General features: G+C 45.7%; 2 protein-coding genes across 4 annotated transcripts in view; both read left to right on the top strand.

The window, feature by feature from the left end:
* Positions 1 to 6,611, top strand: part of FLT3 (fms related receptor tyrosine kinase 3) — a 178,815-nt gene extending 172,204 nt beyond the window's left edge. For both annotated transcript variants that reach the window (XM_073583146.1, XM_073583145.1), the window contains exons 23-24: positions 2,305 to 2,410; positions 4,589 to 6,611. In XM_073583146.1, the coding sequence (XP_073439247.1) occupies positions 2,305 to 2,410; positions 4,589 to 4,690 (208 nt within the window). In that variant the 3' untranslated portion in view covers positions 4,691 to 6,611. The remainder of the gene's footprint in view (positions 1 to 2,304; positions 2,411 to 4,588) is intronic.
* A 26,799-nt stretch (positions 6,612 to 33,410) lies between these two features.
* Positions 33,411 to 131,869, top strand: URAD (ureidoimidazoline (2-oxo-4-hydroxy-4-carboxy-5-) decarboxylase). 2 transcript variants are annotated; one of them, XM_073583351.1, is made up of 3 exons: positions 33,411 to 33,644; positions 103,791 to 103,856; positions 131,327 to 131,869. In XM_073583351.1, exons 1-3 carry the CDS (start codon positions 33,470 to 33,472, stop codon positions 131,680 to 131,682), a joined length of 597 nt encoding a protein of 198 aa, XP_073439452.1. In that variant the 5' UTR covers positions 33,411 to 33,469; the 3' UTR covers positions 131,683 to 131,869. The 2 variants fall into 2 exon arrangements, with proteins under 2 accessions (XP_073439452.1, XP_073439453.1); XM_073583352.1 differs by lacking the exon at positions 103,791 to 103,856.
* The last annotated feature ends 12,310 nt before the right edge of the window (positions 131,870 to 144,179 follow it).

Below are 144,179 nucleotides of genomic sequence, written 5' to 3'. Positions count from 1 at the left end.
CTAATTTTGCTAACTGTAAATTTGGTGGAGGATGGGTAATGCTATGGGATTGATTTTCAAGGGTTAGACTTAATCTTAATGTTTCAGTGCACCAAGATATTTTAAACATTTGTAGATTCAAACTTTGTGGGAACAGTTTGGGAAAGGCTGTTTTCTGTTCTCCATGACTGCGCCCCAGTGCACAAAGCATTGTCCATAAAGGGATAGTAGGGCGAGTTTGGTGTAGAAGAACTCGACTGAGATTGAACTTGTTTCAGGACACTTTTGAGTGGATGGAGGATGGGGAATGGAGATGTTGATCCCAGTCCTCTTGTCCAACATAAGTGTGTGATCTCACAAATGCTCTTCTGGATCAATGGGCCAAAATTCCCAGATACCTCCAAAATCTTGGAAGCTGTTATAGCTGCAAAAGGAGGATTAACCCCATATTAATGCCTAAAGATTTGGAATGGTATCTCACAAAAAGCTCCCGTAGATGTAATGTGTAGGTATCCCAATACATTTGTCCATATAGTGTAGATCAGGGATGGGAAACTTTTTTTTCTGTCACGGGCCATTTGGGTATCGCAGGAGACACTGGGCTGAGACATAGACATCACAGGAAACACTGGTTGTGGAATAGACATCATAGGAGACATGGGGCTGCGGTATAGACATCGCAGGACTCATGGAGCTGGAGGATGCACATCAATGGATATGGGGCTGCGGTATAGACATCACTGGAGACATGGGGCTGCAGTATAAACATCGCTGGAGACATGGGACTGTGGCATATACATAATTGGAAGCAATGGGCTGGGCCGTAGACATCACAGGAGACACTTGGCTTGGGCATAGACATCACAGTGGACATGGAGCTGGGTCACAGACATCACAGGGGACATGGGATAGGAGCAAAGACATCTCAGGAGACACTGGGCTGGGGCATAGAATCAGAGGAGACACCGGGCTGGGGCATAGACATCACAGGAGACACTAGGCTGGGGCATAGAATCAGAGGAGACACCGGGCTGGGGCATAGACATCACAGGAGACACTGGGCTGGGGCATAGACATCACAGGAGACACTGGGCTGGGACATAGAATCAGAGGAGGCACTGGCCTGGGTAACAGACATCACAGGAGACACTGGGCTTGGGCATAGACATCACAGGAGACATGGAGCTGGGTCATAGACATCACAGGGGACATGGAGCTGGGTCATAGACATCACAGGGGACATGGGACAGGGGCATAAACATCACAGGAGACACTGGGCTGGGACATAGAATCAGAGGAGGCACTGGCCTGGGTAACAGACATCACAGGAGACACTGGGCTTGGGCATAGACATCACAGGAGACATGGAGCTGGGTCATAGACATCACAGGGGACATGGAGCTGGGTCATAGACATCACAGGGGACATGGGACAGGGGCATAAACATCACAGGAGACACTGGGCTGGAGCATAGACATCACAGGAGATGCTGCTGCTGTCTTCTTTTGCTGGATGGCAGGGCATTACATGTCATCTCTGACCACGAAGTACATCCTGACTGACGTAATCTTCCATTGCATGCGCCGCAGCATCATGCATATGGAAAGCAACTGCCTCCCAAAGCACTTCAGTCTCTGGGAATCTGCCCGAGGGCTGGAGAAAAGGTCATTGTGGGCCATAAATGTCCCACACCTGGTGTAGATGATAACATCCACCCTGACAAAATAATAAAAGCTGCCCATGTTTGTGGTGAGATGGCAGCCTGGGGAGTTACGCTTTTTAATTTCAGCTTGACATGTGTAATTTCACCACTGTTAAATTAACATTAATTGTGAATCGTGATTGGAGCTTCAGTTTTTGTTTCCTACATATTGTCACAAATCATTAAGGGATTCATGGCAGCACTGGGGTATTGCCGCTGTTGGAGTCCTGTTTACTGTGCTGTTGTACTCTACTGCTATGGAGCTTAGCTGCAGATTCTGAGCTGAGTTGTATCTTTTCTGTTAGTCCCTTGTTTGTTTGTTTCCCTGTGTGATATTACCTGCAGTGGTAAGTCTAACGTCCTTACTGGCCAGTGCACTAGCCAGGGTATATTGAGGTGGCAATCAGGGGCTAGGCATGTGATGGTGGCAGGGGGAAAGACCCGCATAGGGCGTTAGGGGAGCTTAGGGACAAGCACATGTTGGTGTCAGAAGGTGTGCCATCCCTCGTTCCCTACCTTTAGGGCCTTCCTCTTCCTTTATCACCCGTTGTACCTATATATTGGGCTGTCTGTCAGATGTACCCTTGTGCAGATGTGAAACATATATTTTGCTTTCTCTGCAGATATTTCCTGATGAAATCCTGCTGGGCTTTTGATTCTAAGAAAAGACCTTCCTTTTCAGAACTAGTTTCCTATTTGGGCTATCAGATTTCCAATATAGAAGCTCAGGTATGTAAGATATATATTGCCATTTTGTTGTCGCCCATACTGTTACCAATCAGAGTATCACTGGCTTTTTTTAATGTCATTTTCCCTAACATATAAATTTTGAAATCACTTGGGCCATAACAACAGATTATAAAGTTGTCATCTTCTGTCAGGTTAATAAAAATTCCATTAGTTCATTAGAAAGTTGTCTGAAAAGCAACATGGCCTCCAGAAAGCAAACTTAAAGTTCCTCAATCTCATCCATAATCATTACCGGCACCATCCTGCAAGTTTACATGTAGTGGACAGTGTTGTTGACTTATTTTGTAACAAGAGGAACAAGAGCAAAAAGTAGTTTGTGGCTGTTGGACCAAAGCCCCATAATCCTCCTCCCTCTTGTCCGTATCCCTGATACCTCTCCTGATTAGTAGGTTTGGTACAACGTCATTATTGTGACGTGATGTATGCATGACTTCAAGTCTGGCCAATCAATCAGAAGAAACAGCAGAGATGTCACAGCTTATTACTAACAACTACCAAATCACTCAGATAAACACATCGTAATGCGCCTATGGGGTAATAAACATTGTGGCAAAGTTGAAAACTTACTGTAAAGGAGTTGTCCACAATTTAAAACTTTTATGACCTATCTATACTAACTACTAAAATCGGGGTCCTCATTCCATCTCATTGTGGTCAGACATTTACTTGGTAATAAATGTCATTCATTAGTAAACCACTTCAGTTTCTTTGTACCGCCATGAATCCGCCGTGCGATTTACTTTCTGTGCCTAATTCATCATAATTAGACCAAATTCTGACTCTCATATGGTTGAATGTTAGGGTCCTAGTTTTTCTGCTGAATTACAGCTTAGATACGCATAAAACCCTCTGATCTAAGTTTGGTTCTAAGGCTGTTTTCATCATGATATGTCATAAATGTACAGTATGTGTGTGTCCCACCAAAGGGATCTAAATCGATCTCAAAAACAGGGCCCTGCTACTCGCTGCTGTCAATGGAGAGGTGGTCAGAATTCCCATTCAGTTGTTTTGTGATAGATGCTAGTCACATTGGTTGGACACACACATGCTATACCATTATGGCGTATTCTATGGATATGGTATACATTTATGAGATGGGAATAAGTATGCTGCGTGCACGCCGCTAGGTTCAGATAGGGGCGGAACAGGTCTCATGAATTCTTTGGAACTCTGGGGGAACCGTTACTCAGGGTGACCAGGTACTGCAGCTTCCTCTGGCACAAGATGGATCGACTTGCTCACCTAGATACAACTAATAGAGTCCTCATGAACATGAACAGTGTAATTTAATGTCACAGCACATTCAGTACAATCCAAGTCTCTTAAGCCCAGGCTTTATAACATTACAGCTGCTTCTTAGAGGCACACTGACTAACAGTTTCTTTTGTTAGCACAGTTCAGCACAGATCAAGACTCTACAAAGGCTCAGCAGTACACAACATTCCTTCTAGCACAGTGGGATAGAGGGGAGAGAGTTGCTGAGGGAGAATATCCCTGTAACACAATTTCTTATCGTACTTATCTTCCTGCTCCGCGACTTTCTCCAGTAGCAGTATAGGGGTAGCCCAGTTCCACTTTGTAATGGAATCCTGTGTCCCTGTGGTTCGCTTGCCTGAACTTATTTTAGAGACAAATCATACACCATTCATCCCTTTTCCCACAATCCCCCTGGGGCTCTGCTAACCATTCCATGTCTCCTGTGACTGTGTTAACCCCTCTAGTTGCTGGATGCTTTTGAAGCAACAGCAGTTAGCAATATTTCTGCATGTCACAAGTAGACATGTTAGATGAATCTTTTAGAGAGATCCTACAGAATTTGAAGCAGACAGGGAGCAATAGTGCTGACACCTGCACTTATGATATTCTATCCAGGACCCTAAGTTTGAGGGGATCCATACATTTGTAGGAGAATACAAAACTGGGCTTTCCACACAGTATATGAGTTCTCTAATAAAATGTACGGCTCTTTTACCTTTCCATTTAATTTTTACTACTTTGCTATCGTTTGGTGGTGGGGGCTCGTCTAATTTTGCTATGTGGTCAGATAAGTTCTAGCTATGCCCTATTCTATATAGCTTCATTGGCATATCCAGTCTTATCGTTCACACACAAATCTTCTATTCTAAATTTTTACTTACATCATTATATTCATTACAGATTTATCAGAACAAGGAGACCTGTGATGCACATGACAATTGTTCAGCGCTAAAAAGTGAGCTGATCTGGGACCTCCTGTCTGTGAATACGCCACTTATCTAAAGCTGCGATCAGTCCAGAGAGGACCCAACTAACAAAATGCATTTGGAGCCAGTCACAGTCAGTCCCGTCTGACTATATCTCTTTTCTAAGATCACCTCTATTGCAGATTGATTATGGAACGATGGAATATATTTTATGAGATCTTATGAGTACAGGCGGATGTTAACAAATCTTGCTTTGTAAGTCATGTTTTGCAGAATCACAGATAGGGTTCCGCACTGAAAGAGAATAAAGATGCCATAATATAAAACAACATTAACAGTGACCCTTCCCATGCCAGCTTCTCCATCCTTCAGCCCAAATACTTAAACGCTGCTTCTGCCTCTTTTTATTTCCACACTCTAACACCAAGGATATCTACTTCTTTGATGTAGAGGAAATTATGAGCAGCCTATTTAAGATATTTGGGTCCTTTTCCGGGAAGAACACCTGTTTTGCTTTGTCTCCCATTCTGAGGTCTTTATAGTTTCTGGGTCCCACAAAGATTGTGATATCTTTGAAAAATATTTTGCCACATTTCTTGTATTGCTTGTTCTACAATTCCCATGTGTGAAGATCTGAGGTTGTGGGTTGTAATAATCACCTAGTCAGGTTAACAATGAAACTATTTTTATTCCTTATGTTCACGGTCTTCCAGCAACTCCAGGTAGATGGTCACAATGCATTGCCCCTGTCCAGGAGATCCCAACCCGGGGCCAATTGTTCAACCATACCCGGTGATACCCATTGTCTCCCAACTTTTGTTTGGCCTACAGCTTTTGTATCTCCCGCTGGTATAGTCTGCAGTCACAGCCCATGCTCCTCCAGACGACAGATACCACGACTGTAGCACATATATCCAGCTCCAGCTAGCATCAAGATATTGCACAGTCCCAACCGGCGTTATCCAAATGTCTTTGTGAGTTCAGTGATGAGCAGTAGAACAGATCTATATTCCACCAGATGGAACCATGGTTCCTTAGGCTGATCTGTAGAGTCTCTCTGCAGATAGAAGAACTCCATTTTTATATTCCACAGCTCTCCTTCAGGGCATTCTCACGCATAATTGGGGGAAGGTGAAGGGAGGTAATCCCTCATTGTTTGATTGTTCAGTTAACCTGCATTTTTGTCCTTCAAGGTTTGTAGACTAGTAAACCGCAGGGGGATGACGCAATACGCAATCAGCAGACATTCCACAGATTAATATACAACAAGAGTCAACATACAGACTTATATGTACAATGGCTCATCTCCCTTGACCTACTGAACAATATGTCTGGCATAACTATGAATAAATGCTGTTTTGTTACACCAGGCATGAATTGTCAATCAGTCATCGGAAAACTAAGACTAAACTTATATTACTTATATACTGGGATTGCAATGTTTTTGCAATTTCACCGCACTTGAATTTTTTTCCCGTTTTCCAGAACACAATATGTTAAAACCAATGTCATTCAAAAGTACAACTCGTCCCACGTTCCACAAAACATTTTGGCCAAAAAAAAAAAAAAAAAAAGTTATGGCTCTGGGAAGAAGGGGAGCAAAAAATGAAAACACAAAAATGGAAAATGGCCTGAAGGTTAAGGGGTTAAAAAGAGTTACATGTGAGTATAAATTGTTTTGAGGTTAAATCCTGCTGAAAGATTCCCTGTAATTCATTGACTACAGAAAGAGCTATCGGTAGTGGCTGTACATTCATATGCCATAATAGGGCATGACAAAGGGGTTGCCTCCTTTTAAGAATTATTCAGAAATTATGTAAATATTTGAATCATAAGAGGCATTCATTTTTTGGTGTTGGCTTTTGCTGATCGCTATGATTTAGTGATGATTTTATTATGTTGTACATGCTTTCTTCTACCATTAACTGATATGTACTAATAAAATGCGTAATAATATGTTATAATTTGCGCTTTCTAATTAAACATTCAATTATTTTGTGTGATGTCATTTGTTTTCTCTAATTTATAAAAAAGAAAAATAGAAAAAAATCAACGACATTCAGCGGAAAAGGATTAATATCACAATTACAAATTGACCTCATCTGCAAAAATGTTCTATTGTGACAAATTCACAGCATTCAAACCCAAGAATAATAATGAACTAGAACCAAACGCCCATGAGGAATGGGCTAAGATTCCTCACGAATTGTGCCTGCCAAAATCTGGTGTCTGGTTATGCATCATGTTTGCAGCTTATCAATGTTTGGACATACCGGAACCAGATGGTTCTCTGGTCGTGGGATTATGAATATCCCAGAGGTGATCAATAATCAGGTTTTGTAGGGTGTGATTATGGCACCCTACATATGGTTTGTTGAAGGATTCACATGAAATAACAAACTAATGGATATAAATGGAACTGCAGTTTATGACATTAGTGATGTGAAAAATTTGACCAGTGTGTAATGAAGTGATAGATTTAGTATTATCCCCTTAAAAAAATCCACCGTACATGTACGTCGCAAATTGGGGGTGGGTATATGGTGAGCCCGCCCCATGCCCAGGAGATCATGGCTGTATGTTAGAGCCAGGACCAACCTCTGACAACGGCACACTCGTTATGTGATCATTGGTCACCGATGGATTGCGATGAACCCCCCCCCGAGGGTCAAAAGGGACCATGATTTTTACTATGCTGTAGCATTGCTGTGAGAATTTAAAAAAAAAAAAAAGAAAAATTAAAAAAATATAAACAAATAAACTATAAAAGTTCAAATAATTCCTTTTTCACCCATTAAAAAAGAATATATATTTAGTATTGCCGTGCTCCGAAAGGTCAGATCAAGAAAAAAAAAAAAAAAATCGATTTTTAAACATCATGAACGAAAAAAAACTCAAGAACGCCAAAATTAAGTTTATTTGGTCTCTGCAATTCAACAAAAACGGGATGTTACAAGCGATTAACATGTCATATCTACCCCAAAATGGTATCATTAAAAACATTTTCTTTTCCAACAAAAAATAAGCCATCACACAACTGCATCAACCAAAAAATAGAAATATTTCAGGTCTTGCAAAATGTCGACACAACCCCCCAAATTTTTTTTTGCAAACTTCAGATTTTTTTTTCACCACTAAAATCTAAAAAAAAAAATTGGACATGTTTGGTATCGCTGTAATCGCACTGATGAGCAGAATCATATAGCAAGGTCATTTTTACCACAAAATATACACCTTAAAAACAGTTCCTAAAAAACAATGTCAGAACTGTGTTGTTGTTTTTTCACAAGTTCCCCATATTTGAATTTTTTTTCCCGCTTTCCAGTACACTATGTGGGAAAATTAATGATGTCATTGAAAAGTACAACTTGCCCCGCAAAAAACAAACCCTTACATGTCTATGTTGAAAAAAATAAAAGTTATGGCTCTAGGAAAAAGGGCAGGAAAAAACGCAAAAAATGGAAAAAGAAAACAGAAATTGGCCACGTTGTGAAGGGGTTATGTACAAAAGGATAGATGAACAATGTTTCTTATTGCATTTATAGCAACCTGTAACAGAAAGCCGAAGTACAAACTTTTCAATAAGAAAATGTGTAAAGAAGCCAATTTTTGATGCTGATCGATTGACACTAGCGCACCTACTGGGAGAGGTAATGTTGCTGATGGCTGTGTCCCTGCTTGCTACAAAGTTGCAGATATTATAAAATATTTTTTTCACAGTTTTGTCTATTTATTACTGGTAAATATTTTTTGATGACAAATTATCTGAGTGTGATTTATATTATATTGGGTAGAAAATGTGACCTTTTTGTTATTAGCTTCATTGTTAGTCCTCTTCGATGTTTGGAGATATTATGTCCTACTTCTAGAATCTGCTTTCGTCTTTGCACTTGTCAAAATACTGGTAAAATAACCTGTCACTAACATTCTCTGATTAGTGATGAGCGAGTGTGCTCATTGCTCGAGTATTCCTGAGCATGCTCGGGTGATCTTCCAGTATTTTGGCGTGCTCGGAGATTTAATCTCTATTGCCGCAGCTGCATGATTTGCGGCTACTTGACAGCCTGAATACATGTGGGAAATCCCTAAAAAAAACAAGAAATCCCCACATGTATTCAGGCTGTTAAGTAGCCGCAAATCATGCAGCTGCGGCAACAGGATCTAAGGGTATGTGCACACGTTGCGGATTTGCTGCGGATCCGCTAGTGATTTACAGTACAATGCTGTTCTATGGGGGAAAAAATTTGCTGTGCACAATTCTTTGTACAGATTCCGCAACGTTTTTACACTCATTCCATTATAGGAATCCGCAGGTGTAAAAACGCAGGCGAAATCCGCAAAAAGTCCACAATAAATCCTTAGGAAATCCGCATAAAAAACATGCGGATTTTGACCTGCGGATTCTGCCGAGAGATGCAGATTCCGCGCAGAAAATTCTGCACAGCAATCCGCAACGTGTGCACATACTCTAAATCTCCGAGCACTTCAAATACTCGGCGACCACCCCAGCATGCTCGGGGAAACGCGAGCAACAAGTATACTCGCTCATCACTATCTCTGATGAATTCAGATGGACTCTTGCTCAAAACCCGCATCTTCTGAACGGCAACATCTAGCCTTGACAAATTCTGGTGGGAGATTATGATTGTCCTCGCCTATTAAGTATTGAACTTCAGCAGAAAGTAAGGGCTGTGGCTATTCTCTGACTTCATCTTGATGTTCGATTTGAACAGTGACGCCACCGCTGATTGGGTGCAGGGGTCATGTGATGTAACAGCCACACGAGGGCCCCAGGAACAAGTGTACCAGCACCCCTGGAATGGCACCGACACAGGATGTGAGTGTAAATGTTTTTATACGAAGGGTATGTGCACACGTTGCGGATTTGTTGTGGATCCGCTGCAGATCCGCAAGTGATTTACAGTACAATGATAACCTATGTGAAAAAAAAATTGGCTGTGCACATGCTGCGGAAAATTCTGCATGGAATCCGCAGCAGTTCAATTTCCGCAGCTTGTCAATTCTTTGTGCGGATTCCGCAACGTTTTTACACCCATTCCATTATAGAAATCCGCAGGTGTACAAACGCATGCCAAAGCCGCACAAAATCCGCAATAAATCTGCAGGAAATCTGCATAAAAAACAAACGGATTTTGACCTGCAGATTCTGCCAAGACCGGGCCAGTCTTTCAGAGGGGATTGTCACAGCAACGGTGACCCGGTCCGTGGCAGTGCAGTGTAGATAGGTGTTGGGGAAGAGGGTGCAGTGTCTGGCACAGAGATGCAGCAGTGCTGGAGAAGTTGCAGGAAGAAGGCAAGGACACAACAAAGTGTAGATTCTTTACCTTTACTTTGTAAGTGCAGTCCAGGGTCCAGATTACAGATGGCACAGGAGCTGATTAGCCTGGAAGCAACTTAGGAATCTCTCTATGCAGATGGGTTGTGTAGTCTCCTCTCTAGCGCTTACTTGAGGTACATGCAGTACTGTGTTACACTGAAGTTCCTCCTTCTTGTTCCCTCTCAGATCTACCTCGTATGGCAGACAGCTGTAGCCTTCTATCTCTTCTCTTGGCTCACCAATTGCTGTTGTGCCTCTGAGTCTTAGGTGGGAATAGAGCATTTACAGCTTCCTATTCCTCTGGTTTCTGTTGCAGGACCTTCAGTATCCATACAACCTTGGAGATGAGGCTCCAGATCATGCGCTCCAGCTGGGAATGAGCCTCAACTCTCTGCTCAGTTCCCCAGCTCCTCTCTCCACGTCCACACACTTCGCCCTCCTCACAGAACTGACTAATTTCCCCTCCTGGCCCCCAGAGAGAATCTCTTCCCCTTAGTATTGGTTCAGAGCTCCCTCTGCTGGCCTGGAGTGGGAACTGTGTTGCATGTTGAGATTAACTGTCAGAGAGACCCTTCATTGCTTCCAAGCCTGACATCACCCTCCCTGGAGGAAGTCAATGCCAGTGTGGTGACCATACTCCTGGGGGCACCACATTTGCTACTGAAGGGGCACAGCCAGACTCCCAGAAGGGAGAGATCTGCTGCCCCGGACAAAGGATTTATATAGACTGAAGGATTACAACACAGGCACCCAGGACAAGTTGCGTTTTGTGCGGACGGCGGGCACGTCAAAACGACGCATCCGCTTACATCCGCTTGTCCTGCGTACCCAAAGTTAAAGATAGGTAAGCAGGACGCATGCAGAAGTATGCGTAAGTAGGTGGGGCTTAACGAAGTATGTAGCCCTCCGCAGATCCCCTGAACACTAATGTGAACCCGGCCTAAGAGCGGGAGGCGAATCGGCCATGCCTGTATAATAGTGCCATAAAATCATGTCCTCAATACATCTGATAAAATAAATTCAGAGCTTTTTATGTGGTGAGTTGGTGCGGATTTTAGGCGGGAGAAGGGTGAATATTCATTTCACATTTACATTCGTGCCAGCAAGTCAACATATCTACATGCGAAATGAATATTCCCCACTTTCCCCACACATAACCCCTTCCGGCTGGCGTCACTGATTGAATGAGTGCAGTCAGACTGCTGTGTTACTCACAAAAGGATCACATCGCAATCATCGGACTGGCCGTCTGCTCTCCTGACATGAGCATGACAGCATGTATTTCTATGCAGCTGTCACTCTCAAGTCAGGAGAGCAGACGGCCAGTCCAAGGATTGCGATGCGATCCTCGGGCATATGGCAGTTTGACTGAATCAGTGATGTCAGTGCAGAGGGGTGGGAAGGATTATGGGTGGGAGAAGGGGGTGAATATTCATTTGCTATTTACATATGCCTGACTTGCCGGCACAAAACTAAATTTTTCCAGGGTTTACACACAACGGGATAACGTACAAAAATCAAACTTACATTTCCTGAAAGGGCTGCCCAAGCTTCATTTAGGTATACTATTAGTGTAGTACATAAAAATGGCCTGACAGATTTCATTTAATTGGATCGGCTTGAATGAACAATCCAACAATATAGAATTCCAGTAAAAGAGATTCAGAATAAATATTAGTGGGTGACTTTTTAACTTGTAAGCCTTGTGGTATGACAATTAATAATATAATAATAATATTTTCTATTTCTATAGCGCCAACATATTCTGCAGCACTTTACATTTCAGAGGGGACTTGTACAGACAATAGACATTACAGCCAGGAACCCGACACCTAACACCAATAAACACATAGATCAAAACAGATACCAAGAGGAATGAGGACCCTGCTCGCAATCTATGAGGAAAAAGGGGAGACACGGAAGGTGGATAGTAACATTTGCTTTCGTTGTTCGTGACGTGCCCCAGGGGCCATGGGATACTCGGTACCAGACAGGTCATCTAAAAGGGATGGGTCACAGTGGCAGTGACCCGGTCCGTGGCCCCAGGCGGTCATGTAAAAGGGGAGTATTGATTAGGGATAAAGTTTATGTAGTGATTCATGACGCCAGTTGGCGTGTTCGACTGTAGTATAGCCGGCACTGCAGATGATCCCTGGGGGAGTAGATGGTGATGGCAGTGCAGATGTTTAACGCTCTCCAACCAGGGTTGACCCCCAGAGATTGTGATGGAAGTAGAAGGCATGGAGTATTAAGGCAGAAGACAAGGCAAGTCACTTTATCATTTACTGTAGTTCAGGTGCTGTTCAGAGGAGACATTACAACTCTCACCAGGTTACAGTCTGCTCTGCATAATGGGAGTTATCTTTCACTCTGCTGTGACTCAATGTAAACTTCCTGCTAATCTAATCCCTTCTGGGACCAAGGCTTCTCAGGGGCTAAGAACTTTCCAGTATAGCCACTACTCACTGTGTTTTCCTCCGCTTGCAACTTGCAGTTTGAATCCTGTGTGAAGCTCGAGATCCTTCTTGCACAATCCTTCACTGATCCTAGTTTGCGGCAGTCTTCTCAGGGAAAACACTCTGCTGTTGGTTGTATAAACTCACACACCCTGCTCTGAAAGCATGGATGGCCTAGGGGCTGATTCCCTGATGCTTATTAGTTTTACTCCTAGAGGGAGCACATGTCATCATGGCTTCCAGGAGCGTTCTTCTCCTCCTTCTTCTTCACTGAAAACAACTCTAGACTCCTCTCCCTCCCAGTTAGAGTATGTCTTCAAAGCTCTAAGCTTCAGACAAGTAAGGGAGTGAGGTAAATTGTAGGTGTGTTGTGGTCTCTAGCAGAGAAAGCATAACTCCCATTGCTCACAAAACACATACAAAACAGTACATATTTAAAGACGTAGGGCGCCACATTCGGACCAGCCATAGTGTAAGAATCAGGTAAGAATCGGGTGTTCATGTAAGGCTGTATGAACTGGTTATTAGCCTAAGTATGTAAAAGTACTTACACAGAGGGCTATTAAATGCATAAAGCATGTGAGAACATGATGCAAGGAACCTGGTTATGGTAAAAATTTTGAATGGGCCACACAGGGATATTTAGGCTAATGCATTGAGGTGGTAGGCCAGTCTGAAGAAATGCATTTTTAGGGCACGCTTAAAACTGTGGGGATTGGGGATTAGTCGAATTAACCTGGGTAGTGCGTTTGAAAAAATTGGCGCAGCACATGAAAGTGCAATTGTTCAGGGTTGTGTGGTTCCACCATATACTTAACTGTTGTGTGGATAATTTCTCAATATCCTGCATATTCATTTTCAAATTATCATATTCACCAGTAGGCAGCTTGTTGTGTCCTGAGAGCAGAGCATTTTCTCTGTCTTTTTTAATGGCATTGTCTACATTAAAGAAATGCATTGAATGGATACCGCAATTACAGAACAGTTCAGCGGTAAAAATATAGTATGTTGAAAAAGGAAATAAATCCAAGTTTATAGCGTTATATATTGTGGTTTAATATAAATAAAAAGGCAATGATGAATTACATAGCCATGAATATGATGGTATAATAGTATAGTAAACAGAGGGAAAAAAAATGCAATTTCAGCTATCCCATGTATGAAGAAAAATTCCATGGTGTTACACACCTGTCGAGGGAATCCTGGGCTCCACTTCCTTCCCCAGGGTCCACTAATTTTACAAACCTGTCCCAGATATCCCAGGCTCTGTTTCCTTCCCCTGGGTCCTCTGATTTTGCACACCTGTTCCAGATATCCTGGGCTCTGTTTCCTTCCCCGGGGTCCACAGATTTTACACACGTGTCCCAGGTATTCTGGGCTCCGCTTCCTTCCCCGGGGTCCAATGATTTTACACATTTTTCCCAGTTGTCCCAGGCTCTGCTTCCTTCCCCAGGGTCCACTGATTTTACACACCTTTCCCAGTTATCTTGGGCCCCCTTCCGTCCCCTGGGTCCAGTGATTTTAAACACGTGTTCCAAGTATCCTGGGCTCCGTTTCCTTCCCCTGGGTCCAGTAATTTTACACACCTTTCCCAGGTATCTCAGGCTCTGCTTCCTTCCCCAGGGTCCAGTGATTTTACACACCTTTCCCAGTTATCTTGGGCTTCGCTTCCTTCCCCTGGGTCCAGTGATTTTACACACCTGTCCCAGGTATCCTGGGCTCTGCTTCCTTCCCATGGGTCTTCTGCCCCCTATTGTGTCTTGGAATTGAGACTCTTGACCTCTATGTTTGGTGTGCTCCACCTTCTATGCATACTGTGCTTTTACTTGCTTTCATCGCTGCTGCGTTCCACGTAATTCATCATGTTGCTCCCGAGATTCCTAAGTATGCTAAGTCCTTCCTGCCCATTTGCTTTCCTTCTTGCTGTATCAGTGCCCAGGGTCAGTGTGTCCACTCGTACCTGAGGCTTAGAGGATCCACCTCACCTTGTAAGCCTAACACATGTTCCGGTGAGCCAGGTGGTGCATGGATGGAGTAGGCAACCAGTCCCAAAGAATGTAGAAAAGATGTATCCAGCATGCATCCCGAGGTTCAATAAAAAAATTGCCATTTATTAGAGCCATTAAAAATCAATGGTAGAAAAATTTAAAAAATACCCGTGTAGTCTCCGGACTTGTCTTCCAATGAGCACATCTGGGATGTCATAAGTTGATACAGTAATTGTAAAGGGAGCTGCCAGCAGTGGATCAGGATGATTTGCCCAAGTGCATTCAGCATTTTGCCATGGCAGGACATTACACAGATAACCATTAACAACCTCATTGACAACAAATGCGTGTAAGTGCAGGGATTTCTGCATATGTTTTTAATTTTTTTTTTACATTTTTTAAATTATTTGCCTAACATTAATTTCTCTCCATCCTGGGATTTCCATTATTGCATGACTTTTCATTCTTGGTGTTGCAAGTTTGATGTTGAGGAGTGTATATCGTGGCGCAATAACTAAAGACCATCTCCTCTATTGTTCACTATGGGCATCACAACAAACCATTTAGTATGCTCTTTTTCTGCTCTGTAGGACATTGAGGATATCCTTGAAATAATATTGAAACAATGATCAAAATAAATGCTAGTAATGTATATTTGGATTATTAAAAATATGCTATGCATGTCAGATAATACAAGTCTACTGTAAATTTTGCTAAAATAAAAATCATTTAGAAATTCTGTGATTATTAAAAAATAACATTACATGTCAAGTACTGCCATGTAAGGCTACTTTCACACATCAGGTTTTCGGCGTCAGGCGCGATCCGGCGTCGTGCCGGAACGCCGGATCCGGCAAATGTTTCGTAAAACCGGATGTGACGGATCCGGTTTTCTGCCGGATCCGTCTTTTTCTTGACAGACAAAACCGGATCCGTCTCATCCGGTTCATCCGTTTTTCTATCCGTTTTTCGACGGATTACGCCGGATCCGGTTTTTAAAATTGACCCTTGTGGCCTTCCGAACGGGATTGGCTACTGGAAAACTATATATAGCATGTTCCTACAGCCCTTCTTTGACAGGTTGTAGAGGAGAAAGTGCAGGTTGGAGAGAAGAGCAAGTTACTGGCGAAGATGGATGTTGTCATTGGAAATATTTTGAAGAATTTGGCGGATTTTACAGCGGAGGCAAATCGTTTGAGGGTGATTGTTCTGGAGAAGGAGAGAGCGAGACAGCAGCGCATCAGGCATCGTAGACGACGTTTGTGGATCCACCCCATCACAGCCAAGAGAATGACGCGTGGGGTCTATTCTACACTATGCATGGACCTTCGACGAAACCCGGATAAATTTTTTGGATATGTTAGGATGAAAATGGAGAATTTTGATTACTTGGTGGAGCGCATTGCACACCTCATAAGAAAAGCGGACACCTATTGCCGCTTCTCTGTTTCACCCGCAGAGCGTCTGATGGTGACTTTAAGGTAAGCCACATTTATTGGATATGATCGCATCAGAGCACATTTTCACTGCAATCTTGTTGGTGGTAGTTTGTATCTCCAAGTGTTATAGGTCAGTTTTGGTATGTAATGCTGTGATTTAAAACTAATTTATTGTTTTTTTAATTCCCCACAGATTTCTTGCAACTGGAGAATCCCTTTCGTCACTGCATTTCCAGTACAGACTCGGGATTTCCACCATATCTGGAATTGTGAAGTACACATGCCGTGCACTGTGGGACTCCTTAGCTGAAGAGTTTTTACCAGAGCCCACAACAGAGAGGTGGATTGAAATTGCTGACAAGTTTCAACAGATATGTCAGTTTCCAAACTGCTTGGGCGCTGTGGACGGGAAACATATCCGCATTGTAAAGCCAGCTGGATCGGGATCGGAATATTTCAATTACAAGAAATATTTTTCAATTGTCCTCATGGCCATCGCTGACGCGGAATACAAATTTATTGCGGTTGATATTGGGGCCTATGGCCGCTCCAATGACTCTCAAGTTTTCAAACTGTCTGCCATGGGGCGTAAACTGTATGGAAACACCTTCCAGTTCCCACCACCTAGACCGCTGCCGCAAACATCTGGTCCACCTATGCCATTTGTCTGTGTAGGGGATGAAGCCTTCCAGCTGTCAGAACACCTTTTGAAACCGTACTCTAGCAGAGGATTGACAAGACCAAAACGCATTTTTAATTACCGCCTCACAAGAGCAAGAAGAATGGTTGAATGTACCTTTGGTATTCTGACAGCCAAATGGCGGGTCCTATTGACTGCGATCAACCTCAAGACAGAAACTGTGGACGAGGTGATCAAAGCGTGCGTGGTACTCCACAATTTTGTTATCTGCAAGGAACCCATTTCCATTGAGGACACCTCTGAAGAAACCACCTTGCAAGATTACCATGACATTACCACTAGAAGTTCTGTGACGGTTTCAGTAATGAGGGACAATTTTGCACTATACTTTATGTCACCTCAAGGCAGAGTACACTGGCAGGATGACAGAGTGTGAAAGATTTGTGCCCAACCAAACTTGTGTACCTTCTGTACCAACAGTATATACCTTTGCCAACCAAAGTTGGCTATCTTGTCATGGTCTCTATTTTTAGCTTTAGGCCACAGGTGTGTACCTGGTTGTGTTTTATGCAAAGTATTTCACCTTTTAACAAAAGTTGTGTACATTGTTAGGAAATCACCAACAATAAACACAACTTTTTATTTGAAATACTTTGCTTCAAACACAACCAGGAACACAACTGTGGCAAAAAGCTAAAATTTACCCACAGTTATATACCTAGTTTTGAATACCATTTCACCTTTTAAATACCCTGTATTTAACCTTTTTCGCCACAGAAAGAAATGACAGACAACCAGTGTAAAATAATTTAACTTTTATTGAAAAATGTTTTTTTTAGTAAACTTTTTTAAAATTTTAATAAACTTGTTTAATAAAACTTTGAAACTATAAAACTGAAACCATAAAACTGGTCATTTTTATTTAAATACACACATTATAAATCTGTGTAGTGTGTGGTGGAAATACTGCTGTAGGGGCTGCGGGACACTTCGACACTGGGAGTGTGGAGAGAGGACTGGGATCGTGGTGGGGAAGGAACAGTTAGAGGTGAAGGTGTGGAAAAAACTACAGAATGGGTGGACATGTGGGAAGCAGAAGAGGTGGTGGGTGGTGGAGTGGAGGGTTGGGCAGAGACTGTAGGAGCAGATGATGTTGATGGCAAGTTGTATGGGGAAGGAGTTTGGTACGGGGCAGGTTGCTGGAAGTGGGGAGATGTCTGGTACGGGGCAGGTTGCTGGAAGTGGGGAGATGTCTGGTACGGGGCAGGTTGCTGGAAGTGGGGAGATGTCTGGTACTGGGGAGGTTGCTGGTACTGGGGAGTTTGCAGGTACTGTGGAGGTTGCTGGTACTGGGGAGGTTGCTGGTGCTGGGGAGGTTGCTGGTGCTGGGGAGGTGGATGGTGCTGGGGAGGTGGATGGTATGTAATAGGAGGGGGAGGATGGAAAGTGGCTGGAGGTGGATGGTATGTAATAGGAGGGGGAGGATGGAAAGTGGCTGGAGGGGGTGTAGATGTAATAGGAGGGGGAGGATGGAAAGTGGCTGGAGGGGGTGTAGATGTAATAGGAGGGGGAGGATGGAAAGTGGCTGGAGGGGGTGCAGGTGGAGGAACTACTGTGGTGGGAGGAGGAGGTTGGGAGGTAACTTGCTGGAGAGCAGCGTGGCATGAATGCATTACATGCATCTGCTGGGCAGGAGAGAGCGTTTCCATGCGCTCCACAACAGACCTGAAAAAGGTGTGGTTTGGCGAAGATCTTGCTTCTGAATGCATGGTTTGCAGAAGTGTCTTCACCTCCAGAATGCTGGAGTTGATCTGCTGATAGCCTGCGGAGATTTGCTCTGACAAGACTTTTAGACAGTTCTGGAAAGATGCATTCAGATGCAAGAACTCTGGCGCATAAGTCTTTTCCTGACCCCTCTGCCGCTGCCGCCCAGTACCCGCAGGTGTACTAGAGGTGGCAGGGGCAGAAGGGTGGGGTAAAGGGAAAGCGATCTCCTCACCAGCAGCTTCATGTAATGTAGGCGGCCACGATGCTCCTGTGCTGGTGGATGGGACAGATGGGTCGAATGTGTGGGAAGGCTGGGAAGGTGCAGATGTACCGGGGCGGTCGAAGTGTCCCTCGGTGCCGGTCTCCTCAGGGATCGCCTCAGAAGGGTCCAATCGTGCAGGCTCCCGAATGCTGCTCACCGTGCTGTGGAATAAAGAGAAAAAAAAACAATTAAAATACTGACATGGTATGGCCCTGGCTGAAAAAAAATTTTTACATCTAACAATTTTTTTCACATGTGGTGTGTAATATTTACCTTCTGGTGACCATTGTTTCCCGGAGGAACGACAGGGCTTCTGCGTACTTGTACTTGCTCCTGCGTCCTCCAGATCCACTCGGGGCCCGCATCTCTTTATTGAACTCCTTCTTGAAACGATCCCTCACAGACCGCCACCGATTCACAATTCTGTTCCCTGAAACGAGAAAGGAGTGGTTAGTATACAACATCAGTGTTTCCCAAACTCCAGTCCTCATGGTCCCCAGGGGTCATGTTTTCAGGATTTCCATAGTAAATAGAAATCCTGAAAACATGATCCGTGGGGACCACGAGGACTGGAGTTCGGGAAACACTGGTTTACATCAAGCAACCGGTACTGTATATACTTACGCTCTGTAATCTGGGCCCGAACATCGAGGTCCTCCCAGCGGCCCACAAGGAGCGAACAGATTTCCTCCCAGAGTCGTCGGGTAACGATAAGGTCAGCGTGGCGGCGGTCAGCCATATTCCAGAGCGGCTCCCTTTCTCTGACAAGATCGATGAGGTGGTCCACATCGAGTCCTCCATCCTCACCGTCAGAGTCGGGAGCACGCTGTGAAGGCTGTTAAAGAAAAAGACAAAAATAACATAATTAGCCTCCACATAAGAAATGAAATAAAAAGTGCAAAAAAACAAAGCAAAAATATTTATACTTACACGCTGGTGACCGCCGCGTTGCTGTCGCCGACGACCCTGGGAGGCACTGCGAGGACCTCTTGGCCGAGCACCAGATTGGGAAGACTAGAGAAGAAAACAAAAAATGTTATGTCTTTGGATGTAGGCATTTGTTTGCTGTGTGTGGTCTGCAGAACATTGTTTTCTATGTGTTGTGTGTAGTGTGATGTTGTGTTTCTGCGTTTGATGCAAAAAACTTACCAATTGTGAGCCCACTCCAGGTGTCTGTCCACCCCTTCCTTCTTCTTCTGGGAGCTCCTCTTCATCTTGTGATTCCTGTTTTGAAATAAAAGGCAATGAATAGACATATATTACAGAGATGATGGATTTTGGAAATAAAAACTTACCGTCAAACGCTGACGATGCGAGGGAGGGCTCCCAGAAGATGATGTGCTGTCTTCCTGGTGGCCACACTCCATGCCTGTGGGTGGTGTTCCAGCTGCTGCCATTGCTGCTGCTGCATCTATTGGGCGGCTGTTGAATAAAGAGAAACAAAGGGCCAATGAATATCTTGATATTCAATAGCCCTAGTTTGGAGGAATGGGTGATTTGATAATTACCGTCTCTCATCTGCTGCTGGCCTCCCCTCCTCAGCATGTTCTATTTGCTGCTCCATTTGGGGTGGTGGTGGTGCTGATGGTGCTGCAGTGGTCTCCTGCCTTCTCCTGCTTCGCTTGGTTGCTTTCTTGGGTGGCATGTTGGGTGTGGCTGTGGGTCCCACTGTCTTGCTTTTATATATGTCTTGTGGGCAGAGCTACTGAGCATGCTCAGACCAAAAAACCGGATCCGGCCGCCGGATCCGGCTTTCGCCGGATCCGGCGCATTGCGGCGCTCATAGGCTTTCATTGTGTGAAAAAGCCGGACGCGCCGGATCCGGCGTGTCCGGCTTTTTCGCCGGAGACAAAAAACGTTACAGTAGCCGTTTTTTCCAGACGCCGGATCGCGACACATTGCCGGATCCGGCGAAAACCGGATGAAACGCATGGCCATCCGGCGCGATCCGGCGCAAATGCAAGTCAATGGGGGGGAAACCGGATCCGGCATTGCATTTCGCCGGATCCGGTTTCTGTCAAAAGCGCCGGATCGCGCCTGACGCCGAAAACCTGATGTGTGAAAGAGGCCTAAGTCACAGGTTTCAATGTGACATAAGTATTTAATATTAGTAATAATTTTATATTCAGTTTATAGCTATGGATACATTATGCATTGGGTTGGACTGAGACAATTTAGGACCCGTGAGACACAACATAATACTGGCCCATCACTCTTCAATAACCCATTATAGAATGCCCCCATTATAAACTCTAATAATACCCTGATAAATGCCATTAAATTCATAAGCTCCATCCATTACATGCGATATAATAGACAGAAGTTACTTTGAAGGACGCCATGGGATCCCTAACCGGGACATCAACTGCAGAGATTGTCCTATAATTTGCATCACTGTTGATGAAGAACCTTGTTTGGTCCCTCACTGATATTTTGGCATTATAAAGGATTATCAGGGATTAAACATTGATAGATTATTTGGTAGTCCCGCTAAACACTAAAGCCTAAACGACTCAAGCATTAAAAGAGGTCTGAATACACATGATGAGAGCATTATACTGCCTCTGTACAAATTCCTGGTTAGACCGCACATGGAGTACTGTGTACAGTTTTGGGCACCGGTGCTCAGGAAGGATATAATGGAACCAGAGCGATTACAAAGGATGGCAACAAAATTAATAAAGGGGATGGGGAAACTACAATACCCAGAGAGATTAGCAAAATTAGGATTATTTAGTCTATAAAAATACCACTGATGGGCCATCTAATAACCATTTATCATTCTCTGCATCTGGAGGAGAGAAGGTTTTTCCACCAACATAGAAGAGGATTCTTTACTGTTAGGGCAGTGAGAATCAGAAATTCCTTGCCTGAGGTGGTGGTGATAGCGAACTCAGTCAAGGGGTTCAAGAGAGGCCTGGATGTCTTCCAGGAGCGTAACAATATTGTATCTTACAGTTATTAGGTTCTTTAGAAGGACATAGAACTGGGGATAGGCTGTACTGGATGAACAAATGTCTTTTTTCGGCCTTGCTAACTATGTTACTATGTTATTATATATGATTCTGTTCCTCTCATGCAACATAGACTCTCAGAGTCGCCTCTACTCAGGAATTAAAATCTCACAAAGCCCACACATTACCAGTCAGTTTGTCATCTGCACTTCATTGACAATACTTGATCGTTGCTATACTCTCTGGCATTAGAGGAGTTCTCACATTAACCTTTTCCCCTATACCTGTGTAAATGGTAGTGTAGTGTCAGTATGTTAACATGCTCACCAATCACCATTTTTTTCTTGTATCCAGCACCACTCTGGTCCTCTTCTAGGTCTCTTGACGGCGATTCAGACTCTCTTGATCACTCTATGCTCTATGTATGAGTCGGAAGTCTCTTTTACAATATAAGCCTATGGAGCCTGGTTCTGACGATCCATACACTTATGGGACGCCCTCACACCCAGGGCAGTGGGGTACTCGGTACCGGGCCCGATGGTCCTCAGTGGGAGATGTCACGGTAGCTGGAACCCGGCCCGTGGCCCTGGGCGCCCATTGTAAATGTTCAGTATCAATGTGTAAGTCGTGACGCCACCTGTGGTGTTCGGCAATGAAGATGTAAGCCGACTCTGCAGACAGATCCTCTGGGACAGATGGTGTGGTGCAGCGGTGATGTTATAGCCCTCCACAGGCAGGGCTGTAGTCCCAGGGTAGTGTAGGTGAAGTGACACGTAGATGGTGTAGCAGTGCTGGGCAGGTTGGCGCGGGAATAAGTGGAGGACACCAGGGCATGTAGTTCCAAAGCTTTACTCACAGTCTGTTGTACAAACAGGTGCCTGCCTCTGTGCCGTGTCCTCCAAGTCAGGGACTCAGTCAACCTCCAGGCCAGATGGAATACCCCTTTCCAACACTCCGCCAACATGTGCCTTTCTGAACGCCTCCTCTTATAGCGCCTTTAAATGAAGTACTCCTAGTACTGAGTTACACTGGAGTTCCTCCTGTCCGATGTTCTTATGAACTCTACTTGTACGGCAGACAGCTGTAGTCTGCTTCGGGGACTTCTTGCTACGAAGTCCCGGCTCACTATCCAGCTGCTGTTGTGCCCCAAGTCTTGTGTGGGAATAAAGTGGTCACTACTTCAATTCCTCCGGTGTCTGCTGTAGGACCATTAGTATCCATACAACCTCGGGGACCGGGCCCCGGCCTTGAACCTGGAACTTATAGGAAGGGTTCTCTTCTAACCCACGTCCTCTGTTCCCTTTTACTCCTCACGTTCCATACTAGTCATTCTTTCTATGGAGAATCAGGCTATCCGTCTATGTTTCTCTCTCTCTTCCTTTCCCGTGCCAGCAGACCCAGGTCACTGGGATCTGCTGCAGCACTTCCATCCATCTATCCCTCTCTCCAGGGATCTTCTTCTCTCCAACTCTCTAACCAACTGACTTCTTATCCTAAACTCTTCCCGCTCCTTGTAATGTAACCTAACTCCACCCACCTCCCAGCACATTTCATGTTCCAAGCAGGGAGCCACCAATGGGTACTTTGCTATACTCCAAGCAGGGAGCCACCGAAGGTGCTTTGCTACACTACTTTGTGGTGTGGGGTGCAGGTGTTGGAGCGTGGTCAGGAGTTTCCACCTTACCTGGATTGTGGGATACCATACCTCAGGAGGAGGTGCAGTACCTCTGTGGCGACTAAGCCTCAGGGGCGCCACACTTACATTGTACAAGCCACTTGTGGGTCACACAGAGCTCAAGGAGGATAAAGTGGTGTCACCGAGAAGAGGAGCAGAACGGCACTGCATACCAAAAATGGTGATTGGTGAGCATAATAACACACTTACGCTACAGAATACTACACAGGCTTAGGAACAAAAAGCTAAGCTAATAGGAGTGCTTCTTCAACCTAACTCTAACCTACCTGCTGCCAAATCACTTACCTATAAAGATTAACCGTTGCTCCCTTCCTGCAGTGTTTCAGTGACACAAAGCTCACAATTGTATCAGCTTCAAACTCTTCTAGGGCTCATGTTGGCACTGGCCCTTCTTCCTGCACACAGGGCATGGCGATGCTGCCATGTACCCCTGCCCATTGGCACAGTATGTCAGTGTGTTGCTATGACCCTGATACCTTGAGTCCCAGGGACCGCTTGTAGACATGATGCTCCATGTTTCAGTACTCACAGTAGGGCACTACCTTGTCCCAAGGTCCCCTTCTTGCTGGACAGTAAGTTTCCCAGACTCATAAGTAGAGTTGAGCGACTTTTGGTTTTTTAGGGTCGCGTTTCGTTTCGTGAAACCCGACTTTTCCAAAAGTCGGGTCGAGCAAGATCGTCCGATTATAGGGAAAAGTCGGGGTCGTCCCGAAACACGAAACCCAATGTAAGTCAATGGGGAATAAAAGTCGGCAGTGAGAGGAGGACAGGAAACACACCTACAGTGCCCATTTGAATGCCAAAAGCATCAATTCTTCTTACTTAAGCTTGTCAACCTTAATTAACTTAATAATACAAGTTACGCACTGAAAAATGGGGGATATTTGGCTAAAGTTGGGGGGGGGGGGCTGGCTGCAGGTTTTCATGTGCCCTGGGCGAAAGAGCGCCCCTTTAACACATACCACAACTCATCATGCTCCGATACGGCAGAGAAATAGCGGTATAGTACAATGAAAAATACCTCACTTTTTACTTCTCATGACGAGGCCCATCTATTTCTCCATATAGAATCATTGGTCCCATATAATGTTTGAAACAGTATATGATGAGCTCCACATAATGCTACAGTATATGTTGGTCTTATGGGCCCAAATAATGCTCCAAACATAATGGGCCCCATTTCTAATGCTCTAGTGTATAATGGGCCCTGTAAATGCTGCTCCAGTGTCTGATGTCCACCTTTGGAATGTTCCAGTGTATGGTGGGCCCCATCTATCATTCTCCAGAGTATAGTGCTCCCCAAAAATTGCTGTCCCAACATTGAAAACAATCAAATAAGTCTCCTCGCTAGGGAATCCCTGTACTAGTCTAGACTCCTCGTCGTCCCCATCTTCCATCTCACTGTACAGTATTTCAACTTTGCAAGTGCTGTGATCCTGGGCAAGCAGGGGGGGCCCACTCGTTGGCGACGGCACTGGCACAGGGCCCCTGATAGTACGGTGGTGTGTCTGATGGCGGGTGGGCCGAACCTGCACTTTCATCTGCAGCTTCCTCTTTGTCACCGGGTAAGATGGAACTGTATATGGGAAGGGTAACCTGAGTTTCATCAGGGTCAGATTCAGGCCGGGTAGCGTGCGAGGGGAATGTAGTGGTCTGGGTCAATGTACCAGCAGATTCATCGAGCAGTGGCTGGGCATCAGTGCACTTGTGTCGCCCCCAGGAGTACGGTCGCCACAGTGGCATTACCTTCTTCCTAGGGAGTGTGATGTCATGCTTGGGAGCAACGAAGGATCTCTCTAGCAGGTTAACTGATTGGGCGGCGTTATTCCCACGAGTCATGACCCTCCAAACAGCGTTCATGAAGGCAAAGTGTTTGTTTTACGTGAGCAGTATGGTTGCAAAGCTGAACCTTAAAGGAATGTCCAGAAGGGCACCACCAGGAGTGGAGCCTACGGTTAAATTCGACTCCACCTGGGAAACCTCAACCATGCCAGCTACAGAACAGATGCACACATTGCAAGCTTAATTCCGTTAACGAACGAGACTCCGTCATGCCCCGCGGTCCGAGTCCGGCTTACTAGAGGGACACGTGAGGCTCTGGCACATGAGATTGGCCAATAACTGGTGTGTCATGCCCTTACATGTCCGTGGCTGCATGTGCGCTACACTGAAAAGGCCAGCGTTTGTCGCTTACAGGTGCAGATAACCTGCTGAACAACGTTAGTGATGGGGATCACTGATTACAATTATTACCCGCGAACAATGATTTCCCAGTAAGTGCAGGTCAACCGCAGTTCCGGAATTAGGCCTAACCGTCATTCCTGAAAAAATGAAAAACTTACGTGTGCAAACCACAGGTGCTGTAGCTTGCTTAACAGCTCGCCAGCCGTTCTCACGCCCAGTATGGATTACACGTGATTGCACAAAGGTGAGAAAGGGTACCGTATCCCCAGATAACATGTATGGATAGCGTACACATTCAAAATATATGTCTATACATCAGGAGGCAGGCTCAGACGGTGTTAGGCCCAGTATGGAGTGCACGTGATTGCACAAAGGTTAGAAAGGGTACCGTATCCCCAGATAACATGTATGGATAGCGTACACATTCAAAATATATGTCTATACATCAGGAGGCAGGCTCAGACGGTGTTAGGCCCAGTATGGATTGCACGTGATTGCACAAAGGTTAGAAAGGGTACCGTATCCCCGGATAACATGTATGGATAGCGTACACATTCAAAATATATGTCTATACAGCAGGAGGCAGGCTCAGACGGTGTTAGGCCCAGTATGGATTGCACGTGATTGCACAAAGGTTAGAAAGGGTACCGTATCCCCGGATAACATGTATGGATAGCGTACACATTCAAAATATATGTCTCAGGAGGCAGGCTCAGACAGTGTTAGGCCCAGTATGGATTGCACGTGATTGCACAAAGGTTAGAAAGGGTACCGTATCCCTGGATAACATGTATGGATAGCGTACACATTCAAAATATATGTCTCAGGAGGCAGGCTCAGACGGTGTTAGGCCCAGTATGGATTGCACGTGATTGCACAAAGGTTAGAAAGGGTACCGTTTCCCCGGATAACATGTATGGATAGCGTACATATTCAAAATATATGTCAATACATCAGGAGGCAGGCTCAGACGGTGTCAGGCCCAGTATGGATTGCACGTGATTGCACAAAGGTTAGAAAGGGTACCGTATCCCCGGATAACATGTATGGATAGCGTACACATTCAAAATATATGTCTCAGGAGGCAGGCTCAGACGGTGTTAGGCCCAGTATGGATTGCACGTGATTGCACAAAGGTTAGAAAGGGTACCGTATCCCCGGATAACATGTATGGATAGCGTACACATTCAAAATATATGTCTCAGGAGGCAGGCTCAGATGGTGTTAGGCCCAGTATGGATTGCACGTGATTGCACAAAGGTTAGAAAGGGTACCGTTTCCCCGGATAACATGTATGGATAGCGTACACATTCAAAATATATGTCTATACATCAGGAGGCAGGCTCAGACGGTGTCAGGCCCAGTATGGATTGCACGTGATTGCACAAAGGTTAGAAAGGGTACCGTATCCCCGGATAACATGTATGGATAGCGTACACATTCAAAATATATGTCTCAGGAGGCAGGCTCAGACGGTGTTAGGCCCAGTATGGATTGCACGTGATTGCACAAAGGTTAGAAAGGGTACCGTATCCCCGGATAACATGTATGGATAGCGTACACATTCAAAATATATGTCTATACATCAGGAGGCAGGCTCAGACGGTGTCAGGCACAGTATGGATTTGACGGCCCAGATTACACAGCGGAGGAGCAGGGAGAGGTAAAGATTGCAAATGCTGGGGCCCTGCCCAAGCAAGGGGGGCCCACTCGTGGGCGTCGGTACTGGCACTGGGCCCCTCATAGTACAGCGGTGTGTCTGACGGCGGGTGTGCACCACCACCGTCAGAGACACTTGATTGCACTATGAGGGACCCTGTGCCAGTGCCCGCGCCCAAGAGTCGGCCAACCCACCTGTCCAGGGCAACGGCACTCGCACGGTGTCGTGCGCTAGGTGGTGACCCCGGCCATGGGGGGGGAGGCAGCACAGTTAGGGAGTTTTAGAAAGTGGCATATGTTGATGTTGGACATTCAGCTGATGCAAAAGGCGAAATAGGTGAAGTCCCAGGAAGAGGTGGACCAAAGCAAGCCATTTTTCTGTCACCCTATGTGTCATCAGGGGAAGGTGGGACAAAATCCTTGGAAACCCATGCATGGTTCATTTTAATGAAGGTTAGATCATCCACATTTTGGGTTGACAGACGGGTCCTTTTTTCTGTCAGGATTGATCCAGCTGCACTGAAGACTCTTTCCGATAGCACACTTGCAGCTGGGCAAGCGAGCTCCTGTAAGGCATATTGGGCCAATTCAGGCCAGGTGTCCAGTTTAGCGGGCCAATAGTCAAAGGGGAATGACCTGTGTGGGAGAACATCGATATGGGAGGAAAAGTAGTTTGTAACCATAGTTGACAACTGCTGTCTCCTGTCACTTTCCATCGATGCAGTATTACCAGTTGTGTGAGCGGTATTTGAAAAATCAGTCCACAACATTGTCATGAAACCCCTGTCTCCAACGCCACTTCTGCTGTGTGCACCACGAACACCTCTGCCAAGCTGCCCCCGGCCCGTACGGCTCGTGTGAGAACCATCACCGCTGCTGTGTGCTGGGAATGCCTCAAGCAACCGATTTACCAGAGTTGCTTGTTTATTAGCCAATATTAGGTCAAGGTTCTCCTGTGGCATGATGTTTTGTAATTTGCCTTTATAGCATGGATCCAGGATGCTGGCCAACCAGTAGTCATCATCGTTCATCATTTTGGCAATGCGGGGGTCCCTTTTTAGGATCTGCAAGGCATAATCTGACATGTGGGCCAATGTTCCCGGTGTCAATGATGCACTGCGAGTGCTGGGTGGAGGAGCACTTTCTGGCAAATCCACATCCCTCCAGTCACGCACAAACCCTGTACCAGACCTTGCCACGCCAACATTTTCACTTGCCCCACGAGATGCATCCTCCTCCCCTAAGTAATCATCCCCATCATCATCCTCCTCCTATGTCACAGGCTCGATGGCACAGCTGTGACCAAAGTGACTAGAGGATAAGGGAGATTTTGAATCTCTGCACACACTTTTAGACACTGGACACTTTTGGATTGTGTGAGGCCCAATGAATATCTGAGCGCTACGTGACAGGCTCGATGGCACAGCTGTGACCAAAGTGACTAGAGGATAAGGGAGATTTTGAATCTCTGCACACACTTTTAGACACTGGACACTTTTGGATTGTGTGAGGCCCAATGAATATCTGAGCGCTATGTGACAGGCTCGATGGCACAGCTGTGACCAAAGTGACTAGAGGATAAGGGAGATTTTGAATCTCTGCACACACTTTTGGACACTGGACACTTTTGGATTGTGTGAGGCCCACTGATATCTGAGCGCTATGTGACAGGCTCGATGGCACAGCTGTGACCAAAGTGACTAGAGGATAAGGGAGATTTTCAATCTCTGCATACACTTTTGGACACTGGACACTTTTGGATTGTGTGAGGCCCACTGATATCTGAGCGCTATGTCACAGGCTCGATGGCACAGCTGTGACCAAAGTGACTAGAGGATAAGGGAGATTTTGAATCTCTGCACACACTTTTGGACACTGGACACTTTTGGATTGTGTGAGGCCCAATGAATATCTGAGCGCTATGTGACAGGCTCGATGGCACAGCTGTGACCAAAGTGACTAGAGGATAAGGGAGATTTTGAATCTCTGCACACACTTTTGGACACTGGACACTTTTGGATTGTGTGAGGCCCACTGATATCTGAGCGCTATGTGACAGGCTCGATGGCACAGCTGTGACCAAAGTGACTAGAGGATAAGGGAGATTTTGAATCTCTGCACACACTTTTGGACACTGGACACTTTTGGATTGTGTGAGGCCCAATGAATATCTGAGCGCTATGTGACAGGCTCGATGGCACAGCTGTGACCAAAGTGACTAGAGGATAAGGGAGATTTTGAATCTCTGCACACACTTTTGGACACTGGACACTTTTGGATTGTGTGAGGCCCACTGATATCTGAGCGCTATGTGACAGGCTCGATGGCACAGCTGTGACCAAAGTGACTAGAGGATAAGGGAGATTTTGAATCTCTGCACACACTTTTGGACACTGGACACTTTTGGATTGTGTGAGGCCCAATGAATATCTGAGCGCTATGTGACAGGCTCGATGGCACAGCTGTGACCAAAGTGACTAGAGGATAAGGGAGATTTTGAATCTCTGCACACACTTTTGGACACTGGACACTTTTGGATTGTGTGAGGCCCACTGATATCTGAGCGCTATGTGACAGGCTCGATGGCACAGCTGTGACCAAAGTGACTAGAGGATAAGGGAGATTTTGAATCTCTGCACACACTTTTGGACACTGGACACTTTTGGATTGTGTGAGGCCCAATGAATATCTGAGTGCTATGTGACAGGCTCGATGGCACAGCTGTGACCAAAGTGACTAGAGGATAAGGGAGATTTTGAATCTCTGCACACACTTTTGGACACTGGACACTTTTGGATTGTGTGAGGCCCACTGATATCTGAGCGCTATGTGACAGGCTCGATGGCACAGCTGTGACCAAAGTGACTAGAGGAGAAGGGAGATTTTGAATCTCTGCACACACTTTTGGACACTGGACACTTTTGGATTGTGTGAGGCCCAATGAATATCTGAGCGCTATGTGACAGGCTCGATGGCACAGCTGTGACCAAAGTGACTAGAGGATAAGGGAGATTTTGAATCTCTGCACACACTTTTGGACACTGGACACTTTTGGATTGTGTGAGGCCCACTGATATCTGAGCGCTATGTCACAGGCTCGATGGCACAGCTGTGACCAAAGTGACTAGAGGATAAGGGAGATTTTGAATCTCTGCACACACTTTTGGACACTGGACACTTTTGGATTGTGTGAGGCCCAATGAATATCTGAGCGCTATGTGACAGGCTCGATGGCACAGCTGTGACCAAAGTGACTAGAGGATAAGGGAGATTTTGAATCTCTGCACACACTTTTGGACACTGGACACTTTTGGATTGTGTGAGGCCCAATGAATGTCTGAGCGCTATGTGACAGGCTCGATGGCACAGCTGTGACCAAAGTGACTAGAGGATAAGGGAGATTTTGAATCTCTGCACACACTTTTGGACACTGGACACTTTTGGATTGTGTGAGGCCCACTGATATCTGAGCGCTATGTCACAGGCTTGATGGCACAGCTGTGACAAAAGTGACTAGAGGATAAGGGAGATTGGATTGCTTTTAAAAAAGCAGTTTGCGGAGCAGTGGGTAAACAGCAATGCAGGAATGTCAGGAAGCCTTAAGGGGGTTTTACACTAAGCGATATCGCTAGGAATATCGCTAAAACGTCACTGGTTTTGTGACGTTATAGCGATATTGCTAGCGATATCGCTATGTGTGATACTTACCAGCGACCGGCTCCCCCGCTGTCCATCGCTGATCGCGCGAGAATGTCCGGCTCCATTTCTCGTCGGGCGCTTCCTGCTGAGACTTCCTGCTGTGACGTCCAGCGACGCGTGGAGGCGGGCGGGAGGACGTCTGGATCGCTGTGTGTGAATGGTAAGTATCGTGCGCTGCGTCGCTGCTGAATCGCTGTGAGGTCTTTCTGTATGAAAGCTCACTAGCGATCATTTAGCGATGCACCAGCGATCCTGACCGGGTGGGATCGCTGGTCGGATCGCTGGTGCATCGCTAAATGTAAAAGGGCCTTTAGAAGGCAGCCCAACAACCAACACCACTGATACACCACTATATAGCCTCCCCTTGCACTGCACACACAGTGACTGGTGTGTTGTGCAGGCCAAATTGCTAGCAGCAGAAGCAGTTTTTTTTTCTTCTCAGCAGGACAAAAAAAAAAATTGGGATTGCTTTTAAAAAAGCAGTTTGCGGAGCAGTGGGTAAACAGCAATGCAGGAATGTCAGGAAGCCTTAGAAGGCAGCCCAACAACCAACACCACTGATACACCACTATATAGCCTCCCCTTGCACTGCACACACAGTGACTGGTGTGTTGTGCAGGCCAAATCGCTAGCAGCAGAAGCAGTTTTTTTGTCTTCTTCCCTGCCTAACGCTCTCCCTACAGAATCAGCAACCTCTCCCTATACTGAGATCGGCAGAAGTAAGATGGCGGTCGGCGTGCACGCCCTTTTATACCCCCTGTGACGCCCACCAAAGCAAGCCAATCACTTGCATGCCCTTCTGAAAGATGGTGGTGACCCCTGCCTATGTCATCACGTTGCCCACAGTGTCCGTGGATCCTGATTGGCTGAAAAAGAGCGCAAAACAAACTTTTGAAACACAACTTTGGCGCGTAAGTCTCCGACCTCGTGGCCGACCTCATCCTAGGGTCGGGTTTCGTTTCATGAAACCCGACTTTGCCAAAAGTCGGCGACTTTTGAATTTTTTCAACCCGTTTCGCTCAACTCTACTCATAAGTATTCCACTTACAGGGGTCCCCCCTTACCTGTGATGTCTTACCGCCTCTGTAACTGGTTCCTTTATATGCAAAGCCTTGTAGGTCCACATCCGATAAACCTGTCCTCCTTCTTTCACCTCCTTCAAACACTGACTACTTACTTCTATACCCCTTAAACCTTCCCACTGGTTCCCCTAGAGGGCCGCCCTCCTCCACTCCCACTAGACGGCCTTGCAGTTAACCCTGCAGGAACATGACAAACACAATAACCACTGGGATAAAATACTTCTTATAATATGCACAAATATAACCACACAAAATAATTTTCAAAAGACTTACCTCGAAATCTTTTTAAGAGGGACATTACTCCTGGTCAACCCTCTTACATACAAACAGTCCAGTATCAAACAATGCAGCACAACACAAAATGTACACTATGCATTCTGTCACAATTCCACCCCTTAGTGTGTCTGGGATACAGTTTTGTGTCCCAGGTGATTGCCCAGCTACTTAGCTGGGCTGTCAGTCCCAAATCTTTGTCATACGTAGACTCAGCTCTGTATGGTTTGTTTCTCTGTGTCTTGTGCTTTGCTTGAAGATCTTTTTGCTGGATGGCTTGGATCTCATTCTCACAATCCATTTTGCCTAGCTCCTTTGCTCTGATCCTTTATCCTCCTGGTATTCTGACCTCACACCGTTACCTGACTACGCTTTTGTCTCTTCCATCTGTTTATGACATACCCTCCTGGACTTTGACCTCAGTCTCCTTGAATTCCCTGCCCCACGGCTTGTCTATGAGAAGTGATTCAGGGTCACACATACAATGAAATCACTCTACAAAATGTTCCCAAGCTTTCTTTTTAGCCTTAGCTAAGGCTCTATCTCTCCCTCTGCATGGTGTTGTTCTCATGTTTGTTATCCTACTCTAATATAGTTGCTTGTCTGCTAAGGCTCATCTTCTAAGGCTGAAATAGGAAGTGCTTCCACCATTCCATGACTATCATGTTTTCCTGCAGCTACAGCACTCTATTGATGGCCCCCTTTATTAGGCCCCTTTATACCTCTGGCCTATTTTCTTCTCTCGACAATAGCATTGCACCTATGCCTACCATGTGGCTTCTGCCATACTTTGACTCACTTCCTGCTTTCAGTCTTTATATAGTTTCCACCTGGTCCCCACTACCCAGAGCCATCTAGTGTTGTCACTTGATATTGCAGAATAAGCTCTTACACATTTGATTACATATAAAAAGGAACAAGGAGACAATAGTCATAGAAGCAAATGTCATATGAGTAAGGAAAGGTAAGATTTAACTCTCTCAGACTTACAGTGACAGCTCTCCTTCCTTATTTTCCTTCCTTCTAAATTCACCATCTGCCATATTATCTTCCTACTCCCACAGCTAGAAAATTCACGTGAATCACAAGGTATAGCGCTAATTTGAAAAGTCAATAAATCCTTCTTCCAATACATGACATGACAATGTGCAGATTATTTTGTAAGAGCATTGCATACAAACAATTCAAAGGAAAAATTGCTGTAAAAACTACATGATTTATATTTTTTCTCTCCTCTTTTCTTTGCCTGGTGAGCATTGTCAGTGGACTTTAGCTTTCAGATTTTGGAAAAGTCAGCGACCTTGGTTCCACTCTTGGCTCTATGAATAGTTAACAGTAAACTTATTAACTAACGTTAGGAGGACTTCACTGCACTTTTCTGGAGGTGTTACACATAGTTCCCACTGTTGGGTCAGAAGATGGATCTGGAAGCTATAAACTCTATGAATTATGAGCAATTCCTGGACATTTTTGGAAATGTCATTGAGAAATGTCCCATGATTACAGCCGCAGTGTGGTCCACGCGGCCGTTTTCTACCATCTGTGACGTGGAGGACAGCGTATATGAATTTATTGAATCTCTGCCAACATCAGGTAAAAGTGTGGACTGCGTGTTGTTTCGTGAACAGGAGATTATGGGCCCGATTCATTATTGTATTTGTGCCTGTTTTTTTTGTTGAGTTCTGCTTGTTTTGAACCTTTATGTGTTTGCACCAAATTCATCTTTCCATTTGCGCCCTTTTGAAAATCTATTTTTATATGGATTCACCTGGGTTTTTTTTTTTTTAGTTTGTGACCTTGGACATAATTTAGGATTTCCAGATGTTTTTGCCTGATTCATTATTTTCCCTTTAAAAAATTTGCAAATGTACTCCAGTTGTTCTGCTGAAGTACAATTGCAAATTTGCAGTTCTACCCTGGAGTGATCCTATGTAAGCAAGCATAATTTGCGATATTTTGCAAAGCGTGGGACTTTTTGCACTAAAAAGTTGCAAAGATGGTTACACACAGAAAAAAAGACCATTTTTTGTTCTGTATAAGATTCATGAATTTGGCGCAAAATACATCAGCAAATACCACAAGACAAACTGAAAAAGCTTGTGGTGCGTCTGCCTAGACTGTTTACTGCACCAATGTATACCAAAAGGGCATTCCTTTGGCAGTAGTCTCAGCAATTATAGCCTATGGACATGATTGAGGTAGACACCTATTGTGATGTTGTGTGTGTAAAACATAATTTAACATCCAATAACATGACAATTTCAACAGTTTGGAACTCGAGTCAACATTTTGAATCTTACAAGGAAGACTAAGTCCACATATTGCCATCTTTGAGACCTAGGCACCAAAGGGGATCACTCACATACAGTTTTTCCATGACATGGGTGAGGTCACACTGAAGAGTTGCCTTGGCGGGGCCTCCACCAAGGCAACTCTTCAGTGTGACCTCACCAAAAGCATCCCAGTTTTGTGACCCCATTTGAGTGTGAAATGAAGTCTCAACTTCAAACAGTCCCAAATCTCCAACAGGACCCCCAACTACCCAACTAGAAAGGGTCTTTAATAGTATTGATCTTTTCAAATAGGACCTCTAGGCTCCAGGGCCTGGGTGCGACTGCAACTCCTGCACCCACTGCAGTTACATCTTTGGATAATGGAGTAAAAAACTTTTGTGGGATAAAGCCAATGGACCTCTTTGATATGTCTTCCCTTTGCCTTGGCCATTTCTTGGCTGAGGTGGAAAAAACTCTTCCCAGCACTGACCACTGGAGATGGAGCGATGGAAACAGGCAAGAGTGGCTCAGCTATGCAGCTCCTGTAACACTTGAGTTTCTTTTTCTTTTAAAACTAGCTTGGCCCGTGCAAAATTTTCGCACATTGGTCGTCGGGGGCGCAGGCAATTTCAGAAAAAGAAAGCTGGTCAAATGTAAATGTATTTCATGAGATGATAAACACAGACAGGTATTTATATATGTAGATTGGTAATACAATAAATTGGTTTGATAAATAGAGGCCAAAAAATGTCTTCCGGTTGAGGTGCCACCTGCAGGTCATTGTGTCTTTCTGCAGGTTTATGAAAATGAATGTTTAAACTGTATTTAGTGATAAAATCGTGAATGTGTGGATGTTTGGCTCTTTTCTTGCTGAAGGGAGCAAGTTTACCTTTCAAATGTTGTGTCATTTGTGTGTGTTGGGCGAAGTAATCAGCGAAAAAGCAGTGCATGTTTACAAATGTGTTTGCATATGTGACTCACCATTTGTGTGTGTAGGGCTAAGTAATCACTGAAAAAGCAGTGCATGTTTACAAATGTGTTTGCATATGTGACTCACCTGCAGTGAAGTTTGCAATCCTCCAAGGTGCCTGAAATGGGGTGGGCAAGAACTTGAGCAAGCTGGAAAGACCCCAAGGCAAATGTTTGGATTTGTTTGTGATGTCTGTAATCAGCTTTGTGGTAGTGTGCTTTGGGGTAGTGTGCTGCCACCTGCAGGTCATTTAACCTTTCAAATGGTGTATAATTTGTATGGGTGGAGTATGAACAGAGCAAGTGCGCAGTTCAATAGGCAGTGCACGTTTACAAATGTGTTTGCATATGTGACTCACCTGCAGTGAAGTGTGCAATCCTCCAAGGTGCCTGAAATGGGCTGGGCAAGCAATTTGGCAAGCTGGAAAGACCCCAAGGCAAATGTTTGGATTTGTTTAAGATGTCTGTAAGCATCTTTGTGGTAGTGTGCTTTGGGGTAGTGTGGTGCCACCTGCAGGTCATTTTTCCTTACTGCAGGTTTATGAAAATTAATGTTTAAACTGTATTTTGTGATCAAATCATGAATGTGTGGTTTGCTTGGCTATTTTCTTGCTGAAGGGGGCAAGTTTACCTTTCAAATTGTGTATCATTTGTGTGTGTGGGTGAAGTATGAACGGAGATTCAAAGTAATCACCAAAAAACAGTGTTTAGAAATAATAGAATAGATAAATTCAATCAATGTACAATAATAATGCATTCAGTTATTTAAAGGGAACCTGACAGGAGATTCTCGCTGACTGGACCATGAGTCAGGTATATGTACTCAAAAATTCTGTAGAGAATATATATATTTAAAAGCCATCCGAGGATGATACGCTTTAGCTAAGTAGTCCAAGGCTGGTCCCTGACTTCTACTCCCTGTTCTGGTTCCTCAGACTGACTGATCTCTCCCTATATGCTTGCACATAAGGAAAGTGTTAGCAGCAGACTATTCAGGATACTCTCCAAGCGTGTGACAACAGAGCTTCTTTATTCAGGAACAATATATGATAAGTTTAATAGATGAGGAATAAATCATTTGTGTGTCTCTATCTGTGCAGCATCTACAGCAGGCTGCTTCTCTCATACACTGACACAGGAAAAACAGGAAATACAACCACATGCTCTCCCTGTGTGAGCCTCTGGGAGTTTTTTTTTGTTCTAACTTTATAAACAGCATACAAATCTAGCAACTAAACACTCATAGACAGGAATGGAGTTGTTGCACCCAACATATTCCAACAGAAAGACCTGTCAGCCTACGGGAACATGGTGGAGAGAAGCCGCTGGGGACCGGCCTTGGACTAGTCAGTCCAGACACATTATCTAGACTTGCCAACATAGTTTCTTTTATGTTTTCTGGACAACTCATCTAAAAATCATGGGCAGACAATATTTTTGACTGATACATTGCAAAATTATAATAAATCATTAAAATTTTAGATTCTGGAAGTCTAAAACCCAGAATAGTGATTATGAAGACATTAGCAAAATTCGTTGTGAACTGTAAAATGATGATAACTACAGTTTTAAAATTCCATCAAAACTCCTCCAGATTAAAAAAATATTGCGGACACATTCATTTTATCTAAGGTTGAGGTGAAACAAAAAATGCCCCTTTTTAATACAAACTGTCCATGAATTTCCAGACAGTTGGCAAACCTCTTTAAGACCAACTAACTTCTTAAAGCCAATGCAGAAAACAAAGTAGCAGAGAGGCTCCTAGATCTGTTGAGGTTTCTATCGTGTTGATAAAAAGAAAAAAGTTAATAAGTTATTATTACCCTTGATAGTTTGGCAGGAGAGCAGTGCAGTAGGGTCTACCATAAACACTAGGTGTCGCTCTTACACTGTCTCATGATTTTATATGGCATTCGAAGATTTTTTTTTCCTGTTCCTTATATGTTTAATCTTATGAGTCATTTTCCTGAAACAACAACAACACACCAAATTGCACAATGTAACCTACATGTGTTTTCACTGCACATATTGTGCAGAAGGTAGCGGATTTCTCACTTTGCATATTAATGAGTGAAATCAGCTATGAAAATCTACTACAATATAGGGCTCGTTCACACTTGCATATAAATCTGGCATTCATAGGATACCGCGTTTTCTGCTACATACAACAATGCTGTGGCACTGCTGAATATAGCACAAGCCATCGGATGATCACAGGTTCAAGTCCGCTAAAGGGATTAACAAACAATAGTGAAAAGTAAAAAATATGACAAAAATAAAAGATCTATATATAGAAACGCCTTATTGTGTCTGTCTGTAACCAAAATCGCGGGCCGCTGATTGGTCGCGGCCGCCAGGCCCCCGCCAGGCCGCAACCAATCAGCGACAGGCGCAGCTCTTTGTAACGGTAAGCTGCGCCTGCCGCTGATTGGTTGCGGCTGCCAGCCGCGACCAATCAGCGGCAGGCGCAGGCCTTAATCTGTAAAAAAGAGAATTAAAATAAAAAGTTATTCTCACCTTCCGATGGCCTCCTGTCTTCTTTCCACGCGCCCGGCCTCGCATTCCCAGTAATGCTTTGCGGCTTAGACCGCTGATGACGTCACTCTCGCCAGAGCGAGAAAGAAGACCGACGTCATCAGCAGTCTAAGCCGCAAAGCATTACAGGGAACGCGAGGCCGTGCGCGTGGAAAGAAGACAGGAGGCCGTCGGAAGATGAGAATAACTTTTTTTATTTTTTATTTTTATTTTTGTACAGGGCCGCGGCAGTGATTGGTCGAGGCTACAGGGCCGCGTTGCTGATTGGTCGCGGACAGAAGGCAGCGACGCTGATTGGTCGCGGCTACACGGAAAAGGGGGTGAGGGGACCATGCATACCAGGAAAGGGGGGTGAGGGGATCATGCATACCAGGAAAGGGGGGTGAGGGGATCATGCATACCAGGAAAGGGGGGTGAGGAAACCATGCATACCAGGATTGGGGGGTGAGGGGACCATGCATACCAGGATTGGGGGGTGAGGGGACCATGCATACCAGGATTGGGGGCTGAGGGGACCATGCATACCAGGATTGGGGGCTGAGGGGACCATGTATACCAGGATAGGGGGTGAGGGGACCATGCATACCAGGATAGGGGGTGAGGGCCCAATGCATACCAGGATTGGGGGGTGAGGGGACCATGCATACCAGGATTGGGGGGTGAGGGGACCATGCATACCATTATAGGGGGTTGAGGGGACCATGCATACCAGGATTGGGGGGTGAGGGGACCATGCATACCACGAAAGGGGGGTGAGGGGACCATGCATACCAAGAATGGGGGGTGAGGGGACCATGCATACCAGGATTGGGGGTGAGGGGACAATGCATACCAGGATTGGGCGGTGAGAGGACCATGCATACCAGGACTGGGGGGTGAGGGGACCACGCACACCCCAAAAGGAGGGTAAGAGGACCATGCATACCAGGACTGGGGGGTGAGGGGACCATGCATATCAGGAAAAGGGGGTGAGGGGACCATGCATACCAGGATAGGGGCGTGAGGGGACCATGCATACCAGGAAAGGGGGGTGAGGATACCATGCATACCAGGATTGGGGAGTGAGGGGACCATACATACCAGGAAAGGGGGGTGACGGTGAGCATACATACCAGGATTGGGGTGTGAGAGGACCATGTATACCAGCAAAGGGGGGTGAGGGGACCATGCATACCAAGAAAGGGGGTAAGGGGACCATGCTTACTAGGATAGGGGGGTGAGGGGACCATGCATACCAGGATTGGGGGGTGAGAAGACCATGCATACCAGGATTGGGGGGTGAGGGGACCATGCATACCCCGAAAGGAGGGTAAGAGGACCATGCATACCAGGAAACAGGGGTGAGAGGACCATGCATACCAAGATTGGGGGGGTGAGAGGACCATGCATTCCAGGATTGGGGGGTGAGGGGACCATGCATACCCCAAAAGGGGAGTAAGAAGACCATGCTTACCAGGAAAGAGAGGTGAGAGGACCATGCATACCAGGATTGGGGGGTGAGAGGACCATGCATACCAGGTTTGGGGGTTGAGGGGTAGCATGCATATCAGGATTGGGGGTGAGAGAGCCATACATATCAAGATTGGGGGTGAGAGAACCATACTTGTCAGGATTGGGGGGTGCATTATTGCATTATTATTAAATCTTCAAAAATAAACTGCATACAGTGGGGAAAAAAGTATTTAGTCAGTCAGCAATAGTGCAAGTTCCACCACTTAAAAAGATGAGAGGCGTCTGTAATTTACATCATAGGTAGACCTCAACTATGGGAGACAAACTGAGAAAAAAAAATCCAGAAAATCACATTGTCTGTTTTTTTTTCATTTTATTTGCATATTATGGTGGAAAATAAGTATTTGGTCAGAAACAAAATTTCATCTCAATACTTTGTGATATATCCTTTGTTGGCAATGACAGAGGTCAAACGTTTTCTGTAAGTTTTCACAAGGTTGCCACACACTGTTGTTGGTATGTTGGCCCATTCCTCCATGCAGATCTCCTCTAGAGCAGTGATGTTTTTGGCTTATCGCTTGGCAACACGGACTTTCAACTCCCTCCAAAGGTTTTCTATAGGGTTGAGATCTGGAGACTGGCTAGGCCACTCCAGGACCTTGAAATGCTTCTTACGAAGCCACTCCTTCGTTGCCCTGGTGGTGTGCTTTGGATCATTGTCATGTTGAAAGACCCAGCCACGTTTCATCTTCAATGCCCTTGCTGATGGAAGGAGGTTTGCACTCAAAATCTCACGATACATGGCCCCATTAATTCTTTCATGTACCCGGATCAGTCGTCCTGGCCCCTTTGCAGAGAAACAGCCCCAAAGCATGATGTTTCCACCACCATGCTTTACAGTAGGTATGGTGTTTGATGGATGCAACTCAGTATTCTTTTTCCTCCAAACACGACAAGTTGTGTTTCTACCAAACAGTTCCAGTTTGGTTTCATCAGACCATAGGACATTCTCCCAAAACTCCTTTGGATCATCCAAATGCTCTCTAGCAAACTTCAGACGGGCCCGGACATGTACAGGCTTAATCAGTGGGACACGTCTGGCACTGCAGGATCTGAGTCCATGGTGGCGTAGTGTGTTACTTATGGTAGGCCTTGTTACATTGGTCCCAGCTCTCTGCAGTTCATTCACTAGGTCCCCCCGCGTGGTTCTGGGATTTTTGCTCACCGTTCTTGTGATCATTCTGACCCCACGGGGTGGGATTTTGCGTGGAGCACCAGATCGAGGGAGATTATCAGTGGTCTTGTATGTCTTCCATTTTCTAATTATTGCTCCCACAGTTGATTTCTTCACTCCAAGCTGGTTGGCTATTGCAGACTCAGTCTTCCCAGCCTGGTGCAGGGCTACAATTTTGTTTCTGGTGTCCTTTGACAGCTCTTTGGTCTTCACCATAGTGGAGTTTGGAGTCAGACTGTTTGAGGGTGTGCACAGGTGTCTTTTTATACTGATAACAAGTTTAAACAGGTGCCATAACTACAGGTAATGAGTGGAGGAAAGAGGAGACTCTTAAAGAAGAAGTTACAGGTCTGTGAGAGCCAGAAATCTTGATTGCTTGTTTCTGACCAAATACTTATTTTCCACCATAATATGCAAATAAAATGAAAAAAAAAACAGACAATGTGATTTTCTGGATTTTTTTTTCTCAGTTTGTCTCCCATAGTTGAGGTCTACCTATGATGTAAATTACAGACGCCTCTCATCTTTTTAAGTGGTGGAACTTGCACTATTGCTGACTGACTAAATACTTTTTTTCCCCACTGTATATATTCTAGAATACCCGATGCGTTAGAATCGGGCCACCATCTAGTATATAAAAGTTCAAAAGTTTCACGACATTAGAAATGAAAAAACTACACTTATTTGGTTCGCTTTTGTAAAAGTCAAATCTATCAAAATATGAAATATGAAATAAATATGAAATAAATTAATCTGATCAGTAACAAAAAAAAAATCAAAATGCCAGAATTGCATTTTTTTGGAAAAGAAAATAACAGAAAAGAATGTAATAACAGGAGATCAAAACATAGTATCTGCCCCAAAATGAAAACAGTAAAAACATCAGCGTAGGGAATGAAAAAAACCGAAGGCTCACACAGCTCCATATCTCCAAAATTGAAAATGTTACCACTCTATGAAAATGACGATGCAAGCAAAATTTTATTTTTTTTCTTACAAATTCCAGATTTTTTTTCACCACTTAAATAAAACAAAAACTATACATATTTGGTATCTGCGTTATCATACTGACCTGGAAAATCATATTGTCAGGTCATTGTTACAGTAAAATGAAAGCTGTAAGCAAAAAAAAAAAAGGAAAAAACCCAAACATTTCAACAATTGCATTTTTTTTGCTATTTTGCCACACTTGGATTATTCTTCCCCGCTTTCAATTATATTATATGACTAGCTGAAGAGCCCGACGTTGCCCGGGCATAGTACCTAACTGTGGGTCCCGCTGTCTTCCTTAACATCCCCGCTCTCCACCCACCGTCCCATTCTAACCCTCCGCAGACGCACTCTACATCCATGTCCCGGTGTCCCTCCACAGCCCCGCTCTCTTCTTCCACAGCCCCGGTCTCCCGCTCTCTCCCTCCAGAGCCCCGTTGTTATGAATGAGTCACCGAGGAGGAAAAAACAAAAAGCAAGCTAAGCGCAGTTGGCGACGGGGCCCCTGTCCTGAAGACTGTCTTCCTCACAGCCCCGCTCTTCATGCACTGTCCTGCTGTATCCATCCTCAGCCCTGCTCTCCAACCAAGTCCCACTCTGCTGCTTCGTGATTGGTTGGTGATATACACACACACACACACACACATACACATTCAGATTTATATACAGAGATAAAATGGATGATGTAATTCAAAATTGCAATTTGTCCTGCAAAAAACAAGCCCTCACAAGGAAGAATAAAAAAATGTATGTTTCTTGGAGTAAGGGGAGTAATAAAAGAATGCGCAAAAATAAAAAATCGCCTGGTCCTTAAGGAGTTAAGTAACAAGGCATGCTGTAAATTTGAAAATCTGCTATTTTTCGGGAAAGCTGTGTGTGAAAAATTGTTTAATAATTGTTAAAAAGAATGAACATGGAGGTGAGAGGTAGTCTGAAGAAAAATGCCAAAACTGTAAGGCTGTGTGCTCACTATGAGTTTTTGGCACTGCATATTTTCCCTGTGACCAAAATGCAACGTCTTTGGCTGTGTGCCCATGTTGTGCTTTTAAAACGTTTCCGCCGCGTTTTTGCCGTAGTGGAAATGCTTAAAAAACGCATTCCCATGCAACCCTTTGGGATTCTGCAGTTGCTGTGCCCATGCTGAGGGTTTTACCGCTGAGTAATCCCATCGCCGTAAAATCTGCAGCATGTCCATTATTTCTGCGGAATCGCAGCGATTCCGCCACCATAGAATTGCATTGAAACGCTCATTTTATGCATGTGGCTATGCCCACCATGTGTAAAGTGAGCGCTTCATGTGCGGCTGGTACCCAGGGTCTGGAGGAGAGGAGACTCTCCTCCATGCCCTGGGTACCACATTCCTGTAAAAAATAGAATTAAAATAAAAAATCAGGATATACTCACCCTCTGTCGCCCCCTGGAGTCGTCAGCGGTGCATGGGGCGCTGCCAGCAACTTCCGTTCCCACGGATGAATTGCGAGAATCACCTGAGATGACGTCACGGTCGCCTGACTGCTATGTCATCTGATGTGATTCTCGCAACGTATCACTGGGAACGGAGCTTGCCGGCAGCATCACTGAGAGCAGGGAGGACTCGGAGGGCCGAAAGAGGGTAAGTATATCCCTATTTTTTATTTTTTAATTATTTTTAACATTCTAGCTTTTACTATTGATGCTGCATAGGCTGCATCAATTGTAAAAAGTTGGTCACACTTGTCAAGCACTATGCTTGTGTGACCAAGCTGTCAATCACTTTTCCAAACGATGCTCTCATATCGCTTGGAAAAGTGCTAGCGCTCAGCAAGCTAAAAATGCTTGCAAAACGCTTGTGTTCAGCGGGAAAATGCATGCGAATTCCGCATGCGTTTTACCAGCGGCGGGGAGTTGCGGAAATGCTGCAGAAAATTCTCCAGCATTTCTGCTACGTGGGCACATAGCCTTACAGTTCCAGCAATGTGGATGGGATTTATAGAAATCTCGTGCCCACTGTGATTTTTTTCTCAGAGTAAACTGATCTGCGGTGTGAGTTTCACATCTGCAATGTGTCAGTTTTTTCATTTTTCTACATTTCTTTGGTTTTAACAAGTGAAATGGGGGATTATTCACTTTTCATACAGTATATTTTTTATTTTTATCATATATTTAAAAACTTTTTACTTTCTTTTGATCACTTGTTCTGTATAGTGCAACACCATAGTATTGCAGTATATAGTGTAAATAATGGTCTCCCATTGAGCCCACCCATGGTGCCCCATCGGTACCCCTTGGTTGCAGCACTACATTTAATTGCTGTTAGTGGCATCTAGATGGTTAGCTGCAATCAGAGCTTAGCTCCTGCAGCTGCTGTTAGAGACAGAAGGGCTGTGTAACACCACTGGCATCTACCCTAGTGGAGCGGGCACAGCTCTTGAGCAACCTCCATACTTGTGGGCCCCAGTGCGGACGTACTGGTACATTCTGCACTAAGGGGTGAAATATGTAATAGAAAGTACTTCATTATTTTCCATTCATTGTGTACCAATTCCCAACATGTCCACCAGGGTTACCAATGATTTTTTTATTGTTATTATTATTATTTATCAAAAAGTCACAGACTGTCAACAATTTTTATAGATACATTGGAAAACCTTAATAAATTGCTATGATTTTAAGTGATACATTATTATTATTATTATTATTTATTTATCATTGATTATCATTGATTCCATGGTGCTGTACATGAGAAGGGCTACAGCCTGTAATTCTGCTATGAAGACATAAGCCACAGTCATTGTGAACTGTAAAATAATGATAATTACAGCCATTATAACAATCTTCTCTGGCTTAAACACATCAAATATTTGAGGAGGGAAAATGCCCTATTTTTGCGCACTCTCTGGGAATTTCTGGACGGTTGGCAACCTTGATGGCCGGTTTGTGGTGCTTGGAGGGTTAAGAATCCGCACTGACTAGACAGGTTACTTACTAACAAATAACCAGTGATTAACCTTTGTGCATTAGGCAGTAAAAACTCTGTCTGCGGCCTGTGTCATTGTGTTACTTCAAACATTAGGCTGCAGCGGAGATTTCACTTATTTATTAGATGTCTCCACTTTCTTCCAAAATAATGCCGGTTTCACAGGTCAGAATCACCGCAATGTCTGAATGTGCTCAATTCAACATCCTCATAGACTTATATAAGACTGTGGGGATTGACTAAGCTTGGAGCCAGGTCTGCAGTCACTCTATGCGACTGCAGACTTTTGTGAATCCTCACAGCCTGCACAGTGCACACTATCAGGATTCTCCGTTGCCAGCTCGGGGAGCGAGTGGTCATGTGACCACAAATATGCAATTTGCATACTACCAATCATATTCCGACTAGACGTGTCTGGCCTCAATAGATACATCTGTATTGAGCAAGGCATACGTGCAGCCACATGACCGTCTGCTCCCAGTGCGGGAGGATCCTGATAGCATGCAGTGTGCACATTGTGAAGATTCACAAGTCTGCAGTCACATAGGGTGACCGCAGACGTGAACCCCCAAGCTTGGACAACCTGTTTAAATTCAGGTCAGAAGACCTGTGCCCTGTCTAGACAGGATCGGGAATGTCAGATTTGTGAAACTAACCTTAGGACTCATTTAGACAACAGTGATTTTTCACGTATGGAAAATATGGCCTGTGTTTCATCAGTGTATGGATTCAAGTTTCATCAGTGTTTCATCAGAGACAAAAGATGCCGGCATGTTCTGAAGTGCCTTCCACCTGAAAAAGTCGCCAGGTTTGCAGACAGGGTCTGTACATACCCTAAAAGTACTTAAGGGGTTTAACTTCAAAAATAAGCCAAATCCACTTATATTGAAACATTCGGCCGATAGCTTAATGTGTCCATACACCCATGTGCCTCTGACTGATATTTCTCATCAGAGATAAGAATTCACCATGTCCGATTTCAAGGCCCCCATGCATATTAGGCTAATGTCAGCTGTACCCACTAATATCAATGGGTTCGGACAACAATTTAAAGTTTATGTGGGTGCAGGCCATTTGATCACCAGGAAAGATGTTAATCATTCAAGTTCGACTTTAGACTGCTGATTGCATTGTTCTTCTGCAGATAAGCCGCCAACCGACATGTTCAACTGAAAGAGCACTCCTGTGTATGGGTTAGGGCCCCGGCACACATAGCGACTCACCAGCGATCCCGACAACGATATCAACGTGTCAGGATCACTGGTGAGTCGCTATTGTGGCACCCCTGAGGCTCAGTCGCCACAGAGGTACTGCACCTTCCCCTCTCCTAAGGTGTGGTGCCCCACAATCCAGGTAAGTTGGGGGCTCCCGACCACACACCAACACTCGCACCCCACACAATAGAGTAGTTCAGCACAACCACATTGCGACTCCTTGCTTAGAGAGAAGCAGAGCACCTTTGGTGGTTCCCTGCTTGGAACACTAGACGTGCTGGGAGGTGGGTAGAGTTCAGAATATATATATGAGCGGGATGGTTTAGGATGACAGGTCAGTCTGACAGGAGGTCAGTGAGGAAGGAAGCCACTCGGGAGGAGTGGGGATCCCTGGAAGAAGGGATGGAGGAAGAAGTGCTGCAGCTGCCTCAGTGATCTGGGCCGGCTGGCACGGGAAAGGAAAGGAAAGAAGGAGAAGGACGTTGACGTGAAGCCTGAGCTTCCATAGAAGGGAAAAGACAAGTACGGAACGTAGGAGTAAAAGGGAACACAGAGAACGTGGGTTAGAGGAAGAACCCTGCCTAAAAGTTCTAAGCGCAAGGTCGGGGCCTGGTCCCCGAGGTTGTATGAACGCTAATGGTTCTGCAGCAGACACCGGTGAAGTAGTGGGCTGTAAATGCACTACTCCCATCTAAGACTTGAGGGCACAATAGCAACACGGATAGAGAGCCGGGACTTAGGAGTAGAGAGTCCCCGAAGCAGGCTACAGCTGTCTGCCGTGCAAGTAGAGTTCTTGGGAAAATCTGTGAGGAGGAACTCCAGTGTAACACGGTACTAGAGATCTTCACACTTAAAGGCGCTATAGAGGAGACGTTCAGGAAAGGCACATAAGTTGGCGGAGTGTGGAAGGGAGCATTCCATCTTGCCTGGGCCCCTGACCCGGAGGACACGGCATGGAAACGGGCACTACAGACTGTGAGTTAAGCGTTGGAACTACATGCCCTAGTGTCCTCCATGCCTTCCTGCCTCCACCCGCCTGGCACTGCTACATCCCCTGCGCCGGACACTACACCATCTAAGTGTCTCCACATCCACACTGCCCTGGAACAACAGCCCTGCCTGTGGAGGGCTATACCATCATTGCTGCACCACACCATCTGTCCCGGAGGATCTGTCTGCAGCGTCGGCTTAACACCTCCCTTGCCGAACACCACAGGTGGCGTCACTCACAAACTATTCCATTAACATCATTACACTCTTTACATCTTCCTATTACTTGGGCGCCCAGGGCCACGGTCCGGGTCACCACTGCTGTGACACATCCCACTAATACCGGCCCGGTACCGAGTACCCCACAGCCCTGTGAGGGCGGCCCACTATGTGATCGCTGGTTAGCTGTCAAACAGACAGCTTCACCAGTGATCAGCACCAGCGACGCCGAGAACCCGTCGTCGCTGTGTACTTTAGTTACCAGCGCGCTGATGCAGGGAGCTGGTAACTAAGGTACACATCGGGTTTCTAAGGGACGTGCGTCACTTAGAAACCCGATGTGTACCTTAGTTACCAACTCCCTGCATCAGCGCGCTGGTAACTAAGGTACACAGAGGGTTTCTAGGCATCGCACGGTGCTTAGAAACCCTGCGTTTACCTTAGTTACCAGCTGATCGCTGGTCTCCCGCCTGTCACAGGCAGCGATGCTTGAGGGCCAGCGGGAGATCAGCGGTCAAAGAAATGTCCAGGGCTTTCCAAGAGCAATCAGCGATACCGGCAGGGGGGCCGGTCGCTGATCGCTGTCACACACAGCGATCTCACTGGTGAGATCGCTGTTGCGTCACAAAACTTGTGACTCAGCAGCGATCTCGCTAGCGAGATTGCTATGTGTGATGGGGCCCTTAGTCAGCTCATATGTCTGTCGGCTGAACAATATTTTAACTAATGTGCATGGTCAGCTTCTGACTGCAGATCCTTTTTAAGAGATAAGCCACGACAAGAGATGTCTAGTATTGGTTTTCTCATACAGAACACAGGAGTGCTTGGTAAGGCGAGTGTTCCTGTGTATGGCAGAGTCAAGTGAGATAGATGCCGATCGAATGATTGAACCACTATTTAAAGCATACGGGGGCTTTACTCAAACACTTGTTTGGCTGACATATACATCCTCACTTAGACAGTTGCATTTTTCACCATCAGTACATAAATACAACACCAGAACCATAAACAGTACAAGAATACAGAGCTAGAACCATCATTAGTACACATCAGCAGAATCATGATCAAAACATGAATACAGCACTAGAACCACAATCAGTGAATGTATGCATCTCCAGAACCACCATCATTACATGAGTAAAGCACTAGAACGTCATCAGTTCATGAATACGTCACCAGAACAATTCTCAGTACAGGAATATAATGCCAGAATCACCATAAGTACACAAATTCATCACCAGAACCATCCTCAGTACACAAATACATCACCAGAACCATCATCATTACAAGAATATAACACCAGAACCACCATTAGTATATGAATACAACATGAACTTGCAACTCCCAGTATAAAAGTAAGGAGATTAGACTGTTCATAGTCACAGTTCATCTTTGCAGATTTCTTCTGCCTTCTGAAGTACATCCCAACACGGTACACTTAAAAATAACAGTATCATAACAATGCCTCCTGAATAAAATGAACCATTCATGCTAAATCAGCTCTATTATACATAACAAAATAGTCCAAAACTAATAGCCACCTCAATTCAGCATATTATATCTCAATTTCTGCCACAAATTTGTGCAGACATAACAAAGGCAAATAGGCAAAAAATAGATGAATCAATAAAACCAATCATTTATTAATAAATTTCATATTATTATGATTATGTTGCATAAAGCTTAATTCTGTGAGCATCTATCATTACATTTGTACTCCCTTTTTTTAGAAATTTCCTTGTAAAAAAGAATTTTATGAAATTTATTAATAAATGATTGGTTTTATTGATTCATCTATTTTTTGCCTATTTGCCTTTGTTATGTCTGCACAAATTTGTGGCAGAAATTGAGATATAAATCAGCTCTATGTTGTGCCATTGAATAGCCCCTCACTGTGCTCTCTAAACAAAAAATGACCCCCACAGTGTCCCTCTTATGATATATGGCCATAGCATTATCCTCTCCTATAAAATATTCTCACCAAACTATTTTCCTCATATACTGTGGCCTCCATGCCACCCCCTTATAAATTACAACTGCCACACTGTCCTCCCATATGAATTATGCCCAACACACCTTTCTTCCTTATGAACTTTGATTTTCACACTGTGCCCTCAAAGCTGCCACCTTTTCACACAGTCCGTCAAATATGCCCTTACACCATCCTGAGCCCTCTGTTCACACTGTCCCCACTCTGCTCACTCTTCACAATGTTCCAACCATGTTGACCCTTCTCTAGACTGGCCCCCCTTTACACTGTCAACCCTATGCTGCTCCCTCTCCATACTGAACCTCCTCTTCACACTCTCACCCACCACACTGCCTTCTCTCCATACTGAGCCCCTTTTTCACTGTCACCTTCATGCTGCCCCTCGCCATACCCAATTTCCTCTTCACAATCTCTCCCAACACATTGCCCTCTCTCCATACTGAGCCCTCCTCTTCACACTGTCCCCCTCATGCTGCCCTTTCTCCATAGTAAACTTCTCATGTTGCCCCATTTTCATACTGATACTCTCATGCTGCCCTCTCTCCCTACTGAGACCCCCATACTGCCTAACTCTCCATACGGAGCCCCCATGCTGCCCCTTTCTCTAAGCTGAGCCTCTCATGCTGCCTCCTATGCATTCTGAGCCCCCAAGCTGTCCCTTCCTTATACTGAATCTCCTGTGTTGCACTTTGTCTATAATAAACCCCCAATGCACTGCCCTTTTTCCATATTGAGCCCCCATGTTGCCTTTTTCATACTGAGCCCCCCATGCTCCCATCTCTCCATACTGAGCCCTCTGTCCTGTTCCTTCCACATGAGCTCCCCATGCTGCCCTGCTTTCCATACTGAGCCCCCCATGATACCTCTTCTCTATGCTGAGCCTCTTCTACTGCCCTTTTTCCAGGCTGAGGCCCCACACTGCCCCTTATTCATACTGAGCCCCCATACTGGCCCTTCTTTATTCTGAGCCACCTAAGCTACTCCTTCTACACAGTGAGCATGCCATGCTGCCCCATCTCCATAATGAGAAGAATAGAGAATAAAGACTATTGCATTAATTTATAATATATGAAGACTTTACCTTGAGGAGTTCTTTCCATCCATCCACCGAAGCTTTATTTTTCTTACTGCCTACCAAACACTATTTATTCCATAAAATACAGCAAATGTTGATTCTGCATCTGTTACCTCCTGAGAGTGTTTTGTAATGTTTTAGTCAGCTGATTTTGACTTCTGAAATTCTTCTGTTTTGCTGTACTAGTCCATAAGCTTTATTTTGCAGGTGGAACTACTTGATTGTCATAAACATCTCGTTAACAGAAATATTATCGATCCTACAATAGTCATCAACATGCACATCCTGTTGTAGAACATAAAGATATGAATATTATCTATAAGCCCAACCCTTCATATATCTGCAATCTATATATAAACTTTCTTGTACATTAGGTCTAGATAATACCTGCTCACAATGTAGAAGCTACTATCGTAAATAACCTTTGTCATCCTTTTAAAGTTACAGGGTTTTGGTGAGATAAAATGCAATGACCAAACTGATGATGTCTGGCCTAAGGAGGTTGAAGCAACTTTTTCTTGGCTTCAGTCATACTAGAATTGTTCTTTATGATTTACAAAATACATATTAGATTTTATCTACAGTATACTAATCATAATGACACTCTTTGTGACCGCATAAAGAATTGTATTGAGGCTGTCACTAAAACAACTCTTTGTTCCTGACCTATCCTAAGGGTACTGTTACACATAGCGACAGTCCAGCTATCCCGACAACGATACGACCTGGTAAGGATCGCTGGTATGTCGCTACATGGTCGCTAGTAAGCTGTCAAACAGACAGATCTGCTCAACGACACAGCAACGATACGGCGATCCGTATAACGACCTCGGCGGTTGTTGGGACCTTGTCACACAGCAGCGATTCTGACGACTCAGACCTCGATAGGCGTGAGCTCTGAGTCGCCAACAAGGCCGCTCGTCGATGTTATGGCGATGCATGCTGGCCAGAGGGACACCAACGATCAAAAAATGGCCTAGGACATTCAAGCACGATCAGCGATATCCAGCGAGGGGCTGGTCGCCTCTATGTGTCACACGTAGCGAGATCGCTGGCGAGGTCGCTGTTGCATCACAAAACCTGTGACGTTTCAGCGATCTCGCTAACGATCTCGCTATGTGTAACAGGGCCTTAAGGCTAGCCATACACATTAGATGGCTGTCTACTGAGATGGCTGTCTGCTTAACAACTGGCCAAAGCATTGTTCAATTCTCCCATACACGAGCGCATTGTGTTCTCTATGACAAAGCCGCCATCTGACAAGTCGGCCAGTGGATTATCTCTAGGACAACAATTCGATCAGCAGTCTGAAAATGGACATGTCTCGGCGCCCCCATGCATATTAGACGGTCAGTGGAATCAGCCGACATTAGTCTAATGTGTATGGGGTCTTTAGGATAGGTGATCTGACTGGTGGGGGTCAAATGCCTGGTATCCCCACTGATCAGCTTATTAGCTCAACCAACAGCTGGGTACAGAAAGTATTCAGACCCCTTTAAATTTTTCACTCTTTGTTTCATTGCAGCCATTTGGTAAATTCAAAAAAGTTCATTTTTTTCTCATTAATGTACACTCTGCACCCCATCTTGACTAAAAAAATAGGAATGCAGAAATTTTTGCAAATTTATATAAAAAGAAAAACTGAAATATCACATGGTCATAAGTATTCAGACCCTTTGCTCAGACACTCATATTTAAGTCACATGTTTTCCATTTCCTTGTGATCCTCCTTGAGATGATTCTACTCCTTCATTGGAGTCCAGCTGTGTTTAATTAAACTGATAGGACTTGATTTGTAAAGGAACACACCTGTCTATATAAAACCTCACAGCTCACAGTGCATGTCAGACCAGATGAGAATCATGAGGTCAAAGGAACTGGCCCAGGAGCTCAGAGACAGAATTGTGGCAAGGCACACATCTGGCAAAGGTTACAAAAGAATTTCTGCTGTACTAAAGGTTCCTAAGAGCACAGTGGCCTCCATAATCCTTAAATGGAAGAAGTTTGGGGCCACCAGAAGTCTTCCTACACCTGGCCATCCAGCCAAACTGAGCAATCGTGGGAGAAGTGCCTTGGTGAGAGAAGTAAAGAAGAACCCCAAGATCACTGTGGCTGAGCTCCGCAGATGCAGTAGGGAGATGTGAGAAAGTTCCACAAAGTCAACTATCACTGCAGCCCTCCACCAGTCGGGCCTTTATGGCAGAGTGGCTTGATGGAAGCCTCTCCTCAGTGCAAGACATATGAAAGCCCGCATAGAGTTTGCTAAAAAAACACATTAAGGACTACCAGACTATGAGAAATATGATTCTCTGGTCTGATGAGATGAAGATAGAACTTTTTGGTGATAATTCTAAGCGGTATGTGTGGAGAAAACAAGGCACTGCATATCACCTGCCCAGTACAATCCCAACAGTGATACATGGTGGTGGCAGCATCATGCTTAGGTGGGTGTTTTTCAGCTGCAGGGACAGGACGACTGGTTGCAATTGAAGGAAACATGAATATGGCCAAGTACAGAGATATCTGGGATGAAAACCTCTTCCAAAGTGCTCTGGACCTCAGACTTCCAACAAGACAATGACCCTAAGCACTGTAACGTACCTGCCAGCATCATTGCATGGCTTTCCATCTCCCATCAGGCAGACACACCATCTTACTTACTTCTCCGGGCTATGCTGTGAGTTCTGCCCTCTGCCTGCTCCATGCGGTGAACCTCATGTCCTTGCTTGCTGCATACTTCTTGACTGTTTGCTTAAGGCGGTGGCACCGGCACTTCCTGAGTCTTATTGAGACAGTGTGCACACCCCTAATTTGGCCACAGCTGTTGTGAGTTCATTTTCCCCTTCACCATTGAGGTCTGATGAACTCCCTCTTCTGGTGAAGGAAGGTAGTGAGGCTGATTACCAAGCAGCTGGGCAGGATGATGATGACTGGGTGACGGGAATTACTGACTGGATATAAGGCAGCCGACGCCCTTCTGCCTTGCTGGTGATCTCTCTGAGGGATTCTAGGAGACCAGTCTGATTCCTGCTCCTCAAAAGCTAAGTTTTCTGTTCTACTTTTTGCATTTGTGTTTTGGTTTTGTTTTGCATTGTTTTCCTTGATTTCTGCCATTCCCTGCTGGGGTGAGCTGGATTCCTTTTTGCTCTGTCTTCAGAAAATACCTGAGTACTGATATAGTCTTTTTGAAGCCTAGCGTCTTCAGGGCTTTTTTCCCTATCAGCTGTTGGCTCTTGTTTTGATAGGGTTTTGGCGGATTACAGACAGCAGCTTTTCTATCCTGTCCTATCTAGTTAGCTTGGGCCCCATCATTTGCTCAGCCTATCTTTCTATCTGTGTGAGTGTTTTTTCATCTTGCTTCACCGTCATATGTTGGGAGCTGCCTCTTGCTTTGGGGTCTGCTCTGGGGCAGTTTAGATTTCCCTTTCTGTCTTTAGGCTATATAGTTCTCTGGCTGTGATCAAGGGGTCTAGGGCACCGTAGGAACCCCCCACGGCTACTGCTAGTTGTTGTTGATAAGTTCAGGGGTCTGCAATCCGATAGCTGCCAACTTCTCTGGTTTTCTGGACTTAGCTAGTATTTCTGTTTTTGTCTCCTACGGTGACTCATTCATAACACACAGCTTATTGCCAAGAGGTATCGGGTACTTAAGGCATCTTCACCCATAGGGAGATGCCTGAGCAACAAACTCTGTCAGTCTTTACTATGTTGCTTAGTTGACATATCCTGTCCTGTTTTCCGCTTCTATGGGGCTGCATACCTAGACCAATTTCTGTGCTCTGTGTGTATTGTGTTCTGCCTCCCTGGGGGCTGCATGGCCAGGCCTGTATCCTTTGTCCTGTACTTGTTCCCGTGTCTGTCCTTGTCTGTGCAAAGTCCGTTTTTTGTGCCGCCTGTTCATGTCCCTGTCTGTTTCCTTCCTTACTCAGCTGTGTGTAGTCTTGTGTCTACTCCTTCTGCTCTGCTCTTTGCTCCACACTCTGTGGCTCTGCTCTTTGCTCCACACTCTTTGGCTCTGCTCTTTGCTCCGCACCCTGCCGCTCTGCTCTTTGCTCTGCAGCCTAAGGCTCTGGTCTTCACTCCACACTCTGCGGCTCTGCTCTTCGCTCCACACCCTGCGGCTCTGCTCTACTCTTTGCTCCGCAACCTGCGGCTTTGCTCTACTCTTCGCTCCGCACCCTGCAGCTCTGCTCTTTGCTCCGCACCCTGCGACTCTGCTCTGCTCTTCGCCCTGCACCTTGCGGTTCTGCTCTGCTCTTCGCTCCGCACCCTGCGGCTCTGCTCTTCGCTCTGCACCCTGCGGCTTTGCTCTACTCTTCGCTCCACACCCTGTGGCTCTGCTATGCTCCCGATCTGCAACCTGTGGTTCTGCACCACTCCTGTTCAACACCATGCGGTTCTGAAAATGACTGACCACCAACGTTCACCATCCAACCTGACGTAACTGGAGAGGATCTGCAAGGAAGAATAGTAGAGGATCCCCTAATCCAGGTCTGAAAAACTTGTTGCATCGTTCCCAAGAAGACTCGTGGCTGTACTAGCTCAAAAGGCTGCTTCTACTCAATACTGATCAAAGGGTCTGAATACGTATAACCATGTGATATTTCAGCTTTTCTTTTTTAATAAATTTGCAAAAAATTCTACATTTCAGTTTTTTTCAGTCAAGATGGGGTGCAGAGTGTACATTAATGAAGAAAAAATTAACTTTTTTGAATTTACCAAATGGCTGCAATGAAACAAAGAGTGAAAAATTTAAAGGGGTCTGAATACTTTCTGTACCCACTGTAAGCATTCAATGGAGCTGTAATAATAATAACAATAATAATCTTTATTTATATAGCACCAACATATTCCGCAGCACTTTACAATTCAACAGTTCATACACAACACTCAAAGTTAATGATAATACAATAATTAATGCAAAGATATTGACGACCCTGCTCGTAAGAGCTTACAATCTACAATGAGATAGGGGTGACAATGTACAGGTGCTTATTTTCAGTGATGGTCCAGACATTTTGAGGAAAAAGGGGGGATAGATAAAGGCTGCAAGAGCTGTTGACCAGACATTATTTGTAGTGCTTTTGGGAGCGATGGAATTTGATGGAGGATTATGCTCAGAGAAGTAGAGAATGAACTATATATAAAAAGACTTAGATTAGGGAACGTGATAGGAAGCCCTAAACAGATGTGTTGTTAGGGAGCGCCTAAAGTTGTGCAAGTTGTGTTTAGTTTAGCTGTATAGCTACATTCCACGTGTTGCAGCTGCTGCCGAGAACTGCAGATCAGCTCCTGTTTTAGTGAATATATGACATTGGCCGCTACACATTAAATGGATCTGCTCTGTTCACCTCTGTTCAATGTTTACACCCAGCAATAGCAGGCGATACTAACAGCGAATCCGTGAGGGTGCTAGACTCTGGACCCCCACCAATCGGATATTGATAACTTATCCTAAATTTAGTCCATCAGTATTATTTACCCAGTGTAGTGCAGCAGGGTTGGTGCAGTGTGACAGACAGGCAGTGACCCAGGAAAGTTCAAAAACAAAGTCCCTTAATTGTCAGAATACTCACAAACAGAAAGCAAATAGTATCCACCGGATCGCAGCCGGGAAACAAGATAGTCCGAGACCGGTTGCCGTGGGGGATTGCACCGCCGTGTACGCTGAGGGTTGCCAGGCCTTTTGGCTCCACTTAGCTCCCTGTTGCTTCACAAAGGCTCAAGCTATGGCAGAGCCTTCTGGTCTGCAGTTTTGCAAAACAAAACTGACACACGCAATTCTCTGCTGCAGGGTTTTTACAAGGAACCTGTTGCCATAGGCCTCATGGAATAGACCTGGCCGGGACGAAGCAGACTGCTCCACTACCATCCTGTATTCTGCTTAAAAAATAAAAACCCATGGCTGGTTTTCTAAAAACCTGCCTTGGGAAAATAGCTTGCCCAAGACCAACTCTTACTTTTATTTTGCACTGCAATCACAGCTATACCTGTGACTGCGAAGCACTACCGCGGCATCAATACGCCTCTGTGCGCATCCTGGGGGACACATAGTGACCCTCACATATGACACCGGTCACTGCCTCACACCAGACAACCACTTCTTTATTTTGTTATTGCTGGATTTTATTTTAAATAAGTAATAATAAAGTGTGATAGTTTAATATAATTCTCTTTGATAAATTTAATCTTTTGCAGGTTAGGATTATTTGGCTTCTAAGCCAATGTATCCATTTTGTTTTCTATTACTTTATGGGGTTAAAGATGATTCAATTGATTGGAAACAAAACAAATTTGTTTGAAATTACCCAAAAAGTTTTATTCACCAGAATCTGAATATTTGGAGATTTGATTTGCACAAATCCAATTAAGTTTCAGTCAACTGTCCACATTTTGCTGTAAGGGGTTAACAAATAATAAATGATTTTATTCACCTGTCCTAACCTTGCCCTTCAGCTTCTCCTGCAGTTCCCGGATAGGTACTGCTCTCACTTCGGTCTTCACTTCCAGTCTTCTCATCCTCCATTTTTCACTGTTCTCTTTGGTCTTAGGTCTGTTATCTCTCCACCCTCCCAACTTGGTCACGTGGGGTGTGATGTATCATGATGTTTGGGGTAGTTCGAAACCTCAGAGCATAAGAAATGGCAATCAGGGAACTTGCGACTCGAACCAAATTTATTCGGACCAAAACAATCTACCTGATGATTCCAATGAATCTGACCAAACCAAATTTTGTTCATCTCTGTATGGGATCATTAAATTATTTTTAACCTATTCAAACCATATATAGAATATATGTGAGAAAATTTGTGGGACATCACAGGCGCTGTTGTCCCACCATCTAACTTATCAGTATAATAATCTGACTCAAATTGGTGTATTTTCTCAATCTGCTCTGTTATTACACTATATACCAAAAGCCATTGGTTGGGTAAAATTGGGGGTGTCATGAGGGATATTTACTAAGCTATTTTGCGCCAGCTTTCTGGTGAAAAAAAAATTGCAAACTCATGTATGGTGCAAAAATGTACAACCTTTCTTCTAATCATTTCTGAAAAGTAGTCAAAACTTACATGGAGTGAAGGAGTCAACCACAGCATGAAATATTTACTATAATTTATGCCAAACACTAGCATAAATTAGAGCTCAGAGCTGACCCAAGATGTGCCAAATGTATTAAAAGGTGTTACCTCCTTATAAATTGGGTGCTTCTTGGTTTATCAAACTTCTGGAATCTGGAATCTTAAAAACTCTCTTAGTAAATTCTTCCAATGGTGTAGGGTCTTAATTTCTTCCCTTGTATTTCTGTGTTTTCCAGCTTCTTCCAACAATTCAAAAACTTTACGATCAATTAATTGGTTTGCTCTCCTGTGAGATGGGGGTGCATATGTGTAAGGAAATTATTTCGAGGACATGGACTGATGTAAATGATAACAATCACTGAACAGGATTTTGTCGCTATTTAAGAAACAGAAAATAGGAAGCTTTAACCTACCTAAAACCATGCCAACTCTTCCCAAGAGGTCAATAAAAAGAAACCAGTCACTTTTTCTGTCCTTATCAATGGTCACTTCCTTCTAATCTCTTGTAGTGGAGCAGACAAATCAATATTTAGGTTAGAATCAATTTTCCACACAGAAGACCTTGACAAAGTGACCTGACTCTAGGTCAACGACTGTTTCAGTGAACTCTATTTTCCCTTGCTATTCATTGACTCCATCAATTGCAGGAAGGTGTTGCCAGCAGGCTGAATTACACAAATTAGGGATGCACAAAGGCAAAAGACCTTCTTTCCAAAGAATAAGTCACAGATTAGGAAGAGGAGGAGCAGTGAAGAGGGCTAAGAATAAAGAGAAAGTACCTTGTCACACAAAAGAGGAGGAGAATTGGAGAGGATGAAAGAGAAGAAAAGCAAAGATAACATCCTGTAGGAGAGGCCACACTCCATATTCATGTCCTCACTGTAAAGGCCAGACTGGAATGTTCTCCATATGTCCTCCTACTTATATCATTTACACCTGATGGGCCACACAAAAATTCCATAGAGAAAATTATCAAATTATTTCAGATCAAGATTTTTCAGGATCTAGTGTACTGAGAATTTAATTACCTACATGGTATATTCCCGCATTGAGGGCAATTTCAAAGTCTGCTCAACTTGTGCAAGTTAGATTTAAGGTTTTGGGGTTTTATCATAGACATTTGATAAATCAGTTAACATTTCAAAATGAAATCAATAAGAAGACTAGATAAAACTCCTGAAGATTCCCAAATAATGGCTCCTGGCAGCCCTATATCAATTTGCCTCGTTGGATCATTTAAAGCGACCTACCAAGTTTGGAAGTTATCCTCTGTCCATGTGATAGGAGATAACTTCCCGATTGCTGGGAGTCTGACTTGACTCCTCCTCCTACCCCAATGGAGTGGTGACCGGGGTGCACCTCCACTCCATTCATTCTCTATGGGATTGCAAGAGACAGACAATACCAGCATTTGTCTGGTCTTCAGCACACTCATTAAGAATGAATAGAGTGGAGTTGCACATGATTAACTAACGTTTCATTGTCATGGGGCACTGAAGAGCCCTAGTTCTCAGGATTTGTAAGGGTCTAAGAAGTCAGACTTCCAGCCAATAGGAAGGTATCCCATATGCAAGTTATTCCATGTGCTATAGAGCAGGGGTCTCAAACAAGCGGTCTTCAGTCACTGTTCTGCCCATTCTATGCAGCAAGATATTCCAGCTATCGCCAGTAGGTGTCATAAGTTGCCTTTCTCCTTTTTATTCATGTGTTTGGAATCTTCTGTTCCCCCAAATAGTTAACTGTTCAAAACCGCCCCTCCTTCCTGCCCTGGTCAACAATACGTAACTATTTTCAGCCGTCATCTGAGTAGCACTAGCTCACATCTGCTCAGCTCCCTGCAAAACCACTGCTTATAACAAGTGGATTCTGGTAAGGTTTAATGCATTTATGTAAACTATGCTATGCATCTGTGTTAGCAGCCCCCCATGATGTTTGCAATGCATGTGAGTTATATGCATCCTCTGGATATGCATCCTCTGTTCAGTCAGTGCAAAGCTTGCAGCCATTAGTTGTTTTAGACATCTTTCTCTTTTACTGCTGTGTATGTTGTACTGCTCAGCTTCTATATAATGTATGCTGCCGATATAACAGCATCATGTATTAATGCTACTGTTGTGATAGTACCTTGTATTGCTGTGATTACCTGCCAGTATTTGTGTACTGTATATTATCAACCAGTACTGACATGCTACATTATCTGTTTCTTATAGTTTTTACCTGAATCATCCATATCTGTGTACAACAATCTGCTGAATCATCCATATCTGTGTTCAACAATCTCTGATATCATCTACAGCTTTGTACAACAACCCCTAATCTCATCTACTACTGTGTTCTACTATACCATCTGTTATCATCTCCCATTGTTGTCCATATCATCCCAATAAATATAGACATGGGGCCCCGTCACACATAGCGACTCACCAGCGATCCTGACAACGATATGAACTTGTCAGGATCGCTGGTGTGTCTCTACATGATCGCTGGTGAGCTGCCAAACAGGCAAATCTCAGCAGCGATCAGGACAGCGACACGTGGGTAACAAGCGACGCAAGTCACTTAGTTACACGCAGTGTATGTTAAGATAACAGCGCGCTGGCACAGAGAGCTGGTAACCAAGGTAAACATTGGGTTTCTAAGCACCGCGCGGCGCTTAGAAACCCGCTGTTTACTTTGGTTACCAGCTCCCTGCACCAGCGCTGGTATCTAATGTACACATTGGGATTCTAAGCGCCGCGCGGCGCTTAGAAACCCGATGTTTACCTTGGTTACCAGCTCCAGCTCGTTGATCGCTGGTCTCCTGCCTGCCACACGCAGCGATGTGTGCTGGCCAGCGGGAGACCAATGATCAAAAAAATGTGCAGGCCATTCAAGCACGATCAGCGATACCAGGCTGGGGGGCCGGTCACTGGTAAGTGTCACACCCAGCGATCTCACTGGTGGGATCGCTGTTGTGTCACAAAACTTGTACTCAGCAGCGATCTCGCTAGCGAGATCGCTGTGTGTGACGGGGGCTTTAAGCACCCATACAGTCTTGTTTCTGGGAGTGGATGAAAGGTTAAGCCGTATGCTGGAATCCACACAGCGTCATACGTGGAAGAAGGCAGAACAGTAAAAACAGATCCGCTGGTCACACACGGTGATTAACCAGGCTTTATGGGACTGCTATCACCCAAACTGCTCGGCATACAGGTATTACAGCAGCCGCCATACAGCCGCAGGAATAAGAGCCCAGAGCTCAGTAAAAACGGAACCGTCGGTCGCAGGCGGTGGTTACACAGGTTGCACGGAGCTGCTATCATCCAAACTGCTCTGCATACGGGTACTACAGCAGTCGCCATACAGCCGCAAGCAATAAGAGCCCAGGGCTCAGTAAAGGACTGCCGGTCACACGCGGTGATTGCATAGACTGTACGGGACCGCTAACACCCACAATGCTCCACATACGGGTATCACAGCATCCGCCATACAGTCACAGAATACTATTGCAGCCTGTCAAGAAGTGCTACATCTTTCTCGCCACAAGGAAGTCCGCCATACTCAGTTTTCAGCCAATATACTCAGCAGTTCGCAGCTAAACGCACAATGTCCTGAAACAGCACATCCTTACTCAAAACGAGGTCACGAGTAAGCGCTAGCATGTCAACAATAGCAGAGCTCGCTGCTGTTGCTCGTGCCGAAGCTGAAGCGGCCCTAGCGAGATCCTCCTTCACCAAACGAGAGATGAATCTAAAGCTGAGACAAGCAGAGCATGAAGCAGCGAAGGTACGTCTGCAGGTAGAGCAAAATGTGGAAGCCGCATGTTTGCAGGTAGAGAGAGAGAGATGGAAGCCGCACGTTTGCAGGCAGAGAGAGAGATGGAAGCTGCACGTTTGCAGACAGAGAGAGAGGCGGAAACTGCACACCTGCATGCCGAAACTGCATGCCTGCTTGCCCAAACCACACGTTTGCAGGCAGAGAGAGAAGCAAAAGCTGCACATTTGCAGGCAGAGCAAGATACGGAGAGTGTGCACCTGCGAGCGTCTCTAGAAAGACTTGTGGCAGACAAAGAGACAGCAGCTGCAATAGCTAAAGCAGAGTATTTGGAAGCTATGAAAGATCCTGATTATGAGAGATGCAGCAACATTCTCGGACCAGATCTAGAGCAGCAAGGTCCAGCGCAACACATCGCAGAGTACGTCTGACAACATTCCGGCATAGATGACAGCCCTGGCGCATCATATCGATCAGCCTATGCCGATTACCAGCGATCCAACCCCGAGCTTCACTACCATAGGCGAGGAGACGTCAAGCACAGAGATGTTGACCACAGCTACTGTTCCATTGAGAAGAAGGTACAGCTCCCATCCCACCTTAAAGAGCCACCTTCTTCACTGACAAGGTACCGCACAGACTATCCGGAGTCAGAAGCGTCTTACAGGTATGGTGATACACCACACACTAGACATGACTATAACACACCGGCTCATGCCAGCATTGACCGAGCCACCATGGACTTTGCAAAGTTCATTGCCCACCGAGAACTGGTTACAAAAGGACTTGTAAAGTTCACTGACAAACCTGAGAACTATTGGTCATGGCGAGCCTCGTTCCAGAACGCCATTCATGGTCTGGACATTTCTTGTAGTGAGGAGTTAGATCTCCTGGTAAAGTGGCTCGGAAGTGAGTCAGTCGAGTATGCTAAAAGATTGAGAGACATTAATGTTAAGCATCCTCACACAGGTCTACATAAACTGTGGGAAAGACATGATGAATGCTATGGGACAGTAGAAGTCATAGAGAATGCTTTATATAAAAGAATTGATGATTTTCCTAAGATAGGACCTAAAGGTTATCTAAAGCTTAGAGATTTGAGTGATTTATTGAATGAGTTACAGGTTGCCCAGGAGGAAGGAGACTTGCCCGGATTGGCATTCTTAGACACCGCTAAGGCTACTTTCACACATCAGGTTTTCGGCGTCAGGCGCGATCCGGCGTCGTGCCAGAATGCCGGATCCGGCAAATGTTTTGTAAAACCTGATGTGCCGGATCCGGTTTTCTGCCGGATCCGTCTTGTTCTTGACAGACAAAACCGGATCTGTCTCATCCGGTTCATCCGTTTTTCTATCCGTTTTTCGACGGATTACGCCGGATCCGGTTTTTAAAATTGACCCTTGTGGCCTTCCGAACGGGATTGGCTACTGGAAAACTATATATAGCATGTTCCTACAGCCCTTCTTTGACAGGTTGTAGAGAAGAAAGTGCAGGTTGGAGAGAAGAGCAAGTTACTGGCGAAGATGGATGTTGTCATTGGAAATATTACCACTAGAAGTTCTGTGACGGTTTCAGTAATGAGGGACAATTTTGCACTATACTTTATGTCACCTCAAGGCAGAGTACACTGGCAGGATGACAGAGTGTGAAAGATTTGTGCCCTAACCAAACTTGTGTACCTTCTGGACCAACAGTATATACCTTTGCCAACCAAAGTTGGCTATCTTGTCATGGTCTTACTATTTTTAGCTTTAGGCCACAGGTGTGTACCTGGTTGTGTTTTATGCAAAGTATTTCACCTTTTAACAAAAGTTGTGTACATTGTTAGGAAATCACCAACAATAAACACAACTTTTTAGGTGAAATACTTTGCTTCAAACACAACCAGGAACACAACTGTGGCAAAAAGCTAAAATTTACCCACAGTTATATACCTGGTTTTGAATACCTTTTTACCTTTGAAATACCCTGTATTTAACCTTTTTTTTAAACATAGTTCGCCGCAGAAAGAAATGACAGACAACCATTGTGAAACGATAATTTAACTTTTATTTAAATTTTTTTTTTTTTTGTAAAATGTTTTTAAAGTGCAAAAAACTTTTTTAATAAAGGTTTTAAACCCAATGGGCATTTTTATTAAAAAACACACATTACAAATCTGTGTAGTGTGGGGTGGAAATACTGCTGGAGGGGCTGCGGGACACTTCGACACTGGGTGTGTGGAGAGAGGACTGGGATCGTGGTGGGGAAGGAACAGTTAGAGGTGAAGGTGTGGAAAAAGCTACAGAATGGGTGGACATGTGGGAGGCAGAAGAGGTGGTGGGCGGTGGAGTGGAGGGTTGGGCAGGGACTGTAGGAGCAGATGATGTTGATGGAAAGTTGTATGGGGAAGGAGTTTGGTACGGGGAAGGAGTTTGGTACGGGGAAGGAGTTTGGTACGGGGCAGGTTGCTGGAAGTGGGGAGATGTCTGGTACTGGGGAGGTTGCTGGTACTGGTGAGGTTGCTGGTATGTAATAGGAGGGGGAGGATGGAAAGTGGCTGGAGGGGGTGCAGATGTAATAGGAGGGGGAGGATGGAAAGTGGCTGGAGGGGGTGCAGATGTAATAGGAGGGGGAGGATGGAAAGTGGCTGGAGGGGGTGCAGGTGGAGGAACTACAGTGGTGGGAGGTGGAGGTTGGGAGGTAACCTGCTGTAGAGCACCGTGGCACGAATGCATTACATGCATCTGCTGGGTAGGAGATAGTGTTGCCATGCGCTCCACAACAGACCTGAAAAAGGTGTGGTTTGGCGAAGATCTTGCTTCTGAATGCATGGTTTGCAGAAGTGTCTTCACCTCCAGAATGCTGGAGTTGATCTTCTGAAAGCCTGCGGAGATTTGCTCTGACAAGACTTTTAGACAGTTCTGGAAAGATGCATTCAGATGCAAGAACTCTTGCGCATAACTCTTTTCCTGACCCCTCTGCCGCTGCCGCCCAGTACCCGCAGGTGTACTAGAGGTGGCAGGGGCAGAAGGGTGGGGTAAAGGGAAAGCGATCTCCTCACCAGCAGCTTCATGTAATGTAGGCGGCCCCGATGCTCCTGTGCTGGTGGATGGGACAGATGGGTCGAATGTGTGGGAAGGCTGGGAAGGTGCAGATGTACCGGGGCGGTCGAAGTGTCCCTCGGTGCCGGTCTCCTCAGGGATCGCCTCAGAAGGGTCCAATCGTGCAGGCTCCCGAGTGCTGCTCACCGTGCTGTGGAATAAAGAGAAAAAAAAACAATTAAAATACTGACATGGTATGGCCCTGGCTGAAAAAAAAAAGTTACATCTAACATTTTTTTTCACATGTGGTGTGTAATATTTACCTTCTGGTGAGCATTGTTTCCTGGAGGAACGACAGGGCTTGTGCGTACTTGTACTTGCTCCTGCGTCCTCCAGATCCACTCGGGGCCCGCATCTCTTTATTGAACTCCATCTTGAAACGATCCCTCACAGACCGCCACCGATTCACAATTCTGTTCCCTGAAACGAGAAAGGAGTGGTTAGTATACAACATCAGTGTTTCACAAACTCCAGTCCTCATGGTCCCCAGGGGTCATGTTTTCAGGATTTCCATAGTAAATAGAAATCCTGAACACATGATCCGTGGGGACCACGAGGACTGGAGTTCGGGAAACACTGGTTTACATCAAGCAACCGGTACTGTATATACTTACGCTCTTTAATCTGGGCCCGAACATCGAGGTCCTCCCAGCGGCCCACAAGGAGCGAACAGATTTCCTCCCAGAGTCGTCGGGTAACGATAAGGTCAGCGTGGCGGCGGTCAGCCATATTCCAGAGTGGCTCCCTTTCTCTGACGAGATCGATGAGGTGGTCCACATCGAGTCCTCCATCCTCACCGTCAGAGTCGGGAGCACGCTGTGAAGGCTGTTAAAGAAAAAGACAAAAATAACATAATTAGCCTCCACAAAAGAAATGAAATAAAAAGTGCAAAAAAACAAAGCAAAAATATTTATACTTACACGCTGGTGACCGCCGCGTTGCTGTCGCCGACGACCCTGGGAGGCACTGCGAGGACCTCTTGGCCGAGCACCAGATTGGGAAGACTAGAGAAGAAAACAAAAAATGTTATGTCTTTGGATGTAGGCATTTGTTTGCTGTGTGTGGTCTGCAGAACATTGTTTTCTATGTGTTGTGTGTAGTGTGATGTTGTGTTTCTGCGTTTGATGCAAAAAACTTACCAATTGTGAGCCCACTCCAGGTGTCTGTCCACCCCTTCCTTCTTCTTCTGGGAGCTCCTCTTCATCTTGTGATTCCTGTTTTGAAATAAAAGGCAATGAATAGACATATATTACAGAGATGATGGATTTTGGAAATAAAAACTTACCGTCAAACGCTGACGATGCGAGGGAGGGCTCCCAGAAGAAGATGTGCTGTCCTGTTGATGGCCAGACTCCATGGCTGTGGGTATTGCTGCTGCTGTTGCTGCTGCCAGTGATGCCATTTCTGCTGCTGCTGCTGCTGCATCTCTTGGGCGGCTGTTGAATAAAGAGAAACAAAGGGCCAATGAATATCTTGATATTCCATGGCCCTAGTTTGAAGGAATGGGGGATTTGATAATTACCGTCTCTCATCTGCTGCTGGACTCCCCTCCTCAGCATGTTCCATTTGCTGTTCCATTTGCTGCTCCATTTGGGGTGGTGGTGGTGCTGATGGTGCTGCAGTGGTCTCCTGCCTTCTCCTGCTGCGCTTGGTTGCTTTCTTGGGTGGCATGTTGGGTGTGGCTGTGGGTCCCACTGTCTTGCTTTTATATATGTCTTGTGGGCAGAGCTACTGAGCATGCTCAGACCAAAAAAACCGGATCCGGCTTTCGCCGGATCAGGCGCATTGCGGCGCTCATAGGCTTTCATTGTGTGAAAAAGCCGGACGCGCCGTAAAAGCTTTTTCGCCGGAGACAAAAAACGTTACAGTAGCCGTTTTTTCCAGACGCCGGATCGCGACACATTGCCGGATCCGGCGAAAACCGGATGAAACGCATGGCCATCCGGCGCGATCCGGCGCAAATGCAAGTCAATGGGGGGGAAACCGGATCCGGCAATGCATTTCGCCGGATCCGGTTTCTGTCAAAAGCGCCGGATCACGCCTGACGGCGAAAACCTGATGTGTGAAAGAGGCCTAAGGGTGTTAATCCGATAGTACAGAAACTTTCTTACAACCTACAAGAAAAGTGGATTACATGTGGTTCACAGTGTAAACAAAATCATAATGCATCTTTCCCTCCTTTCACTATATTTGTGTTAGGCGTCGGGTTCCTGCAGCTGCACAGCAGGAATCCAGAGCCATGCTGCCAGCGGGCGGTCTCTCATTCCCCTCCAACCTCTCAGGAACCTGCACAGCAATCTCAGCGATCCAGACACCATGCTCAGACCAGTTCTCTGGGTCTGGTTGTTGCTACCACCTCTGGACCAGCAATACTACTATGCTTTGCAGAAAGCCACTCCAGAGGCTAAGGCCTCTCGCCGCGCTACTGGGCATGCTCACGAGACGATCTCCCAGTGGAGATCGGGAGTCATGTGCTCAGGTCCTTCTGATCTGATTGGTCCATCTCAGAGATCTGGAAGGTCCCGGAAGCGCACGGCTATAAAAGGCCCATATGGCCGCTCGGCCATGCGCTAGTATAGACACTAGATGCAAATTGTGTGTATGATGTATGGACTTGTGTCACGTGGACCCGTCCTGTGTGACGCGACCAGCAGGTCGGTAACTAAAACAATAAGACAAGGGGTAGGGAAACAGTTACAACGGTGGGCCCTGCGATAGGGAAAGGGGACGTGGAGACCTCCTGCACTCCCCTAAGTCAGTGTTCCTAACGCTCCTAACGTTCCCTATGCTGGTTCCGCACCGGGCGCCTATCACGAACCTGTCGCCCTAGCACACCCTACTCCTATCCCTTGCTAGGGAGCTGGGTGGTGCAGTCACTGGCCCCACTGCTGTACTAATACACACTAAGGAGAAAACACAAATGGGGAAACACAACTTAGCTTTACTCTGTTGCACTTGCTCCTGGCAACAGAGTCCACCACCAGCATGCAGCTCCCCTCCTGAATCGCTGCTACCAAGCTCTATCAGAGCTAAGGAAATCCCCTATGACTCCTTTCACACCAGGGTCTGTCAGGCTGCTCTCCAGCTCCTTCCTCCACCAAGGATGGTTGAAATGAACACTATCACCAACACTGATTGCATCACCTGTGACTCTTTTTTAGCAGAGCCAGCAATCACACTTGCATTATAATCATGTGCACTTAACAAACGAAACTTAGAGTGCAATGACGTTCACCACCACCGGGGGGAAACTTAGAACAAACGACACACAGTGCAATAATCCTAATGGCCACCGGGGGCAAAAACACCTAAAGCACAGCTTAGGAAAAAAAGGATACCTGTGGTTTATATCAGTCCTGATCCAGCATGGATCATGACAACTTGCAAATGACTCATTATGATTCCCCTCCCTCTGATATTACGTATGTGGACAGGGAACTAGTGTTAGAGTCAGCACCAGTCAGTGGCACGTTACAGGCCACGGTCTCCATCTTCACAGTGCTAGCGTCCGACGGTGCGCCTGTCCGGGCATTGTCTTATTGCGGCTAGGTTAGTCGCCGCGTTGCAGTCAGCAGCAGTTGGGGCGTTCGCAGTAGTGACGCCGCACGCACAGTAGGTTAAGACGGACTTTGACCCAGAGTCTAGGGCCTAGTTCTGTGACCGATTACCGTGTGTGTACACCGCCAAATCCTGTGAGGTCAACAGGCTCGGTATTCATGTCTATGTTTAAAGCGTCTCTGTGATTCAACAGAGTACGCTCTGCACACAACGGGTGACGTTCAACCCGCGTGCGTTATACCACCATATAGCCCGTCTGCCATTAGCTAGCAGCCGTGTAACACCTACTGCACGGTGGACCCCGGGCAGCCAACACACTCATTATTATTTATTTATTTAGTGCGTTCCGCCGTCCTTAAGAATTTGTTGATTTTATCACCAAACAACCTAGGATCAGAAATTACCCTAGTTTTGACTTTACTCTGTCATGTTCCACTGCCCCTGGTGTCAAACCCGGTAAGACACCCATGGCAGTCCACAAAACTAACATTGTTTCCACAGGCCCTCCTCGCAATGTGAATAAACCTCCTCTGGACAAGAGCAAGCCTCAAGATGTCAGCAAACATTGTTCTCTACGCAAGAAACCACATCCTCTACTAAAATGCAGAGACTTCAGGGAGAAGTCTTTGGAGGATCGCATGGTTTCCTCAAAAACAACATCTGTTTCAAATGTTGTGCCACAACCTCTCACTTCGCCAGTAACTGTGAAGCTAGTGTGGTGCCCCTGAGGCTCAGTCACCACAGAGGTAATGCACCTCCTCCTGAGGTGTGGTACCCCACCATCCAGGTAAGGTGGAAACACCTGACCACACTCCAACACCTGCACCCCACACCACAAAGTAGTGTAGCAAAGCACCTTCAGCGGCTCCCTGCTTGGAGTATAGCAAAGCACCCATTGGTGGCTCCCTGCTTGGAACATGAAACGTGCTGGGAGGTGGGTGGATTTAGTTTACATTACAAAGAGCGGGAAGGGTTAAGGATAGAGGGGTCAGTTGGTCAGAGAGTTGGAGAGAGAAGGAGATCCCCGGAGAGAGGGATAGATGGATGGAAGTGCTGCAGCAAATCCCAGTGACCTGGGTCTGCTGGCACAGGGAAGGAAGAGAGAACGAGCAACATAGACTGAAAGCCTGATTCTCCATAGAAAGAAAGATTAGTGCGGAACGTGAGGAGTAAAAGAGAACAGAGGATGTGGGTTAGAAGAGAAACGTTCCTAGGAGTTCTAAAAGCAAAGGCCGGGGCATGGTCCCCGAGGTTGTATGGATACTAATGGTCCTGCAGCAGACACCAGAGGAATAGAAGTAGTGACCACTTTATTCCCACACAAGACTTGGGGGCACAACAGCAACTGGATAGTGAGCCGGGACTTAGTGGAAAGGAGTCCCCGAAGCAGGCTACAGCTGTCTGCGTACAAGTAGAGTTCATAAGAACATCGGACAGGAGGAACTCCAGTGTAACTCAGTACTAGGAGTACTTCATTTAAAGGCGCTATAAGAGGAGACGTTCAGAAAGGCACATATTGGCAGAGTGTTGGAAAGGAGTATTCCATCTGGCCTGGAGGTTGACTGAGTCCCTGACCCGGAGGACACGGCACGGAGGCAGGCACCTGTTTGTGCAACAGACTGTGAGTAAAGCTTTGGAACTACATGCCCTGGTGTCCTCCACTGATTCTTGCGCCAATCCGCCCAGCACTGCTACATCCCTTGTGCTATACCATCTAGGTGTCACTTCACCCACTCTGCCCTGGGACTACAGCCCTGCCTGTGGAGGGCTACAACATCATAGCTGCACTACACCATCAGTCCCAGAGGATCTGTCTGCAGCGTCGGCTTAACATCTCCCTTGCCGAACACCACAGGTGGCGTCACGAATCACTTATAAACTTTCATCTCCATAAGCACCACTGACAATCCCCCTTTTTACAATGGGCGCCCAGGGCCATGGGCCGGGTCACCGTCGCTGTGACAACTCCCATTGAAACCAACGGGCCTGGCACCGAGTACCCCACATCCCTGGGAGGGCGACCCAATCAGCGTGAAATGTGCAGAATGCAGCAGTACGGATTACAATACAGCCTTGCACCCTGGATCACCTCCACGAACGTTGTCGCAAGCAGAGGAGCATGACGGGAAGCAGAAGGACACCGCCGAAGACACCCCTGAGGTCAGCTCTAAATGTATGGAGATCTGCAGGGGACTCACAGGAGGAAGTGTTGTGAACACTTTTGATCTGGCTTCTGAGTGTGGGCTCCCTCTGGTGTTTGCTGCTGGTAATGGAGCTGGTCTGGCTAACAGAAGTCAATCACCTGAGGAGGATGATTGGAGGTCAGGTGTTACAGACGAGAGATTTAAGCGAGCAGCCTTCCCTCAGTTGTTGCCGGTGACTTGGTTTTCTTCCTGAGCATTTTGGAAGTCTGCTTGCCTCCTACTTTGTCCTGCATCTTTCAGATAAGTTATGTTATGATTGAGTCACCGAGGAGGAAAAAACAAAACACAAGCTCAGCCCAGAAAATCATAGAGGTTGGAAACTAGCGGATTGCAGACCCCTAATCCTATCACACAACTAGCAGTAGCCGTGGAGTGTTCCTACGGTGATCCTAGACACCTCGTCACAGCCGGAGATCTAAATAAGCCTAAAGAGAGAAAAGGGAAAAACTGACTGCCCCAGAATAGACCCCAAAGCAATAGGCAGCCCCCAACATATTATGACGGTGAAGCAAGATGAAAACACTAACACAGATAGAATGATAGGTTGAGCAAACGATGGGGCCCAAGCTAACTAAAAAGGACAGGACAGAAAAGCTGCTGTCTGCAATCCGCGAAAACCCTGCTAAAAATATTACCAACACTAATGATAAGCAAAAAGGACCCTGAAGTCACTAGACTTCAAACCCTATATTAGCATTCAGAATATTCTGGAAGCAGAGCAAAAGAGAACACCGATCAAGGAAAAAGAATCCAGCACACTCCCGGGCGGGGATGGCTGAACTACAACCAACACAGGGTCAGGAGGTGCCGCCATAGGAACCACTGGTTCAACAAACCTCTTCAACAAGGACTTATGAAACACATTATGAATCTTAAATGTGACAGGAAGAGCCAACCGAAAAGAGACCGGATTAATAATCTCCAAAATCTTGTAAGGTCCAATAAATATAGGTTTAAACTTTGGAGAAGCCACTTTCATAGACATATTCTTTGATGACAACCAGACCATATCACCCACCTTAAACCGGGGACCAATGGTCCTATGCTGGTTAGAAAACCGCTGGGCCTTTTCCTGGGAAAGAAACAACTTATCCACCACTTGGTCCCAAATCTGCTGCATTCTTTCCACCACAGTGTCAACCCCTGGACAGGCAGAAGACTCCACCTGCCCTGAAGAAAATCGAGGATGAAACCCAAAGTTACAGCAAAAGGGTGACATCAAAGTGACAGAACTAGCACTATTATTTAAAGCAAATTCGGCCAAGGGTAAAAATGAGACCCAATCATCCTGATCAGCAGATATAAAACATCTCAACTAAGTCTCCAAAGTCTGGTTTGTTCTCTCCGTCTGCCCATTGGTCTGAGGGTGAAATGCAGAGGAGAAGGACAACTGAATTCCCAACTTGGAACAAAAGGTCATCCAGAATCTAGAGACAAACTGAACTCCTCTGTTAGATACAATGTTCTCAGGAATCCCGTGCAAGCGAACCGCCTGTTGCAAAAATAAGGGCACCAACTCTGAGGAAGATGGCAACTTAGGGAGTGCTACAAGATGGACCATCTTAGAGAATCTATCACAAATCGCCCAGATAACAGTCATTCTCTGAGAGACAGGCAGATCAGAAATAAAATCCATTGAAATATCGGTCCATGGCCTCCTGGGCACCGGCAAAGACATCAACAACCCACTAGAGCGAGAACAAGGCTTAGATCGGGAGCAAGTCCCACAGGACTGCACAAAATTTCTGACATCACGAGACAAGGCAGGCCACCTAAAAGACCGACTCACCAAATCTCTAGTACCAAAAATACCTGGATGACCAGCCAACGCGGAGCAATGAACCTCAGACATCACTTTCCTCCTCCACTGGTCAGGAACATATAACCTACCACTGACAACGCTCAGGCTTATCCACCTGAAATTTCTCCAGAGCACGTCTCAAATCAGGCGAGATGGCAGAAAGAACCACCCCCTCACCTAAGATGGAAGCAGGCTTGGTCACAATAGGAGAATCGGCCAAAAAACTCCTAGAGAGGGCATCAGCCTTAACGTTCTTAGTGCCAGGAAGAAAGGAGACCACAAAATCAAAACGTGTGAAAAACAAGGCCCAACTGACCTGTCTCGGACTCAAGCGTTTAGCCGACTCAAGGTAGATCAAATTCTTGTGGTCAGTGAAGACCACAACTTGATGTCTAGCTCCTTCCAACCAATGTCTCCACTCCTCAAATGCCCACTTCATGGCCAACAGTTCTCGATTCCCCACATCATAGTTGCGTTCCGAAGGAGAGAACTTTCGGGAAAAGAAGGCACAGGGGTTCATTTTAGAAGTTACAGGATCTTTTTGGGACCAAACAGCTCCTGCACCAGTCTCTGAAGCATCCACCTCCACCTGAAAAGGAAGTGAGACATCGGGTTGTCGCAAAAAAGGAGAAGTGAACCTCCGCTTCAGCTCCTGAAAAGAAGAAACAGCCTCTGGAGACCAATTCAGCAAATCAGCGCCCTTCTTAGTTAAATCAGTCAATGGTTTGGCAATAACAGAAAAATTGGCTATAAACTTACGATAAAAATTAGCAAAACCCAAAAACTTCTGGAGAGCCTTCAAAGAAGTGGGCTGAACCCAATCATAAATGACCTGTACCTTGGCCGGGTCCATTTCAATAGTTGACGGAGACAAAATAAATCCCAAAAATGAAATCCTCTGTACACCAAAAAGACATTTCGATCCCTTAACATACAGGGAGTTTTCCCTCAAAATCCGGAACACAGTCTGAACAAGTTCCACATGAGAGTCCCAATCCCTGGAAAAGATCAAAATATCATCCAAATAGATGATCAGAAACTTATCCACAAAGTCCCGGAAAATATCATTCATTAAGCACTGGAAGACAGAAGGGGCGTTAGTGAGCCCAAAAGGCATCACCAGGTACTCAAAATGTCCCTCCGGAGTATTAAACTCTGCCTTTCATTCATCTCCATGCTTAATGCGAATAAGATTATACTCCCCCCTGAGGTCAAGCTTGGTAAACCAGCAAGCACCTTCAACTCTAGAAAATAGGTCAGAAATCAGGGGTAACAGATACTGATATTTAGCAGTAATTTTGTTAAGGGAGCGATAGTCAATACAGGGCCTTAATGAACCATCCTTCTTGGCCACAAAAAAAAAAACAGCACCCAAGGGTGAAGAGGATGGTCTAATATGACCCTTCTCCAACGACTCCTTAATATAAGAACCCATAGCCTCATGTTCGGGTACAGATAAATTAAAAAGTCGACCCTTGGGAAATTTACACCCCGGACTCAGCTCAATTGCACAGTCATAACTCCTGTGAGGAGGCAAAGAAGCAGACTTACTCTCACTAAACACATCATAAAAATCAGCCAAATAGTCAGGAACCTCATGCGACTGGGGAGAGGTGGATAAAACAGGAGTGTCACTAAGAGCACACCGACAACCCCAACTCACCACAGACACAGATTTCCAATCCAAAACTGGATTATAGATTTGCAACCAGGGGAACTCCAGCACGATGGTATCATGCAAATTATGCAACACCAAAAATCTGCAATTTTCTTGATGGTCTGGGGCGACCCGCATTACCACCTGGGTCCAAAACTGAGGTTTATTCTTCGCCAAAGGAGTAGCATCAATACCCCTCAAAGTGATAGGCATCCGCAGGGCTGTCATAGGGAAACCACAACGTTTAGCAAAATCTAAATCCATTAGGTTCAAGGCCGCTCCTGAATCCACAAAGACTTTAGCAGAAAATGTGGACAGGGAGCAGATCAGAGTAATTGCCAGAAGAAACTTAGGTTGTACACCACCTGCAGCAAATGTGTGTGCAAAACGTTTCTCTCGTTTAGGGCAGACAGAAATAATATGAGAGGCATCTCCACAGAAAAAACACAGCTTATTACGCCTTCTGAACTCCTGACGTTGCGCCCTAGAGAAAACTCTATCACATTGCATAGGTTCAGACATTTGTTCAACAGGTGGCAGCATTTCCCATGTATTTTTACGTTCACGTAAACGCCGATCAATCTGAATGGGTAATGACATAGAATTGTAAAGACCAGAGGGAACACGAAATCCCACCATAGTGTCTTTTACGGTTTCTGACAAACCCTTCCTAAAGAGAGCTGCCAAGGCACCATCATTCCAATTGGTGAGGACCGCCCACTTTCGGATTTTTTGACAGTACAGTTCTGCAGAATCTTGACCCTGGCTCAATGCCAACAGGGTCTTTTCAGCTTGATCAATAGCATTAGGTTCATCATACAACAACCCCTAGGCCTGAAAAAATGCGTCCACATAAGTTACAATAGGATCATCTGGTACTAAAGAAAACGCCCAATCCTGGGGATCGCCGCGCAGCAGGGAGATGACAATTTTAACATGCTGTGCAGAGCTCCCCGGTGAGTTAGGCTTTAAGGCAAGAAATAATTTATAATTATTCTTAAAATTCAAAAATTTAGACCGATCCCCAAAAAACACATCAGGAGTGGGGATTTTTGGTTCAGCAGCGTGTGAATGAGCAAGATAGGTGGAAATTCCTCCCACTTCAGAAGCATGCTGCTCCACAAGATCAGACAATTGCTTAAACTCCATCAGAAACAAAAAAAAAATATTCCTCCTACGGCCTCAGAGAAAAAGAGGAAAAAATATACACAAAAAAAAAAAAAATCTGACACCCTTTCTTTTTTTTTTTTTTTTTTAAACAATTCCCTTCTGCTTTGGGTACCCTAGAATCTGCGGTAAGGCTGGTGATTCTTTTATGATTGAGTCACCGTGGAGGAAAAAAACAAAACACAATCTCAGCCCAGAAAATCAGAGAGGTTGGAAACTAGCAGATTGCAGACCCCTAATCCTATCACACAACTAGCAGTAGCCGTGGAGTGTTCCTACGGTGATCCTAGACACCTCGTCACAGCCGGAGATCTAAATAAGCCTAAAGAGAGAAAAGGGAAAAACTGACTGCCCCAGAGCAGACCCCAAAGCAATAGGCAGCCCCCAACATATAATGACGGTGAAGCAACATGAAAACACTAACACAGATAGAAAGATAGGTTGAGCAAACGATGGGGCCCAAGCTAACTAAAAAGGACAGGACAGAAAAGCTGCTGTCTGCAATCCGAGAAAACCCTGCTAAAAATATTACCAACACAACTGATAAGCAAAAAGGACCCTGAAGTCACTAGACTTCAAACCATATATCAGCACTCAGAATATTCTGGAAGCAGAGCAAAAGAGAACACCGATCAAGGAAAAAGAATCCAGCACACCCCCGGCCGGGGATGGCTGAACTCAAAAAACAAGGTAAACAAAACCAAAACTAATAAGTTCAATAGCAGAGCAAAAACTTATCATTGGGAAGCAGGAATCAGACTGGTCTCCAAGAGTCCAGAAGAGAAATCACCAGCGACTCAGAAGGGTGTCGGCTGCCTTATATCCAGTCTGAAGTTCCCATTACCCAGTCACAATCCACCTGATCAGGTGTTTGGTTTCTTTCATCCAAATCAGTCTCACTACCTTCCTTCACCAGAAGAGGGAGATCCTCGGACACAAACGATGAATGAACAGATGAGCTCACAACAAGTTATTTGTTTGCTTGAATCTTTAGCTTTTCTCTGATTTCTGCTTTGCTGGCGTGAGGTCAGCCGGGTTCTCTGCTAGGACCTGTGTTGGACTCTGTTTCATTTGCCACAGTATCCTTTCCTGTCCTGTTCTATCCAGACAGTTTGGGCCCTATCATTTGCTTACTCTATTTTCTGCCTGTGTTTTGTGCCTCATCTTGTCTCACTGGCAATATATGTTCGGGGGCTATCTATTCCTTTGGGGGTCTACTCCGGGGCAGTTTAGCTTTCCCCTTTCTCTCTTTAGGCTTAGTTAACTCTTTGGCTGTGTCGAGGCATCTAGGGCATCGTAGGTACGTCACACGGCTAATTCTAGTTGTGTTGATAGTTTAGGGGTCTGCAATCCGCTAAGTTACCAACCTCTCTGGGTATCTGGTTGCCTAGCCTATTTCCCTGCTATCCTCCTTGGTTACTGAATCATAACAAGGAAGGTCCTGTTCAAAAATCTGCCTTGTACGTGTCTATCCTGCAGGCTGCAAAGACAAAGCCTTCAAGATATATGCAATCCTGGATGACCAAAGTAACAGGTCTCTAGCCAGGTCCATCTTCTTTGACAACTTCAGCATTGTAGGCCCTGGTTCTCCCTACACCCTGAGGACGTGTTCAGGTACCGTTGAGACGACGGGGAGAAAAGCAAGCGGATATAAGGTGGAGTCCATAGATGGCTAAACCTGACTATCGCTACCAACCATCCTGGAGTGCAACCAGATTCCTGACAACTGGTCACAGATACCTTCAAGGGAGGTGGCGACACATCACTCCCATCTAAAGCGTATAGCCCACCTGATACCTGAAAGGGATCCAGGAACCTCAATAGCTCTACTTCTGTGAAGAGATATACTACAAGTCCACAAGGATTGAGAATGTATAAATGGCTCCAGGAATGCTCTGTACACACAGAGGCACGACCTTGGATGCGTCATCATATGAGACGTCTATCTAGGAGGAGCACACAAGCCAGCCTCAGTCAACAGTATGCTTACCAGCACACTAGAAAATGGATGTCCGTCTCTCTTCCGACCATGTCACAATAGTCTGCTGGTAAAGGAATTGCCAAACAGCACTCCACTACCTTGCCCATTCTCAGCACCTATCAACGAAGATCACGCCTGTGAAGGTGAACAAGACCACATGGGATGTACGGTCTTCCACAGGACAAAGGAGGACGACAAGGTAGCGATGTCCATAGAAGATAGGATGTTCCTGGACATCAAGGATACACAAATAGTAAAAGATGAATCAAACAGTTGCGTTGCACCTTTACCATTTCGGCCTCAGAGAAGGCGCCTACCCAACAACAGGGAACTGGTTTACAGCCGATTCATCTCCCTCAGGCACAAGTTTCAGAAGTCACCTGAGACGAAGGGACACTTCTTTACTTTCATGGGGAAGATATTCCAAAACAACCACACAGAGATTGCACCTGCAATTCGGCCCTCAGAGGAGTGCTGGTACCTGCCCATCTTCAGAGTATATCATCCTAAGAAGCCAGGTCAGATACGAGTGGTATTCGACTCAAGCTCCAAATGCGAAGATGTTTTGCTGAATGACATCTTACTGTCGGGTCCAGACCTCAACAACAGGCTTCTGGAGGTACTACTCTCTTTACGCAGAGATATGGTGGCATTTATGGCTGACATACAACAGATGTTCCACTGTTTTCTGGTCAAAGAGGAACACAAAAACTACTTGAGGTTCTTTTGGTACCGTGACAACAATCTGGATAAAGACATCACAGAATACAGGATGAGGGTACACATCTTTGGGAACAACCCTTCCCTAGCAGTCGCTATCTATGGCCTCTGAAATTCCACCAAAGAGGGTGAAGAAAAGTATGGGTCAGACGTCAGATCCTTCGTAGAAAAAGATTTCTACGTAGACGACTGTTTGAAGTCCACACCGACAAATGAGGCTGCAATCAGTCTACTAAAAAGGGCTCAAGAAATGCTCGCCCAGTCTAACCTAAGGTTACACAAGATTTCCTCCAACAGCCAAGAGTTGATGGAAGCCTTTCCCTCTCAAGACTATTCCAGCAATCTAAAGGACCTAGACCTAAGCATCGACTCCCTTCCCATGCAGCGGAGCCTTGGATTGCTTTGGGATCTGAAGACAGATGCCTTCACCTTCCAGATCAAAGGAGAAACCCTTCACGCGCAGAGGAGTTCTTTCTTTTGTGAATAGTCTTTACGACCCCCTGGGATTCGTAGCTCCAGTAACTATCCAAGGGAAAATGATGCTAAGAGTCTTCACCCAAGACACGTCTGATTGGGATGATCCACTTCCAACAGAAAAGGCAGACCTGTGGGAAAAGTGGAGGAGTTCTCTCGAGGCCTTGACCGACCTTCGTGTGAAATGACTGTATGCTCCTGTGCCATCCACAGAAGTCAAGACACGAAGACTTTGTGTCTTCTGTGACGCATCAGTCAAAGCGATCGCAGCAGTAACATACCTCAAAACCATAGACATATACAAACAGAGCCACATCGGGTTTGTGATTAGCTGGACTAAACTGGCACCACTCAGTGAACACACGATACCCAGACTGGAAATCTGTGCTGCTGTCCTCGCAGTGGAGTTGGCCGAGTTTATCTCGGATGCTATGAATCTGGAGCTCAAAGATGCAGAGTTCTACACCGACAGCAAGGTGGTACTAGGATACATCTGCAACGAAACTCAACACTTTTATGTCTACGTCAGCAACCAGGTACTGAGGATAAGATCCACATGCCCTAATCAGTGGCACTATGTGCCTACTCACCTCAATCATGCGGACCATGCGACTAGATCCATTGCTGCAAGTCATCTTAAGGACACTACGTGGTTCACAGGCCCTGCTTCCTTGTACCGTTCAATGCCCCACATCGACAGGCCCAATACGTTCGAACTAGTGGATCCAGATGCCGACGAAGAGCTCCGTCCTCTAGTGTCTGCTCTGCATACAGGGATTTCAGGCCATCACCTGGAAACTCATTGGTTCAGCAGGTTCTCAACCTGGAAGTCACTTGTTCGAGCCATAGCCTGTCTATGTTATGTGGCCCAGTCCTACAAGTAAGCATCATCTGCAGGCAGAGACCTTGTAAAGGTTGGTACCACTACAAGCATGCATATACCACCCTCAACCAAAATAGCCAAATTGTGGCATCTGTTGATGCCAAGCGGGGAGTGTTCTGCCCATTCTGTGCAGCAAGACATTTTAAGTGCTGTTCCAGCTATCACCAGTAGGTGTCATAAGTTGCCTTTCTCCTTTTTATTCATGTGTTTGGAATCTTCTGTTCCCCCAAATGGTTAACTGTTCAGAACCGCCCCTTCTTCCTGCCCTGGTCAACAACATGTAACCATTTTCAGCTGTCTTCTGAGTAGCTCACATCTGCTCAGATCCCTGCAAAACCACTGCTTTTAACAAGTGGATTCTGGGAAAGTCTAATGCATTTATGTAAACTATGCTATGCATCTGTGTTAACAGCCATAATGCAGCCCCCCATGATGTTTGCAATGCATGTGAGTTATATGCATCCTCTGTTCAGGCAGTGCAAAGCTTGCAGCCATTAGTTGTTTTAGACATCTTTGTCTTTTACTGCTGTGTATGTTGTACTGCTCAGCTTCTATATAATGTATGCTGCCGATATAACAGCATCATGTATTAATGCTACTGTTGTGATAGTACCTTGCATTGCTGTGATTACCTGCCAGTACTTTATTTGTGTATTGTATATTATCTACCAGTACTGACATGCTGCATTATCTGTTTCTTAAAGTATAGTTTTTACCTGAATCATCCATATCTGTGTACAACAATCTGCTGAATCATCCATATCTGCGTTCAACAATCTCTGATATCATCTATAACATTGTACAACAGCCCCTGATCTCATCTACTTGTCATGGTATGCCTAGGTTACTTTAGGCAAAAACCCCGGGACCCCTGCGATGTCCCTCAGACTAGGGGAACCCTGTCTGTCCCTCTACCCAGGGTTTACACTGAACGTGTGCCTGCCTGAGCCTCCACCCTGTCCCTGTCTCCTGTCCAGCCCTAAGCTGAACCCACCACCCTCCACCCAGTGAGGGGACCAGACACCAGACCCCACAAATACGTATGGACAGGGGTAAAAGAAACACCACACAGTTAATACACAAGGGAATACAATAATGTGCAAGGGCAACCAAATATATATATAACAGATTGGAGAAAGAACCACTGAGGGATATACTGCACCAGATATCAGACGCTCCAACACCACCACTGCTGACCGGTATTGCTAGCACTAGGCTAAAGCTATAGTCGGCGACGCCCATAGTCAGGACGAACTATTTAAAGACCAAGGGCGTGGCCCAGCCCTCAGCCAGCATGACAACCTGGTTAACCCTATCCCGACTGGAACAGAATACCCAACAGGGTATTACCGCTGTCTGCCGGACACCCTGGTGTGAACAGTGTCCGACATGACAGTACCCCGCCTTCTACGAGGGACCTCCGGAACCTCACCATGTCGAGGACCTGGCTTGTCCGGATGGCGACGATGGAACATAGTAACCAGTCGATCAGCATGAATGTCAGAGGCCGGCACCCATGTCCTCTCCTCAGGACCATAGCCACGCCAGTGGACCAGGTACTGTAGAGTGCGACGCACAACCCTAGAGTCCACCACTTTGGACACCTCAAATTCCAACGCGCCATCCACCAAGACGGGAGTTGGTGGCCCGGGGGAACCATCCACCAAACCCACGACCTTCTTTAGCAATGCTTTGTGAAATACATTATGAATCTTATACACAGCCGGCAACTCCAAACGAAATGCCACTGGGTTGATCACTGCGGAGATTCTAAATGGGCCAATGAACCTGGGACCCAATTTAAGTGACGGTATCTTGAGCTTAATGTTCCTAGTAGATAACCACACCCAATCACCCACACACAGGTCCGGACCTGGCACACGTCTGCAGTCAGCCACCCGTTTGTACCTGGAACCCACCTTCAACAAGCGCTGCTTGACTCTCCTCCAAACAGACGACAATTGAGCTCCCAACTGGTCCTCTTCAGGGACGCCAACTGAGCACCCCTGACGCAAGGTGCAAAATTGAGGATGTTGACCATACACACAAAAAAAAGGAGATTCCCCAGACGATTCCTGGCAATGGTTGTTTATTGCGAATTCTGCCAGAGGAAGAAACGCTGACCACTCTTCCTGATTGTCGGAAATAAAGCAGCGCAAGTATTGCTCCAGGTTTTGGTTCATCCGCTCAGTCTGTCCATTCGACTGAGGGTGGAAAGCCGATGAATGAGATAATTTGATTCCAAGGCGAGAACAAAAAGCTCTCCAAAACTTTGCCACAAACTGCGTACCTCGATCAGACACAATGTCAGACGGGACACCATGAAGTCTGACCACCTCGCGAATAAATATCTGAGCAAGAGTCTTAGCATTGGGCAAAGACGGTAAAGCAACGAAATGTGACATTTTGGAGAACCTATCAACAATTACCAAAATGACCGAGTTCCCTGCCGAGGCGGGCAAGTCAGTAATAAAATCCATGGAAATCTCAGTCCATGGCTTACTGGGCACCCCGAGAGGCTGCAAGCTACCAGCGGGACGGGAACGAGGAGTCTTGGCCCGTGCGCACGTGGTACAGGCAGCCACATATGAGGCCACATCCTGCCGGATTTTAGGCCACCAAAAACGACGCGATACCAGTTCCAGAGTGCTCTTAACCCCTGGATGACCTGCCAGTACCGTGTCGTGATGTTCGCCCAACACTCTAGAGCGTAGATGTAGCGGCACAAAAGATTTATTAGCAGGCAACCCCGGCGGTACCACCTCCTGAGCCTCCGCAATCTCTGCCTCAATCTCTGTCGTGATGGCAGATACCACCACACCCTTTTGGAGAATAGGCACCGGCTCTTCACATAACTCTCCACCAGGAAAACACCTGGATAAAGCGTCTGCCTTAACATTCTTCGACCCAGGTCGATAGGTAACAATGAAGTTGAACCGGGTGAAGAATAATGCCCAGCGAGCCTGTCTGGAGGACAGGCGCTTAGCAGATTCTAAATAAAGCAAATTCTTATGGTCGGTTATCACAGTAATCTGATGAACAGCCCCCTCCAAGAAGTGTCGGCACTCCTCAAATGCCAATTTGATGGCCAATAGTTCCCTGTTGCCAATATCATAATTACGCTCCGCAGGCGACAGCTTCTTGGAGAAGAAGGCACATGGATGCAACTTGGCCCAAGAAGGGCCCTGAGACAGTACAGCCCCCACTCCAACCTCCGACGCATCCACCTCCACGACAAACGGTAAGGAGACATCGGGCTGCACCAGAATGGGCGCTGAGGCAAAACTATTCTTGAGGAATTCAAACGCCTGTACCGCAGGCTCAGACCAGTCAGAAAAGTCGGTAACCTTCTTAGTCATGTCAGTCAGTGGTTTGGCAATCATAGAGAAGTTCTTAATAAATTTCCTATAGTAATTGGAGAAGCCAAGAAATCGCTGAAGCGCCTTAAGATTATCAGGCCGATCCCAATGTAGTACCGCCTGCACCTTTGCGGTGTCCATCTTAAAACCTGAGGCGGAGATTATATAACCCAAGAACGGTAGCTCCTGTACGAAAAACACACATTTTTCATGCTTGACATAGAGCCTGTTCTCTCTGAGCAACTGCAGAACCTGTCTAACATGCTCTATATGTGTATCATGGTCGCGAGAGAAAATGAGGATGTCGTCAAGATAAATTATAACAAACCTCCCCAACAACTGAGAGAAGACATCATTAATGAAGTGTTGAAAGACCGCCGGTGCCATAGTCAACCCAAACGGCATTACCAAACTCTCAAAGTGACCCTCAGGGGTATTGAACGCTGTCTTCCACTCATCCCCCTGACGGACTCTTATAAGATTGTACGCCCCCCTGAGGTCCAGTTTGGAGAACCACCTGGCACCAACCACTTGGTTGAATAAATCGGGTATAAGTGGCATAGGGTAAGGATCACGGACCGTAATCTGGTTGAGTTCTCTGAAATCCAGACACGGGCGTAAACCGCCATCCTTCTTTTTAACAAAGAAGAAGCCAGCAGCCAGAGGAGAAGAGGAAGGTCTAATATGACCCTTGCTCAGGCTATCCGCAATGTATTCCTTGAGAGCTAGCCTCTCGGGACCTGAGATATTAAACATTCTAGCTTTAGGTAACTTGGCCCCTGGTTTCAACCTAATAGCACAGTCATAGGGGCGATGCGGTGGTAGTTCCGAACAACCCTTCTCAGAAAATACATCCGCATAATCCAGCAACGGCTCCGGGATACTGGGGGTCAAAGCGGAAATACATGTAGCCAGGCACCTCTCCTGACACTCCCTGCTCCACTGAATTATGTCCTGGGTCTTCCAATCAATAACAGGATTATGCATTGACAACCATGGAAAGCCCAGAACCATCTGAGCCGGTAAGTTACTAAGCACCTTACAAGTTACCCGCTCTGAGTGTAATACTCCGATGTGGAGTTGTATATCCAACACACACTCTGTGATCTCCCCTTGAGACAACGGGGAAGCATTGATGGTAACCACCCGGATGGGGTTCGGCAATTTCTCCACCGGAAATCCCGCTGTATGCGCGAACCGCTCATCAATGAGATTGGCAGCTGAGCCACTATCAATAAATACTGTAATAGAGAGCATTTGCCCCCCAAGTACCACCCTAGCAGGGAGCATACACTGGGAAACCATGACGGAGGATACACAAAGGCTCAGACTAGACTCCTCCAAACCCTCTGAGCCTATCAGTTTTCCGCCGGCGCGCCCTTCTTAGGTACCAGGGGGCAAGCGTTAATAAAATGTCCTCCTTTGCCACAAAAAAAAACAGAACCCCTGCCTTCTGTGCCAAGGACGTTTAGGCTTGTTACTCGGTGACTGTGCTATACCAGCGATCTGCATGGTTTCCACGGATTCACCCGCAGCAACCTTACCGACCACTCCCCCACCTCCCGGAGGCAATGAAACCAGCGCCCCCTGACGGAGACGTCGGTCTATGCGTACTACAAGTGCCATCGCAGCCTCCAGAGAGGCGGGAGTCTCGTACATTAGGAGAGTCTGTTTAACCCTTCCAGAAACCCTATGCAAAAATTGACTTCTAAGCGCAGGGTCATTCCACTGCGTGTCCACCGCCCAGCGCCGGAATTCCGTGCAGTAATCCTCAGCTGGTCGATCACCCTGTAGCAGTGAGCGTATCTTAGACTCTGCTAAGTTTAATCTATCCGGATCGTCATAGATCAAACCCAGAGCAGAGAAAAAAAAATCTACAGATTCAAATGCCTGTGAGTCTGAAGGGAGTGAAAATGCCCAGGCCTGTGGGTCACCACTCAGCAAAGAAATCACCAAGCCCACGCGTTGAGCCTCATTACCTGAGGAATGTGGACGCATACGGAAATACAATTTGCATGATTCACGAAACACCGTGAACTTACCACGATCACCAGCAAATCGTTCAGGAAGGGGAAACTTGGGCTCAGCTGCCCTGGCTGCAGCCTCAGCAGGTACTGCAGGAGCTGACAGGCCTTGTTGCTGGATCGCCCCCCTAAGTTCAGTGACCTGTATGGATAGAGCCTCCAGCTGCTTGGTTAGGGAAAGTATAGGATCCATAGTAAGTAACCCCTATATTCCCTATCTATACCTTTTTTTTTTTTTTTTCTCTCACTTTATTATTTGGGCCGACTATAATGTCATGGTATGCCTAGGTTACTTTAGGCAAAAACCCCGGGACCCCTGCGATGTCCCTCAGACTAGGGGAACCCTGTCTGTCCCTCTACCCAGGGTTTACACTGAAGGTGTGCCTGCCTGAGCCTCCACCCTGTCCCTGTCTCCTGTCCAGCCCTAAGCTGAACCCACCACCCTCCACCCAGTGAGGGGACCAGACACCAGACCCCACAAATACGTATGGACAGGGGTAAAAGAAACACCACACAGTTAATACAATAATGTGCAAGGGCAACCAAATATATATATAACAGATTGGAGAAAGAACCACTGAGGGATATACTGCACCAGATATCAGACGCTCCAACACCACCACTGCTGACCGGTATTGCTAGCACTAGGCTAAAGCTATAGTCAGCGACGCCCATAGTCAGGACGAACTATTTAAAGACCAAGGGCGTGGCCCAGCCCTCAGCCAGCATGACAACCTGGTTAACCCTATCCCGACTGGAACAGAATACCCAACAGGGTATTACCGCTGTCTGCCGGACACCCTGGTGTGAACAGTGTCCAACATGACACTACTACTGTGTTCTACTATTCCATCTGTTATCATCTCCCATTGTTGTGTGTTGGCTTCCTGCAGCAGTTCAACAGGAAAACAGAGCCTCACATTCTGCGGTCTCCCATTATTTTTCAACTGCAGAGGACATTGCTCAGCAATCCCGGCTTCCCAGATGCTCTGCCCAGACTTGCTCTGTGGGGTTGGCTATTACTGCCACCTTTGGGTCAGCAATGGCAATGCAGGCTGCTCAGCAGCAAATCTCTCCAGAGGCTAATTTCCTCCGTAGCTCTACTGAACATGCTCACGAGACAATCTCCCATTGGAGATCGGGAGTCACGTGCTCAGGTCCTTCTCCTGATCTGATTGGTCCATCTCAGAGATCTGGAAGGTCCCGGAAGCGCACGGCTATAAAAGGCCCGCATGGCCGCTCAGCCTTGCGCTAGTATAGTCTCTAGTTGCTACTGTGAGATTGATGATGGATGAATGAACCTGCGAATGACTCATTAAGATCCCCTCGCTCTGATATTACGAGTATGTATAGGGACTTAGCTTTAGAGTCAGCGCCAGCCAGTGGCAAGCTATAGCCACAATAAGCATCTGCACTGTACTAGCGTCCGACAGTGCGCCCCCTCTTGGGCATTGTCGACTAGAGGCAGTGTCTGTCGCCGCGCTGCAGTCTGCAGCTCCTTTTGGCATCCGCAGTTGCGACGCCGCATGCATGGTAGGTCTAGACGGACACTGACCCTCTGCCTAAGGCCCAGCTCCTGTGACCATATACCGTGCGTGCACTCCTCAGAGACCTGTGACGCTAACAGGCTCAGCACTTTTGTGTTTTGCACTTAAGGCATCTCTGTGAGTAAAACAGAGATCGCTCAGCGCACCTGGGTGACATTCAACCCGCGTGCATTATACCGCCATATTGTACGCCCGCCATCAGCTAGCAGCAGTGTTAACACCATCTGCACGGTGGACCCCGCGCGGCGAACGCACTTTACGTTATTTTATATTTAGTGCGTTCTGCCATCCCTAACACATCATCCCAATAAATATAGACTTAAGCACCCATACAGGCTTGTTTCTGGGAGTGGATGATAGCTTAAGCTGTATGCTGGAATCCTCACAGCGTCATACGTGGAAGAAGGCAGATGTGGCACTGTAAACTCCTTGACGATTCCGGCACATTCCAGGAGCCACCGACGGCAGCACTTTTTTACACCTGAATGTGAGTCCTTGGACGCACATTCAATTGAAATGTATTGACGTGCAGAGATCAGATGTCTGCACAATACAAATGCCAGCTGCCGGCCAAACCGAGGCCAACAGCTGACATCGGTGTGCCGATGACGTTACTGTTATGCGCTGACATTCAGATGTCAGCTGCTGGCTTCTGATTGGACAGCGGTTGGCATTAGTATATATTTCAATTGAACGTGCATCCAACGGCGAGGGAATGGAGAACAGGTGAGAAGAATCTTTTTTTTTTTTCCTCTTTTATGTGTATGTGAACAACAGCACAATAGAAGACATAGCTACAATATGGAGGCCTGGTTGGGGACTTAACTACAATATGGGGACCTGGATGGGGACACAGCTACAATATGGGGACCGGAGTGGGGACATAACTACAATATGGGGACATGACTACAATATGGTGACCTGGATTGGGACATAATTGCTATATGGGGACATGACTGCAATATGGGTATATGTGGACCTGGATGGGGACATAACTACAATATAGAGATCTGGATAAGGGCATAACTACAAAATGGGGACCTGGATACACACGACTACAATATAGGGTCCAGAATGGGGCAGCATTACAAGATGAAGATAAGGTCACATTACTACAAGAAGGGGACTAGTATGGGGCATTAGTACAAGAAGAGGACCAGGATGGGGAATTAATACAAGATGGGGACATTGCTACAAGATGGGGACCAAGATGGGGAATTACTGCAAGAAGAGGACCAGGTTGGGGGAAATTACTACAAGATGAGGACGTTATTACAAGATGAGGACCAGGATGGGGCATTACTACAAGATGGGGACCAAGATAGGGGACATTACTACATAGATGGAAACTAGGATGGGGGACATTACTTCAAGATGGGGACGTGGATGGTGACATAACTACAATATGACAATTTGGGGACCTGGGTGGGAACATAACTGCAATATTGGGACATGACTACAATATGGGGACCTAATTACAATATGGGGATCTGTGTGGGGACATAACTACAATATAGGGACCTGGGTGCTGACATAACAGAAATATGGAGACATGACTACAATAAGGGGATCTGCATGGGGAAATAACTGCAATATGGGGACCTAGATAAGGACATAACTACAATACGGGGACCTGGAAAGGCACGACTACAATATAGGGTCCAGAATGGGACAGCATTACAAGATGAAGACAAGTTCACATTACTACAAGAACGGGACTAGTATGGGGCATTACCACCTGGGTCCAAAACTGAGGTTTATTCTTCGCCAAAGGAGTAGCATCAATACCCCTCAAAGGGATAGGCGTCCGCAGGGGTGTCATAGGGAAACCACAACATTTAGCAAAATCTAAATCCATTAGGTTCAAGGCCGCTCCTGAATCCACAAAGGCTTTACCAGAAAATGTGGACAGGGAGCAGATCAGAGTAATTGCCAGAAGAAACTTTGGTTGTAGACCACCTGCAGCAAATGTGTGTGCAAAATGTTTCTCTCGTTTAGGGCAGACAGAAATAATATGAGAGGCATCTCCACAGAAAAAACACAGCTTATTACGCCTTCTGAACTCCTGACGTTGCGCCCTAGAGAAAACTCTATCACATTGCATAGGTTCAGACATTTGTTCAACAGGTGGCAGCATTTCCCGTGTAATTTTACGTTCACATAAACGTCGATCAATCTGAATGGCTAATGACATAGAATTGTCAAGACCAGAGGGAACACGAAATCCCACCATAGTATCTTTTACGGTTTCTGACAAACCCTTCCGAAAGAGAGCTGTCAAGGCACCATCATTCCAAGTGGTGAGGACAGCCCACTTTCGGAATTTTTGACAGTACAGTTCTGCAGAATCTTGACCCTGGCTCAATACCAACAGGGTCTTTTCAGCTTGATCAATAGCATTAGGTTCATCATACAACAACCCCTAGGCCTGAGAAAATGCGCCCACATTAGTTACAATAGTATCATCTGGTACTAAAGAAAGCGCCCAATCCTGGGGATCGCTGCGCAGCAAGGAGATGACAATTTTAACCTGCTGCGCAAATCTCCCCAATGAGTTAGGCTTCAAGGCAAGAAATAATTTACAATTATTCTTAAAATTCAAAAATTTAGACCGATCCCCAAAAAACACATCAGGAGTGGGGATTTTTGGTTCAGCAGCGTGTGAATGAGCAAGATAGGGGGAAATTCCTCGCACTTCAGAAGCAAGCTGCTCCACACGATCAGACAATTGCTTAAACTCCATCAGAAACTAAAAAAAAAATATTCCTCCTACGGCCTCAGAGAAAAAGAGGAAAAAATATACACAAAAAAAAAAAAATTCTAACACCCTTTCTTTTTTTTTTTTTCTTTTAAACAATTCCCTCCTGCTTTTGAGTACCCTAGAATCTGCGGTAAGGCTGGTGATTCTGTTATGATTGAGTCACCGAGGAGGAAAAAAACAAAACACAAGCTCAGCCCAGAAAATCAGAGAGGTTGGAAACTAGCAGATTGCAGACCCCTAATCCTATCACACAACTAGCAGTAGCCGTGGAGTGTTCCTACAGTGATCCTAGACACCTCGTCACAGCCGGAGATCTAAATAAGCCTAAAGAGAGAAAAGGGAAAAACTGACTGCCCCAGAGCAGACCCCAAAGCAATAGGCAGCCCCCAACATATTATGACGGTGAAGCAAGATGAAAACACTAACACAGATAGAAAGATAGGTTGAGCAAACGATGGGGCCCAAGCTAACTAAAAAGGACAGGACAGAAAAGCTGCTGTCTGCAATCCGACAAAAACCCTGCTAAAAATATTACCAACACAACTGATAAACAAAAAGGACCCTGAAGTCACTAGACTTCAAACCATATATCAGCACTCAGAATATTCTGGAAGCAGAGCAAAAGAGAACACCGATCAAGGAAAGAGAATCCAGCACACCCCCGGCCGGGGATGGCTGAACTCAAAAAACAAGGTAAACAAAACCAAAACTAATAAGTTCAATAGCAGAGCAAAAACTTATCATTGGGAAGCAGGAATAAGACTGGTCTCCAAGAGTCCAGAAGAGAAATCACCAGCGACTCAGAAGGGTGTCGGCTGCCTTATATCCAGTCTGAAGTTCCCGTTACCCAGTCACAATCCACCTGATCAGGTGTTTGGTTTCTTTCATCCAAATCAGTCTCACTACCTTCCTTACCAGAAGAGGGAGATCCTCGGACACAAACGATGAATGAACAGATGAGCTCACAACAAGTTATTTGTTTGCTTGAATCTTTAGCTTTTCTCTGATTTCTGCTTTGCTGGCGTGAGGTCAGCCGGGTTCTCTGCTAGGACCTGTGTTGGACTCTGTTTCATTTGCCACAGTATCCTTTCCTGTCCTGTTCTATCCAGACAGTTTGGGCCCTATCATTTGCTTACTCTATTTTCTGCCTGTGTTTTGTGCCTCATCTTGTCTCACTGGCAATATATGTTTGGGGGCTATCTATTCCTTTGGGGGTCTACTCCGGGGCAGTTTAGCTTTCCCCTTTCTCTCTTTAGGCTTAGTTAACTCTTTGGCTGTGTCGAGGCGTCTAGGGCATCGTAGGTACGTCCCACGGCTAATTCTAGTTGTGTTGATAGTTTAGGGGTCTGCAATCCGCTGAGTTACCAACCTCTCTGGGTATCTGGTTGCCTAGCCTATTTCCCTGCTATCCTCCTTGGTTACTGAATCATAACAAGGAAGGTCCTGTTCAAAAATCTGCCTTGTACGTGTCTATCCTGCAAGCCGCAAAGACAAAGCCTTCAAGATATATGCAATCTTGGATGACCAAAGTAACAGGTCTCTAGCCAGGTCCATCTTCTTTGACAACTTCAGCATTGTAGGCCCTGGTTCTCCCTACACCCTGAGGACGTGTTCAGGTACCGTTGAGACGACGGGGAGAAAAGCAAGCGGATATAAGGTGGAGTCCATAGATGGCCAAACCTGACTATCGCTACCAACCATCCTGGAGTGCAACCAGATTCCTGACAACAGGTCAGAGATACCTTCACGGGAGGTGGCGACACACCACTCCCATCTAAAGCGTATAGCCCACCTGATACCTGAAAGGGATCCAGGAACCTCAATAGCTCTACTTCTGTGAAGAGATATACTACAAGTCCACAAGGATTGTGAATGTATAAATGGCTCCAGGAATGCTCCGTACACACAGTGGCACGACCTTGGATGCGTCATCATATGAGACGTCTATCTAGGAGGAGCACACAAGCCAGCCTCAGTCAACAGTATGCTTACCAGCACACTAGAAAATGGATGTCCGTCTCTCTTCCGACCATGTCACAATAGTCTGCTGGTAAAGGAATTGCCAAACAGCACTCCACTACCTTGCCCTTTCTCAGCACCTATCAACGAAGATCACGCCTGTGAAGGTGAACAAGACCACATGGTATGTACGGTCTTCCACAGGACAAAGGAGGATGACAAGGTAGCGATGTCCATAGAAGATAGGATGTTCCTGGACATCAAGGATACACAAATAGTAAAAGATGAATCAAACAGTTGCGTTGCACCTTTACCATTTCGGCCTCAGAGAAGGCGCCTACCCAACAACAGGGAACTGGTTTACAGCCGATTCATCTGCCTCAGGCACAAGCTTCAGAAGTCACCTGAGACGAAGGGACACTTCTTTACTTTCATGGGGAAGATATTCCAAAACAACCACACAGAGATTGCACCTGCAATTCGGCCCTCAGAGGAGTGCTGGTACCTGCCCATCTTCAGAGTATATCATCCTAAGAAGCCAGGTCAGATACGAGTGGTATTCGACTCAAGCGCCAAATGCGAAGATGTTTCGCTGAATGACATCTTACTGTCGGGTCCAGACCTCAACAACAGGCTTCTGGAGGTACTACTCTCTTTACGCAGAGATATGGTGGCATTTATGGCTGACATACAACAGATGTTCCACTGTTTTCTGGTCAAAGAGGAACACAAAAACTACTTGAGGTTCTTTTGGTACCGTGACAACAATCTGGATAAAGACATCACAGAATACAGGATGAGGGTACACATCTTTGGGAACAACCCTTCCCTAGCAGTCGCTATCTATGGCCTCCGAAATTCCACCAAAGAGGGTGAAGAAAAGTATGGGTCAGATGTCAGATCCTTCGTAGAAAAAGATTTCTACGTAGATGACTGTTTGAAGTCCACACCGACAAATGAGGCTGCAATCAGTCTACTAAAAAGGGCTCAAGAAATGCTCGCCCAGTCTAACCTAAGGTTACACAAGATTTCCTCCAACAGCCAAGAGTTGATGGAAGCCTTTCCCTCTCAAGACAATTCCAGCAATCTAAAGGACCTAGACCTAAGCATCGACTCCCTTCCTATGCAGCGGAGCCTTGGATTGCTTTGGGATCTGAAGACAGATGCCTTCACCTTCCAGATCAAAGGAGAAACCCTTCACGCGCAGAGGAGTTCTTTCTTTTGTGAATAGTCTTTACGACCCCCTGGGATTCGTAGCTCCAGTAACTATCCAAGGGAAAATGATGCTAAGAGTCTTCACCCAAGACACGTCTGATTGGGATGATCCACTTCCAACAGAAAAGGCAGACCTGTGGGAAAAGTGGAGGAGTTCTCTCGAGGCCTTGACCGACCTTCGTGTGAAATGACTGTATGCTCCTGTGCCATCCACAGAAGTCAAGACACGAAGACTTTGTGTCTTCTGTGACGCATCAGTCAAAGCGATCGCAGCAGTAGCATACCTCAAAACCATAGACATATACAAACAGAGCCACATCGGGTTTGTGATTAGCTGGACTAAACTGGCACCACTCAGTGAACACACGATACCCAGACTGGAAATCTGTGCTGCTGTCCTCGCAGTGGAGTTGGCCGAGTTTATCTCGGATGCTATGAATCTGGAGCTCAAAGATGCAGAGTTCTACACCGACAGCAAGGTGGTACTAGGATACATCTGCAACGAAACTCGACAGTTTTATGTCTACGTCAGCAACCGGGTACTGAGGATAAGATCCACATGCCCTAATCAGTGGCACTATGTGCCTACTCACCTCAATCATGCGGACCATGCGACTAGATCCGTTGCTGCAAGTCATCTTAAGGACACTACGTGGTTCACAGGCCCTGCTTCCTTGTACCGTTCAATGCCCCACATCGACAGGCCCAATACGTTCGAACTAGTGGATCCAGATGCCGACGAAGAGCTCCGTCGTCTAGTGTCTGTTCTGCATACAGGGATTTCAGGCCATCACCTGGAATCTCATTGGTTCAGCAGGTTCTCAACCTGGAAGTCACTTGTTCGAGCCATAGCCTGTCTATGTTATGTGGCCCAGTCCTACAAGTAAGCATCATCTGCAGGCAGAGACCTTGTAAAGGTTGGTACCACTACAAGCATGCGTATACCACCCTCAACCAAAATAGTCAAATTGTGGCATCTGTTGATGCCAAGCGGGGAGTGTTCTGCCCATTCTGTGCAGCAAGACATTTTAAGTGCTGCTCCAGCTATCACCAGTAGGTGTCATAAGTTGCCTTTCTCCTTTTTATTCATGTGTTTGGAATCTTCTGTTCCCCCAAATGGTTAACTGTTCAGAACCGCCCCTTCTTCCTGCCCTGGTCAACAACATGTAACCATTTTCAGCTGTCTTCTGAGTAGCTCACATCTGCTCAGATCCCTGCAAAACCACTGCTTTTAACAAGTGGATTCTGGGAAAGTCTAATGCATTTATGTAAACTATGCTATGCATCTGTGTTAACAGCCATAATGCAGCCCCCCATGATGTTTGCAATGCATGTGAGTTATATGCATCCTCTGTTCAGTCAGTGCAAAGCTTGCAGCCATTAGTTGTTTTAGACATCTTTGTCTTTTACTGCTGTGTATGTTGTACTGCTCAGCTTCTATATAATGTATGCTGCCGATATAACAGCATCATGTATTAATGCTACTGTTGTGATAGTACCTTGCATTGCTGTGATTACCTGCCAGTACTTTATTTGTGTATTGTATATTATCAACCAGTACTGACATGCTGCATTATCTGCTTCTTAAAGTATAGTTTTTACCTGAATCATCCATATCTGTGTACAACAATCTGCTGAATCATCCATACCTGCGTTCAACAATCTCTGATATCATCTACAACTTTGTACAACAGCCCCTGATCTCATCTACTACTGTGTTCTACTATTCCATCTGTTATCATCTCCCATTGTTGTGTGTCGGCTTCCTGCAGCGTTTCAACAGGAAAACAGAGCCTCACATTCTGCGGTCTCCCATTATTTTTCAACTGCAGAGGACATTGCTCAGCAATCCCAGATTCCCAGACGCTCTGCCCAGACCTGCTCTGTGGGGTTGGCTATTGCTGCCACCTTTGGGTCAGCAATGGCAATGCAGGCTGCTCAGCAGCAAATCACTCCAGAGGCTAATTTACTCCGTAGCAGAAGTGGCACTGTAAACTCCTTGATGATTCCGGCACATTCCAGGAGCCACCGACGGCAGCACTTTTTTACACCTGAATGTGAGTCCTTGGACGCACATTCAAGTGAAATGTATTGACGTGCAGAGATCAGATGTCTGCACACTACCAATGCCAGCTGCCGGCCAAACCGAGGCCAACAGCTGACATCGGAGTGCCGGTGACGTTACTGTCATGCGCTGACATTCAGATGTCAGCTGCTGGCTTCTGATTGGCCAGCGGTTGGCATTAGTATGTATTTCAATTGAACGTGCATCCAACGGCGAGGGAATGGAGAACAGGTGAGAAGAATCTTTTTTTTTTCCTCTTTTAAGTGTATGTGAACAACAGCACAATAGAAGACATAGCTACAATAAGGAGACCTGGATGGGGACTTAACTACAATATGGGGACCTGGATGGGGACATAGCTACGATATGGGGACCGGAGTGGGGACATAACTACAATATGGGGACATGACTACAATATGGTGACCTGGATTGGGATATAATTGCTATATGGGGACATGACTGCAATATGGGTATATGGGTACCTGGATGGGGTCATAACTACAATATGTGGACCTGGATGGGGACATAACTACAATATAGAGATCTGGATAAGGGCATAACTACAAAATGGGGACCTGGATACACACGACTACAATATAGGGTCCAGAATGGGGCAGCATTACAAGATGAAGATAAGGTCACATTACTACAAGAAGGGGACTAGTATGGGGCATTAGTACAAGAAGAGGACCAGGATGGGGAATTAATACAAGATGGGGACATTGCTACAAGATGGGGACCAAGATGGGGAATTACTGCAAGAAGAGGACCAGGTTGGGGGAAATTACTACATGATGAGGACGTTATTAAAAGATCAGGACCTGGATGGGCGATATTACTACAAGATGGGGACCAGGTTAGGGGACATTACTACAAGATGGAAACTAGGATGGGGGACATTACTACAAGATGGGGACTTGGATGGTGACATAACTACAATATGACAATATGGGGACCTGGGTGGGAACATAACTGCAATATTGGGACATGACTACAATATGGGGACCTAATTACAATATGGGGAGCTGTGTGGGGACATAACTACAATATGGGGACATAACTACAATATAGGGACCTGGGTGCTGACATAACAGAAATATGGAGACATTACTACAATAAGGGGACCTGCATGGGGAAATAACTGCAATATGGGGACCTAGATAAGGACATAACTACAATACGGGGACCTGGAAAGGCACGACTACAATATAGGGTCCAGAATGGGACAGCATTACAAGATGAAGACAAGTTCACATTACTACAAGAACGGGAATAGTATGGGGCATTAGTACAAGAAGAAGACCAGGATGGGGCATTACTACCCGATGGGGACATTGCTACAAGATGGGGACCAGGATAGGGCATTACTACAAGAAGATGACCAGGATGGGGCATTACTGCAAGAAGAGGACCAGGTTGGGGGACATTACCACAAGATGAAGACATTACTACAAGATGAGAACCAGGATGGGGCATTACTACAAGATGAGGATCTGGATGGGCGACATTACTACAAGATGGGGACCAGGATGGGGGACATCACTACAAGATGGAGACCAGGATGGGGGACATTACTACAAGATGGGGACCTGGATGGGCGACATTACTACAAGATGGGGACCTAGATGGGTGACATTACTACAAGACGGGGACCTGGATGGGGGGCTTTACTATAAGATGGGTACCTGGATGGGTGACATTACTACAAGATGAGGACCTGGATGGGGGACATTACTACAAGATAAGGACCAGGATGGGGCATTACTCCAAGATGAGGACCTGAATGGGCGACATTACTACAAGAAGGGGACCCAGATGGGCGACATTATTACAAGATTGGGACCAGTATGGGGGACATTGCTACAAGATGGGGACCTGGATGGGTGACATTACTACAAGATGGAGACCAGGATGAGGCACATTACTACAAGATGTTTTCCAGATATATTATATTGTGCTAATTGTAAGACAATATAACTGTATGTGGCCAATCGGGGGAAACAAAATTGTAAAAATAAAAAACATGAAAAAATATTTGCTGAAAAAATATGTTTGTTATCGCCACATTCATAATGACCCAAGCTATAAAAAAATTAAATAAACACTGCAAAAATGTTCAAAAGGTATATATATAAAAAATGGTACCACTAAGAATGTCACTTTTTTCCTGCAAAAAATACGGCCCCAGAAATTCTAATTTTTTTCTATGTGTGGCCCATATAGCCTGTCAAGTTTGAGACCCCAGCTAAAGAGTACAGCTTCCAAACATTGGTACAACCCCTTTAATTCAGATAACTTATTAACTCAGTGGTATGAAATGTATAATTATGAAAAATTACAAAAACCTTCAAGGCTGGCTCATACCCATTACCGGAGAGCAGAGGCTTCTTTGTTCCGGGTAATTGTGGAGATCTCAAATTCTGGGGCATTTATCTATCTAGATGGTGGTCCGACTCTAACGCATTGGGTATTCCAGAATATCTCTCTCTCTCTCTCTTTCTCTCTCTCTCCGCAAATCTCCCGGCGGTGGCGTGCGTCATTGGAATTTTGCGCCTGTCACTGATTGGTCGCGGCCGGCTGGGTGCAACCAATCAGCGCCGCGGGATTTCCGTTACAAACAGAGAGACAGACAGAATTAGACGATTATATAGTAGATATAAAACTCAAAATCTGTAGTATACCTATAATGGGGAAATGTTAAATCTGTAGTAGCCCGCTCTATACAAATCCACAGGTCTCCCCTGAATTGGGTGATATTTGGCACGCCCCCTCTCCACTCACAGGAGCAGAACACAGCGCACGTTAAATCTCGCTAGCTTCTCCCAGTCATGAGATTGGGGCCCCCGAAGTTAGGTCCTATACAGATAATGGAAAAATGTGAAAGTGAAAGTAAAAGTGCTGTGGGGAAAACAACAGTTGTGAATGAGAGGCACGGATTATAGCGACGGCGACAAAGAGTCGCCGCTAAAGGGGCCGCACCACCACACACAACAAAAAAACATTTCACAAACACCATACAAACATCACACAGACAGCACACATACACTAACCCACAAGCACAACACCACACTAATGTCACAACACACCACACAAACACTGGACCACTCTAGACACACACAACACAAACACCACCCCACAAATACCACAACACACCATAAATACCACATGCACACCACACACACACAGACACACACAAGGACCACACACGCATGCAAACACACTCAGGTGGATGCACCCTACGACGAACATTAATGAGCAGCAATATTGGTCAGGCAAAAAATGCCTCATAGTAAGATTGTCATTATTGCTTACTATACAGGGAGCTTTCATCCCTGAATCTGCTGAGGTAAAGTGAAAGCTGAGCTCTGATTGGTTGCTATGGGCAACTAAACAAGTCTGCCTGTGAGGTGGTTTTCATTACTGAGATGTGAGCTCCTTTAGGTCATAGTAATACTGTGTGAGGGTTGCTCTGTATTTACTATTCATCCTATTACATCTCTTATCAATGTCAAGTGAATACTAAAGGGTTATAATACTAAGGACTGTTTTTTAAAATGCCACCCAAAAAAATGACCATCTATTGGGCAAGTTCGTCGAAAAGCTAAGGCCTGTTTCACACTTGCTTTTTTTTGCAGTGCGTTTTTCCCGCAAAAAAACGCATTGAAAAACGCATACAAAAGCATACAACTGCTGCGTTTTTTTCAAGCATTTTTATGAGCATGCATGAAAAAAACGCAGCGTTTTTATGCGTTTGTATGCGTTTTTAGTGCGTTTTTACCGCGTTTGCATTTTTTTCCAACATTAGGTGGCCCCTCACACTAACCCAAACCATGACTTTACTAACCCTAACCCTGACCCTAACCCTAACCCTAACCCTAACCCTGACCCTAACCCTAACCCTTAACCAAACCATACTTAACCCTAACCCTGACCCTAACCCTGACCCTAACCCTAACCCTAACCCTAACCCTGACCCTAACCCTTAACCAAACCATACTTAACCCTAACCCTGACCCTAACCCTAACCCTAACCCTAACCCTGACCCTAACCCTAACCCTAACCCTTAACCAAACCATACTTAACCCTAACCCTGACCCTAACCCTGACCCTAACCCTAACCCTAACCCTAACCCTGACCCTAACCCTTAACCAAACCATACTTAACCCTTACCCTGACCCTAACCCTAACCCTAACCCTAACCCTGACCCTAACCCTAACCCTTAACCAAACCATACTTAACCCTAACCCTAACCCTAACACTTAACCAAACCATACTTAACCCTAACCCTGACCCTAACCCTGACCCTAACCCTAACCCTAACCCTAACCCTGACCCTAACCCTTAACCAAACCATACTTAACCCTAACCCTGACCCTAACCCTAACCCTAACCCTGACCCTAACCCTAACCCTAAACCCCCTTAACTAACCCTAACTCTAACCCAAACCCCTAAATTCCATGGTCAACAAAAAAAAATGCATGTGCAAAAAAACGCATACATAAGCATGCCAATGCGCACATATGCGCACCCATAGACTTATATTGGGTGTCTTGCTGTAAAAAAACGCATTGCGCGCGCATGCGTTTTTTTGAGGCAAATCGGACGCACAAAAAATGCAACAAGTTGCATTTTGTGCGCCCGAGCGCATACCGCAAAAAAACGCATGCGCGGTAAAACGCGTACAAACGCATGTGTATGCGCACATAAGCGCATCCCATGCAAAGTATAGGAAAAAAAAACGCATGCGCTATTTAGCGCTAAATTACCGCGAAAAAAAACGCAAATGTGAAACCAGCCTTAGAAAGCAAAATTGTGTCAAAGAGCTGAGACAAGTGAACAACGTTACTCGCGGCTTGAAAAGAAATGGTTGAGACAGGCTAAATGTAAGGCAGCTGAGAGATCGAAGCAACAGGAATGTCATCTTCACAAGAATTGGATAAGACAGGCTGAAACAAGGAATATGGAAACAAAAGGATGAACGTTGTGAAAATGACCGCATACGACATATGCAACGTGTGCAAAAGATGTAGGCAGGCTTATTTGAGTTCGGAAGCATTTCACTACAACCCAATTCAAGACTATAGGTCACATCAGAAAGTTATAATTGGCAAAATGGACATAATATGCAAACATTGTCAAGCAAAAAAGTTTAATTTGGAATCGCCTGGTATGTGTTGCTCAAATGGCAAAGTCAGTTTGCCACCTTTAGATCTACCTCCTGAACCACTTCTTTCATACATGTCAGGAACAACTCCGGAGTCCAAACATTTTCTGCAAAATATTAGGAGATACAATTCATCTTTCCAGATGACATCCTATGGTACGAGAGCTGTACTCCAGGAAGCAGGATTTATGCCAACTTTTAAAGTCCAGGGCCAAATATATCACAAAATCGGTTCAATGCTTCCTGTAGCAAGTGAAGATCCAAAGTTTTTACAAATGTATTTTTTGGGAGATGAACAAATGCAAGCTGATAGACTTTGTGAAGCTATACTTGAGACAAAAAAGAGATTGTGTTGAATTTGCAAAGATTTTTTCATCAGCACAATCAGTTAGTAAACCTTTTCAAAATAGCCTTAGAAAGAATACCAAGTGATGAATATCAAGTGCATAAATTTTCATTTTTGATAAAAAAAATAGTTAAAAAAATAGTTGTAATAGTTTATACTACATAATATGTATTGAATATGTAAAATCAATAAAAATGTTGAAATGAAAAAAAAGTTGCTGTTCACATCAATGTTAAAACAAATTAGTAAAATGCCCAAATAACAAAAATTTAAAGTGGGAAAAAAAATGTACTGTAGCACTCTGAAAATGTCAATTTCAGGGTGACACTGAAAATTTGACTTTAGCTACCATAACCAATAATTTAACATATTTTTTGCAAGCAAAGCCGCAGGTATTCTACTAGTTTAAATAATAATTCAAAAGTAGGAGAAAACAGAAAAGGTTATTTCATTAAGGTAACCCATAACAATGTGTCGATTACGGCATATGGACGTCATAGATTACCTTCTGTTGAGCTCCTACTTGGGTACATGAATTACGTGGTTTATCGTTATTGTGAATGACCAGTATGTAATATTACATTTTCTCTATAGAGGATGTTTGGATGAATATAGCTAACCCCAGGTGATTTTTTGGGGTTCCATGCAGTGGTGTAACTTGAAGATTGTGGACCACAATACAATTCCAACAGGGCCAACAATTATACAGATCTTTAATAGTACTGGTTTTCTCATTTGGGGCAAAGAGACCTTTTTGGCCTTATCTGAGTCACCAGTGCCTGGATGCAATTTCAACATGTGCACCCACCATAGTTTTGCCTGTTTTTGCGTTAGCTGGACCCTCATTGACCAAATGATCGCCAAAGTGGCTGTCATTAGAGAAGAAGTTGGCTTTATCAGAAGACCTATGAATGATTTTCAAGGAAAACTTTGGGGCCAATTCATCAAGACTAGTGTAGCACATGCCCGTCTGACTGGAGTCGAAGGCGCAGAATTCATTAAGAGGTGCACGTTACTTAATGAGTCCAACACAAATTGAGAGCAGCATGCGCCTCAGAGACTGAAGTAGCATTTCTGGAGGACAAAACACCAAAGCTTTTGATGAATTTAATGGACAGGTGTGGCCATGCCCCATCTTGGTAGAGCCAATTCAAACTGGCTACAAAACAGTTGAATTTGCAATTTTTTTTTGCAAAACCCCACTTGCTGTGCAAAAATTTTGCAGCTCTTCAAAGCTTTTACTACAGTTTTCTGGCATAAAGACTAAATGCTTCAATGAATCGACCCCTATGTACTTTGGAAGTGATATACGTGATTATTTTTAGTTTTTCATAGATTCTAGTGTCTTTTCTAGACAATATTACCTCCTGGAGAGAAGCAAGATATGTTGTTGGTCTGTTTTTTTTTGTTTAACAAAAACATGGCTTATTGGGTATTTTTAAACTCTAGCTCTACTGATGACTACTTAGGACTTGCTTACCAGATGGTGACCAATAATACCACATATAAGGAACAAATACCACCACACCATGACCAGACCACATATTACCACCACATAGTGACCAAATAATAGCACATACAAGGAAAAAGTACTGCCACACCATGGCCGGACAACATATTATCACCACATAGTGACTGAATACTACACTACTGATCATTAAATAAAAAAACACAGTACTAATATCACCATAAGTGTCATTATACACAGGAGATCTGTACTTAGTATGCAGTGTCTGTGTACAGGTAATACAGTGATTACCGGTGACATTATACACAGGAGCTCCTATCCTGCCCTTGTGTCTCCCATCCTGCCCCTGTGTCTCCATCCGGCCCCTGTCTCCATTCTGCTCCATGTCTCCATTCTGCCCCGTGTCTCCATCCTGCACTTGTGTCTCCCATCCTGCCCCTGTGTCTCCCAATCTGTCCCGTGTCTCCATTCTGCCCTGTGTCTCCATCCTGCTCCCTGTGTCTCCATTCTGCCCCATGTCTCTATCCTGCCCTTGTGTCTCGCATCCTGCCCCCATGTTTCCATCATGCCCCATGTTTCCATCCTGTCCCCTGTGTCTCTATTTTGCCCTGTGTGTCTCCATCCTAAATCGTGTCTCCCTCATGCCCCATGTCTCTATTCTGCCCCATGCCTCCATTCTGCGCAATGTCTCCATCCTGCCCTCCTGTCTCCCATCCTGCTCCAGTGTCTCCCATCCTGCTCCCTTGTCTCCCATCCTGCCCCGTCTCTCCATCCTGCACAGTGTCTCCATTCTACCCCGTGTCTCCATTCTGCTCCGTGTCTCCATTCTGCCCTGCTCTCATCCTGCACCATGTCTCCATCCTGCATCGTGTCTCCATCCTGCACTGTCTCCATCCTGCCTCGTGTCTTCATTTCTCCATTCTGCCCCGTGTCTCCATTCTGCCCCATGTATTCATCCTACCCCGTGTCTCCATCCTGCCCCGTGTCTCCATCCTGCCCCATGTCTCCATCCTGCCCCATGTCTCCATCCTGTCTCCTGTGACTCCATTTTGCCCCATGTGTCTCCATCCTAAATCGTGTCTCCCTACTGTCCCATGTCTTCATTCTGCCCCGTGTCTCCTTTCTGCGCAATGTCTCCATCCTGCCCTCCTGTCTCCCATCCTGCTCCAGTGTCTCCCATCCTGGTCCCGTGTCCCCATCCTGCACAGTGTCTCCATTCTGCTCTGTGTCTCCATTCTGCCCTGTGTCTCATCCTGCGCCATGTCTCCAACCTGCATCGTGTCTCCATCCTGCCCAGTGTCTCCATTTCTCCATTCTGTCCTGTCTCCATTCTACCCTGTGTCTCTATTCTGCCCTGTATCTCCATCCTGCCCCCTGTGTCTCCATTCTGCCTTGTGTCTCCATCCTGTCCCCTGTGTCTCCATTCTGCCCAGTGTCTCCATCCTGTCCCATGTCTCCATTCTGCCCTGTGCCTCCATTCGGCCCCATGTCTCCATTGTACCCCGGGCAGGATGGAGACATGGGGCACAAAAAAAAACCTTTCTGCTTACCTGGTCGTGTTCCTGCGACAATGCTCCCTCCAGGCATTTCAAGAGTGGACTATGACGTCATACGCCGGCGACGTGTGCACTGACGCCAGCTGACAGCATCTAATTGGCATGCGGCTATTAACTAGTGCCGTGCAGGCCTGCAGGGTAATAGAGTTTAACTGAGCCTCTGAACCGGCAGAATCCTGTCGCTGGGGCCCGATGAGCAGAAGAGACGGGGCCCGATGCAGGCGCCCTCTGCTCATCGGGCCCCATACACCAGTCAGGGCAGTAATGCCCTGATGGCGGCCATGGTCCCAGGGGCATTGTCACAGCAGTGTATCCAGATCAAGTAAAAAAAGTAATTAAATCAACTCAATGTGTTTGGTGATCTCTTTCTGTCTGGCCAATTCTTAGAGCACCCAATGTATTTATTCTAGAATTTGCACATGCCAATCTTTTACACAGTTTACTATTTGTTATGATATTGCGAGTTTTCTAACTTCCATAGACATCTATGGAAATAGAATGACCACTACTACATTCAGTCACCTTCATGGATGAAATCGGTACAAGCGGCCTAGAGAAGACCTTGTTTCTTTTAGTATGTGAGGGGTCACAGTGGTAGGACCCCCACCTATCAGATACTATATCCTGTGACTACACCATAGTTTCCTGATGAAAAAAAAAATCAAAAGTTGAAATTGAAAGCTCCTTTTTGTATCATGGAATTTAAATATATGGGTCAAACTGGTACATAGGATCTGCAATCTCACTCAGGTTCTGACATAATATTGCTTGAATGTATATGAGTTGGTGACTCTAGGTTAAGCACCTGTTCACACTATGCTTATGCTTGGATGTGACGGTCAGTTTTTGAAATTTGTATTCCTTTACTTTCTGACTGAGCACTCCACCTGTTAGCTGCAGGCGTTTTTAATCAAACCAGGGCCATTTCCCCTCCACAGAGATATAGACTTCAGTCCTAACAGAGGATTTTTCATAGGTTCCCATTCAGATGGAGACTACAGTCTTAGTGAGGATTGGAATAGAATAGGGACCTGGAAAACAAGAAATGCCTTAAAGTGGCTTCCAGGTACACATAACTTGGCCATTTTATGCGCTAAACATTCTCAATTTTTCATACTTCTAATGCAGTAATGCAATTTATTATTCATTTTTCATGTTTGCATGGTTTGGCGCTACAGTGTGCTTCCTTTTTTGCTTGAATGTATATAAGTTGGTGACTCTAGGTTAAGCACCTGTTCACACTATGCTTATGCTTGGATGTGACGGTCAGTTTTTGAAATCTGACATAATATTGAACTTTGTCCTTGAAGAAACAGAAAAAGAAAAGTCCATCTGGTTCTGATCCCTTAGGCTTAGCTTGTTGACATTGTCGTATTTTCAGTCAGCGTGTTGTCGGTGCGCTCAACAGACAGCACACCGATCCAATAATAACCAGTGTGCCACAGCACACCAATGACATTTCTCACAGGCAACTAATGAATTCATGTGCTATGCACATAGCCACACAAAGACATTAATGGCCGCAATTTGTGGATGTGACTGGCCCAAGTTTTAGTGCGGCTGTCTGAATGAGACCTTGCTGTAAGGACAGGGGCAGACGTCTATAGAGTCTCTCATCCAAGAGAATTGCGGCAATTATGCAAATCCCACTCTGATCAGCATTTAATCAGAGTGTGATCACAGTGCAATCCAAATATTAGATCAACCATTAAAGGTCACACATTAAAGGACGGGCAGATAACATGAGGCATGCAGGGAAAAAGGCGGACGACAGCCGTTTTGCGTACACAGACGCATCAACAGGTCCAGGTGTGTAATTACATGATGTCATTTCCTTAAATAGGTCTATGACTAACAACAGGTGAACATTTAAAAAAACATGAATGGACATTTTCAATTAAAAACAAGTAACATAATTACATCTTTATGCTGACTGCAGGAACAATCACAACAAGAAATTTTTTCAAAAGGAGTGTATAAAAATCCTTACAAAAAATTCTTTTCTTTACAGAAATTTTTTTTTACAAAAGGAATTTTTTTACAAAAATTTTTATTCAACACTGCAATGGAAATCTGGGTGAGTGCACATCTTTTTCCTTCTTTTACAAATTTAGCATGTTTTTTCTGATGCTGAGCACCGTTATTCCCAGCAGTGTTTTACACATTGTGTGCCTGTGATTGATCCTCGACTTGTTGCTGGTGGATTAGAGCCTTGGTGCCGTTCATCTGGGCTTTCTTTGAATTGAATCAAATATTAGATCAAACTCGGGTATGCTTCATTTTTTTTCCAGGACAGACTCTGTTTGAGGAAAAAAATCGGACATACGCATGGCCTCATAGCATAACATTGGTTCAGGTGCGATCGCACTCGGATGGATAATACAGTCGTGTGCACGAGCCCTTAGGGTAATTGTGGACTGGGCATCCCAAGTCTGGCACTAGGATTGTAACTTTGGTCATTTTGGCACCAGGGTCTTTTTCAGACAATCGTAAGCATACACTCATGGTTACATCTGAACTTCAAAGAGCAGCCACAAGGCGCATTTCAGTCCCAGTCATCCTTATCATGATCGCCCTGCAGTCAGTACATCCCAAGCATGTAATAACACAGAAGCCTTCATTTCCATTTCCGCCGTCCATTACCCTTTAATTAGTTGTTGTCTGTTGAGTTTTTCTTGTATTGCACAATTTAGAAACTATAAAAAACAAAAAAAGCAAATTATAACAAACACATATGGAACATACCGCAAAAACGTGTCATCCAAACGTATTCAGGTATTAAATACAGGGTTGGAGTTTTTTTATTCCACATTGGTGAGATTAGCTGACAGCATTAAAGGGAATCTGACAGCCAAAAAATAATATTTATCTGCAGCCATAGTGCTAATCTGCAGGTAAATACCTTCCTAAATATGTTCAGGTATCTCTCGGTGGTGGGAAGCGAGTGGCTGCAGGGAGGATATAACCTTCATTTTCTCCCTGCAGCCGCACTTCCAACTGCACTGCTGCACATGCCTAAAATGCTATTTACCATTATGGATTGCTGTGTGTAGATACTTTTTTTTTAACTGACAGGTTAACAATATTACTTGTTCAGTGTTGTTTCCCTGTCAGATCACACTTTCCCTGTCTTCTAGGGCGCACCCCTAAATTACGGACATTCCTTCTTGTTCTGGAGTCAGACTTGTTACTCGCAGTCGCTCTAATTGCATGTTGCCCAGAGAGCCAAAGAACGTAAGCAGACAGTTTATTTGGGTGCACAAACATTTGCAAAACTCTATAAAGACAGAAAGAACGAATATGACGAATTGTGGAAATGTGGAAATTGTTGATCAGTCTGCAGATAAAACATCATCATTGTTAAATCAAAAGTTCTACAACGCACTAAAAGGAAGCTGAAACGCCGGCCAAAAACTTGCTGCATACAAATATACACCTCTAATTTGAGTTTATTTCCTCACATTTTCAAGATCTCTGCTTGCTGTGAGTAAATAGTAATCTACATTTTTTTGCATTCTGATATATGTATATATATATGGTGTATATATATATATATATATATATATAAAACCTATCCTGCTGTCCTGAACGGTGACCAGAAAAATGTCCACAGGAAAAATGCGCACAGGAAAATTCCCCACAGGAAAAATTGCCTACATGGAAAAATGCCTACACGGAAAATTGCCCACATGGAAAATTGCCCACACGGAAAGTTGCCCACACGGAAAATTGCCCACACAGAAAGTTGCCCACACAGAAAATTGCCAAATGCAGCATCACAAAGTTTCAGATCTATGATATTAGAGGTGCAAGGTGAGAATGGTCACATGTTATCTGAAAAATGCCCACAGAAAATTGCCCACAGATATGAATACCCACAGGAAATCAGCAGAGAGTTATAGGTGAGATGCTCTGCAGCACAGAAAAATGTCAGCAAAAATTGCTCACACAGAAAATTACCCACAAGTTTACTAAGAACAGTTTATTAAGGAGTTCTAATAATAATAACTTCAGCTTACAAAACAATCATTGCACATCTGCAAATAATTAGCCACCTGGTGATAGTCCTGAACAGGAACAATAGTGGTTGGGACCCGATCCTTGTCTGCCCTTATTCACACAGACGTCAACTTTGACACATGATAAGTTTATTAATACTAGACAGTGTAGGACTGCCCTGACCACAGAGTCACCTTGTCGATGGTGGGACGGGTTTTATGCTATGTTTGATCAAATACAGTATTACTGTCATGTTCCCAGTGCAGGTTTTTGAGCTGCACGTCAGGGATTAATGTCTGGAGCTCAGTGCAGGTTTTGACCTGCACACCTGGGGTTAATGATTGTAGCCTCTTTTTGGTTCTGGGAGAGCTTCTTAAACCCCTGGGAAGCTCCAATCCCTGGCAGTTATACTTTTGCCTCTGGCCGAGTGTGCTGACCTCTGTGTGCCTGTGCCTGTTTGTTGTTATAGCTTGTTTATATGGTTCTGACCCAGTTCTGTTTCCCATTGTGAGTTTGCCTGTTGATTCTGTACTGCGCTACCCTCTCTGTGTATGACTCATTGCCTGTGATCTGACTACTCTCTGCTCGCCCCTCTTGTACCTTGCAGCTATCTCTGTGTATGACTCATTGGCTACATCCTGACTATCCTCCCTGTCTATGCTCCTTGGCAACTTTGTCTCGCAGTTACCCTGCTTGGAGTTCTCTTGCAGCTCCTAGCTCTCTGGAATTTAGGCCATGCCCCTAGCAGCTTCAGGTCCTGCTGTTCTGAAGTACGCATCTACTCGGCTGCTGCCCGCTCCACAGGTATCTTTGAGCACAGTTCGCTTTACTCAGGACACACGCACTGGCTCAGTGAGCAAGTTCAGTGCGGTGTTCCTGACAATTACTAAAAACTCTATATGATTTAAATGCACTTTTGCTTTTTACTTATTTAATTATAGCAGGGTTTTTTTCATTTTGCCTTTTGTAGGTTTTGTATGCTTTTTGGCCATGTGAACATGCATTTATATGCTGCATGTGTACCAACTCAAACCAAGCTCAATTTTTGTGTTTTTTCTTTGTATTTTTGCATTCTGTGCAAGCTTGGGTGTGGCCTCCCTCTCCTGAGCTGGAAATTGTATTTAAAGGCTTCCCCTGACTGGTGTCCAGTGGTTGGGACCCAGTCCTTGTCTGCCCTTATTCACACAGACGTCAACTTTGACACATGATAAGGTTATTAATACTAGACAGTGTAGGACCGCCCCGACCACACCTTGTCGATGGTGGGACGGCTGTTATGCTATGTTTGATCAAATACAGTATTACTAAGAACTCTGTATGATTTAAATGCACTTTTGCTTTTTACTTATTTAATTATAGCAGGGTTTTTTTCATTTTGTCTTTTGTAGGTTTTGTAAGTTTATTAAAGAGGTCTAACAACAACAATAACTCTGGTTTAGTAAACAATCATTGCCCACCTGCAAATTAGCCATTTTACGGCAAATTAGCTATTCTCCTTAACTACCGTATATACTCGAGTATAAGCCGAGATTTTCAGCCCATTTTTGGGGGGCTGAAAGTCCCCCTCTTGGCTTATACTAGAGTCATATATGCCAGGGGGTCGGAGGGATGGGGGTCTCGGGTGTCAGGTCATACTTACCCCCCTGACCCGTCTCTGCAGTCCCCCTGCTTGTCCCACGTTCTCCCTTCCTTCCTTCAGCGGTCATGTGGTACCGCTCATTAAACTCATAAATATGCGCATATTCATGAGTCTAATGAGTAGTACCACGTGACCGCTGAAGGCAGAAAGGGAGACTGTGGCAGAACGGGGCTGCAGAGACAGTGCCAGGAGGGGGTAAGTATAGCTATATTCACCTGTCCCCGGTCCATCGCTGCTCGCCGCTGTCTGCTGTGTCCGTCAGTGACATTCAGACAGCAGAGGGCGCGGTGACGTAGTTAGTGCACGCTGCGCCCTCTGCTGCCTGAATGTCACTGACAGATGACGTGGCAGATAGCGGCGAGCAGTGATGGACCGGGGACAGGTGAATATCTCAGGTGCCGAGTCCTGAGCCAGCAGTGACACCGGCACCTGGCCCCCAGTGACGGAGAGGTGAGTATGTCATTTTTTTCATTTTTATTTGCAGCAGCAGTGGCAGCATATGGGGCATAATCTATGGAGCATCTTATGGGGGCAGCATATGGGGGCATAATATATGGGGACAGCATATGGGGGCATGATATATGGAGCATCTTATGGGGGCAGCATATGGGGGCATAATTTTTAGTGCAGCATAAAGGGGGCATAATCTATGGAGCAGCATATGGGAGCAGCATATGGGGGAATAATCTGTGGAGCATCTTATTGGGGCAGTATATGGGGGCATAATCTATAGAGCAGCATATGGGGGCATAATCTATGGAGCAGCATATGGGGGCATAATCTATTGAGCAGCATATGGGAGCAGTGTATGAGGGCATAATCTATGGAGCATCTTATGGGGGCAGCATATGGGGGCATAATCTATTGAGCATCTTATGGGGCAGCATATGGGGGCATAATCTATGGAGCATTTTATGGGGCTATTATTAACCTTTGTGCAGCATTATATGGGGTGTATTTTGTATAGAGCATCTTATGGGGCCCATCATGAACTGTATGGAGCATTATATGGGGCTTCTGATTCAATATGGATATTCAAAAACATTTAACCTACTGATGTCTCTATTAATTTTACTTTTATTGGTATCTATTTTTATTTTTTAAATTTACCAGTAGCTGCTGCATTTTCCACCCTAGGCTTATACTCGAGTCAATAAGTTTTCCCAGTTTTTTGTGGCAAAATTAGGGAGGTCGGCTTATACTCGAGTATATACAGTACTTTAGTTTATCTTCCACCTGGTGATAGTCCTGTACAGAAGTTGCAACCATGTGATACACGCCTCATAGGTTCTCTTTTTTTTCTCAAGGCGACCTGCCTGTGCATTAGCCAGTGTTAATTTGCGGCAAGCCAGGTCATTCTGCAATCCATCAAAGAGAAACCACAAGCTGGGATGACTGCAGTGGAACATGGAATTAAGTGCAATGTGAAATCCCTCACAACAGTTTGTGGTTTTTGGTGACTGTTCCAGGGCTACATCATGATGATTCCATTTTCTTATAGGAAATTGAGGATTTCTACCAGCTGCACCCTAAATACATGTAGAAAAAAAGTATGTGAGCACTTCATTATAGCATTCTTCATCTGGGAATGTGGCAGCAAGCTTATCAAAAACACATCTTCAATTGGCACAAAGGCTAATGCAGCAAGAGACTTCAGTGTAATTTTTATGTTGATATTAGATTCATATTCTGTTTTCAAACCAAAATTTTTTATTTTTCTAATGAGACTCTGACAAAGATGAAAATAACACCCTTTAACATCAGCAAGTGGAAAGACAATCCTTACTGCAGTCATACAAGCCTTCTCACAATCCACTGAAACCTTTTGAGGTGCCAGATATGGAATCAATAGGTTTATTATTTCAAACATTCTCTTATACGTGTTCATGTCCTTTCTTTGTAGTAAAATGTACAAACATGGCGGATATGACTTACCCACCTTGGCATGCCAAGTGTACAGTTGGTAAAACATATTGGGCATTTTATCAACGGTGCCATCTCCATAGATAGTATCTTTGTTCAGCTCAAGCATAAGGGTCATTCCATGGTAACTTACATTACATTCACAAGCCAAAAACTGAGTAACTAATGGCTACAGACTGTTCTTTGAAGGCAGACACTTAAATGAGTGAATGTATATTGTACATTAAACTATTCTCAATAGATTTCAATACAGTTTGATTTTTCAAGAATACAAATTAAATACAAAATACAGTGTTATTACTTGGTAACTAATGTTACAACACAATGTAGTAAAGTACGTTACAAAGCTGATGGTAAATTACGTTACAATACCATTACTTTAAGAGAAGTAAACTTATTGTAACGTATGTTACTAACTGTGTTGTAACTTAAGTTACCATGGAATGACCCATAAGATCTCTGTCTCCTAAAACCAGAATTCTGTTTCGATCATCCTATCCTGAATCATGAAGCATCAGTGGACTATACTTTTCCGGAATGCAAAAATGTATAGTTTTTGGGTTAGGCAAATTTCCATCTGTTCTATGATAGACCAGACTACTCGCAAGAGATGATTGTCTTGGCACACGGGCCAATACATCATTACTCAACACAGACAACACCTTTCCCATCACATTATGAGGAGTAGCACTTACTGCTCTCACATCTTCTCTCATTTTGCTTCTGGCAATGTTTGCTTCTGCTTTTTGAGGGTAGGAGTCATGACAATGTTCTGTTGGTTCTTGAACTACGTTGCCATCTTTTGCTTTGAGAATTAAATGGCATTTTGAAGAGTGATGCAGTCGACATCTCCAAGTCACCACTGCATTGATAGTACGAAATGCAAGATATTCAAACCCCAGGTAAATCATAACTTTGTTGTTCCTCTGGCATCTTCAAAACTAAATTGTTTGCACTACAAGAAGAAATAGAATACTTTAGGTGAACTCAAAATACACTTTTATTGAAAAAAAATAAGGAATGACACGATTACCAATTGGAAACAATGGGGGTGAGGGAACGCTGTAAGGCCCATTTGAAATAATGTCAACAAGGGAAGCTAATTGACTTCCATGGGCTCAATTGAAATACAATACAGCACAACACGGACAGTAAAGAAAATGCAGAATGGATTGAAACAAAGGTATGTGGGCCCAGTTTACGTCTCCAGGTTCTACAGGTTCGGTTCACTCATACCTAGTCCCAGAGGACAGATTCTATTCTTACGAGTTGTCATTCCACTGTGCTGTAAGAGGAAGGACAAGATCGGGAGTACCGTTCTCACACCGGTTCCAGAACCACCGGGGCTGTTACCAATGTTGCAGGGGGGAAGAATTTCGGACAAGGACCGACCCTTGCATGTGACTGCGGCTGGCGGGGCAGCATTAAAAAGCACTGCGTGCGGCAATTGGGCAGAGTCCAGGTGGGAAAGCTAAGTGGATGGTCAGGTGCCATATCGGTTGTGAGAGCAGAGTACCCCGTGAATGCAGGGCGACTTGACTCATCTCCTGCATGTCGTTCAGCTGCAGAAGGACTACCGACTGATGGTTCCCCACTATTCTCCGTGCCGGGAGGTGGCTCAGATTGGACGCCAGACACTGTGTTGTGTGCGCGGTGCAGTAACCAACAAGTGACTAGGCCAGAGCCTGTTATTCAAGTACCCGTATAAAGCTCCGAGCGAGGCCTCGCTCCAGTGGTTCTCTGTACTGAACTGAGCACAGTGTTTGACATTCGGGAGTGTGGAAGCTCCCCTCATTCATCAAGGGCTCTCCTCATGCCCCGTGGATTGAAACCGCCTTCCCTACGGAAACCGGAAACCTTCGAGACATCACGTGCCGCTGTTGTCGGTGCTATCGTTGGAGAACCGAGACACTGCAATCAAGACGACTACAGACTGATAAGTTTTTCTGCCTTTTACTTATTGAACTATCGTTTACCCCTGGCCTATCCCTACTGAGCTCCTAGTTCTACCCAAATCCTTATCTTACCCCCGTCTCCCATCACTCCCTGTGCGAAGTTTACTTGTTAATAAATCTGTTAACTCTTGATCTGTCTCCTACTGTGATGACATCCCACGTTCCTGCGATTACTTGAGTACTAAAAATAATTCCACTCTCAGAGTGGTGTGTGTGGGCCTAGAGACCCTTATTCAAATCCATTCTGCATTTTGTTTCATCCTATGCCTGCCTACAGCTGCAGTATATGTGTATGATACATAACTATGTAGGATCTGTTCACTGTTATTCTTGGTAGACATAAGTGGACAGGGAAGGAAGTGCAGGCACCAGATTCACTGCCACTGAAATCAATGGGAGAGCGGCGCTGCTATGGCACTTCCACCTCAAGGGATCAAGGCCACAACAAGGCACGGGGGTACAGTTGCCTGCTTCTGCTGGATCTCCGTCCTCATTGAAGATCCAGATGACATGCATCGTGTTGAAGAGACCCGTCGGGTCCCTGCACTGCTATACATGCTGCAGTTGCACTGGCTGTGAGCTGACGTCAGAGGTGCAGCCACAGGGAACTGCGCATGACAATGGCGCACGCTCCGATGTCAGCTGCCGGGCTGTGCGGTGGCTACAAAAGACACAGGGCGAGGTGGGAGCACAGGAGAGGTGAGTAGAATGTTTTTGTTTTTAATTATGCATTAGGGGCAGAACGGGGACACATACACTAGGATTGGGGACCATGTAAACCAGGATGGGGACATATAAACCAGGAAGCGGGCATATATACCAGGATGGAGACCATGTGGACCATACATATCAGGATGGGGACCATATATACCAGCATTGGGACATACTGTATATAGCAGGATGCAGACATATTCACCAGGATGATGGGCATATATACCAGGATGGGGGACATTACTGCATAATGAAGGGGGAGGGGGGCAATTCATAAGTCTTTATAGAATTTAGAATGCAACAGGACCCCATACATCTGACCAACGTGTGTGTGTGGGGGGGGCAGGTCCAAATTTTGCACTGGAGCCAATCAGACTTCAGTTACACCACTGCAAAAACATATACATTCTCAGCAAGAACACAAGGTGGTAAAAGTGACAGAATCTCACCTTTCTGCTGTGCCTTCTGGATTTCCAGGAACAACTATCTCTGCCAGCAGCACCCTGCTTTTGGTGGGTTTCCACTGAGATGATAATGTTTAGATGTGACCTGCAGGTCCATGTAACTCCACAGATAATACAGTGATACTTTTGTGAGTACTGATAGCAGTGATGGCTCCTCTGGATCACACTGCTGCTGGTTCTGCATGTGCTGTTGTTTTGAGCTGGTGGGAGGAGTAAGGCAGAATCAATGAGAGAAGAGAGCAGACTATATCTATCTATTGCTGATAATGACAGACTGCTACAAACCACAGATCTTTGCATTTTTGCAGTTTTGCACTAGGTCAACTGTAAATCACAAGTTAATCACATATCATGTGGACATCCTCACCTTGCACCTCAAATATCATAGATCTGAAACTTTGTGATACTGAAATTGGCAATTTTCCACGTGGGCAATTTTCCGTGTGGGCAATTTTCTGTGTGGGCAATTTTCCGCCTGGGCAAATTTCCGTGTGGGCAATTCCCTGTGTGGGCAATTTCCTGTGTGTGCAATTTCCTGTGTGGGCAAATTTCCGTGTGGGAAATTTTCCATGTGAGCAATTTTCCTGTGGGCAATTTTCAGGGAACCGTCCTGAACAAATGTTGCGAACACAACATGAGAGTTTTCTACAATGTGTCAGTGAAGGTAAAACTGTCAGCAACCAAATCTGAAATAGACATAAATTTGTCTACTCTGTTTAGCTATTAGGCTATGATCACATGTTGCATTTTTGCTGCTTATTTATGCAAAATAAAAGCTGTGCTTTACAGTAGCAGCAAAAGCTATGAGATTTCAGAAATCTCATGCGCACTTTATTTTTTTTCCCCTCACTGAATTGGAAAACTGCTGCGTTTTTGATAACTGCAGCATGTCACTTCTTTCAGTGTTTTTGCAACTTATCTTCACCCATAGAAAACAATGTGAATGAGTAAAAACACAACCAATAATGAAGATATCAGGTTTTACTGCATTTTTGGTGCAGAAAACTCAATAACAGGTGCTAAAAATGTATCAGCATGAAAAACCCAGCATAAAACACAGTGAAATCTGCTTTTTCTAAGCAGCTTCTTTACTGCCAAGAGAGCAGGTTTTGTCTGCAGAAAAAAAACACAACATGTGAACATAGCCTAATACAGGGGTTGTCCAGCCTTAGGCTGGACGTCTGCAGTTACTCTATGTGACTGGAGACTTGTGAATCCTCACATCGTGTGCACTGCGAGCTGTGAGGATTCTCCGGTGCCAGCAACTGATGCGTGACCATAAGTATGTGATTTGCATACATGTGGTCACATGCTAACTAAACATGCGTGGCCTTGCTCAGTGCAAGTGTATTGAGTGAGCCAAGACACATCTTGCCGGAATATAGTTAGGAGTATAGAGACCACAAACTTGTGGACACATGTCCCTCCTGTGTCAAATTAAGACTTGAAAAAAAATGGCTTGGGCTTCCGCGTAATTTTCAGAACCAGCAGAGGGAAAGCCCACGGCTAGAGGCTGATATTAACATTTTGGGAAAGGGAACAATATCCCCAAAGGATCCTAGGCTTTTAACAGCTCACAGCTGTTTGCTTAGCCTTTCCTGGTGCGTTCACGTGGTTCCCAGAAAAATAAATGGCATAGGGTACCTCATAGAATCAAACCAGCAAAGACTAAATAGACAGCTGTGGGTTTATATTGATAACCTGGGAAGGGGTCAGAGATATTGCCTACCTCCCAGGCTACCAACATCAGCCCTCAGCCACCCCAGAAATCTAGTGCTCAGCCTTGGTCTCCCCACTTGTCCTGCGGCAGTTGCAAATGGGGTAATAAGGTTAGAGTTGATGTCATCTTTGTATTGTCAGCAGACACCAAGCCAAGGGGTATATAATGGAGATGCATCTATAAGACACCCCCATTACTAACCAAATAATAAGTTTTGAAAATGAACAAACAGCAAGAATAAAGTCCATTATTTGAAATAAAAGTCAACACCCTCTGTTACGCATTTTTTCCTAAAAACCCCAAAGATATACTCACCTTTTAGCTCTGTATTTGTAAGCGCAAACCAGGTGAGGAACAATCAGAGGAAAAGTATAATAGAAACACGTCAATATCACCCACTCCTGGTTTTGGCTTACAAATACTGAGGTTAAAAAAGTTCAACGAATACTCAATGTCTGAACGCCTTTAGTCTGCAGTGTGTATCACATAAGTGTGTACTATACAAGTGTGATGCTCAGAATTAATCCAGAAATGAACCAGAAGGGAACTGAAGGTAACTGGATAGTCACTGTAAACAATGTTTCTGTTAGTTTTGACTCTCACCCCTATAATCCTTCACTTTCTATTAACCCCCTAATCCCTACACCAAGTAAGGAACTATTCATCTCACCCTCCATCCTCCCCATCCATCTCACTTCCTCCTTAGAACTTTTCCTCAAAATACAATCCTATGTCTCCAAACTCAGTCAGCCCCCCATGGCCTCTCCTGCTCCCACCTGTTATCAATTTATCTGCTCCTCCTCACTGCCGGTGGTATTACTCCAAATCCTGGTCCTCCTCACCACATCCCCACTGTCATTTCTACCTCCCATCCATGCTCTATTACAACTTTCCATGACCTCTCTAACCTTATACCCATTCGCCCAGCCCCTGCTACCCCAGTCCCACTAACAGGAGCTCTATGGAATGCTTGCTTTGTCTGCAACAAACTATCCTACATCCATGATCTTTTTATTACTAACTAGCAGAAGAGCCCGGTGCTGCCCAGGCACAGTAACTAACTACAGTTAGTTATAACAAAATATAATGATTATATCTATATATATAAAGCTGAGTATAGAGCCCCATCCATTCCGCATAGCCACATTCACTATAATATCCCACATCATCCTGTCAGCCAAAGCTACTGGACTACTACGCATAATATCCCACATCATCCCGTCAGCAAGAGCCACTGGACTACTACCCCTAATATCCCACATCATCCCATCAGCCAGAGCCACTGGACAGCTACCACTAATATCCCACATCATCCCGTCAGCCAGAGCTACTGGACTACTACCCATAATATCCTACATCGTCCCATCAGCCAGAGCCACCGGTCTACTACCACTAATATCCCACATCATCCCATCAGCCAAAGCTACCGGACTACTACCCATAATATCCCACATCATTCCGTCAGCCAGAGCTACCGGACTACTACCCATAATATCCCACATCATCCTGTCAGCCAGAGCCACTGGACAACTACCACTAATATCCCACATCATCCCGACAGCCTTGAGTCAGAACCAGAGCGCTGAGTGGAACGGTCTTAACTTCCATACTGGGGATCCCTTTAAGAGAGGCCTGGCGTCAGAACCAGAGTGCTGAGTGGATTTGCCCTGACTTCCATACCATTGATCCCTTTAATAGAAGCCTGAGGTGAGAATCAGAGCGCTGAGGGATTTACCCTAACTTCCATACCGGAGATCCCTTTAAGAGAGGCCTGGGGTCATTACCAAAGCGCAGAGTGGATTTTCCCTCACTTCCGTACCGAGGACCTCTTTAAGAGGGGACTTGGGTCAGAATCAGAGTGCTGAGTGGATTTGCCCTAACTTCCATACCGAGGATCCCTTTAAGAAAGGCCTGGGGTCAGAAGTAAAGTGCAGGATGGATTTTCCCTGACTTCCATACCGGAGATCTCTTTAAGAAAGGCCTGGGGTCAGTACCAAAGCGCAGAGTGGATTTGCCCTAAATTCCATACCAATGATACCTTTAAGAGACCCTGGGGTCAGAACCACAGAGCTGAGTGGAACAGTCATAACTTCCATACCAGGGATCCCTTTAAGATAGGCCTGGGGTCAGAACCAAAGCGCTGGATGGATTTGCTCTGACCTCCATACCAATGATCCCTTTAAGAGGGAAGATGTGTGTTGTGAGTTCATTTTTCCCTTCATCATTGAGGTCTGATGAACTCCCTCCTCTGGTGAAGGAAGGTAGTGAGGCGGATTACCAAACACCTGGGCAGCTAGATGATGACTGGGTGGCTGGAATTGAGGACTGGATATAAGGCTGCCGACGCCCTTCTTCCTGGCTGGTGATTTTCCTGCTGGATTCTTGGAGACCAGTCTGATTCCTGCATCTCAAAGCTAAGTTTTTCTGCTCTGCTTTGTACTCTTCAGTTTTGTTTTTGTTTTGCCTTGTTTTTTGGGAGTTCTGCCATCCCCAGCCGGGGGTGAGCTGAATTCCATTTTTGTCTCAGGTCTGTTGATCTTTTGCTCTGTCTTCAGAATATACCTGAGTGCTGATATAGTCTTTTGAAGCCTAGCGACTTCAGGGCCTGTTTTTCCTATCAGTCAGTTGGCTCATTTTGATTGGTTGATTTGATTTGGTTTTTGCAGATGGCAGACAGCAGCTTTCCTATCCTGTCCTATGTAGTTAGCTTGGGCCCCATCATTTGCTCAACCTACCTTTCTATCTGTGTTAGTGTTTTCATCTTGCTTCACCGTCATTATATGTTGGGGGCTGCCTATTGCTTTGGGGTCTGCTCTGGGGCAGTTTAGTTTTTCATCTTTCTGTCTTTAGGCTATGTAGTTCTCCGGCTGTGATCGAGGGGTCTAGGGCACCGTAGGAACCCCCCACGGCTACTGCTAGTTGTTGTGGATAGGTTCAGGGGTCTGCAATCCGATAGCTGCCAACCTCGCTGGTTTTTCTGGACTTAGCGGGTATTTTGTTTTTTCCTCCTTCGGTGACTCATCATAACAGATGTGCCTACAGGATGGAGGATGTGTGATTGGGATATAGGCACGGGAGGGGGGATTCATTTCTGTCATGTGCTCTCTGCCCCTTTCAGGGGGGCAGGCAATGGCTGGGAGCTTATGTTCCCAGGGATTCTATATTTCTCCCACCATGTCAGTGTCTGCTGAGGTGTTGTCAAGTGGGAAAACTGTTGGTCATAGCAACCAATCACAGCTCAGCTACTTTTAACCAGCTCTGGTGAAATGAGAGATGCTTAGTGATTGTTTGCAAGGAAAACTGTTGCTCATAGCAACCAATTACAGCTCAGCTTCTTTTGAACAGTTCTGGTGAAATGAAAGATGCTTCGTGATTGGTTGGTGATACACACACACACACATTCATTTTTATGTATAGAGATAAAACTTTCCTTCCTCACCATCACCGAAACCTGGCTCACTCCCTCTGACACAGCCTCTCCTGCTGCACTTTCATATGGTGGGTTCCACCTTTCCTAGCCCCCCCTGCCCCAGCAGCAAGCATGGTGGAGGAGTTGGGTTTCTCCTGTCAGATAACTGCTCCTTCACTCCAATCCCAGTGCCACCCTCTGTTACCCTCCCTTTCTTTGAGGTGCACTCTGTGCGCATCTACTCCCCCTGCAACCTCCAACTGGCTGTCAATTGCCGCCCCCGAGGGCCAGCCACCACCTTCTTTGACCACTTCACCACCGGGCTACTTCATTTCCTCGCCTCTGACATCCCCACTCTCTCAGCTGCCACTAAACTATCTCTCACTTCCTCCTTTGGCCTCAATCAATGGTCTTCTGCAGCCACTCACAAAAATGGCCACACACTGGACCTCATTTTCTCCTATCTAACCTCTTTAACTCACCTCTTCCTCTTTCTGACCACAACCTACTTACATTCTCTTCCCTCTCCTCTCCAGGTCCACAATCCCCACGCCACAAACTTGCACACCCTCGCAGAAATCTTAAACACCTCAATCTACACTCACTGTCTGAATCCCTCCTATCTCTTATAGACATAAGTTCCCTACATAATGCGGATGTCGCTGCTGCTCTATATAACACCACAGTAGCTGCAGCTCTGTAATCGGTTGCCCCTTTTACACATACCAAAGCTCGCAAAATCAACAGACAGCCCTGGCACACTAGCCTGACCAAAGAACTGAAACAGGCTTCCAGGGTTGCTGAGCAGAGTTGGAAAAGATTCCACTCCAAGGAGGACGTCATCGCATTCAAACTGTCCCTCACTACTTTCAAGGACACACTTGCTGCAGCAAAACAAACCTACTTCTCATCTCTCATATCCTCCCTGTCTTACAACCTTAAACAGCTATTCAACACCTTCAATTCTCTCCTCTGTCCCCCAGCACATCCTCCCTCTACACTCATCTCAGCTGAAGAGTTTGCCTCATTTTTCAAGCAGAAGATTGATAACATCAGAGATAGTTTTGGTCGTCAACCCACAGAGCCCTTTCTCCTAACTGCCCAGCCCCCCTCCTCCAAAACCAACTCCACCATTACAGAAGATCGACTCTCCACTCTACTCTCAAGATCACATCTCACCACCTGTACACTTGACCCGATCCCATCTGTCACGCCGCTGCTGCGGCCGTCCCGGTCACTGCCGACTCCCACGCCGCTGCTGCAGTCGCCCCGGTCCTCACCGCTGCTCGCCGCCTCCCGGCACACTTACCCAGCGCGCGCTCCCGCTCTGTCTCCTGCGCTCCGATGGGCGCACGCCCCTGCCTGGCTTCCTGTTCCTCAACGGGTGCGCGCTCACACTGTGTTCAGGAGCGCACGCGCCCTCCATTCCCCCTGAGGGCGCTCTCCTCACTCTGCTCTGGGGGGGTCATGACCCGGAAGTCCCTGACAGATTCCCTATATCAGGCCGCCTCTCCCTCCTGGTGGTGCCTGATTATCACTTGTGCCCTGCTAGTGATTCTGGCCCCACTTCCCGCTGTGCGTGCCTCTGCCTGCAGCCTCCGCTCTCCTGCCTATATCTAATCCGTCCTATCCGTTGTTCTCTCCCCTAGGTCCTGGTAGTCCGTGACTCCGTTCCGTCCTACCCTTCCAGCTGTGTCCTCCAGTCCGTGCCTGGTCCCTGCCGTCTTGCCCGTGTTACCAGTCCTGTCCGCCTTCCGTGTTCCTGTCCTGGGAAACCCTCCGCCAGCCTCTCCGGCCTCCTGTCTTGACTCCTGTGTCCTTCCCTGGGTATCAGCTGCCATGGTGATAGTCTGCCCCTAACACTCCCTGTATAGGGGGTGGTCTACCTGGTCAGCTCGCCCATGGGATGTTCGTTGTCATGGTCCAGCGGGTCCACTCCAGGAGTACCTCCTAAACTCTCACAGAATAATCAGGCCATGGATCCCGCTGGTACCCCGACCCAAAAGGAACTTTTGTTCCTCCGGGAAAATCAGGCGAGGATAATGTCGTTCCTCAAATCCATGGAGTCACGTCTGTCCTCCTTGCAGACCTCTGATCCGGGGAGTGCCTCCCAGATCGCCGGTCTCCAGCAGGAGCTTGCCCAGCAGCGTGACACTCAGGCCCATATCTTGAATTACATGGCCTCGGTGGAGAACCGCCTGCTAGCTCTCCAGACCGCAGCTGCTGCCCCGGTTCAGGCGGCTGTTCCGCATTCATCACTCCGGTTGGCTAAACCTCCACGCTATAGCGGAGATCCCAAGCTGTGTCGGGGGTTCCTTAACCAATGCCAGCTGCATTTCGAATTGTCGCCTCAGCAGTGCCCCACCGACCGAGCCAAAGTAGCCTTTGTGGTATCCCACTTGGAGGGTGAGGCGCTGGCCTGGGTAAATCCCTTGTGGGAGCGAGATGATCCTTTGGTCTCCCAGCTTGCAACCTTCCTGGAGACTTTTCGTAAAGTCTTCGACGAGCCCGGTCGCCTGGTCTCAACCACCAAGTCCTTATTCAATCTCCGCCAGGGTACTCTCTCTGTGGGGCAGTACGCCATCCAGTTCCGTACGTTGTCCTCCGAGCTAGGATGGAACAACGAGGCTCTGGTAGGGGCTTTTTGGCGCAGTTTGTCCTCTCGAATTAAAGACGAGTTGGCTGGGAGAGACACCCCTACGTCTTTGGATGACCTCATTTCCCTGGCAATGCGTATCGATCTACATTTCCAGGGGCGTTCCCGCGAAGCCACCAGGGAAAGAAGACCTCCTCGTTCATTGCCATCTACACGCAGTCCTCCTCGCTCGCGATTTTCCACCGCGGCTTCAGCACCGGAGCCCATGCAGGTGGACCAACTCAAACCAGCGGAGCAGCGTCGCCAGGAAAGACTTACACACGGTCTTTGTCTCTATTGTAAAAATATGTAAAACACAAGCCGCGGAGACACCATCACATGTTTCTCAATGCAAGCAATGACTAGACAGGTCTTTCCCTGGGAAGGAACAACCACGGGAAGGGCAGTCTCCAATGAAGGAAACCACCTATGCCAAAACATGGTATCCATCCACAGACAGCTGTTTCAGGGTATTGCCCCTCATCAGTGTGGTGTAGGAAACTGGCCAGTAGGAGCAATGCCTAGTAGAAGACTATGAAAAATGAGGATGAATGAACTCATGGTGATCAACATCCAACACTGCGGAGACACCATCACATGTTTCTCAACGCAGTGATTCTAGAACATTGCCCCCATCCCTTATGGGAAATATGTAAAAATATGCAAAACACAAGCCGTGGAGACACCACCACATGTTTCTCAGCGCAAGCAATGACTAGCCAGGTCTTTCCCCGGGAAGGAACAACCACGAGAAGGGCAGTCTCCAATGAAGGAAACCACCTATGCCAAAACATGGTATCCATCCACAGACAGCTGTTTCGGGGTATTGCCCTACATCAGTGTGGAGTAGGAAACTTGGCAGTAGCAATGCCTAGTAGAAGACTGTGAAAAATTTGCCTCTATTGTGGCAGCGCCACCCATCTCCTGCATTCCTGCCCGGTGAGGCCGGGAAACGCCTCCGCCTAGGACAGGTAAGAGAGGCCTGCCTAGGTGTTAGTGATACCTCTCTACCCATGACCCTTTCTGTTTTCCTGATCCTGGGTTCCAAACATTTTTCTGAGGAGGCCTATATTGATTCAGGGGCAGCAGGGAGCTTCATCCAACTCGAGGTGGTAAAAAGATTGCGGATACCTGTCAGGTCCTTGGAGGTTCCCCAGCAGTCAGCTTCAGTCGACGGTGCTCTCCTGCGCGAGACTGTTACCTTGGTCACCGAAGAGGTGGAGTTACAGATTAGAGCCTTGCACCGAGAGAAGACAGCTTTCTTCGTGCTGCCTTCATTATCCCATACATTGCTCTTAGGTCTTCCTTGGTTAAGGGTACATGAACCTGTCCTGGATTGGCGATCTGGAGACATTCTTCATTGGGGTCAGTCTTGCCAGACTAAGTGCCTCCTTCCAGTACAGCCTCTCAAAACTTCGCTACCGGCCACGGGACCTGCAGGTCTGCCTTCGGCCTATTGGGCCTTTGCCGACGTCTTCAACAAGAGGGAGGCAGAGAGTCTTCCCCTGCACCGGCCATATGGTTGCCCGATCGATTTTGTTCCGGGTTCTACTCCACCCTGGGGGCAAATTTTTCCTTTGAATCCCCTCGAGTCCCAAGCCATGACCGAGTACGTTCACAAAAATTTGGCCAGAGGCTTTATCCAGAAGTTGTCTTCACTCGCTGGAGCAGGTTTCTTCTTTGTCAAGAAGAAAGATGGGTCTCTTCGTGCTTGTATCGACTATCGGGGTCTTAATGAAATCACAATTAAGAACAAGTACCCACTTCCTCTCATCCCTGAGTTATTCGATCGGCTGCGAGGGGCACGAATCTTTACCAAACTAGACCTCCATGGAGCCTACAATCTCATCCGTATTCGCTCCGGAGATGAATGGAACACCGCTTCCAACACCAGGGATGGGCACTATGAATATCTGGTCATGCCCTTCGGTTTGTGCAACGCTCCTGCAGTATTCCAGGAATTTGTACATGACATTTTCCGAGACCTGCTGTACTCCTGTGTGGTGGTATATCTGGACGATATCCTCGTCTTCTCTCCTGACCTGTCCGCCCACCGGAGAAATGTCCGTCAAGTACTGTTGAGCCTGAGGGAGAATTGCCTGTATGCTAAGCTGGAGAAGTGCGCCTTTGAACAGCCCTCCCTTCTGTTCTTAGGCTACATCATCTCCGACTCAGGCTTACGCATGGATCCAGAGAAAGTGTCTGCCATGATCAACTGGCCACGCCCCCACAGCATTAAGGCAATTCAGCGATTTCTTGGCTTCGCAAATTATTACCGGCAGTTCATTCCTCATTTTTCCTCTTTGACCGGTCCCATCTCCTCCTTGATCCGCAAGGGAGCTAACCCTCACGTCTGGCCATCCGAGGCCGAGAACACCTTCTTGTCTCTGAAACAAGCTTTCGCCACGGCACCCATGCTCCATCGCCCAGAGGCTAACAAACCTTTCATCCTCGAGGTTGATGCTTCGGCAACTGGGGCCGGAGCCGTGCTTTCTCAAAAATCCCCCTCCGGTCGGCATGTTACATGCGGGTTTTTTTCCAAGACGTTCTCCACTTCAGAGCGGAACTATTCCATTGGAGACAGGGAACTGCTTGCCATCAAGTTAGCCCTGGAGGAGTGGAGGTACTTATTGGAGGGAGCCGTACATCCGTTTACAATCTACATGGACCATAAGAACCTAGCTTACATTCGATCAGCACAGAGACTCAACCCTCGGCAGGCCAGGTGGTCCCTGTTCTTCGGCCGATTCGATTTTGAACTTTACTTCCGTCCCGGCAACAAGAACCTCAAGGCTGATGCTTTGTCCAGGTCTTTCTTGTCCGCAGATATTGAGGAAGAAGCCACGCACATCTTAGATCCTTCCAAGCTCATCACGGTGGCACCTGTCATGTTAGTTTCGCCACCTCCTGGTCAAACTTTTGTGCCAGAGAAAGACTGCAGACGGGTCTTACGCTGGGGGCATGCCTCCAAACTTGCAGGTCATGTCGGCTTTAAGAAGACGCTCGCTCTTGTGTCCCGCTACTACTGGTGGTCTACTCTTCTCCAGGATGTCCGAAGTTTTGTCGCCTCCTGTCCGTCCTGTGCCAAACACAAGGTTCCTAGGCAGCTGCCCTCTGGTCTTCTTCACCCGCTTCCAGTTCCTTCGGCTCCCTGGCAACACGTTGCCATGGATTTTATTACCGATCTACCCAAGTCTGCAGACTGCACCGTCATCCTTGTGGTGGTAGACAGATTCTCCAAGATGGCACACTTCATCTCTCTTCCTGGGTTACCCTCAGCGCCTGACTTGGCGAAAGTTTTCATCCATCACATCTTCCATCTCCATGGACTGCCCCAGCATATTGTTTCGGACAGAGGAGTCCAGTTCACCTCTCGATTTTGGAGAGCCCTATACCGGTCTATGGACGTCACACTTGACTTTTCCTCATCGTACCACCCACAGTCCAACGGTCAAGCAGACCGGACTAACCAGAATTTGATGAACTATCTCCTTCATTTTTCTAATGCCCACCAGAATGACTAGTCTGACTTACTCCCGTCGGCTGAATTCGCCTATAACAATCACATCAGCAAGTCTTCTGCCAAGTCACCTTTTTTTGTCACCTACGGGCAACATCCGGGTGTACCTCTACCGGTTCCTCCTGTCTCGGGTGTACCGGCGGCAGATCTTCTGTCCGGGGATTACTCCAGGATCTGGCAGGAGACCAAGACCGCTCTCGAGTTAGCACGTGACAGGGTGAAAAGACACGCAGACAAGAGACGCTTGGATTCCCCACTATATCATCCGGGTGATAAGGTTTAGTTACCCTCCAAGTTCATTCGCCTAAAGATCCCTTCGCATAACCTGGGACCCCGATACATTGGACCCTTTGAGGTCTTGGCTCGTATCAACGATGTCTCCTAAAAACTGCGGCTCCCCGCCTCGCTCCACATACCTAATTCCTTTCAAGTGTCCCTTTCTTAACCTAGAAAAATATTCAGGATTGAGAGTCCTCAGTAGTTGATACCTTTTAATGGCTAACTGAAAAGATGGTAATACATTGCAAGCTTTCGAGACTACTCAGGTCTCTTCATCAGGCTAGACTAATACAAAATCTGAAGTCACATATTTATGCACAATACAGCCTAGAAAAAATGCAATAGATAAGACAAGTGACGTGAAGCAGAACTATCAATATGGGAGAGGGAGAAACATAAATATAAACATTGGACCAGTTCATAGATAAGGAGTCTGGATGTTTTATGGTCCTCTGATTGGGGTCTAGTTCTGTGTTGCCCTGCAAGGTTTTAAAAGGAAATTCCTTAATTGATGTAAAAAGACATAAATCCATGCGACACATTCATTCCAGCACTGAGAGTGTCAAAGTTCGTCATAAATTTGTACTCCCAAACTCGTCTCTCTATCTGAGATGTGAAGTTACCTTTCAATACCAGTAATTTCATATCCATGCTGCTGTGATCAGGGATACAGAAATGTTTTGCCACAGGTAGATCCATTCTTTTTTCTCTTATTGTGTGACGATGAGCATTCATCCTTGTTCTAAGCTTTTGCCCTGTCTCCCCCACATACAGACCCCCAGTTGGACATTTAGTACAAATAATTAAGTACACCACATTAGATGTAATGCAGGTGAAAGTACCTGGGATCTTGTAGTCCTGATGTGAGTTGGGTATCTTTATCTTGTCCGTGGTCATTATAAATGGACAGGTTTTACATCTCACATCTCAGGTAACTTCACATCTCAGATAGAGAGACGAGTTTGGGAGTACAAATTTATGACGAACTTTGACACTCTCAGTGCTGGAATGAATGTGTCGCATGGATTTATGTCTTTTTACATCAATTAAGGAATTTCCTTTTAAAACCTTGCAGGGCAACACAGAACTAGACCCCAATCAGAGGACCATAAAACATCCAGACTCCTTATCTATGAACTGGTCCAATGTTTATATTTATGTTTCTCCCTCTCCCATATTGATAGTTCTGCTTCACGTCACTTGTCTTATCTATTGCATTTTTTCTAGGCTGTATTGTGCATAAATATGTGACTTCAGATTTTGTATTAGTCTAGCCTGATGAAGAGACCTGAGTAGTCTCGAAAGCTTGCAATGTATTACCATCTTTTCAGTTAGCCATTAAAAGGTATCAACTACTGAGGACTCTCAATCCTGAATATTTTTCTATCTACTGGCTAACACGGTACAAAGATATACATCTTTCCTGTACCTTTCTTAACCTGTCATCCTCAATCGGTTCCATGCCTCTGCTACCTATTCACCTCCACCGGTCTCCGCTGACGATGTGTTTGAGGTTAAAGACATTTTGGCCATGAAAAAGCAAAGAGGGAGGACCTTTTTCCTGGTTGATTGGAAGGGCTTTGGTCCCGAAGAGAGATCCTGGGAGCCTCGGGAGAATATCCAGGCTCCTCGAATTTTGGCTAAGTTTCTTTCCAGTCTGCGGAGGGGGGCGCGTAGGGAGGGGGGTATTGTCACGCCGCTGCTGTGGCCGTCCCAGTTGCTGCCGCAGTCCCCGCCGGCTCCCACGCCACTGCTGCGGCCGTCCCGGTCACTGCTGACTCCCATGCCGCTGCTGCAGCCGCCCCGGTCCTCACCGCTGCTCGCCACCTCCCGGCACACTTACCCAGCGCGCGCTCCCACTCTGTCTCCTGCGCTCCGACGGGCACGCGGCCCTGCCTGGCTTCCTGCTCCTCGATGGGCGTGCGCTCACACTGTGTTCAGGAGTGCACGCGCCCTCCATTCCCCCTGAGGGCACGCGCTCTCCTCACTCTGCTCTGGGGGGGTGATGACCCAGAAGTCCCTGACACATTCCCTATATCAGGCCGCCTCTCCCTCCTGGCGGTGCCTGATTATCACTTGTGCCCTGCTAGTGATTCTGGCCCCACTTCCCGCTGTGCGTGCCTCTGCCTGCAGCCTCCGCTCTCCTGCCTATATCTAATCCATCCTATCCGCTGTTCTCTCCCCTAGGTCCTGGTAGTCCGTGACTCCGTTCCCTCCTACCCTTCCAGCTGTGTCCTCCAGTCCGTGCCTGGTCCCTGCCGTCTTGCCCGTGTTACCAGTCCTGTCCGCCTTCCGTGTTCCTGTCCTGGGGAAACCATCCGCCAGCCTCTCTGGCCTCCTGTCTTGACTCCTGTGTCCTTCCCTGGGTACCAGCTGCTGTGGTGATAGTTGCCCGCGTTTCTGCCCCTAACACTCCCTGTATAGGGGGTGGTCCACCTGGTCAGCTCGCCCGTGGGAGGTTCGTTGCCACGGTCCAGCGAGTCCACTCCAGGAGTACCTCCTAAAGTCTAACACCATCCCACTTCATCCCAAACCTCACCACAGTCTTCATCTCAACCCTAACGCATCTCTTCAACCTATCACTAACAACTGGTGTTTTCCCCTCAAGCTTTAAACATGCATCAATCACACCTATCCTCAAAAAGCCCTCTCTTGACTCATCCTATGCATGTAGCTATCGTCCTAGATCACTTCTCCCCTATGCCTCAAAAATACTGGAACAACATCTTGAATTGTGTGCCCACCTCTCTTCTTGCTCCCTCTTAGACCACTTACAATCTGGCTTCTGGCTGCACCTCTCCACTGAAACTGCCCTAACTATGGTCACCAATGACCTATTAACTGCCAAGGCCAAGTGACACTACTCTATCCTCCTCCTTCTGGACCTGTCCTTTGACACAGTGGACCATTCCCTATTATTACAGACACTCTCATCTCTTGGCATCACAGACTTGGCCCTATCTTGGATCTTGTCATACTTAATAGACTGGACATTCAGTATCTCCCAATCGCACACCACCTCCTCACCTCGCCCCCTATCTGTCGGAGTCCCACAAGGTTCAGTCCTAGCGCCCCTGCTCTTCTCTATTTACACCTTCGGCCTGGGACAGCTCATAGAATCTCACAGCTTTCAGTATCACCTCTAAGCTGATGACACACAGATCTACATCTCTGGACCAGATATCACCTCCCTACTAACCAGAATCTCACAATGTCTGTCTGCTATTTCATCCTTCCTCTCCGCTAGATTTCTAAAACTTAATATGGACAAAACAGAATTCATAATCTTTCCCCCATCTCACTCAATTCCCCAAACGGACGTATCCATTAAACTGATTTCTGCCCACTCTCCCCAGTCCCACAATCTCGCTGCTTTGGGGTAATCCTTGATACTGATCTCTCCTTCAAACTACATATCCAAGCCCTTTGCACTTCCTGCCGACTTCAACTCAAAAACATTTCACAGATTCGTACATTCCTTATCCAAGAATCTGCAAAAAACCCTAGTCCATGCCCTCATCATCTCCCGCCTTGACTAATGCAACCTCCTGCTCTGTGAACTCCCCTATAACACTCTCGCACCCCTCCAATCTATTCTAAACTCTGCTGCCCGACTAATCCACCTGTCCCCCCACTATTCCCCAGCCTTTCCCCTCAGTCAATTCCTGCAATGGCTTCCCATTACCCAAAGATCCAGTTCAAAACCCTAGCTATGGCATGCAAAGCCATCCACAACCTTTGCCCTCCATAGATCTGTGACCTCGTTCTCCCGGTACTTACCTGCTGCAACCTCCGAACCTCACAAGATCGCTTCTCTACTCCCCTCATATCTCATCTGCCCACAAACACATACAAGATTTCTCCCGTGCATCACCCCTACTCTGGAACTCTCCACCACAACATAGACTCTCGCCTACAATGGAAACCTTCAAAAAGTACCTGAAGATCTACCCCTTCCGACAAGCCTACAACCTGCAGTAACCACCGATCGACCAAGCCACTGCACGACCAGCTCTACCCTCGCCTACTGTATCCTCACCCATACATTGTAGAGTGTGAGTCCAAGTGGGCAGGGTCTTCTTTCCTCCTGTACCAGTTGCGACTTGTATTGTTTAAGATTACTGTACTTGTTTTTATTATGTATACCCCTCCTCACATGTAAAGCACCATGAAATAAATGATGCTATAATAATTAATAATAACGTGGCCTAAGGCTGGTTTCACATTTGCGTTTTTTAGCGCTGGAAAAAAACGCACACCTGCGCATGCGTTTTTTCCCCTATATTTAACATGGGTGCGCATACCTGCGCGCTGGTAAGCGCATGTATGCGATTTTCATGCGCTGCGTTTTTTTGGGGTGTGCGTTGGGATTTTCCAGACGCAGCATGTTGCATTTTTTGGCCCTGCAAAAAAGCGCATGCGCACATATGCGCACGTTTTGCGCTAAAAATGGCCATTATAGCCTATGGATGCGCATATGTGCGCACTGGCATGCTCATGTATGCGTTTTTTTGCATATGCGTTTTTTTTTTTAAACCATGGAATTTAGGGGTTTGGGTTAGAGTTAGGGTTAGTTAAGGGGGTTTAGGGTTAGGGTTATGGTCAGGGTCAGGGTTAGGGTTGGGGTTTGGGTCAGGGTTAGGGTTAAGTATGGTTTTGTTAAGGATTAGGGTCATGGTTAGGGTCAGGATTAGGGTTAAGTATGGTTTTGTTAAGGGTTAGGGTCAGGGTTAGGGTTAGGGTTAGGGTTAGGGTCAGGGTTAGGGTTAGGGTTAGGGTCAGGGTTAGGGTCAGGATTAGGGTTAAGTATGGTTTTGTTAAGGGTTAGGGTCAGGGTTAGGGTTAGGGTTAGGGTTAGGGTCAGGGTTAGGGTCAGGATTAGGGTTAAGTATGGTTTGGTTAAGGGTTAGGGTCAGGGTTAGGGTTAGGGTCAGGGTTAGGGTTAGGGTTAGGGTTATGTTAAGGGTTAGGGTCAGGGTTAGGGTTAGGGTTAGGGTCAGGGTTAGGGTTAGGGTTAGGGTCAGGGTTAGGGTTAGGGTTAGGGTTAGGGTTAGTTAGGGTTTAGGGTTTGGGTTAGGGTTAAGTATGATTTGGTTAAGGGTTAGGGTCAGGGTTAGGGTTAGGGTTAGGGTCAGGGTTAGGGTTAGGGTTAGGGTCAGGGTTAGGGTTAGTAAAGTCATGGTTTGGGTAGTGTGAGGGGCCACCTAAAAATGTTGGAAAAAAACGCAAACGCGGTAAAAACGCGCTAAAAACGCATACAAACGCATAAAAACGCTGCGTTTTTTTCATGCATGCTCATAAAAATGCTTGAAAAAAACGCAGCAGTTGTATGCTTATGTATGCGTTTTTTCAATGCGTTTTTTTGCGGGAAAAACGCGCTGCAAAAAAAAGCAAGTGTGAAACTAGCCTTAGTCCCACAATGAGCTTTTTGCAAGTTTTTTTTTATTCTGCATTTTTTTTTTAATTTTCCAGTGTCCTATTTTACTTACTGGGTCCAGAAATGGTGCAGAAATTATGCAACATCAAAAATGGACCAAAAAAGCTCATCGTGGGAACGTAGCCTTAAAGGTTTTTGTTTTTTACTTGATATGTCTATTGGATGTGCCTATTATGAATGCTATACTTTTTATGGTCCCTTCAGTAACACTCAGCTTCACCTGTGATATCCATATACTAAAAGTGTATGTGGGTGACATTTACATATGACTGAACAAACCTTTTTAACACTTTGCTTTGCTTTATTTATTGGTTTATTTTGCTCTCAGATGCTATTTCTACCCATTTTTGTTGCTCAAATTTATCTAAGATACAAACAAAATTTTTGTTGAAGGCCCCAATCTCCACCATCTTTGTTCCCCAATGAAGCCCGACCATGGCTGGGCTTCATAGAAGATTGTGAATTTTAATATATACTGTAATACTCATTGCAGGTTCAAGTCCCCTAGGCGGGCCTAAAAAGTAAAGTATAAATGAATAAAAATATAAAATTTTAGAACACCCTCATTTCTTGATTCAAATATAAAAAATATCAAATACACTCATTTGTTCTTGCCCTATTTGTAAAAGTCCGATATCTAAAAATATAAAATGAATTAAGCCATAGGGTAAATGCTGTAAAGAAAAAAAACGCTAGCCGATATTGCCATTTTTAGGTAAACAATCTTTTGCAAAAAATAGTAATAAAATGCTTTGTATGTGCCTAAAATTGGTATTAGTAAAAACATACGCTCTCCACTCAACAAAACAAGCCGCAATACAGGTCCATTGACCAAAAAAAATGTAAAAAGCTACAGACCTCAGAAAATAGTGACACAAAACATTGCTGATTTTTTTTTCCCCATCAAAATATGAATTTTTTTTTACAAATTTGGTTTCACTAGCCTGAAGAATCTTGTGATCAGGTCATTTTTTCACCGTACAGTGAACACAATTAAAACAAAACACAAACAAACAATGGTGGAATTGCATTTTTTTCACCATTTTTTCCCAATTTGGAATTTATTTTCCTGTTTTTCACTAAATTATATGGGAAAATAAATGGTGTAATCCAACACTACAGCTAGTCTCATGTAAAACCAATTCCTCAATATGGATAAAACGTGATGGAAAAATATAGAAAAAAAACTTATGGCAAGAAAAAATAAAAATTTATGTCGTGAAAGGGTTAGTTTTTAAAGAAATACTCGTCAAGCCCTTTAGCTTGCAGTAGATTGACCAGATATATATTTTATGTTAATATTACTAGGACATTTCGCTGGAAAATAAAATAAAAGTGAGTGTGGACAAGGGTACCCTGGTCATTTTGGTAAACAATGGGACATCAGCAACCCCCACTTCTTTGGGACAGTGAAAAACATACATTAGTTTAGTAAATATTTCCCAGTGACCATCAATAGTTCCGGGACATTTCCACCAAATAGAATAGAATTCTCTGTAAGTTGAAATACATCAAAGCCTTGAAGGGCTCAGCTTGAAAAGACTGGAAATAGCCTTAAGTTCTTATCTTGTCTCTGCTCGAGGGAAGCCATAAATTCCACAACCTTATTGCATTATTCTCCTGGTTACTCAGTGTAATGACCAAATGTTTTTATTGCCATATAATCACAACCCTACCAACAAAGCCCTCACTGGTGTCTCTCAATAAAGTCCGTCCTGTTCTGTACTAGACACTGTGAAAAATATAAGTAAAACTATTAATATAATGGGATAATGTATGGTTCACAAAATCCAAAAAACTCTAGGTCAGCTATTTTTTTTATAACTTTTTGTATTTTTGTTTTTATTTCCACATAGGAAAAGAAGGCATCTTGAGGTGTCATCCTGACCTGGCCGGAAGAGAATTGACAAGTGGGACCTTAACAATGGAGTCACAGCAGGAGCAGAGACAAGCAGGGCTCACTTCCTTAAATTCTAGGGAAAGCGAGAGGATGACTCTACTGAACACCCGCTACAAGCAGAAGTTTGGGTTTCCTTTTGTAATATGTGCGAAAATGGCAGACAAAGAGAAAATAATGGAAGAGTTGACCGTTCGTCTTCTAAACACTCCATCGGAAGAACTTCACAAGGGAATTGATGAGGTTAAAAAGATTTGTCACTTGAGATTGCAAGATATTGTATGCAAAGGTTCTTCCTTGCCCACAAAACTGTAATAACTGGAAAACTTCAATTTACATAGGAGCATAATTAGGAAATATCTAAGGGAATGTGACCTTGTAATGGCGGAATTCACTGTCAATTTTGTGTTTTACTAAAGACATGACATCATAATTACGGGAATAGAAGAATTTCCATGTTATTTCAATTCTAAATGTAAAATAAAATACAATTTAAATTAGCTTTTAAATCTTTAGTGAGTTTTTGACATCTCGGATGAGTACCGAAGACGTTCTGATACAGTGAATTCTTGTCGCTGCACATTACAGAACCATACATGCTCCTTGTGGCATCATATGGATCTCTAACCAACACTCCATTAGGGAAATTTTGGGTCTGATTCATTATTGCATCTGCGCCCGTTTTTTGTCGAGTTTTTTGGTATTTTGCACCTTTTTTACATTGTACCACATTCATGTTTCCACTTGTGCCCTTTTATTAAGACTATTTTTTACATGTTTCCATCTTTTTTTCTTTTTTTAGCTCACCAAAGGTTTTCATGTGTTTTTGCCTGATTCAATATTTGTAGCAAATGTTCTCCAGTCTAGAGATGAGCGAACCTTTCAAGGTTCGGTTTCATTTCGGTGAACGTCCCGATATTCACCAAACGGTTCGTCGAACATACCCCAACCCCACTGAATTCAATGGGAGCCAATCGCATAGGCAACAGCTTCAGGGGGGGCCACAAAGCTGCCAAAACAGCTCAAATAAGGGGCAGACACCAGGAAAAGTGTCATCAATTGACTCATCAATTGCACTATAAATAAATAACTAAAGAAAATTAATGTGGGTTCCCTTGTATTTTTGATAATCAGCCATACAAAACTCACAGCTGCGGGCTGCAACTCTCAGCTGTCAGTGTTTTTTATTATTTATTTGAATAATAAAAAAAATACAGCTTAGGAACCCCTCTGTCCTTCATAACCAGTCTTGCTCAAGCTGACAACTGAGAGTTCAAGCCTGCAGCAGTCAATTTTGCCTGGCTGGCTATGAAAAATACAAGGGAACCCCAAGTATTTTTTTTATATTTATTTTATAGGCGGAAGATTACTACTTCCATCAGCTGCAGCCTGCTCTCGCTGTTAACAGCTGAATACAACTCTTAACATTGTCCCCTGCTTGCACTGATCACAGCGCGAGCAAGGGTCAGTGATGAGAGCTGTCTTCATTTCAGCAACCGGCACTGGGTGAAAAGCGCGAACAGTACTGCTGATTTCCAGGCACTGGTACATGTCACACTGATGACACAGAGAAGTCATCTGTGTGTCATCAGTGTGCACGTGTGCTGGATGCTTTGTGGCCGTGCTGCTACCGGAAACACTGACATCTGAAAGAGACCTTAGTGAACTCAATCATTTACTGAACTTTGGACGACTTTTGCCGAATTTTAGGGAAAAAGCTCGGAAATCCGGACAAGAATCTGAATGTGCAACGTTCGTGCTAAATTTGAGATTGGCAAACGTTTTCTGAACAAGTTCGCTCATCTCTACTCTAGTCCCTCTCCTGGAATGATTTTATGTACACCAGAAATTTTTTGCACGATCTTGTAAAGCGAGTCACAAAAAAAGCCAATTTTGACTTTACACAAAATTCATGAACCACATGCCATATTGGTGAATTTGGTTAAAAAACTTCAGTGAATACCTCAAGAAAAAAAAAAAGAAAGGTGACTTAAAAATGTTAAAACAACTCTATATCTATAGCTGGGAAAAAGCAGGGCACACAGTCTCATATTTCACATGGAGACCTATGGAGGTAAAGTGGAACCCAAGGATGTAGCAGCTGTAGTGGGTGCTGACTGAGTCTCTATGATCTTTCTGTGACATAAAAACACAATACTATTTCAAATAGATGGCATCTACTGCAGAAATTCTATTAGTGCCCTGAGGCTTTGAGTAAAGAAGACCCTTGTATATATTAGATAAAAGTATACTTTATTAGGGAGAGCACCTCAAACTCCAGAAGGAGTTGGCAAAACTCATTTTCAACTGTATTTGTGTTCTCGAGGCACAAATATAGTTGAACACTATGGTGGAGCAGAGAGCCACAACATAAAGCCTGAAGTCTTCCAGTGGTCCATAGAGCTAGTAAACAGAGGGCTTTGTGATGACGTCCCATCACTGAGTGTGAGAGCCACATACTGAAGGCATGAGGAAGACATTGTGATTAGCATAAACAGGGCATTGTGGGAAACTATACTTGGACACAAGTTGGTCATATTATTGGGTAGGGGTAAAAATGATAGAGTTTACTGCCTGAGGGATACAAATGGGGACATAACTGTATGAGAGCACCAATAGGTTCACTATTACCGTGTGGAGGCACGGAGGGGTACTATTACCATTTACATTGCCATGTGGAGCCACAAAGGGGCAATATCACTGTGTGAAGGCACAGAGGGGGCACTATTACCATGCAGGGTCCCCAAAGTGACATTATTAGTATTTAGCATATTGGGGCACAGTGGGGGCACAATACTGTGTGAAGGAGCAGAGAGGACTTCATTACTTTGGAGAGACACAGAAGGAGAACACTTACAGTGTGGGGTACAAAAGGAGGGTAAAATTACTGTCTGGCAGCTTGGATGGTTATAGCACTATGTGTTTGTAGGATATAGGTGAGGGGAGGTGTGCTGATCCAACAGGAATGGGGGGTGACCCACTTCTTGCCGCCGACAGAAACGAGACTGAGACAGGAGTTATATTCAACAGGTCCGTTTTTATTGGCCGCCTCTCTGACAACCACCACACTTCATCACAGGAATTTCACTATTCTCTTGCTCACAGACCTGGGTACCTTCACTTTTTAGTTTCACCATCGTGGCGACCTTTGTGGCTCTTCCCACCGTGGCTGCCCTAGGCACTTCCACCACAGTGTTTCACCCTTCAAAGTACACCATCCACTTGTTACCCCCAGACCATCTCCGTCTGTGGCTACTGTCCTTTTGGGTCACCCCCTGTGACTGTCTCCTCTGTCAGTTACTCTCTGAAGGCTTTTACCGTCTTTATCCCTACGGAAGATCCTCCTCTCTAGTGAGCTCCCCAGGCTGACTGGACCTTCCAGAACCTTCCCTCAGCCTTTATACTCCCAGTCCTGGTAACTCCGCCCACTATCACCTGACAGTTACCTTGACCAATGGCAGTTACTTTGACCCATGGCAGTTACACAGTCACTCTCTCTTACACTCCCCACTGCCCTCTAATGGTCAAACTATCACATGACACCCCTTTCTCTATCTCAGCCCACACTGCGCTATCCCTCTGCCTCTCTCCACAGGCAGACCTGTCCGTCAGTTCAACCTCCCCACATGTCTCTAATGATGGAGCAAAAAGTGGGTATGCTGCTGAAGAAGTGATAAGCCAGAGAAGTTTATGCATTACATTCTTCAAACATGTGTCAAAGTTATCATGCCAGCCTGGGCAGGTGTTCGGGGGGTGGGTGGGGGGGATAATGGGCAATTGCCCAGAGCCCCCATTCCCAAGAAGGCACCTGGCAATAGTGAAGGAAAGGGGGTAGGCACACACAGAGAAGCCCACCTGGTGCAACCGGCACTTATAACTATATGGGCATGCACAGCACGCTGATACAGTTAAACTCTGCAGTAGAGTAGAGAGACGTTGTCTCCCTGTATTGCAGCCAGGCTCAGACTGTTCCATAGGGGAAGAGGGGAATCCACCGGTGGGCCCCTGTGCAAATCAGGGAACCCAAACTTACTGTATGGGCAGTACTTGTCATAATTCACTTGATTCACTCTGTTCAAAAAAAAAAGCAGCATCTCATTATTCATTAAGCAAACTACCCAGTTTATTATTACATAGAGATATAAGTAAATTTGTTAACCAGGGTCGTGTAATATCTTTATACAGGTGAAAAGTGGGCCCCCAAAGTCAATGTTACTGGTGGGCCCTTGGCCCCCCAGTCCGACACTGACTGCAGCTCTCCGTTTTGTAGCTTGCAAGTCACTTTTTGTCTGGTCTGCAGCTTACAGAATGCTAGGAGCATGCATAGGATGTGAGCATCCCAGAACAGGTAGGCAATTTTTGCCTAAAACTTGCACTGCTACTCACTGGTGAATACAGACAGAAGATAACTCCTGTGCAAGAGCAATAAATGCGCCCTTTGCAGTCCGATAGCTCATCAGAATGCACAATTCCACTTACTTTGGAGGTAACAGTGGCCCCCCTTAACCTTTGGACCCCTGTGTGACTACACATGTTGCTGCTACCATTATATATACTAATATATTGTGTGAATTTCAGTCTTACCACAGTGGTTTTTCTTCATTTTCAGTATGGAAGTAACGATAGTGATCACGGTGTGTTGATATTACAGTATATCAGAGACGCTGGTCTCTGAGGTCTTTCTTGATGGAGGGGGCTCCGCTACGGCGCACAATTACATACACCTGGCCTCAGTAAGGTATTTAAACAATCTGGACCCTAACCAGCTCACTTCCCCTGACGAAGCCGCACGGGTTGTGGCGATACGCGTGGGGTATGGTCCTGGGTTGGGCACCCACTCTCATCATTTCATTACAGCTTTACCGCTAATTGTGCTCGGTGTGGCAATTGGCATACTGGGTGGTGGATTCTGGCCTTCCTGGTCTGAGGCCTATTGTGGTCCAATTGCCTTGAATAGAGAATGCCTATGATTATGTGGAGCGTATTATTGGTGGTTACTCCATCGTATTAGGGCCTGGTGGTCCCCATGAGCCTTACTTTAGGGTGGTTGCTGAGATATTCTCATATAGGTTGGACGGTAAATGGATTATCATATTGGAGATATATATGTCATACATGTTCAACCATTATATTGTATTATTGTGGGTTGCCTATCATGTTTTTAGTATGTTTTTAATATCTTTTTTGCATCAATAAACATTTCTATTTTATTGAGTTTAGTGTGCTCTCCTTTCAGTGGTGCCTTTTCTTTCTTGATATTGCAGTATATGTCCCATATTTTGTGGTAATACTGGGCTTGCTATACAGTACTGTGTTTTGTTTAGTAACAGTAAGATGTTATTATTCATACATTATCTGTAGTTAGAGAAACATGACTGTGTTATCTGTGGTGTTACATAGTACTGCAGATGACATCTATATGACCCGTATTTTGAGAGTTATCTCTGTATTAAATAGGTCTGCAGGTGACATTTACTACATTATCTGTACTCAGAGAAATATCACCGTGTTATCCGTTGTGTTGTTATTATTATTGTTCTCATTTATATAGTGCTATAAGTTCCACAGCGCTTTGCGGATATTGTCATTGTTGTCCCCTCTAGTGCTCACAATCTACATTCCCATGTCATGCCAGCAGGTAGCGCACGTGGTTCGTGGACCTACTGTGCCATGGGGCTGGTCTTACCTAGGAGGGGTGTGGCTAAGCAGCTACCTGGTTTTCACTGGAGCTCCTGAGGGTGGAGTCAGGCTTGAGCGGCATGTAGCCATCTGGTACCACTCCTAGGCAGTCTCCGGTACTGCGGCTCCTGAGGTTCGTTGACACTGATAAGGACTCGGAGTCATTGACAGGCATGAATCGAACTCTGTTCTGACTACTCAAGTTCTGGTAGCTCAGACAGATCGTATACTGACACAGAGTCACAGACAGGGCTGGATTACGATAGTGGAACAGGCTCCGAACTGCGACAGTACAGACTGAGGAACACTAACTACGACTGACACAGGTGCAGGTTCAAGTACTGACAGAACAGTTATAGGATTCAGATACCTTCGGATACGGTTTAGGGGTCCAGTCTTGGCCACACAAGGACCATGGGTTCAGGTTCAGGCCCTGGCCATACAAAGGCCAGGGGTTCAAGTTTAGGCTCTGGCCACACATGGACCAGCCTTTCCGGTTCAGGCCCTGGCCATGCAAGGACCAGGGGTTTAGGTTCAGTCCCTGGTCATACAATTACCATGAAATCAGATTAAGGCCCTGGCTACACAATGACCAGGAGATCAGGTTTATGCCCTAGCTACACAAGGATCAGGGGTTGAGGTTTAGGCCTTGGCCATACAAAGACCAAGGGTTCAGGTTCAGGGTCATTGCATGGGATGAGGGACTTGGCAACATACAGTTGCACAACACACACTACTCAGGGAACTATAGATTTTGCGCAAGCACCTCCCTATTGGGGAGAGTGCCTTTTATACAAGATTCCTCCCAGCTATTGGCTGGGGGCAATTTCAAATTATGAGCTCTACCCCTTTATAAGCACCACCGGGAAGTCTGTGCAGCATGCACAGACAGTAGGAAGCAGGGTGACGTGCCATAAAGATTGAGTCTTTTGAGTATAGGAGGAGACCCGAAAACCCGGAGGAAACCTACAGAAACACAGAGAACATACAAACTCCTTGCAGATGTTGTCCTTGGTGGGATGCTTACATATAGATCTGGGCGTGAGAGCTACTACATTATCAGTATTCAGAGCGTTATAAATATGTGCTATCTGTGCTGGTACATAGGACAGTCATAGGAAGCTTAAAGGGAATCTGCCATCACATTTGTCCTATCTAAACTATTAATATGGACATACAGGTAATAGGCTGCTGAAAAAGTCCTACCTGTCTGCCTCATATCAGATGTCTTGTTGCTGAGAAATCATCTTTTATCACTTTATATAAATGACCTCTTCCAGGCTCTAGGGTTTATGGTACCTGAAAGATAATTCTGCCTCCAGAGCTTATTTTACATATAGGAGGCGTTCCCAGTGTGAGACAAGTAACTAACACAGAACAGGAGAAATGAGCTTGTCTTCTTGTACAGACAGTTTTTTCTTCTCTCTCAGCTCTGCTGTATTACAACTATTTTGCAGCCCTGTCTGCCTGTGAGCTGGAAGTTGAAGCTGAGAGGAATCTGCGGATGTGTCAGTTATACACACAGCTCTGCAGTGAGATCAGGAGAGCAGAGAGTGGCCATCACACATCACACTGGTAACTCCCCCTTCATATAAAAACAAGCTCTGGAGGCAGAGTTATCTTCCAGGCAGATTCCGCCCCGAAGTCTGGAAGAGGTGATTTATATAAAGTGATAAAAGATGATTTCTCAGCAACAATATATCTGATCTGACACATACAGGTAGGACTTTTTTCAGCATTCTATAGCCTGTATGCCCATATTAATAGTTTATATACAGTAGGTCAAATGTGCTAACATATTTCCTTTAATGTGTGTGTGCTGCATTAACATATTTCCCTTATGGCAGTTTTCAAAACTTGGCAAGTATGCATAAAAGTCAACCAAATCCATTGATCTCAGTGGGATTTGTCGACCATCTAATGTGTGTAGGGGACCTCCTGATTGTCCCTTTACATTTGATGTCACAAAAGAAAAGGATTTGGCTTGTTAAAGGGAACTTGTCAGCTCATTTTCACATACAGAGGTAGTGGTACGGCTGAATAGATGCTTGTCTCCCAATAAAAATGGCACCTTTTTCTTTGAAGAGATCTGATGTAGTCATGAGAAATCTAACACAAAAACCATATGTAAATCAGACTGGAAGTGCACAGGGGGATTGAAAAACAGCGCATATGGGAAAGCTATTTTTTCATTTGGAGGAGGCTGACAGACCAGTCTGGTCACATGATCCCTAGTCAGCAACCAGTTTGGGAATAGTTGAGCTGTGCAATCTGTGAGGAAGGAGGAGAACCTGTAATAATTATACATAGGCATGCCCCCCAATACATTTCTTAGGCTATGTGCACATGCTGAGTATTTGCATCAGATTTTTCTGCAACAAAAACTAGAGTGTTGGGAGGCAAAAAACGGTGTAAAATAAGCAAGTATTTTTAAGCATTTTCGTCTGTGTTTTTTATGCGTTTTTTTCTCATTCATTAGAATGGGTGAAAAAATGCTGCAGAAAAAGCTGTAAGAACTGCCAAGCTGCAGATATGAAAAAAGGCTTTTATGGTTCAGGTTTGCAAGGAAAAGAAAAAAATAGGCAGCACGTGGATGAGATTTCATGAAATCTCATTCACTTTGCTACTACTGTAAAACACTGCATTTTACACAGGAAAAATACGCCAAAAAAATACCTCCCGTAGCAGCATGTGAACAAGCCCATATAATAAAGATAATGTGCTCCTTTATGATCTGCTGTTGCAAAAGTTAACATTGATAAAGGAAAAGGCGGGAGATTGATGCCTGCCTGTATTGTTCAAACACTATCACCTTCAGTGATTAGAACTGGACTTTCTTTCACCAGGAACAAGAATTCACTCATCTCCCCCATTCAAAAATACTCTGAGTTCCCTGCACATGTATACATGGATTTTCAGCACAGCAGATCTATCATTATCCTGCTTTTCTCTGCCATTTTCGTTGCTGAAGGGAAGCCCCATTTTTTATCTCCCTAAAGTAAGTCTACTGTCTTGCAAAACAACAATAGGTGCAGCCAGGGGTTGCAAATGCAACCAGTCCTGGAGCCAAAGGAGGCAAAAAAGTCCCTTTGACCTATATCAGTGTTCCCCAAACTCCAGTCCTCACAGACCCCAAGGGTCATGTTTTCAGGATTTCCTTATTATTGCACAGATGGTGGAAGTATCATCAAGGCATCAGGAATTCTCTAACCTGTGCAACTCTATGGAAATCCTGAAAACATGACCCGTGGGGTCCGTGAGGACTGGAGTTTGGGAAACACTTGCCTATATGAAAAGACCAATACTATTAATGACTTACAATAATAGTGGACCCCATTGGAGATTTTGCATTGGGGCAATGAGCTTCAAGTTCTGCCACTGCCCACCGAGGCAGCTGACAGGGTAGATACTGGACAGATTGTATATCTCTCTCAGAAAGTTAAGCTGGGCAAGATATTATGGTTAGGACGGGTTAGTGCAGCAGCTTTGGTGCCGAGCCATTTTATTTATGACAGTTCTGGGCCAGGTTATATTGGAGTGATGAGGAGGATGTAGTGGTGGGAATCATCACTCCCACTCCCCCTCCAGTATGGGATTTGCTGGAGGTTTAGCCAGCTCAGCTGAGAGAGGTTGTCTCATTACAGACACAAAAAAGGCTGAAGGAAAAGCTTCAGGGTGACACAGCCTCCGGACTGGTATGGGCTGGTTCTGAGAAGGTTATGCACAGCGGTTAAGTGTACTAAATACTGAGCTGAGTGGAATAGTGGAGAGCCAAGCCATGAACACATCCCTGCTAACGTGAGTCAGAGGTACGGTGTGTTAGCGCTTAGCCAGGTAAATCTTTTTTACTTTTTGGTTTATTTAATGTTTGTTATCTTTGGCTGAAAATAAAGCCCTATGCTTTCCATATAGGACTGTGTCTGCCTATGTCACTGCCACCAATATGGTGGAGAATGTAGGTGTGGCGCCCCCAGGAGTATGGTCGCCACAGTGGCATTACCCTCCTCCTAGGGAGTGTGATGTCATGCTTGGAAGCAATGAAGGGTCTCTCTGTCAGTTAATCACAACACACAACACAGCTCCCACTCCAGGCCAGCAGTGGGAGCTCTGAACCCAAAAACTGGGGGAAGAGCTGCTCTCTGGGGGCCAGGAAGGGGAAATTTAGTGAGTTTGTGTGAGGAGAAGAGCTAGGAGATTGAGCAGAGAGTTCAGGCTCATTCCCTGCTATAGCGCATGATCTGGAGCCCGGTCTCCAAGGCAGTACGGACACTGATGGTCCTGCAACAGAAACCGGAGGAATAGGAAGCTGTAAATGCTCTATTCCCACATAAGACTCAGAGGCACAACAGCGACGTGTGAGCCAGAAGAGAAAGGCTACAGCTCTCTGCCATACGAGGGAGTTCTAAAGAGAATAAGCAAGTGGAACTTCAGTGTAACACAGTACTGCAAGTACCTAAAACTAAGCGCTAGGAAGGAGACTACACAACCCATCTGCATAGAGAGATTCCTAAGTTGCTTCCAGGCTAACCAGCTCCTGTGCCATCTGTAATCTGGACCCTGGACTGCATTTGCCAAGCAAAGTAAAGGTAAAGAAACTGCACCCTGTTGTGTCCTTGCCTTCTTCCTACGACCCCGTCAGCACTGCTACATCTCTGTGCCAAACACTACACCCTCTTCCTCAACACCTACCCTCTTCATCTACTCTGCCCTGGGACTACAGCCCTGCCTGTGGAGGGCTACACCATCATTGCTGCACCACACCATCTGTCCCAGAGGATCTGTCTGCAGCGTCGGCTTAACGCCTTCATTGCCGAACACCACAGGTGGCGTCACAAATCATTCACTCATAAACTTTATTCCATCTCTTCATCCCTTTTACATGGGCGCCCAGGGCCACGGACCGGGTCACCGCTGCTGTGACATTCCCCTCTGAGAGACCGGCCCGGTACCGAGTACCCCACAGCCCTGGGAGGGCGACCCATTTTGGCGTCACAAACAGGATAACGGAGCCCGGTGTCCACTGGTCCTGTGTGCCAGAGACTGTGTTGTGTGCCACAGACTGTCGGCGCCATCGCCGCCATTATCCCGCTGCTTGGCGCGTGCGGGAAACCAGAGGGGCGGGCCGTCGTGGGCAGAGCCAGCCGAAAAGCGCGAAAAGTGAAGTGCTGCGCGGGAAGAGGCCAGCGAGCAAGAAGTGAGAAGCCGAGGCCTGCAGTCCCGGCGTCCCCCGATCATCCAGCCTGCAGAGCGGCAGCCGGTAAGCCAGCGCAACCCAGGGCCAGGCCAAACGTTAACTAGGGGGGAAGAGAATGTCTGAAGCAAGAACAGATGCAGCGGAGGACGCCATTGCAAACCCCACAGTGCCTCAAGCTGCAGGGCCCAGCGCAGCTGCGGCTCCCATAGCGCCGCTGCATCCAGCAACCAGCGCTGCCTCCACAGCGCCGCAAGAATCAGCGCCCACCGCAGCAGTCCCCATAATGACGCTGCCCATGCCCTATATAGTGGCCGCAGTACTCAGAGGAGTCACATACCCTGAGTGAATTTAAAAAGAGACTGTGCAGTTTGATTGAGGTGTATCCTCTGTCTGAAAGCCAGAAAGTGAACATCCTTATTGGGCCGCTAACTGGTGCAGCGCAAAGGGAAGTAAAAGCCTGGCAGGACACTGTTAAAGAGACTGTTAAGAAGATCCTGGCTAAGCTAAGAAGCACCTTTGACACCCGCACTGCAGTTGAAATAAAGATGAGATTCTTTGGGTGTAAGCAGAGAGTGCAGGACAGTATACGGGACTATGCTCTTAACCTGCAGGAGGCGCTGCGAGCCATCAAGCAGATTGATCCAGACAGTGTGAAAGATGGAGACAGACTGTTAAAGGAGCAATTTATTGAGAGCCTCTTATCCAGTACCCACAGAGCACAGCTGCGCATTGTCGCCCTACAGAACCCTGACCTAGACTTTGCAGATTTCAAAGACAGGGCTATCCGGTTGCTGCATGAACCAAATGTCAGCCATCCAGTGCCCCCTAGGCGCCCAGCGATCACATACCATCAAGAAGCAGCATCTTTCCCTCTCAGGCCGGTGGAGGCTGATGCACAGACTCTGGACAAAGACCCTTCTGCCGAACTGCGTCTTCAGGTCCAGGAGCTGACCAAAAATATGACTGCACTTGCCAAAACTGTGCAGTCCATGCAGGTGTCATCAAAGGAGAAGATCCAGCTGGCCTCCAGTCCAGAGGATGTCCCGTGGCTACGGAAGAGGATCCCACCACGCCGAGGGAGAGACAACGATCGCTATGACCTGGACGGACATCCCATCTGTCGTCACTGCCACAAGGCAGGCCACATTGCAAGGTTCTGTTATTTAAATGAGCAACCCCTGGGGCAGCGGGCCAACCCCCAGGAGAAGGACCACAAGGTCCAAAGAACTGGCGAGCCAAGTATGTTGGAGGGCGACCGGTCCTCCCAGTGGTGATTGACGGCATCAGCATGAACGCTTTGCTGGACACTGGCTCTCAGGTGACAACTATGCCATATATCCTTTACAAGCGGTATTTTGCTGACTCTGAACTTACCCGTGGCCCAAGTGATGAACTCACAGTAGTTGCCAGCAATGGTCAGTCTTTGCCGCAAGTAGGATGTAAAGAGATTACTATTAAAGTGGGGCGAGTAGAGTTAAAATCTCAAGGTCTGATAGTTGTAGACATTGATCGACGAGAATGTAACCCAATGATGACCCTAGATACTAATGTGATTGAAAATTGTCTTGCAGAGGTTATTGTTTTGTTGCAACAGGTGGCTGAGACTGCTGGTTCCAGTGAACAACGAGTCCTGCAGAAGGAGATCAAGGCCCTGATGCAAAGACAGCAGGTAGAACTGTCTGGCAGAGAAATTGGCAGCATCAGAGTGAGTGATTCTTTCCCCATTGCGATACACCCCAGATGTGAAATGTTAATTTGGTGTTGGGCAGCCATAGGCCTCAGAGGAAAAGATTACCAAGCATTGGTAGAGCCAGTGTATGGGTCGCCCTCCCAGGGCTGTGGGGCACTCGGTACCGGGGCGGTATCAGTGGGATGTGTCACAGCAGCGGTGACCTGGACCGTGGCCCTGGGCGCCCAAGTAATAGGAAGATGTGAATGG

Source organism: Dendrobates tinctorius, unplaced genomic scaffold, assembly GCF_039654945.1.
Source record: "Dendrobates tinctorius isolate UK_male_01 unplaced genomic scaffold, ASM3965494v1 ptg000075l, whole genome shotgun sequence".
Classification (NCBI taxonomy): domain Eukaryota; kingdom Metazoa; phylum Chordata; class Amphibia; order Anura; family Dendrobatidae; genus Dendrobates; species Dendrobates tinctorius.
Note: the sequence above shows the minus strand (reverse complement) of the source record. Positions and strands in the feature narration are given on the sequence as shown.

Coding starts and splice junctions, on each gene's coding strand:
- URAD (XM_073583351.1), top strand. CDS start 33,470: ATGGATCTGGAAGCTATAAACTCTATGAATTATGAGCAATTCCTGGAC. Junction 33,645..103,790: donor TGAATCTCTGCCAACATCAG/GTAAAAGTGTGG, acceptor TTTTCTTTACAG/AAATTTTTTTTTACAAAAGG. Junction 103,857..131,326: donor ACACTGCAATGGAAATCTGG/GTGAGTGCACAT, acceptor ATTTCCACATAG/GAAAAGAAGGCATCTTGAGG.